This window comes from Cyanistes caeruleus, chromosome Z (genome assembly GCF_971803275.1).
Source record: "Cyanistes caeruleus chromosome Z, bCyaCae1.hap1.1, whole genome shotgun sequence".
NCBI lineage: Eukaryota > Metazoa > Chordata > Aves > Passeriformes > Paridae > Cyanistes > Cyanistes caeruleus.
This window is the reverse complement of record NC_141732.1, coordinates 27,002,285-27,145,510: the sequence shown is the minus strand read 5'-3', so window position 1 is coordinate 27,145,510 and position 143,226 is coordinate 27,002,285. Positions and strand designations below refer to the sequence as shown.

General features: G+C 42.0%; 4 protein-coding genes and 3 long non-coding RNA genes across 8 annotated transcripts in view; 3 read left to right on the top strand and 4 right to left on the bottom strand.

Annotated features, from left to right (window-relative positions):
- LOC111944353 (uncharacterized) overlaps positions 1-1,008 on the bottom strand; it is an 18,472-nt gene extending 17,464 nt beyond the window's left edge. Inside the window, exons 1-2 of the mRNA XM_086867977.1 lie at positions 528-1,008; positions 42-79 (exon numbers count right to left, since the gene is read on the bottom strand). Coding sequence (XP_086724103.1) covers positions 42-79; positions 528-603 — 114 coding nt within the window. The 5' untranslated portion in view covers positions 604-1,008. The remainder of the gene's footprint in view (positions 1-41; positions 80-527) is intronic.
- Positions 1,009-5,452: 4,444 nt separating this feature from the next.
- On the top strand, positions 5,453-5,923 carry LOC111943608 (uncharacterized). Its single transcript, XR_002870978.2, has 2 exons — positions 5,453-5,533; positions 5,831-5,923. It is a non-coding gene; the product is annotated as an uncharacterized LOC111943608 (long non-coding RNA).
- A 19,190-nt stretch (positions 5,924-25,113) lies between these two features.
- On the bottom strand, positions 25,114-27,833 carry LOC147648245 (uncharacterized). The gene is given in 1 exon segment (XM_086869788.1): positions 25,114-27,833. A coding segment is annotated over 1 exon segment (1,965 nt). The 5' UTR covers positions 27,079-27,833.
- An 8,004-nt stretch (positions 27,834-35,837) lies between these two features.
- Positions 35,838-36,956, bottom strand: LOC147648244 (uncharacterized). The gene is made up of 2 exons (XR_015281126.1): positions 36,908-36,956; positions 35,838-36,725 (listed from the first exon to the last, which is right to left on the bottom strand). It is a non-coding gene; the product is annotated as an uncharacterized LOC147648244 (long non-coding RNA).
- Positions 36,957-36,997: 41 nt separating this feature from the next.
- Positions 36,998-47,141, top strand: LOC111941212 (uncharacterized). Of its 2 annotated transcripts, none has more exons than XM_086869572.1 (23): positions 36,998-37,403; positions 37,671-37,729; positions 37,832-37,981; positions 38,167-38,321; positions 38,668-38,815; positions 39,097-39,284; positions 39,374-39,511; positions 39,947-40,061; positions 40,845-40,982; positions 41,224-41,400; positions 41,534-41,689; positions 42,026-42,121; positions 42,248-42,402; positions 42,582-42,729; positions 43,001-43,188; positions 43,278-43,415; positions 43,851-43,965; positions 44,138-44,275; positions 44,521-44,697; positions 44,824-44,979; positions 45,136-45,226; positions 45,640-45,742; positions 46,334-47,141. In XM_086869572.1, the coding sequence occupies exons 1-22, from the start codon at positions 37,271-37,273 to the stop codon at positions 45,732-45,734; spliced, it is 3,054 nt and encodes a 1,017-aa protein (XP_086725698.1). In that variant the 5' UTR covers positions 36,998-37,270; the 3' UTR covers positions 45,735-45,742; positions 46,334-47,141. The 2 variants fall into 2 exon arrangements, with proteins under 2 accessions (XP_086725698.1, XP_086725697.1); XM_086869571.1 differs by having other exon boundaries at positions 45,136-45,237.
- On the bottom strand, positions 46,866-51,555 carry LOC111941242 (uncharacterized). Its single transcript, XR_002869905.2, has 3 exons — positions 51,322-51,555; positions 49,766-49,879; positions 46,866-49,323 (listed from the first exon to the last, which is right to left on the bottom strand). It is a non-coding gene; the product is annotated as an uncharacterized LOC111941242 (long non-coding RNA).
- Positions 51,511-83,444, top strand: LOC111941286 (3'-5' RNA helicase YTHDC2-like). Its single transcript, XM_086869570.1, has 30 exons — positions 51,511-51,890; positions 52,118-52,208; positions 53,802-53,998; positions 55,733-55,932; positions 56,583-56,749; positions 62,228-62,330; positions 63,536-63,692; positions 65,476-65,583; positions 66,707-66,855; positions 67,230-67,365; positions 67,757-67,883; positions 68,139-68,204; positions 69,153-69,331; positions 69,506-69,602; positions 69,683-69,770; positions 69,863-69,943; positions 70,942-71,024; positions 72,052-72,157; positions 72,292-72,411; positions 72,776-73,048; positions 73,492-73,618; positions 74,580-74,785; positions 75,210-75,405; positions 76,324-76,433; positions 77,714-78,003; positions 78,418-78,604; positions 79,547-79,750; positions 81,061-81,243; positions 82,412-82,516; positions 82,667-83,444. The coding sequence occupies exons 1-29, from the start codon at positions 51,710-51,712 to the stop codon at positions 82,472-82,474; spliced, it is 4,275 nt and encodes a 1,424-aa protein (XP_086725696.1). The 5' UTR covers positions 51,511-51,709; the 3' UTR covers positions 82,475-82,516; positions 82,667-83,444.
- Positions 83,445-143,226: the final 59,782 nt, after the last annotated feature.

Genomic DNA, 143,226 nt, shown 5'->3' with positions numbered 1-143,226 from the left:
TCTCTGACACCAGGAATGTCAAGGGTGCCCTTCCCACTCACCAAACCATGGACTTGGCTCCTTCCACGTTTCAGGCGACCTGCCGGAGGCAAAGGAAAATGAGCCAGGTGCTGTTGGAAAACTCTCTGATCCTTAGTAGTCAGTGCCTCCATTGTAGCTCACTGTCCACCATGCAACTAAAGCAGCTTTTTTGTTTCCTCCCTTTCCTAGACTGTTTTTTCGTTTTTTTTCCTAAACTGCATGCAATATTTCCCTTTTGCACTTTCTGGAAACAATTCCTCAGAAAAGCTTCCCCCAAACGCCTCTCAGCGCTTGCACATCTCTTTGGACACAGCACAGGCCCAGCCCCAGGGTGCAGGAGCACACACAAAGTGCTCAGCTTTTGGCCCTTCAGAGCAAAGCCACTCACTATTGTAGCACACTGAGGGGGTCCAGTTAGACAGGCACATCCCTTGTATGTATCCTTATGGCATCTTTATGGCACTTTTGTTCCAATATGCAGCCCCAAGGGAACAACTTCTACTTACGTCTCAGACCACTAAATAGTTTGCGGCATGACACAGATGAAAAAGCCCTGCCGACTGCTCTGCGGACTTGCTCCATCTCTTCAGCAGGGCTGCTCGAGTCCGCAGACCAAAACACAAAAACAGAGAAAACTCTCTGTTGCACAGACCGTGCAAGGAAGGGGGAAAAAAAAAAGGATACCCGCAGCAACCCGCGGACTGTATAAGAATAAGGGAAAAATCCAAAAGAAATGTACACAGGTGTGCAGGCTACACCACACGTGTAACGTGTCTGCACACCCTACAACTACAGGGGAAAGAAAAGGATGCCTGCACGAGTCCACAGACTCATACAAGAGCAGGCAAAGAAAAAAAGACTCCCTTTTCAGGGCACAGACTGCTGCCTGAGAACACCACAATACAGCGTCCTCCTGCAACGAGCACGCCAAGAGCCGCTCTGGACGCTGAGGCCTTGCGTGCACCAGGGCAACTTCCCCTTGACAGCGCTGTGACGTGGCAGCCCGCCGCTGACATCACAATAGCAGCCGCTCTAGGTGGGTCTGTGAATTCATGCATTGTGGGAAACGGAGAAATGGAAAATTCCACAGATGCTGAAGGCTTCAATCTGCAGCCTTGGAAAGAGCTTGGGGTAATGTCATGATGAAGGTACACAGACATTGGGTAGAGAAATTATAAACTAATGTCTCTATAGTTAGAAGTAAGAATATGCCTAGAGTAGGTCAGAAATTATATTAGGTAATAAAATAGTTTGAGGTTTAGGCTGTAATAATGTGTTATAGATTAGGCTAAGGATCTAGAAGCGGTGATAGAGATGTGTGTAGGAGTACGTGACCTGTCAGCTTAGTGGCTAAGAGACAGACGCAGTGCAGCAAAATTATGCAAAGGTGATAGGAAAGAAGTAAAGAAGTAAAGAAGTAAAACAAGTTTTGTGCCAACTGTCTATTGGACCAAAACCTTATATATTGCTGTGTGAAAAAGAAACCCGTGGCTACCTTGAGCTATGGCTGACTTGTTTCTCGTTCAAATCTCATGCCTTGGAGACTGCTATCTTATCTGGCTTGCTTGAGCAATAAATTGTCTGAAAGCCTCGTGGTCCCATGCCTCGTTTTTCATCTCAACAATGCATGCTTACCAAACCTTCTCTACAGCTAATGCAAAAGAAAGCCCAGAAACTTTTCCTCTGTCCCAAAGCAGCACAAACCCCCCCTTGCAGTCTACAATCCATAGCTCAAAGGATCCAAGAATAACACAAAACAGGCATCAAGCACACAGCCCGAGTACTTCGGCCATCATGTTTCTGACTAAAACAAGGAACACTTGCTCCAATTCTATGGATGAAATCACGCTTTGCTAATATCCCAGAGAGTTCCCTCCATTGGAAAGCCTCTCATTCCCACCCATTCACTGCATGGCTAACATTGATCAGCAAATTGTAGGGCTTGCTGAAGGAGAAAGGATACCTTAGTGGGGAGAAAACGCTGAGTAACAAACTAGCCATATGTGTTTGCATGATACTGAAGCAGTGTTTGTGTTCCCAGTATGGAAGGGACAGATCCTCTGCACGGGCCAGTGCCCAGGTCCTGTGCATGGCAGGGGGAGCCCTTGGAGCAGCCCTCACAGTGTGGGTGTGCTATAAATGAACTAATTTCTAGTGCTTAAAGTTACAAGTTACTATTGTTTGGTGATGGTGCTAATGTATGGGTTTAAGAGGATGTAAGGGTTGGTTTGGCCCGTGTGGAGGGAGGGAGGTAAACTGAATAGGACGAATCTTCTAGAAAAGCAGTGTCATGGAGGAAGAAAGCACCTTGAAGTCTGACTGGAGGAAAGACTGACCCATAAGGTGGAGAAAATTGGAAATGATTGGTCCAGGATGTTCATCTGTAAAGACCAATGAGAGGACTGACAGTGAGTTAATCAGCAGGGGGATCGAAGAAAGCACCAATCACAGACCCCCAGAAGGTACAAAGACTGCTTGAAAGTTCTGCTCGAGGTCTTCTGACAGAACTTGAGTCCTGAGGAGCACCCAGCTGCTGTGGTGTCCAGGCTGTACCAGGTTTCATTGTTATCCAGTTTGCTGGTGCAGCCTTCTGGGCTTACCTCAGGGCCTCGCTTTCAGCCATTCTTGGTTTTTTGCAATAAAAGAGTTTACTTTTATTAACAAAGAAAAAAGGGATTGGCCTCGTTTACAACAGGTGCGTGCACCCATGGGCACATTTTCCCAATCTCTCCACATCCACCAGCTCCCACATCTGCCCTTCCCCAGAAAAACTTCTCTGTTCAACATTGAGCTCCTGGTGCCTTTGTAAAAACCCACTGTCTTTGGCTTGTGGGAAACGTGCCAGGTCATATTCCTCCATGGATGTGGCTTGGAAATCTCTATCCTGCCCATGGTGGATACGTGCTGCATAGGACTGCATGTCTCAGTCATTTGCTGCCCTCCAATTTCTGGCCTGCAGGGGTTGAGTAGATTAATCCTGGTTTTCTTGAGCTAACTTACTTCTTTCTTTTATGGGTGGCATAGCTCACAGAACTGCAGATTCCATGTCGGCTGGGTACAGCTGCAAGCACAAAACGGGGAATCAATACAATGCGCAGGTTCTGTGGAATTCTCTGTCATTTTGTTCTTGACCTCTTCAAGACGTGCCACAGGAAGGAGCAAACAGGCTCCAGTGCCATGGGCAACAGGAGAAGGCTGCAGCTCAAGAGCAGGAGTTCAGCCCATGGCTACTGGAAGCAGAGGAATTTGCAAGGCAGGTGAGTGCTTGAGATGCTGGAGGCCTGCCAAGCTGTCCGCTCTTGTCTTGGTGCTGAAACGCTGAACTTCAGTGCTCTTGAGAACACCGCTTCCACCTAAATCCCACCGGAATCAGCATTTCTTAGAGGGACTGGCATTTGCTGAGGAATGGCTTACACTGCTGTAGTAGTTTAGATTGGCTAATTTCAATTTCCCAGCCAATGCACCAAATAAATGTTGTGGTTTTAAAGCATTAGCTAAAATAAATCTCTAGAAAACTTACTCATTTCTGGCTGTGAGAATGGATTAGAAGAAAAAGCAAACAGAAAAGCAAAACAGGCTTAAAACTTAAAAGGAATAAAGGAAACTTAAAGGAATAAAGTTTATTAGCAAAACTACAAGAATGAGAAACCAGAAAAAAACTTCCAGAATTCCTTTTTCCCCACTACCCAACCATTCTCTTGTTTACGTGGCAACTTAGAGACAAAAAACACCTGGTGGTTAAAACTGTTCTAACTTTGCTGGGGTCTTTTCATCAGTCTTTGTAGAGAAAAAGAAGTTATTTTCTGCCACTCGATGGAGTTTTTCACAAGAAAACCATTTTTTTATGGTTTTCTGTTTCTCTGATGCCAGCTGCCCGGAAAACCCTGTCATCAGTTCTTTCCTCCCATTTCACACCACTCTGAGGTGTGTTATGGGTCATAAGTCCAGGGGTGTAATTTTAAGGATGAGTTATTCAAAGGCAAAAGTTCTCTTCATCTGTCTCTGTCAGCCCCTCTGGAAACAGAAGTTTCCTCTTTGCCTCTTAAGGGCCACAAATCTTCAACTATTACTTCTCTTTTCTGTTCCAGCATCTTATAGGATCACAACTACTTCACCATTTGCTTAAATCCACAATTTGAAATACTCTATTCCCCCAAAAGTACACTTTAATGAATTTTTTCATGAGTTTTTTCAGAACATTATTGTCCATCTCCATAGATTTAACAAAAGACTCTTTCAGCCTATTAAAGCATCTCCTTATTTCTCTCTCCATCAGAAGCTTAATTCCTTTCTTCACTGTTTTTGATAGTTGATGTTGTCTCTTTACCTGTTGATCAGTCTCTCTTGCCTTCTTCCCAGAGAAAGGATTAAATCTGCAAGTCTCATCTGGGTAGTGAAAGGGTGAAAATCTTACTCAAGCCGCAGGTGTTCATGGTGCCGGGCTTCAGCTCAGCGGCGCTTAGAGCTTGGGGACCTCCCCGGGAAAAGCTTCAGCCACCCCAGAGGCTTCCCAGGAGGCTGCAGCAGAATCCGGCCTGGCCTGGGGCGAGGAGAAGCCCCACAGGCTCCATCTCTCACCCGGGGACTGCGGCAGGCCCAGCCCAGCCCCGCACCCAGGCCACATGGCCTGGGCAGGGGAGGGGAACCAGCTGGAGTTCTGCTACCTTTCACAGCTGGAAAACAAAGAGACAAAGAAATTCCTGGGCTTAGGTCTTAAGGTGGTGTTCACAGATTGATCTCACTTTTCAATGGTCAAAACTGCTGTCAGTTCTCAGAAATAGCTAGTTGTTGGCCAGGAGAAGAAGCTCCCATCAGCCTCCAGCAGCCTAAACTTCCTTAGGTGTTTCTTTTTTGTTTTTTAAATGCTAATCCATCACAACTGCTCATCTTTTGTACAATTAACCCAGATCATGTTTTGGAAAGGAGTTACCTAAGTGAGTCTTTGGAGTTTCCTGAAAGGAAGAAGCCCCAGGACAGCAAGCAGCATTCCCAGGCTGCTCTCGGGGGGAAAATCCCAACAAGCTGAGGACTCTGGATGAATGGGTGAATATTGATTGTGAGCTACACCGGCCTGCAATGGCAAGGTTCTGGCCACAAAAGTAATGAATGGGTGAATATTGATTGTGAGCTACACTGGCCTACAATGGCAAGGTTCTGGCCACAAAAGTAAGGGGCACTTAGTGTACTTGTGTCAAATTTCTGCATCTTTCTGGGAACCAGAGGAACGCTGCCTCCTCCTGTGAGGAACTCACTTGGGAAGCAATCCTTCCCTCTGCTTTGGGTTTTGTCTTTTTCATTCTGGACAGCAGCTGTTTGTAACACCAGCCGAGCCTGCCTCCAGCCTGGCTGACTGGATCCTGTCAGCAAAGGAAGAGCAGGAAGCCTGCAGAGGAGGCAGCGGTGCTTGAGGAGGCTTTGTGCCCTGCCAGCTCAGCGCAGGCCTGGCAATCAAACGCCCTGAAGCCTGCCCTCCATGGCAAGATTCCCTTGCTCGCCGGGCTGCGCTTAAGCTGTGAGTTGCCCTGGCGCTGTGCGTTGCTCTGGCGCTGTTGCGGACGGACGGACAGACGGCCGGCCGGGCCCGTCTGTGGCTCGGCCCTGCTCCGCAGCCGCCCGAGGCTCTCCCCCCTCACAGAGGGGCCCCGCCCCGCCCCGGGCGCCCCCTGGTGGCTGCCCCGCCCCGCCCGCCCCGCGCGGGGGCGCCCCCTTCCCATGGCGCCCCCAGCGGCAGCCGCCCCTCCCTGCAGGCACGGAGCGGCCTCGGGCCCTGCTGCTCATCCTGGCACTTGTGTCCCTTCTCTGCCAACAGCCAGAAGGCTTGAAAGGAAGTGCTCAACAACCGTTTCCCTCTGTGTCAGCTGCCCCCTGCCCAGCGAGGCAAACATTGACTTTCAGATAAGCACTGGACAAGTGACAGGTGTGGTTCTTTAAAGCCCGGGAAGAGTGGATTCCATCCCCATCTGCCTAGGGGGATAATCCCAGGAAGAATTGCCCCACCCTGGACCCTCCAGCAGTGGCCTCGTGGGGTGGCAGCCCAGGGAGTTCAGATTGTGCTTGAGCCCCTGGGGTTTCTCCCTTGCTATGTTCCTATTAGACCCCAACCTTAAACTCCACCCTGGTTCTGTCCCATAAACCCACCACCTTGTCTCTGTTTGGAGCTCTCTGTCTCTGGATCTAAGCTGAGTTTGTTCCTGTGTTGAAGAAATGATTTCCTGAGCAGGAGATCATCTTGTGGAGTCCCATGCTGGTCACTGGTAAACTGTAGCCTCCCTGGACACGATGCTGCAGCCCCAGAACACTACACCTCAGCTTTGCTTTGTGGGGGCCCAAGCTCTGCCCTGAAGGTCACCCTACAGCATCCCTAAGTGCCGGTGCCAGAAGAGCCCCCTTCGTTCTCCCACCGGTTGTCATTACTGGCTCAAAAGCACCGCCCAGCTCAGGTAGGAGAAACAGCCCGTGGCACAGTGGGTGCCTGCCCTGCCCAGCCAGGGCTCTCTGCCACAGCAGCAGCAGCAGCAGCAGCAGCAGCGCTTGCCTTGGCTTTACCTGGGAAGCCAGAAGCCTCTGTAAAACTTCCATGTCCTACATCAGTAGGAGTAAAAGTACGTGGTCTGTTTTGAAATATTCCATTGCAGAGGCTTTAATCAGATAAAATTGAGATCTTTGACGGAAGATTGGTTGCTGATTGCAGCCAGGCTGGAAGATCTCCTTCAGAACTATACACAGTACCATCTAATGGGTGTCATCAACACATCTGAAGTTTGTTTTAAAGACTTGGATTTCAATTTCTTTCCACATTTATTATTTTTCCTTTGGACAGCTGGGGATAGAGCTCAGGAGAAATAAGGTTCTAAATGACAACTTACTCCCTGTCCCTCATGCCCCTGTCTGTCTGCAGAGCAGCACACCAGCAGCAGAACCTCCTGTGGCTCGCTCTGTGCCTCCAGAGGCTAAAGGGGAGCCAAAGGACAACAATCCCGCACGTGTTGTCAGTCCAGGGCCTGAGCATCCTGAACCAGTAAGGGGTAGCTTTGGTTGGTCCAGTGCAAAGCTCTGGCGCAGTGCAGAGCTGCAAGCTTCTGATCAGGCAGCATTTGCCCTTAGTGGCTGAAGATGCTGAGGGCTGGAGTCCTGCCATGACCTGGCTCTTCAGCCCTGCCACTGACACGTGGGAAGTGGGGTCTGAACTTTCACATGCAGAGAGGGCTCAAGCACCCGCTCCTTTTTCCCCCTGCGTGTCCCTGCAGAGGAACATCTTTCATGCAGTTACAGAAGCTCAGTGTGCTCAGTTCCTGATGAACGTGTGATGCAAAGGGCCTTGTTAAGAAGGTCAGAAGCACAGGCAATATATTAGAAAGTCAGAAGAATTATCCTTCTTATAGATCAAGATAGCCAAGTCTTTCCCTGCATATATTCTCCTCAAATTCTTTCAGTCGTCTACTCTCCTAGGTCATGTTTGTTCTGCTGCTTTGAATGAACTGATTGTACTCGATTCGTATGAAAGGCTGGGGCTAGAACTGCTTGGCACTGATAATGAACCAGCCTTAGACATTAACAAAGACCATGGGAATAGAGCCTGTAGGCCGGACACTAGCATGTCTGTGTCCTGGGTTGATTATGATGTTAAATTGTATCCCCATTCATCCACCTAACCCAGACACAGGTTTTGTATTCTTAAAATTCCATCTGAGAGTAAAAGTGAGTGGAAAAGAAGCACCAAGTCTGTTATCAGACTGTACTTGCTCCCCCCGCATCGGGAGTTTTGACTACAGCACAGACAGACAACAAGACACAGATCACCTTGGCTTTCCAACTAGCTGGAGTGGAGAGGTCTTCCTGGACTGTTTTCTTTCCCTTTTTCTGAAACGAATCGAACCTGCTCTGGACTGGGGACTTGGGGGAGCACCGGGAGCTTGCACCCGTGGACTACCGGGAGCCCAGCCTGGGCAGTGGCATTTTCCAGTGCCAGAGGGACTGATAACAGAACAAACACCCACAAGAAAGAGACACTCTGAAGTTCGTCATCTCTTCTGAAGGGCGAGAGGTTTTGTAATTTGATATCATTCATTTTTGTGCTAGGTAGTGTTGTGCCTGTGAAATAAACAGGTTTTTTCCACTTCTCTCAGAGAAATCTCTTCCCGAACTGGTTGAGGGGTGGGAGAAAAGGGCCACGTGGGTTTGCTTCCTGGGGGGAGCCCCATTGGAAGTTTTCTCCCAAGTTTGCCCTAAACCAGGACACTAGGTTATGAATATGTATTTGTATTCAGTATCTCGGTAAATAAAAAGTGTAATCGCCTGTATTCGGGGCCATGTGTATTAAGGGATGACCCTTCACATCAGCCCAGCGCTACCAATAAACATATACTCTGTAACCCTAATCAGTTAAAGAGTCTTTGTCCGTTGTAGTTGGATACTGATACTACATCATATCCATATTTTGGTAAATCAGTTATGTTATGAATTCACTCAAGAGAGTGATATGGTTCAATCAGAGAAAAGTTTTATTAATTACAGCAAGCAAGCAATAAGCAAAAGATCAGCGCTGGGCGACAGGGGAGCAGGAGAGTTCCCGCTCCGCGAAACTACCGCACCACTGGTTTCCGTATTCCCCCTTTTAACCCGGCTTCCAGGTTATGTGTCCTTTCTCTGGCGTCTCTGCGCATGTGTCTCCAGTTGCTACGGGGTCTTTTTCTGCCTTCTGGTGGTCGCGGGATGAAGATCATAGGTCTTCCTCAGTCTTACCCTTTTGACCTTTCTTCACTGTTTTCTGTTAAGGCTTATCATTGGTGACTTTCTTGAATTCAAGGAAGCTTGCAAGGCCATTAGTGATTTATGCAAGCGTCAGTAGTAACCTTCAACCTCATCCTGATTCCACAATGCATAGTTTTGCAAAGCATCGTATCTACATGTTTAGGTGAACAAAAGGGTCTCTGCTTATCACAAGTTAGATAGCTGTTTCTTCACTACCCCAGGCATCCCCTGAAAATTTGAGTTCTGTTAGTTTCTGGAATGCCATTGGGTCAAAGTTAACCATTTTAGCTAATCAGGTGGATAAAACAGCATTTAAGTTAATTTGTCTTTTTGTTCTGATTTGGTCAGCCTTAGTTGAAAAAGGGGGGGTGGAGGGACAGCCATCTCAGTTATCCCCAGTTTCCCTATCCCAAACTCCTTCTCCCTCTGTCCCTACGTGGGGAGAGATGTGTGGCAGAGCAGCAGTGAGGGTTTACGTCTCCTAGGCCCTCCACGTCTCCCTCAGCACCCCTGCCCTGGCAGCCCTGCGCAAGCTGCCAGGGTCCCTACCGTTCTCCTTTCTTCCCCAGTTGATGACCCTAAAGTTAGTGATGTTAAAATTTCCCAGTTTTCACCCCAGACCTTTTGTTCACCTTGAGTGTCTCGTCCTTCCACTGCTCCCCAAGATGGCCCCTGGAGGGTACAAGATGGCAGGGACAGCATGGTTGGGCCCCTCCCTTGTGCTTTTCATTCCCAGAATCCCTTTCTCTCCTCACCCTTCAACCCTTCCTGGTTCCCTGACCCCTCCCATTTGCTCCCCTCAGAAGCCTCCTCCTCCTCCTCCTCCAGGGCATGCCCTATCATCTTCATACCCCTGGGTCCCACACCTTCCTGCTGTTGCTCCTCCCAAATCTCCTCCCACTTGGCTGGTCCTCCAGAAGTACCACCCCTTTCAGCTTCTGGTTCCCGTGTCCCTCCTCCCCCTTCCCATGCTCTGGAGACCAGAAGTTACAGGCTTGGAAACCGGAACCCAGAACGGGAAGCCGTTCCCTTCATTACAATAGTTAGCTATCATGACAGGAGAGGGAGAACCCAAAATAAGAAGGAGCTGTGCAGAGCTCAGAAGGAATTCTGGAGAAGGAGTGAATATTTTAAGAGTTTGTTAAAAGCTACCCTCTACTTAAATGATTTGGTTCCCTCTAATCTGAAGGAGTTATTTTCCTGCCTCCTTTCCTTGGCTGCATACAAGCTGCGGAAACGGGGAGAAGAGATCATTGCAGGCCATCCTTCCAGAGCTCTTGTGCAGTGAGACTGCAGTTGACGCAGATGAAAATCTCCACACCATTAAACATCTTTGTGGCAAAGGGTATTGGGCAAAGCCTCAGGAACAGGCCTGGGGAATATCCAGGCCTGTCCTCAGTAAGATTGCAGAGGCTGCCAAGAAGGCATTTAATTTACTGCCTGTAGAGGAACGCCATGACAGCTTTTTATCAATCAAGCAGTTCCCTAATGAATACTTTGTAAGATTTATCGATAGGCTGCAGGTGCAAATAGAGAGACAGGTGGAGAATGCAAGAACTCCATGAAAACATCCTGTTGGAAGCGGCAAAGAGCAATGTGAATGAAGTGTGCCGTCAGGTGATCCTCAGTGAAATGAATGGGCAGGACATCTGGGTCCTTTTTGTGCCTTTATTAAGATATCAGTTCCGGGGTGGGGGCTCGGGAGGCTGCATGCCGCCATTGCTCCCATGAGGTCATCAGGTAGGAGGTGTTTCATTGCTGTTGGTCATCTCCTGGGCAGACCTGGTCTTCTGTCCTCAAAGGAATGCTGTGGAAGACCTCTTGTGGCTCATTTGTGTAGGGGTGTCATCCCGGTCAGGCACTTTCCTGGTGATGGCGAGGATTCCAAGTCAAGGCTGGGAATATCCTGATCTCTCTGTCAGTTAGGTTATGAGGCTCTTTTGTCTCTCTTCTATCTGGTTCACTTGCTCTAGGGGCTACCTCAGCACTCATAACCCTTTTTGCCTCCTTTGTGTATCGAAGCTGGTGGTATGCCATGTTGGGGAGCACCGGCAGTGACCCAACTGGAAGGGATTACAACACTTGGGTAAGAGATGAACTCAAGACAATTGACATCAGGGTAGAAACAGCACCAACATTATTAACTTTGTGGTAGACCAGCATCACACTGCAACACCAATATTATTACATCTTAGCCTGCCTCTCCACCCACCTCCCACTTTGGAGACAATCATGGAGGCATGTACGAAGAAGGTCCCAATGGTGGAGGTAAGCAGAGCAACACCAGCACCAAGGAAGATACCAGCAGCAGCCATGACACGATGTTCACAACAGGCACCACTGAGCCACCTGCGGTGTTTCCACTGTGGATAATTGGGACACTTGGCAAAGGAGTGTCCAGATCCAAACCCTTGCCCTGGGGGTGTGCGAATTAGCATGGGAGGGAGGATTCCCCCTAGTGACATCGGGGGAATAAAGACCTAACAAACAAACAAAAATATCTTTCTCCAGTCCCAGCACTGGACATTAGTTGTTGTGAACTCACTGGATGGGACTTTGATGGACTCAGGACTAGCTTGTAAATATATTGTCATCAGGGACCACACACCCCCCCAGAGATTGAGATTTCTCCAATCACCTTCCCAGGTGGTCCGGAGAACCTCATTCTCTTGCTGTGCTGCACTCACCCACCCTTCTTTTTGGCAAAGAGCCAGATCATCACTCAGCTCATATCTATCCCAGAAGATATCCCAGTAGATGACCATGCACCAGGCATCTACTAGGTGGAGGTTGTGGCTGAGGATAAACCCATCATTACATGCAGCGGCAAGCAGGATGCAGACACTAAACATGAAGAGGCTGCTTGACACAGGAGCGGATGTGACTATCATTCCCAAAAGGAGGTGGCCGTCACACTGGGAGTTTGCAACCCGTGGCTGGCAAGATCCAGGGTATAGGGGGTACTCAATTGCCATGTGTATCAAAGAACACGGTACAAATGGCGGGACCAGATGGGCAGTTGGCAAACTTACACCCATTTGCTGCTGATTATCAGATTATCCCCTGTGGGGGAGAGACCTCATGTCCCAGTGGCGGGTAAAAATTGAAATCCTGAAAATCTTGGGATTTTTAGAGGCAGCCACTCTGGAGCACCCTGTCCAGAAACTTGATTAGACTACAGATTCAGTGGTCTGGATAGATCAGTGGCTGCTAAGAAAAGATAAATTTAGGGTACTCAACAAGCTTTTGGAGGAGCAATTGGCAAAGGATAATATCATTGAAACAATTAGCCCTTGGAATTCCCTGGTGTTTGTAATTCGTAAACCGAGGAAGGACAAGTGGTGACTCCTCCATGACCTTTGTGAAATAAATAAAATCATTGTGAACATGGGACCTCTCCAACCAGGGATGCCTACTCCAACCATGCTCCTACGAAATTGGCAATTGGCAGTCCTAGACATCAAGGACTGCTTTTTCCAAATTCTCCTACATCCTGACGATGCACTGCGGTTTGCCTCTCGGCGCCCATCCTTAACCAAGAAGCCCCAGTGAGGAGATTCCACTGGCGAGTGTTGCCCCAGGGCATGAAGAACTCACCCATCATTTGTCAGTGGTATGTCTCCTCATTGCTGTCTCCCCTATGTGCCGAGGTGGGGGAGGCACATAGGGGAGACAGCATCATTATATGGATGATGTCCTTGTGCACACTCTCCATGACAATGTATTACAGTGTGCACTTGATCTGCTGGTTGGAGTTCTGACCTCTGCAGGATTTCAACTCCAGGAGGATAAAGTTCAAAGGATGCTACCCTGGAAATACCTGGGTCTGCAGATCGCTGAGAGGACCATTGTTCCTCAGAAATTGGCCATTAACAGTGATCTGAAAAATATGGCAGACCTTCACTCCCTGTGTGGGACTTTGAACTGAGTCAGGCCTTTGTTGGGCCTCACTACTGAGGACCTAGTTCCCCTCTTCAGTTTACTGAATGGGGAGAAGGAGCTTAGTTCTCCCAGGTCCCTGACCCCAGAGGTGCAGAAAGCACTAGAAAAGGTACAAGAGGCAATGGTGGAGAGGCAGGCTCATAGGTTTGAGCCAAAGCTGCATTTTGAATGTATTATCCTGGGAAACTGCCAGATCTTTTTGGATTGATTTATCAGTGGGACAAAGACCTAAGGGACCCACTCTTGATCACAGAGTAGGTTTTCCTGAGTCATCAAAGGTCCAAAAGCATCACAAGGCCACAGGAGCTGATAGCCCAGCTCATCAGGAAAGCCAGGGCTGGGCTTCAGGAGCTGGCTGGATGTGATTTTACATGCATACGAGTACCAGTTAGTTTGTCTCAGGATAAGGCCTCCCCAGACAAACTGAGCAAAGAAATGTTTGATCAACTGCTGCAGGAGAATGAGATCCTCCAGATTACCTTTGATAGCTGCAGTGGGCAGGTTGCAGTCCATGCCCCTGCGCACAAATTGTTTAACACCCAATTCAATTTGATCCCAAAAGAGATTAAGAGCAGGAAACCGCTTAAAGCCTTGACAGTCTTTACTGACCTGTCCAGAGCATCCCACAAGTCAGTGATGACTTGGAAGGATCCTCAAACTCAGCTGTGGGAAACAGACATTAAGTATGTGGAAGGGTCTCCACAGATAGCTGAGTTGGCCACAGTCTTCAGGGCTTTTGAGAGGTTCCCTAAACCATTCAATTCAGTGACCCATTCAGCATATGTAGCAGGGGTGATAGTGAGAGCCGAGAATGCAGTTCTCCAGGAGGTCTCAAATCCACAGCTCTCTGAGTTGCTTTCAAAGTTGATCTATGCTGTTTCCCACTGAAAGCAACCATTCTTCGTAATGCATGCAAGATCGCATAAAGATTTAGCTGGCCTGACAGAGGAAGGGAATCAAAGAGCAGATATTCCCTCACTGCCCCCGTGGAAATGGTTAGGCTTCCAGATGTGCTCCAGCAGGCTAAGCTGAGCCATCAGAAATTCCATCAGAATGTGCCTGGTCTGATTCACCATTTCCATCTGAGGCAAGATGATAATGGCCAAGGCCATTATGGCTACATGTCCCCAATGTCAATCCATGGTGATGCCAACGCTGGGCTCAAGGGTTAACCCCCGGGGCCTAGGAAGCTGCGAGGTGTGGCAGATGAATGTCACCTATATCCCAGAATTTGGCAGGCTGAAATATGTGCACCTCTCCATGGATACCTTTTCCAGTGCTGACTACGCCTCTGCCCACACAGGGGAAAAAGCTGAGCATGTTTGTAAACATCTCATACAGGCTTCCTCTGTGCTGGGGGTTCCCAGAGAGATAAAAACAGACAATGGCCTAGAATATATTTCCAGGAAATTTGAGGAGTTTCTGCAAGAGTGGGGAGTGGGACATAAGAAAGGCATCCCCCATTCCCCCACAGACCAAGCCATCATTGAGCGAACCCATCAATCGCTCAAGCTAGTCCTAGCCCATCAAAGAGAGAGCATGAAGGGCTGCACACTTCAAGACCAGCTGTGTAAGGCCTTGTTTACCATCAGTTTTTGAAACTGCTCTTTTGACAACCCCAACTCTCCAGTGGTGCAGCACTTCTAGTCCACAGGCAACAACTGTCAACAAGAATATCCGCCTGTGCTGGTGCAGGACCCAGAATTTCAAAAGATCCTTGGACCCTTCAAACTGGTGACCTGGGGGCGAGGTTATGCCTGTGTCTCTATGCCCCAGGGATGTGATGGATTAGCATTTAAAAAACAAAAAAGAAACACCTAAGGAAGTTAAAGCTGCTGGAGGCTGATGGGAGTTTCTTCTCCTGGCCAACAACTAGCCATTTCTGAGAACTGACAGCAGTTTTGACCATTGAAAAGTGAGATCAATCTGTGAACACCACCTTAAGACCTAAGCCCAGGAATTTCTTTGTCTCTTTGTTTTCCAGCTGTGAAAGGTAGCAGAACTCCAGCTGGTTCCCCTCCCCTGCCCAGGCCATGTGGCCTGGGTGCGGGGCTGGGCTGGGCCTGCCGCAGTCCCCGGGTGAGAGATGGAGCCTGTGGGGCTTCTCCTGGCCCCAGGCCAGGCCAGATTCTGCTGCAGCCTCCTGGGAAGCCTCTGGGGTGGCTGAAGCTTTTCCCGGGGAGGTCCCCAAGCTCTAAGCGCCGCTGAGCTAAAACCTGATGCCATGAATACCTGCTGTGGCTTGAGCAAGATTTTCACCCTTTCACTACCCAGATGGGACTTGCAGTTAATCCTTTTTTCCAAAAAGTGAGAGAAAGAGAGTGATCAACATGTAGAGAGGCAACATAAACTACCAAAGACAGTGAAGAAGAGAATTAATCTTCTGAACGAGAAGAAAAATAAGGAGATGCTTTAATAAGCTGAAATATTCTTTTGCTAAAACTACGGAGATAGACAATAGTGTTCTGAAAAAAACTCCTTTAATTCAGGATAGAGTATTTTGGGGGGAATAGAGTATTTCAAAGTGTGGATTTAAGCAAATGGTGAAGTAGTTGTGATCCTATGAGATGCTAAAACAGAAAAAAGAGAAGTGATAGTTGTTGAAAATTTGTAGTCCTTAAGAAGCAAAAAAACCCCTTCTGTTTCTAGAAATGCTCACAAAGATGAAGAGAACTTTTGCCCTTTAATAACTCATCCTTAAAATGACACTCCTTTACCCATGGCCCATGAAAACACCTTAGAGTAGTGTGAAATGGGAAGAAAGAACTGATGACAGTTTTTCGGGCAGAAAAATAGAAAGCCATGAGAAAAATGGTTTTCTTGTGAAAAACGCCCTAGATTAGCAGAAGAGAACCTCTTCTTTCTCTACAAAGACTAATGAAAAGACTATAGCAAAGTTGGGACTCTTTTAACCACCAGGTTTTTTTTGTCTCTGCATTGTCATGTGAACAAAGGAATGCTTAAATAGAGAAGAAAAAAGGTTTCTAGAAGTTTTATTCTAGTTTTTTATTCTTGTAGTTTTGATAATAAACTTCCTTTGTTCACTTTAAGTTTTAAGCCTGTTTTGCTCCTCTTCTAATCTATATCTCACAGCAAGAAATGAGTAAATTTTCTAGTGATTTTTTAGCTAATACTTTAAAACCATGACAAGGGACTAAGGTCCTAACAAAAAAAGGATGTTATTTAGGAGGCGGAAACCCCAAGTCTCCGTTTTACCCTAATTTTCCTTTCTTAAATATGTTTGTTGATAATTATTAATTTGTGATTTCCCATCCATAGAAAAGACCATCCTGAGGATGTGGACCACATTCTACATCTGCTTGATTTATATGGTGACTCCTCAGGCAGCATGGATTGTGCCGCAGCCCAAGAAAAACGTGTGGGTGACACTGGCAGAAACCCTGCACCGAGATGATTTGTGCCTATCCACTGGAGCATCAGGAAACCCGATGGCCACCTGCCTAGTGGGGATCCCATTAAAGCCCAATGAATTTCCATCCAGCTTGGTCTCCTTGTTTCAGGAAGCCAACAAAGGGAAGCCTGCTCATTGAGTTGCCTGGTCATTTGCGGCATATAAAGTAACGCAGACAGTGAATATTCCTCTCCTATTATGGAGAGACTGGTAAAAGGAACTGGCCAAGGCAACTGATGAGCCACAAGGATTTGATTTATTAAATTCCTCTCCTGCCTCATTTTGTGTTCATTTTGATTTCCATCCCTCAGACCCTATCCTTTATTCTTAGGTTAGACAAGTTAACAAACAATTCCAAGCTGCTAATTGATGCAAAAAGATCAGTCATGTTAAAATGTCATACACCTCAGATGCTGTCCCCCAAAAATTAGAAAAGGGGTTATTTTTAATTTGTGGAGACCGAGCGTAAGCAGGCATCCCCTCTCGCCTCCTAGGAGGGCCATGTATGTTAGGCCGGTTGTCCCTGTTTTCCCCCAACAAGACTCAAATTGAAAATTGTATTTCTAAAAATAATTTGGCTATATGGAAGTGCAGTATTGACAATTTGGACCCTGGCTAATGCATAAATTTCTCATTGGAGCAAACTAAAATAAGCCACAGTATCGTTGTTTTTGCCCTGGGTGGCCGCTGCTAAAGCACTCGGAGAATTAGGCCAATTGGAATGTTGGGTGGTAAAAAAGGAGAATTTGATGTCAACCATGCTAAGCGACCTCCTAGAAGACGAGAATACTACTAGGCAGGCCATGCTTCAAAATTGCACAGCCATTGATTTCCTGTTGCTCCACCTGCACAACCACAAGTGCAGGGAATTTGAGGGCCTATGCTGCCTGAACCTCATGACTCGAACCCCAAACATCCATAAGACCATCAGTAAGATGAAGGGCATGATCCACCAAACAAAGCAAAAGTCGGAGGATTGGGTCACCAACCTGTTTCCAACTGGGGACTCTCAGGATGGCTTTCTTCAATTTTAAAATCAGTTTTATGGACTGGGCTTTTTATTTTTCTAAATTTGTTTATGCTTGCCATTCTGCGCAAGTGTTTAGTTCAGAATGTTTCTAATCTTTTATCCTCCCCACCCCAAGTTAATCACGTTGATGTTAATGCTGCTCCCTCTGACTCCTGGCCTGGTTCCTAGAAAACTCTGTGCCCTCTGCTCCCCCAGACCCTGCACTCTCCTCTTTTTAAAAAAAGAAAGGGGGAAATGTTGCAGTGTGTTTATTTAATTTTGTAAAAGTTGATAGGATTGAACTGTTGGTTGGTATGTTCCTTTTTTTTTCCCCCTGGATTAAATATATTGATTCCTAGCTGTTATTATCCCTCCCATACCATATCCGTCAAAGTACAGCTCTCCCTTCCTTCTCAAAAGTTCCTCATCCATCACCCCAATCCAGCCTCTACTGCCCTGTCCATCATTATAAACCCCAGCCTATCTTCCAGATTGCTCCCTGATAATCATTTGTCCCTTCAGGCCCTACTGGTTATTGTATCTTGCTCCCTCCCTCTATTGGTTTTGAAGTTGCAATCCCCTCCCCTTATGCCTCCCCTCGGGATTCCCTATTGGTCCACTGTTTGTACCCTCCCCCGGAGATCAGGCTGTATTTAACCCCTTGCACAGCAGTGCTCAGGGCTCTCTTGGACCTGACCCCTACTGACTCGAACCCTGAGAGTGGCCCAGCCAGCTCAGTGAGGAGGTTTCTCCTCACTCTGGCTTCAAGCCAGTATGTGTTGGATTTGTGGCTCTCTGACTCACTTCTGAAATTCAAGTCTCTTGAATGAGTAAAGAAACAAAGGGTGGAATCCCTCCCTGGGTTGCATTCCACAGTGTATTTCTGTGAAGGGAAATCCAGAGGACGAGACAAAGGGTTTGGGGTCGGGGCGTTTCTTTTAACAGGGTTTTTTGGAGGGAGGGAACATCGAGAGAGAACCAATTATTTTGTATAGCTGACTCATTAACAAACTTTCTACAAATCAAGGTTAAACACGCTAAGGTAAGAAAATAACAGACACAAACTTCTTCAAATGCCCACAGAGGTGTAGGAGTAAACTCCCAGAAGAAGCAGAGCAGGAGAGAGAGGGGGAGGGAATGGTTTCCTGGTAATGCAGGAGGGAAAGAAAGGGAGGGCAAGAACACCCTCTCAGCTTCCATAGCTAGGTCACAGGAACTGCAAAGTGCAAGGAAACTCAGAGGCATTCTGGGGCCAAGTAAACAAAGCCACGAGCTCTCACACTGGAGAGCGGCCCCTGTGCTTTCCTGGGCTAAAGAAACTCCAAGCAGCTGGAAATGTGGTTTTTTTCTCCACTCCATCGGGCTTTTTGTGGCTTCTCACTGCTTCCCGCTGCCGGGCCGAGGGGTATGGTAACTTGCTGGGAGAAAAAGGGAGAGGGGGGTGGGGAAAAATTCTGCAAGTGGGAGAGGGGGAAAAATACATTCCAAGCTATCAACTACTAACATAAACTAAATTAAGAACATTCTAACAACTTCTACCACAACACCTTCCAGTGCAGATCCCTCGCTTCCCTCTCCTCCGTAAACCATTGCTGGGAACTTCAATCCAGAGAGACTCCTCTGCTTTATTACTTCCACCCCTGACGCTGTGCACCACAGAGCTTGGGGTGGCCCAAGTCTCTGGAGGTTTCACTGTGGGAGAAGCTAAATCCCCAGTGATTTCCCACTCTTGGTGCTTGCCTGTGCCAGAGTATGAAAGAACACCATTGTTCTTACCACTCTAGCCAGAGTTCCAGTGCAGAGCAGTGTCAGCAGGGCACTTTACTCACTGGTGCCCTGAGCAGCCTGGAGCTTGTTCTTCTCATGGTCAGAGCTGAGGCTTTGCTGGCACTTTTCCTTCTGACAACAGAATCACTTTGTGATCACTTGTGGCCAAGAGAGCTGCTCATCTCCACTTTGCTCACAAAATACTCTCTGATGACAAGCAGCAGATCCAGGAAGGCATCTTTCTGAGTTGGTCTCCCTAGGACCTGCTCCATACGGTTGTCATCCAGGTTTTTCAGGAATCTTTTGCTCAGGTTGTATCAGCTGTTTGATGTGTTCAACCAACAATGATGGAATGCTCTACCTTGCTAGTTTGAAACTCCCTGAAGTAGGACAGTTGGCTAATACAGTTCCAGGCAGGGGAGCAAGGGATGAGGATGGTGGAAAGCTGGCTATTATTTCAATGGGATGAATTTTGGATAAGACCAGAGCGAGTCTAAATTAATCAAGGTAAGTATGTTCTGTTACCGAGTAATTGTCAGAACAAGGTTAAACACAGGTTTATTTTAAGGTATTTCCAGTGCTAGAGTGTCCACATCATTTTCTATCAAGCCTCTTACCTATTTTTAACAAATGAAATTTCCTATTTCCTTGAAATGAAAAAAAAATTCGGGAATCTTGGTTCCCATTAAAGACAGGTTCATTACAACTTTGACATGAGCCCAAAGGAAACACTGGCAACCCCACACACATACACAGGTGTAAATGTGCAAGCATTTCACAACTTGACAAGCTGATTGACAAGCTGATAAGTGTCTGACAGCTGACAAGCAAGCAAACTGTTAAACTACTCCAGCTAACTAAGAGACTGAGACGGGAGAGTACCCGCACCAACGCGGCAAGAGGCCAGGATGCGGCAGGAGTGACAGCCCCACCCGGCTGCTCACAGTGTGCACTGACCCCAGGGTACCCACAGCACTGGTGCCGCTCACGGGCCAGTGACCCGGCATAGCCATCCTGTGGCTGCCAGGCAGGCACCGCCCCTGTGCAGCCGGAACTACAGGGCTTGGCACAGGCCGGGGAGACCCCTGGGCCTGTGCCCCGTGAGGGCAGCAGCCAGCCTGGCCAGCCCGCCCCTTCACCATCCTCGTCTGCCGGCTGGCGGCTTCCGCTCCCAGGGGCTGCTCCTGCGAAGATCCAAGAGTGTGTTGATACTGGAAGCTGCTGTACCTTTGGAAATCTTACCTACATTTCCAACTGGCAGTGCTTTCTCCTTCCGGGCCTCACAGGCTCCTGCCACTTGTGCTCTGGCTGGTTGCCGCTCCCAAAGACATCCAGGCTAGACGATCCCCCAGCCTCTCAAAGGTAATGCACTCCAGTGCTTCCTGATGCTCACCAGGATTTTGGGCTTGATTCCTCATCTCCAGCCTGAGCATCTTTCCAGCAGATGCCACTATCTAGCAGTCTCCCCTCAGGGTGTGCTGGCAAGGGCCTGTCCTCATCCCCTGGATGTCTTCCAATGGAGCTCAGTGGGCTGCTGCACCCTCCCCAAGAGGCAATACCTCTGACAGGTGAGGGCTGCTGGCCAGCCCAGGAGCTCAGCAGAAAAGTCAGCCTGGGAGGAAAAAGGCAAAGGATCCATAGGTAGACACACGAGCCCCGTGACACACTGTCAGCACCTGTTGCTCATGGAAAAAGGCATTCAGGAGAGGGAACAGACTAGAGAGCAGGTTATGACACATATAACTACACCAAACTCTGGATCTCTGGAAGTGGAATGGGGATCTAGCAAAGCCCCAGTCTTTGCCTCCCACCAGGGCTGACCTTGGCCCAGACCCCACTGTGTCACTGCTGGGCCCCTGCTGTCCCCTTGCCCCCACCATACCCCCAGCCTTGCCATCCTCTTGGGAGCCCTGCAACTCCACCATTCCTCAGCAGCTCCAGTTCCCCCATTCCCCACCACCTCCCACAAACCCTTCTGGACTGCTCAGCTCCTGTGTGCTGGTTTTGCCTGGGGTATACTTTACCTTGTTCACAGTGGCTGGTATGGAGCCATATTTTGTACTTACGCAAAGTAAGTACACAACACAGGGCTGATAACACCAATGTTTCTGTTACTGCTGAGCAGGGCTTACACAGAGCCAAGGCCTTCTCTGCTGTTTGTACTTCCATGCTGGGGAGGAAGTTGGTGGTGCCTGAGAGGCTGGGAGGAGACACAGCTGGGACAGGGGACCCCAAGGGATCAACGGGATAGTCCAGACTATGTGACATCATGCTGTCCTGGTTTAGGGCAAATTTGGGAGAAAACCTCCAGTGGGGCTCCCCCACCCCGGGAAGCAAACCCACGTGGCCCTTTTCCCCCCACCCCCCAACCGGTTCGGGAAGAGATTTCTCTGAGAGAAGTGGAAAAAACCCGTTTATTTCACAGGCACAACACTACCCAGCACAAAAATGAATGATATCAAATTACAAAACCTCTCGCCCTTCAGAGGAGATGACGAACTTCAGAGGGTCTCTTTCCTGGGGGTGTTCGCACTGTTATCAGTCCCTCTGGCGCTGGAAAATGCCGCTGCCCAGGCTGGGCTCCCGGTAGTCCACGGGTGCAAGCTCCCGGTGCTCCCCCAAGTCCCCAGTCCAGAGCAGGTTCGATTCGTTTCAGAAAAAGGGAAAGAAAACAGTCCAGGAAGACCTCTCCACTCCAGCTAGTTGGAAAGCCAAGGTGATCTGTGTCTTGTTGTCTGTCTGTGCTGTAGTCAAAACTCCCGATGCAGTGGGGAGCAAATACAGTCTGATAACAGACTTGGTGCTTCTTTTCCACTCACTTTTACTCTCAGATGGAATTTTAAGAATACAGAACCTGTGTCGGGGTTAGGTGGACAAATGGGGGTACAATTTAACATCATAATCAACCCAGGACATTCCACCCCTTATCCCCATATCGTCGACTTACTGCCAAAACTAACATTCCAACTCTGCACACATTTCCTTCTGTTTCGTGTCTGCGTGATTTAAGGTACAGACAATGGCAGTAACCTTTTACCCAATGATCAGGTCTCCCTGAGGTACACATCATGTTGTTCCATCTCTCTGCATTATCCACCATGTACAACCTGGTCCTTGAGCAAAGATAACCCCACAAATGGGTTTGTCTGTGCCCGAGGTAGAATTGACCCAAACGGTCTTCCCTAGCACACCTCTGACATGTACCACTGGGACTTTGTCTCCGTCTACTACATGTAAAGACTCAGACTGGGCAGGACCTGCTCAGTTGGTGGAACCTCTGGTGTTGACAACCCAGGTGGCCTTTGCTAGATGTTGCTTCCAGTTTTTAAAAGATCCTCCACCCAGTGCCTTTAAGGTGATTTTTAATAGTCCATTGTACCTCTCCACTTTCCTAGCAGCAGGTGCATGGTAGGGGATATGGTACACCCACTCAATGCCATGTTCCCTAGCCCAGCTGTTTATAAGGCTGTTCTTGAAATGAGTCCCATTGTCTGACTCAATCCTCTCAGGGGTGCCATGCCTCCAAAGGACCTGCTTTTCAAGTCCCAGGATGGTGTTCCGGGCAGTGGCATGAGGCACAGGGTAGGTTTCCAACCATCCTGGTGGCTTCTACCATCGTGAGCACGTAGCACTTGCCTTGGCGGGTTTGGGGCAGTGTGATGTAATCAATCTGCCAGGCCTCCCCATACTTGTATCTGGACCATCGCCCACCGTACCAGAGAGGCTTCAACCGCTTGGCCTGCTTGATCGTGGCACACGTCTCACAGTCATGAATAACCTGAGAAATGCTGTTCATAGTTAAATCCACCCCTCGGTCTCGTGCCCACTTATAGGTGGCATCTCTACCCTGATGACCTGAGGCATCATGAGCCCATCGGGCTAGGAACAACTCTCCCTTATGTTCCCAATCCAAATCTATTTTTGACACTTGTATCTTTGCAGCCTGATCTACCTGCTTATTATTTTGGTGTTCCTCATTAGCTCTACTCTTGGGGACATGGGCATCTACGTGGCGGACTTTCACTGGTAGTCTCCCTACTCTGGTAGCAATGTCCTTCCACTCTTTGGCAGCCCAAATTGGTTTTCCTCTACGCTGCCAATTAGCCTCTTTCCACCTCTCCAACCATCCCCACAGAGCATTGGCCACCATCCATGAATCCATGTAGAGGTAGAGCTTTGGCCACTTCTCTCTTTCAGCAATGTCCACGGCCAGTTGAACAGCTTTGAGTTCTGCAAGTTGACTTGATCCACCTTCTCCTTCAGTGGCCTCTAAGACCTGTCGTGTGGGGCTCCATACGGCTGCTTTCCACTTCCGGTTCATCCCTACGATGTGACAGGAACCATCAGTGAACAGAGATTAGCGTGTTTCTTCTGCTGGCAGTTGGTTGTATGGTGGAGCTTTTTCAGCCCTTGTCACTTCCTCTTGTTCTTCATCTGTGGGACCAAAATTTTCACCTTCAGGCCAGTTTGTAATTATTTCCAAAATCCCAGGTCGGTTCAGTTTAGCAATACGGGCGCGCTGCGTGATAAGAGCAATCCACTTGCTCCATGTGGCACTGGTTGCATGATGGATGGAAGGAACCTTTCCCTTGAACATCCATCCTAGCACGAGTAGTCGGGGTGCCAGGAGGAGTTGTGCTTCAGTGCCAATCACTTCTGAGGCAGCTTGGACTCCTTCATAGGCTGCTAAAATTTCTTTTTCTGTTGGGGTGTAACGGGCTTCGAACCCTCTGTAGCTTCTACTCCAAAATCCTAATGGTTGGCCTCGAGTCTCCCCAGGCACTTTGTGCCAAAGGCTCCAGGACAGACCATGGCTCCCGGCTGCAGAATAGAGCACGTTCTTCACATCTGGTCCTGTTCTGACTGGGCCAAGGGCTACTGCATGGGCAATCTCCTGCTTGATCTGAGCAAAGGCTTGTTTCTGCTCAGGGCCCCAATGGAAATTATTCTTCTTCCGAGTGACCAAGTAAAGAGGGCTTACAATCTGACTGTATTCAGGAATATGCATTCTCCAAAACCCTATGGCACCTAAGAAAGCTTGTGTTTCCTTCTTATTAGTTGGTGGAAACATTGCTGTAATTTTGTTAATGACATCAGTAGGAATCTGACGCCACCCATCTTGCCACTTTATTCCCAGGAACTGAATCTCACGAGCTGGTCCCTTAACTTTGCTCTTCTTGATGGCAAAACCAGCTTCCAGGAGGATCTTGATGATTTTCTCTCCTTTCTCAAACACTTCTGCTGCTGTGTTCCCCCACACAATGATGTCATCTATGTACTGTAGATGTTCTGGAGCCTCACCCTTTTCCAGGGCAGCCTGGATCAGTCCATGGCAGATGGTGGGGCTGTGCTTCCACCCCTGGGGCAGTCGGTTCCAGGTGTACTGCACTCCCCTCCAGGTGAAGGCAAACTGAGGCCTACATTCTGCTGCCAGGGGAATGGAGAAAAATGCATTAGCAATATCAATTGTGGTGTACCACATTGCTGCCTTGGACTCCAGCTCATACTGGAGCTCCAGCATGTCTGGCACGGCAGCGCTCAACGGTGGAGTCACTTCATTCAATGCACGATAGTCCACAGTCAATCTCCATTCTCCTTCAGATTTACGCACAGGCCAAATGGGGCTGTTGAAGGGTGAGTGGGTTTTGCTGACCACCCCTTGGCTCTCCAGTTCTCGGATCATCTTGTGGATGGGGATCACAGCATCTCGAGTTGTTCTATATTGTCGGCGGTGCACCGTTGAGGTGGCAATTGGTACTTGTTGTCCTTTCACCTTCAGAAGTCCTACTGTAGATGGATTCTCAAACAGTCCAGGCAAGGTGTTCAGTTGCTGGACGCCCTCTGTCTCCACAGCTGCTATTCCAAATGCCCACCTGAATCCTTTTGGGTCTTTGAAATACCCACTTCGGAGGTAGTCTATGCCCAAAATGCATGGAGCCTCTGGGCCTGTCACAGTAGGGTGCTTCTTCCATTCATTTCCCGTCAGGCTCACGTCTGCTTCCACCAAGGTAAAATCCTGCGATCCCCCTGTCACACCAGCAATAGAAACAGATTCTGCCCCTACATATCTTGATGGGATTAGGGTACACTGTGCACCAGTGTCAACCAAAGCCTCATATTGTTGTGGTTCTGATGTGCCAGGCCAACGAATCCACACAGTCCAAAAACCACGATTTTCCCTAGCCTCTACCTGGCTAGAGGCAGGGCCCCTCTAAGCCTGGTTATCCTTTCCTTTGGTGTATGTCTTGGATGTTCCTTCAAGGGGGTCAGACATGTCATCATCATCATACCTGGCAGTTCGTCTACATGCAACTGGAGCTGCTTCCCTTTTGGTGGAACTTCCTTTGTGACTCTTCTCCTCCTTCAGTTCGCGCACCCGTTGTGCCAGAGCTGCAGTAGATTTCCCATCCCATCTCCTCATGTTTTCTCCGCAATCACGCAGGAAGAACCACATCTCAGCTCGTGGGGTATACCTTCTCTCCCAATCTGGGGAATGCCTGCGTTGAGTGCCAGGACCTCTGATCTGTACTGCTGAGATTTGGAGAAGGTCCTCTTTAATCTCATCTCTAAGTTTCTTGTGATTCTCCTCTATCTTATCTTCTAATCTCTGCAGACGTGTTTCCACAGCTGTGATTCTTGCATGTGTGGGGACATGCACGGCATCTGCGTATGCTCGAAGCTTCTTCGCCATATCCAGCACGGTCTCCTCCCTTTCATCCCGTTTCATCATTGCTAACGCAGATGCATATTCTTGTGGCCTAAGTTGTACCAATTTTCACCACATCACGGATGTACATGGCACCAAGTCTGGATTCTTAGTTGGTATGTCATCTGAAAAAACACTCTCTGCCACTGCCATTTCTCTCAGTCGTTGGATCCCTTGTTCGATGGTTTTCCATTGTGTTTGCTGCATGTAAAGATCATCTACACACAGATATCTTTGGGCTACACTTTCAAGGACCCGTGCCCAGAGACTGCGAGGGTTAGCTCCCCTCATCATCCCCTGGTCAATAACCGGATCGTGTGACAGGGATCCCAGATGCCTCGCTTCAGTGCCATCCAGAACTGTAGCTTCACCTGCGGCATCCCACAGACGGACTAACCAACTAATAGATTCATCAGGTCGTTGAGTGTAGTCCTTCCTTAGGCCACGAAGATCTTTCAGGGAAAAGGACTCAATATTAGCCTCTGATCTTGTGCCAGTTGCTTTGACTCTTGGTTTTGTGTCAGGAGGTGTTGAGGGTCCTTCTCCTGCGTCATCATCATCATCATCCACTGGTCGATCGGTTTTGTCTGTGCACTTTCCACTTCCTGTGCTAGTAGCAACAGCCATGGGTTGAGGCTTGCTGTCTGGTTTAGCTACCACCTTTGTAACTGGGAGGTTGGCTGCAGCCTGAGTAATTGGGGTAACTGTTGATTTCTCTCCCTGTCCCTTTTCTCCTGTCTGCTGCCCTACAGTATCCAGCAATGTGCGATAAGCATATGCCAGGGCTCAGCTTACTGCAATGATCTTTTTTTCTTTGGAATTATCCTGACACTTCTCTTTCAGGTATTTCCCCACCTCAGCTGGATTCAGAATTTGCTCATGTGGAAAGTCCCAACCTACAGGGTCAGAAAATTCCTTCAGGATTTGGCCCATATCCTCCCATTCTCCACCCCACTCAGGATTTTCCGTGCTTGGTTCTGGGGTCTCATCAGTCCCTCCAGAAATCTCAGCCCTCATTCTAGAGAGGCTGAAGACTGTATAGAGGAAACTTACCAGATTAAATGCCAGAAAGATGGTCTCTTTAACATTCAGGGGAAACTGAACACCCTCCAATAGTGATGTAACCGATTCAGAGGAGAAGAAGGAAAGGAAAGGTTGAAAAGCCTCATTCCCTACTCCTCCTCTAACAAACTCGGTGCGTAACCATACCCATGAATCCTTTATATTTGGAACAGACTGCAGCACTTGAACAAACTTCTTAGAAATCATAATCACTAGGCCCAGCCCAATAGCTATTCTAATCCGTGCCCCTCTACTGTAAAAGCTATGTGTTAGGGACAATACCGGGGCTAGTTGTGGATAAGAAAATAAACCAAGGGACCATAAAGGTATTAAAACCTCAAAAAAGCCTAGAGACCAGAAACACATGAAGGCCTGCACCCCAAAAGACATTATTAATTCAAGCAGCATGGCTGGATGGCTAGGGACTGCTTTATCTTATCACAATACAAAGTAATTGCCACTTCAGTACAATCAGTACAGGGTTTTTCCACTCTCTCGTGCCACACGCTGGGCGCCAATGAATGTATTTGTCCTGGTTTAGGGCAAATTTGGGAGAAAACCTCCAGTGGGGCTCCCCCCCCCCGGGAAGCAAACCCACGTGGCCCTTTTCCCCCCACCCCCCAACCGGTTCGGGAAGAGATTTCTCTGAGAGAAGTGGAAAAAACCTGTTTATTTCACAGGCACAACACTACCCAGCACAAAAATGAATGATATCAAATTATAAAACCTCTCGCCCTTCAGAGGAGATGACGAACTTCAGAGGGTCTCTTTCCTGGGGGTGTTGGCTCTGTTATCAGTCCCTCTGGCGCTGGAAAATGCCGCTGCCCAGGCTGGGCTCCCGGTAGTCCACGGGTGCAAGCTCCCGGTGCTCCCCCAAGTCCCCAGTCCAGAGCAGGTTCGATTCGTTTCAGAAAAAGGGAAAGAAAACAGTCCAGGAAGACCTCTCCACTCCGGCTAGTTGGAAAGCCAAGGTGATCTGTGTCTTGTTGTCTGTCTGTGCTGTAGTCAAAACTCCCGATGCGGGGGGAGCAAGTACAGTCTGATAACAGACTTGGTGCTTCTTTTCCACTCACTTTTACTCTCAGATGGAATTTTAAGAATACAGAACCTGTGTCGGGGTTAGGTGGACGAATGGGGATACAATTTAACATCATAATCAACCCAGGACACATGCTCAATACATAAAAGTGGGGAGAAGAAAGAGAAAGGGGGAATGTTAGGAGCCATGGCATTTGTCTATCCAAGTAAGTGCTACACATGATGGGGCCCTGCTCTCCTGGAGAATCGCTGAACACTTGCCATCCATGGGGAACAGCGAATTAATTCCTTGTTTTGCTTTGCTTGTGTACATGGATTTCGTTTTCCTTATTAAACTGTCTATATCTCAATTCGGGAGTTTTCCAGCTCTACCCTTCCTACTCTCTCCCTGGTCTCTCTGCTGGGGAAGTGAGTGAGCAGTTGTCTGGGGCTTGGTTGCTCTCTGGGGTTAAACCACGACACACAGCCTTTGCCCTCGGATCCCACCAGTTCCTTTAGCTCCACCATCCCCCACAGCTCCAGTTCCCTCAGTGCCCACAATCCCCCTCTGACCCACAAATCCCCTTAGCCCTGCTGCCTTCTTTCAGCCCCATTCCCCCACTATCTCCTCCATGCAGCCATCACCATTGTCCCCTCGGCTGTCCCCAGAGCCCTCAGACTTAGCACCTCTTTAGTAGCTCCCCGGTCCCTTCAATGTCATCATCCCTTGCAGTCCTGGTGCCACCAGGAGCTCCCGCTGCTCCTGTGAGGGTGGGGCCAGCTGGGAATCAGAGTGAAACATACTGCTTTGCCCAGACCAGCAGAGCCAAAAAGAACTGAAGGCAGAGTAGGGAAAGGTTAAAAAGGCAGCATGTACTTTTAAAAATATCAACATACCTGCCTAAATAGTCATATACCTATAACTAACTAACTGACTAACTAAATAGAACTATATACATATACAAAAATAACTACATAAGCATAAAACTAAAACTATGTCCTTACAAAAATATATATATCTAGAACTTCAGATGGCAGCTGCTGCACATTTTCATGTGCTCTGTTTTTGCTTTATTGGCAAATTACCCCTGCTTGAAAAGCACATCTGCCAGCAGATGGAGACTGAAGAAGTAAAGGGAACACAGACTAAAGATCAGTCCTTGTGCATGTTTCACACAAAGCAATTATGAAAACTATGAAATAGGGCCTGAAAAGCAGATTCCAACCACAGAATTTGAGGCCTGCCCTTTAAAAATTAGGAATTATTCTAATGTTTCAGAACTTTGAAAGAGAAAACCACAACCAAACCAACTGAAGCAAAGAGTTCCTGTTCTCCAAGATCTTTATTTACCTGTGTGCTCTGTACTGTGGAAACTAACTGTCAAATGTTCATTATTCTAAACCCCTGGCAGGATCTGCAGAAATGCCTGTTCTGCTTGTGCCATACCCTTTACTTTATCCCTACAAGACCCCAGCACCTCAAAGTTACAGAGCTATTGCCAAGAGTCTAAAGAAAACTCATAGTGTGACACAGAGGAAAAACAATAGACTCCTTTCTTGAAAACTGCCTCGATCCACAGCAAAATTAGGATATTTCCAATATTAAGCCAGATCTTGCAGGTCAAGAAAGTGAACAAGTCCCTCCATAAAGTCACAGCACTAGCACTGCTAATGGCATCCAGGAGAACTTCAATCTCTCAACAGAGACATTCCCACCTTAGGAAAGGAACTCCAGTCCTTGTTCTTTTTCCCAGCCATGCAAGGAAACTTCAGTCTTTAGGGTTTGAACCTGATGGGCATTATGAGCTGAATTATTAAATGGCATCATTATCTGCAACCAAGAAACTGCCCTTTGAAATGAGCAGCAGTTTTTCCAACCCTACAATCAGCTCTAGGATGAGCAGCCGGGAGGGAAAGAGCTCCCTACAAGGTCTGCAGGCTGCACCAACTTCTGCACTAGGAGGAATCCAAAGTGCTCTCTGTGTCCTCATAGGTCTCACTAATCTGGGGACATCAAGGCCTTTCCTTTAGTTACCAGATTCGTGAATTGTGAATTCCTTGGCCTCATGTGTTCTGCTGCTTGTTCTTCTTGTGTGTCTCAGAATAGACACCAGAAGACTGGTAACAAACTCTGTCAGGGATCTGAGAAAAAAATGGACTTCTACACTGGCATTATCAGCCCTGTTGGTTCAGTAGTGATCTCATTCTTCAGTGTTGTCTGTGTAGAACTGTCACCCTCCAGCAAACACATTGATAGATATCAGCTCAAACTTGTGGCATACAGTTTTCTGACACAACTTCCAGGACATCAGGTTTTATTTACTAATCTAATTTACACCCTGTTGCAAAGAAGGGTAATTAGCGTAAGCAGATCTACAGAAGCATGTTGGTAGGTACGCTAGAGAACTGCACAAGTGTCATATTGTAACTGAAGGCACAAGGAAGCTCTGGGACTGCAAACAACTTACCTATTCTCATCTTCCCTTCCTGTAATTTAAGTCAGGCTCAGAGAAGCTGTTGCAGCAATTTAGGAAAAAAACAGAATATCTTCTTACCTGGGACCTTGAGTTTGAGGGAACTTTTTGTGCAGCAGAGTTTTACAGAGGAATCTCTCTGCATATAATTCCTTCACAAGCTGAGAGCCTGAAGATTCAAAGATCACAGCAAGATTCTCCTTAAATAAAAAAAAATAAAAATTAAAAGGGATAGAAAACCAAAGATCAGTTGTATTTTCTAGTATCACTTCAGGGACAAAATAATAACTCTTCTTCTCCACTCCAAAAGGACACCAAAAAGATGGGAATACTGCTTGGATGGCTTATATAAAACCTAGATTTTTTACACTGCACCTGAGACATGCAATTATGTACACAAAATTCTCTGGGTACAGAGAAAAAAGGGAGTGGATTTCCTGTGTTTAATTCTACATCATCTGCATCATCACTGGAGGCATGATTCCAGCAGGAGGGCACCAGTCCCAGGATGAGGAAGACACCAAAGCTGAAAGAACAGTGTGCAGTTTTTGCCTGGCTCTGAAGGAGAGGGTCCAGGACAGTTTCACTGCTGCACTGCCACTGCTGCAGGCTCACTGGAGAGAGATGCTCTGCACTGGGACTGCAGGGCCTCAGTGGGGCCTGAGCACTGCCAGGTGCCACAGAGTTGGCACTTCAGCAGCATGATTCCTCATTGTAGCTTTCTGTTGTTTTCAGTCTATGGAGGGAGGAAAGATAAATTGTGAAAGCTCTCTTTTCAACATACAGCCTTTGTTGGACATCTTGAGTATTGCCTGGGGAGAGGTTTGGTGGTGAACACCCTTTTTTGGTTTAAAACACCCTCTCTCTCTGGTGCTGTCTTTGTTATTAATATAGTTGTGGCTATTGTGATTTTCAGTCAATTGTTATTGCAGTTTATAATCTTTCCTAGGGTTCTTGTGTTATCAGAAGGTGTGGGGGAAGGAGAGCATCTTGAGCGGATTTAATTTCCCAGCTGGATTTTAAACAATCACATTTCTTTCATCCTGTGTGGGGCTTGGGAAAAGAACAGAAACTCTGTGCCCTCAGAGGTAACTCTTCTCAAGTGTGAGGGAAACATGCTTTTGCAAGAAGACCTTGCAGTACATCAAGGCAAGTGGAACACATTCAAGCAAAATATCTGGTACCTGAGATTATCAGATGTGCTGGAGATAATCCTTTCATATAACAAGCAATTCCATAATAATTCAGACAGCATCCAGTGTACCAAAACATGCGGCAGAATTTAATGTTTTGAAGGTGCAAGAGGGCATCATTGGGCTTTTTGGAATACCTGTTACAGAAACAGAAGAAACTAGACAGTTGAATATTTTGCTTAGCCTCTCAGAAGCCCCTTCTGCTGAGGGACTGTTGAAGGTTGAAGAACAACAGCTACCAATGCTACCACAACAGTGCAGTGTTGGCAAAACCTCATCAGCTGAGAATCTATGATTCTATACTACCTCACATAATTTTCTGGGGATGGTGGAAAGGTGTCTCTTCCAAAGAAAAGGGGTTCCTTTCAGTCAAGTGTGTGTGGTGCTTGTTCCAAGCTGAAGAAAGCACTTGGGGTGGTGTAACCACAGCTCTGTGATGAGCATTTTGCCTGTGAATCACTCTTTTATACACTTTTGTTATTAATATTGTTGCTATTACGTATGTATGTTTCCTCATCTCATTGCTGTTTCCAGTATATTGTTCTTATCTCAATATGTGATCTTTATCTTTTGTGCCTTCATTTCTTCTTCCAAGCCACCCACAGAGGGAAGGGAAGTGGGACAGGAAGGAAGCGAGTAGCAGTGTAGTTTAGAGTCTCACTAAACGCACTAAGTTGGAGAGTACTATTCCTAAATCATGACAGTTGAGTACACTGGATGTCACATGGATCTACATGGGGTTGCTTTTTACTTGACTCCTTATAGATTACCTCTATAGAGAGATAATTCTCTCAGGCACCAGGTACCTTTCTCCATGATGTTCCACCTGTTTTGCTGTATTATATCATCCTTCAAAGAATACCTTTTCCTGATGCTTGACAGGAGTCACCTCCAGAGGATGAATATTTCTGTCCTATTCCCAATCCCCTTGTCCTGCGTCAGGGATCCCAGTTGCTTGGCTTCATTACCATCTGGTTTCATATCATCAACCGTAGTATCTTGGCATTGGAGGATCCAGGTCCTCAGGGGTGTGACACAGTCACTGGAGTCCTGGCTAGTTCTCTGTGCACACCGGCACCATGCCAGATGTGGGGAACAGCCTTGGAGAAGCAACTCCTGAGGCTGAACCTTTGGAGCCACTTGCTCTATGGAAACAGGTGTCAGGGATAAGGCAAAAGAGTAAGGAGGAAGCTCTCTGTATGGGTTCCAGCACCCTGGGTTTACTGAGGCTGAAAGGGTCAGGGACAGTAGAGCCCTGAGCACCTCTGTGCTTGGGATTAAATACAGGGAGGTTTCAGGGGGTGTGTACAAAATTTTAACCAATCAGAGATAAACAGGGGAGGAACATGAGGTGGGGTTTACAATACACTGACCAATAGGATAAGTGGGTGGAGAGAGCATGTCACATGGGCCAATGGGGGCATCAAGGGTTAGGGGATTTCCAGACGGGTGGTACAATCAGAGATTGGCCTAACTGGGGATTGACAGGGAAGGACCTGGAAGAAGGGGCAGGGTCACAGTGACAGGCAGGGAAGGTTTGGGAATAACAGGATGGGTCAAAATGATAGGCAGCATAGGGGAGGATGCAACTTAGGGATATACCAACATGGGGAGAACACAGGGGAACATTGGAATAAACCAATAACTGCACTGCAACAGCGGTTCAGCTGGCTGGTCGCTGAAATCTATTTACATAACTTGCAGCTCACCCAAGGATAGGGACTGGGAGATTATCTCTGACTCTGACTCTTGCTCCTCTTGTGAGGGCCCCACTTCCTTCTTGATCCCTCTCTATGCAAAGTGGTCTTGAATTTCTTCTTCTAAGACTGCTACCAGCCCGAGTTGCTCCTCTGGTTCACCTGCAGTTTGGCCACAGTGCCTGCTGGTCTGCTTGCCTCCTCTTCCCCCTGAGAGTGCTGTCTAGTATTGAACTATATCTGGTAAAGAGTAGCCAGGACCCAACACACTAGAATAAGTTGCTCCTCTCCAGAGTTGTCAGAACATTCTCCTTGCAAATATTCTGTCACTTTATCAGGGTCCTGTAGTTTTCTCAGGGGTGAACTTCCAAACCATTGGAGAAGTCCTTCAAATACCATTTTCTCCCATATTCCATGCCACTCACAACTATCCACCCCCAGGGCAGGTACCTGAAAGACCTTGCTAAAAGCCTCTTTCATAACTCCAAACATGATGTGGACTGCACTGGGGAGACCTAGTAAACTTAGTGGCAGAAACATTCTGTCCTTAACATTCAAAGGGAATTTAAAGTTCTCAAAAGCTGTTTTAATAGGCCTGAAGAGAGGAAAAGGAGGTGAAAAGCTGGAGAAAATCATCCTGCCCTGTTTCTCCCACAGATTGGATGCTATTATTAATGAATCCCCAGAACTAGCAGGAAAACAACATTGAATACACTGACCCCCCCCATTGCCCTTGATATTATCATGTTATAAACTGGTGTCACAGAGTATAGCAACAGAGCAATCCTGGTCCCTCCCCCTACTCTAAAAAAGATCATTGGGAATACTTGCAGGGTCATGCATAATTTAATGCTCCATTGTAGTGGGTTAAGCGCTGGCTAAAATCACCAGTGCACCTTCTAGATGTATGTACTCATTTCCTGCTGCGAGATATTAATTGGGAGGACAATAAAGCAGGCTCAAACTTTAAAGGCATAAAGAAAGGTATAAATAAAACTTTATTACTTAATTATAATATTATTTATTAACAGAACTGAAAAAAAAAAAAAAAAAAAAATTTAAAAAAAGTCAGAATAAAACCTTCTCCCCTGTCCACAACCTCTTTTCTTTCCTATGGACAACATAGAGACAAAACATGAGATTTTTAATCACTTACTACTCAGAGGAGTTTCTTTTGCCATGCCACAGAGACTTCTCCACAAGGAATAGTTCTCTTGTGGCTTCAGTGTCACAGACAATCAGCTGCCCAGGAAAGGAAAAAATGTTCTCAGTGGGAAAGTCCCTCCCATGCCTTGCAGCTTTCCCAAAGCTGCTTTCATGGGCCATGTCATGGCCCATGTCAACTTATGGAGTACTACTTTATGAGTTGTTCTAGCAAAAAAAAAAAAAAAAACTCTCAAAAGTTTTCTTATCTCTGAGAACAGAGACTTTTTTTCTTTTATTCCTGGGGCAAAGTTTCTCATCTCTCATCTCTCTCTGTTCATTGGATCACTCTCTGTTCTCACTGGATTACAGCTTTTCAGCATCCACATACTCCAGAACAAGTGCCCTTTTCTCATGGGCTGCAGGTGAATGCTGCATCCCCCCATGCAATTTCTGAATTACAGGGAAAAATCGAAGTCTGATATATCAAAAATATATCTTCACCATACCCTTGCAAAGAGAATTTCAGCCCAAGATCAAGGCATATCCTCAATCCCCTCCTAATTAGAATTTGACTCCTTCTCTACTGACCTCAGTGTCCCATATTGTTTTCTTTCCTTGTCTTCACCCTTTCCTTTCTCCTGATTCAGGAGAGAATTGGTGTTGGTAGGTTCATTTGTTCTCAAGCTTTATCAACTGAAACAGTTTTTATCGAGTTCTGCAGTGCTGAAAGGTGGATCTCATCCAGGCTGTGCATCAGGGAGATCGCTCACCCTCTCACGGCTGGTCACTTGGTCTTTGCCAACGCCACGCGAGCTGTGTCGGCCGCCAGCTCCACTCAGCATTTTTCTTCATGCAGAGCACCAGAAACAAGAAAAGCTGCTGCTGCCACTGTTTTTGTCCTTCTCTCTGCAGCATGGCTGGCTAAAAGCGGCTAAACAAAGGAAGTCCATTGCGAGCCATGCCAAGGCAGAAATGGCCCCATGCTGCTGTCCTGGTTGCACTGATTCTTCGGCCTTGCAGTCCCGGACACGTGGCTGCTCCCGATCCGAGATGGTGGCGGTCATGAGGCTACTCCCCTGCCTTCGGGGCTGCCCCCAGTGCTGACTGCAGAGCTACTCTTGGCACTGGTCCCGCCTGCATGGCTGCTCCCAGCGCTGGTATAGCTGCCGGCTGGCATGGCCCTGGCAGCACTGCTGGAGAAAGGACTGGGGAGGTGGGAGGGAGGGCCTGCTGGCATGGGACCCAGAAGGCTGCCTGGGAAAGGGCCAGCACAACAGCAGAGACGCGGCTCAGCCCCGTCAGGCCGCGCAAGCATTTACCTGTTCAAGGATGGAAGCCAAGAGAAAGATGTCCTGGGCTTGCCCGTCTTTAAAATGTGAATCTCACAGATGCAGACCCAGCTTCCAAGTGTTTCAATAGGTTGTCATTTCTCAGAGCTAGCCAGTTATTGGTTTTTGCTAGGAACAGAGGAAGCTGTTAGCAGCCCCTCCCAGAAAAATCATCTCTGTGGGTGGCTTTTTCCCTGCTCACCAAATGTCAATCATGCAAAACCAGCCCATCTATAATTTAATGCTCCCTTCTGAGACTCTCCAAACCATGCTTCCTGACCCATCAATTACAAGGAAACAGCAAAACGACTATTCAAAACAAGAGTTTAATTTTATTTAATCCTATTAAAAGAGAAAGGTGCATGTGGAAAGATGATTTTATCAGTAGGTGATTGTGTGTCCGCATCCCAAATGTTTCAATGTCACTGCATGAAGAGCTGAATGAAACAATAGAGACAACAGGGAGATTGCTGCTGCACTGGTAACTGGCTAGGAGCAGTTCTCAATGCACCTGGGTTTTCTTGTCAGCTGGCTAACCAGACTCTTTCAGACTTCGATAATTATTATAATTGTGGTTATTTTAATTTGGATCATGATCTACAGCAATAAGAGCACCATAATAAAACCAGTCTCCATGGTAAAACGCCCTTAAACCCCACCTGTGACAGTAATGTACCCTGAAAACATGTGCAGTTAACATTCTTCATCCGCCTCCTTTTCATGCTAGATGTCCCCATACAACCCTAAGATGGTACCCCCATCCCTGTTTGCCTATTACTACTGTTAATTGTTTCTACAATGTTGGTTATTACTGTGCGCTTATTGTTCTTATTGTTGATCAGTTGTTCATTGCTAATGGCACTTGAAGAATGATGATCTATGGAGGCATTGCAACTCAGTAACATTGCATCTCCTTTTAACTTTGGAAGCACCACCACTCCAAAGACACTGGTCAGATCATGACTGTGATTCTGGGGTAGAGCGTGGCAGAGACACCCACTATCCACATTCTTGGAATTGTCACCAGTGTTGATGCCTTGCTGAGGTAAAGGTTTTTCTGGCTTGTGCTTGTACTGTCCTTTCACTGTCTACAAACAAGGTGAGTTTGATGTGATAAGTTTTGTTTCCCGCTCTCTTTGGACTGTAGGATGAGAGGCCTGGGAGGTTACAGTCTGACCCACTGGGACAAACATGAGAACCCTGGAGGATGAAGACATAGTAGCTTGAGAAAGATCAGACAGAGAATCCAGAACCTGATAGAGACATCCAGAACATTGGTAGAGACATCATCAAAGCAACACATGCCCATAGTTCTGACTTCTATATGAGTATGATGTCTCCATGAATAAATATATGTCATATAATTCATGGCAACCACCCACCATGATATGGGCACTGACAATTGGATGGTACACGCCATGGACCCTTGTGTGACCCATTGTGATATAGGCACTGCCAATTGGATGTCATGTGTCACAGGGCCCATTGTGACCCACCACAATATGGCCACTTTGTGACCTGTCTCTGTTGCCAAGGCATCCACCCACATAAGCCCAGAGGATAAAACAGGACATGAGGGAACAGAGCAGGCCTGCAAAGAGGCCCTGTATACCCACCTCATGTCTTGCTGATGCATATATTTTCCACTTTTCCAAGGTATCTTCCATCCCTGTGGCTGCAGCCCTCAAAGTCCAAGCTCCAGCAGGATCGACCAGAGAGAACCCCCAGTGGAGAGAACCCCAAGCATGCCCAGATTGACCTCAGTGAAAGGGAGGAAAGGGGAGGAGGGGAAAGAGGAGGAAAATGATGATAAAAGCCCTGGGGCTACTCCAATACAGCGGCCTGAAGAGGTGAAGAGACTCCAGCAGCTGCAGAAAGGTAAGTGGCTGAGCTGGGTCATCCCATCCACTGTTAACATCCTCAGGGAAGAAGGGTAAATGGGAATGGGGCTGATTTCCCCAGTACTCCTGCACCATCCACTGGGGGAATCAGCCCCAGGCTGCAGCCAGAGAGACAGGGATTGGTGTCTCCACAAGCTATTGTCTGAGAGCTGGCCCTTGCTGGGGAGTGCAGGGCTCAACTGTGTTCTCCAGGCCCTCCTGCAGTCCCTCAGGTCTGACTGTGCTTGCTTTTTGCAAACTCCAGTTAAGAAACTGCCAGAAGAGAAGAAATACACCCATTGCCACTTCCACAGAAGTGCACAGGTACTTGCAGACTTCCCTGCCTGGGCTGGACCTGCTGCTGCACCTTAGCCAAGCACTGCTGCAGAGCACTAGATTTGACATCCCTCTTTTTCCTGCTCTAAGATATTTCAAGACGACCATGAGTCGATTGATAGTGAAGACAGCAGCATCCTGGCCCATGAGGGCATGGCAAATTCTTGCATCTATAAAGCAAGGCATTGTCCTGATGTGCTGGATGTGATCATGGGAAACAGCACCCCCAGACTGAAGACAGTAAGTTGTCAATGGCAAGGGCTTGGCCAATCAGCAAATGTGTACATACTCAAACTGTGTCTGCTGAGAATCCAACAGACTTTTAGCTCACACAGTGTGCTAGAAAAGGAAGGCATTTCATGGGGTTAAGCTGGGTAAATGGCTCACTGTAGTGGCACTCCAATTCTCTGCCATGTCTCCTCCAGGTGCCGACCATTGTGAGGGACATTTACCAATGGCTCTCATGCATTACGGATGTATCTATTGAATACAGTCTGGATGAAACCCTGCAGGAGATGACCCTTGAACATCCCCATGATGTGGTGGTGACCCTCCTGCGGTGTGCCCCATCGTGTGACAGGTAAAACACCTACTGGCCTGGAGGGCTCAAGACATAGCAGCTTGAGAGCCCATCAACCTGTACACCCTGCCCCACATGTGCTGGCAGAAAGGGGAAGATTTTCAGGCCACTCTGACGCCCTTCTTTCCCAGTCATGGCATGATGAGACCCTGCTGCCATGCTCCTTCACTGCCCATCGAGGCACCATCCTTTGGCTGTCTGCTACTCACAGTAACAGTCTGGATGGGTGCTGCTGGATGGGTGCAGTGGGCAGAGGCAGAGATGGGGACCAGCTGGAGATTCTGCAGCTGCTCAGGCCACTGTGTTGTGGCCAAAACCCCACTGACACAGAGTTCTGGGCCTGCAGTGTTGCTATGACCATGTGGAGGGCGATTGTCTCCTCAAGAAGAATTGCAGATAAAGTGCTGCCAGAGCTCCTCTGTGTGCTGGAAGACTGGCCGCAGCACAGCACATCCACCTCTGATAAGGACAATGCAGATGTCTTTTCCTTGGCCGTGAGTTTCTGGACTACACCCAAGCACATCCTCAAAGGCTGCCTCTCTGGCACCTCTCCATCCTTTGTCCCCACCACTGCATCCCCTGCCCCACTTGGTGTGCTAGAAACCTGGGTTCATGGCAGGTGCAGAGGCAGCCAGGTCAGATGCTGCTCCCCCTGCATCTGCCCTGGCACAGAGCAAGGCCTGAGCTTTATCCTCCCACAGCTGGGCCCTGCCACAGAAATGTCTCAGTGGGTAGAGAAATGTCTCCTGGTCTCTGGCTGTTTTGGTTTTTACAGGCAACCAGAGCACTGTGGGAGATCATTCACCTGCCCCAGTGCCCAGAGATATTGATTATGTATTTCCCGCGCCTCTTTGTGGCTCTGCTCTTCCAAGTTTTCTCCAGCACAGACCAGCTGCCAGTGGAGGTCAAAGCCTTCTGGAGGCAATGCCAGCACAAGCACTGCCTGCCCAGCAACCCCACCAGGTGCTCCATTCTGGTCCTCTCATCTCTCCAGTACCCTTGGAGCTGGGGCCAGGATCTGTGGCATGACCTGAGCTTTGCTCTGCACACAGATTTGCATTGGTGACCCTGAAAGCGCTGCTCTGTCACCTTGATTATGAGGATGTGGTGTCTGAAGTTGAACGTGAGTGTGGTTGGGACACACTCCTCAACCCTGACACCCACCACAATACAATGGGTCTTCTGGCCAGGTGAGAGCCCCAGTCTCCCTGCTCCAGCTGTTACTTCTTCACAGTATGTACATAATCCCTGTGGTCATGAGTGAGAGGGACTTGTCATGGATGGATGGTGCAGCAGAGTGACAAAGCCTTGAAAGGCTTGGGTGCATTGGAGCAGCCACAACCCAAAATGCCCGTGTGTCTGTGCTGATGGCACAAAGCAGGAGTTCTGTCTGCAGGCAGCCTCACTAAGGACAGCTTGCTGGGTACAGGGAATTTGCATCAGGGGGACAGGACTGGCCCGTGGGCAGAATGGGTTTTCAGCCTCTTCATTCCTGAAATGAGCCTGCTGATGTTCACCTTCCTCCTTGCAAGAGGCAGTGGTGAAATATGAGACCTCTGTGAGTCAGTCACAGGAGAGATTTGCCTGCCCTGCTCATAGTTGAAGATGTCTTTTTCCCCTGCCAGAACAATGCTCAGGACCTCAGAGTCCTCTTGTTACCGGATTGCACGCTACCTGTTCAGGCTGCTCCGCAGAGAGGAAGCCCGCTGGGAGGTCGCTGCCATGGCTTTCCTTGTTGAGGTGAGCCTGATGGTGAGCACTGCCTTGCTGAGCTGTGTCCCACCATGTTGTTCCGATTGGGAACGGCTAAAAAGAACAACATGGACTCTCAAGGGAGTCTCAACATGAGAATTCTCTGGTTTATTACTTCAGGCCTGTTTTATAGACTGGTACGTGGAAGGTACAGAAAAGAAACTCTTATTGGTTAGCAAAGTGCTACATCACTATCATTGGTCAGGGGCACACTACCCCCCTGACTTTCTCCTGCAAGGGAAAACAAGAGGACAGACAAACAGCACCTGGCAGTTGTTTTCTGTCTCTGAGGATTGTTTTGAAATCCTCCTATGAATTTCCCAGGCTAGCTTCTCAGGCAGGACTGAGAGGCCATGGGCCTGCAGCCTGCTCCAAAGCTAGCATCCATACCACCACTCTGCCCTTTTGGAGATGCAGCTGTAGGGGAGTCCAGCTGGTGAAAGAGGGGTAGAGGTGGGCTCTGCTTTATGCTCTTTGTCTCTTTTTGTTGGGGTGATACTTACGACACCTATGGTTTGTGCTATCCTTGTGACAGCTCCTCCTCTTCCCTCATGCTTTTACAAGGCCATATTGCAGGCTGGGGGACAGAGTGGAGCAAGTGAGCAACCTGTGCATGACAGTGGAAACACAGGGGTGCTCTGCAGCCTCTACTACCTTTGGGGTCTGCTGCCATTGATCTTGCATATGCCCTTATTGTTGTTCGTACCTAGCCCTGTGCAGTGATAGGGTTGTATCAGCTGTGCATCCCTGTCACTGATTTGTGTGTTTCAGATCCTGCCTTGCCTTACCACAAAGCAATGGGGTGAACGCATCCTACAGCTTTTCCCAATCTACCTGTGGAGGGAGTCCAGAGTGATGCGTCTCCTGGTGCTCAGATGCCTTGTGGCGCTCTGCAAGAGACCCTCTATGGTGAGAAGCAGGCAGCCAGCCAGTCAGTGGGTGGCTGAGTAGAACAATAGCTTGCACTTGGATGGACTTGAGAATGGCAACTTCTTCCAGCTCTTCTGGCTTCCCATTCATCTACCAGATCCCATCGGAACAGGCCTTTGGCTTCTGGGCTCTGAGGCAGTAGCATGGGATTGAACTGCTGGAGTGGTTCTGGCCATGCAGCCTTTCATGGCTTCACAACATTGCATTGTGTTCCACACAGGCCAACACAATGTGGGCCCTGACTGAAAGCCTCACAGAGCTGCTGAAAGAGGAAGACAGGGAGGTGAGGGAGATGACCCTCTCTGTGCTCAGCGACATGCTCCTGAACAGAGATGCGCCAATTGCTACTTCCATTGCTCTGCACCTGATTGAGGCACTCCAGACACTCTTTGTCAATGTAAGGCTCTGTGCCCCCCACCACATGTGCTGGGTGCTGGCAGGAAACTGTTTCATTGTGGATTTTCAGTTCCATGCCCAGGTGGGCCTGGAGCAATCAGTTCTGAGGTTCTTGCTCTCTTCCTTTTTACTAGGATACTGGTCCTGTGCAGCTGCTCTCTATTCGCCTCTTTCAAGCAGTGATGGAGTTGGTAGAGGAAGGGGGTAAAATGTCCCTACAGAGGAATGTACGCCAGAGCCTGTTCCCACTGTTCTGCCACTTGCATGACAAGAACCAGTTTGTGGCAGAGGTTAGAATTTCTGAAATGCTGGTGACCAATCTGGAGGTGACTTGGCTGCCTCCTGTGCTGATGCCTTGATGAGCCAAAGGCCCATGCATCTTCCTTGTTTTAGCTACAGAGCAGCAGTTCTGGGGTACCTCTATTCTGCTGTCCTGGCGGTACTAGGTGCCTGAGATGGGTGTTGACCTGTCACTCTGCCCAGGCAACAAATTGACTCATGGTTTCCCATTTGCTGCATCTTCCTACTAAGGGGCAGGAAAGGCCCTGAGCGCTGCCCAGGTGCAGGTGATACAGGTTTTGTGCTCTCAGCAGAGGTTAAATCTTGTGTTATCTGCTGCTCTACAGGCCTCTTGGGAAACTCTGCTTCAACTTAACACATTTCTGCAGGAAAGTAAATTAGAGGATCTGTTGGAAAGCAAATGGAGAGGTGAAAAGTGCATGGTAAGGATGGACTCAATGCTTTTTAAGGCCAGCACAGTGTATTGCAAAGGAAAGCACTTCATGGGGATAAGCTGGAGAAGTGGCTCACTGTAGTGGCACTCCAATTCTCTGCCATGTTTCCTCCAGGTGCCGACCATTGTGAGGGACATTTACCAATGGCTCTCCTATGTCAGGGATGTGGCTGCTGAGCACAGACTGGATAAAACCCTGCAGGAGATGACCCTGGAACAGCCACATGATGTAGTGGTGACCCTCCTGCGGTGTGCCACATCATGTGATAGGTAAAAGACCCACTGGCCTGGAGGGCTCAAGACTTAGCAGCCTGAGAGCCCATCAGCCTGTACACTCCGCCCTCACATGTGGGCAGAGGCAGAGATGGGGACCAGCTGGAGATTCTGCAGCTGCTCAGGCCACTATGTTGTGGCCAAAACCCCACTGACACAGAGTTCTGGACCAACAGTGTTGCTATGACCATGTGGAGGGCGATTGTCTCCTCAAGAAGAATTGCAGAAAAGGTGCTGCCAGAGCTCCTCTGTGTGCTGGAAGACTGGCCGCAGCACAGCACATCCACCTCTGATAAGGACAATGCAGATGTCTTTTCCTTGGCCGTGAGTTTCTGGACTACACCCAAGCACATCCTCAAAGGCTGCCTCTCTGGCACCTCTCCATCCTTTGTCCCCCACCTCTGCATCCCCTGCCCCACTTGGTGTGCTAGAAACCTGGGTTCATGGCAGGTGCAGAGGCAGCCAGGTCAGATGCTGCTCCCCCTGCATCTGCCCTGGCACAGAGCAAGGCCTGAGCTTTATCCTCCCACAGCTGGGCCCTGCCACAGAAATGTCTCAGTGCTAGCATGGTCCCTGGCTGTTTTGGTTTTTGCAGGCAACCAGAGCACTGTGGGAGATCATTCACCTGCCCCAGTGCCCAGAGATATTGATTATGTATTTCCCGCGCCTCTTTGTGGCTCTGCTCTTCCAAGTTTTCTCCAGCACAGACCAGCTGCCAGTGGAGGTCAAAGCCTTCTGGAGGCGATGCCAGCACAAGCACTGCCTGCCCAGCAACCTCACCAGGTGCTCCGTTCTGGTCCTCCCATCTCTCCAGTACCCTTGGAGCTGGGGCCAGGATCTGTGGCATGACCTGAGCTTTGCTCTGCACACAGATTTGCATTGGTGACCCTGAAAGCGCTGCTCTGTCACCTTGATTATGAGGATGTGGTGTCTGGAGTTGAACGTGAGTGTGGTTGGGACACACTCCTCAACCCTGACACCCACCACAATACAATGGGTCTTCTGGCCAGGTGAGAGCCCCAGTCTCCCTGCTCCAGCTGTTACTTCTTCACAGTATGTACATAATCCCTGTGGTCATGAGTGAGAGGGACTTGTCATGGATGGATGGTGCAGCAGAGTGACAAAGCCTTGAAGGGCTTGGGTGCATTGGAGCAGCCACAACCCAAAATGCCCGTGTGTCTGTGCTGATGGCACAAAGCAGGAGTTCTGTCTGCAGGCAGCCTCACTAAGGACAGCTTGCTGGGTACAGGGAATTTGCATCAGGGGGACAGGACTGGCCCGTGGGCAGAATGGATTTTCAGCCTCTTCATTCCTGAAATGAGCCTGCTGATGTTCACCTTCCTCCTTGCAAGAGGCAGTGGTGAAATACGAGACCTCTGTGAGTCAGTCACAGGAGAGATTTGCCTGCCCTGCTCATAGTTGAAGATGTCTTTTTCCCCTGCCAGAACAATGCTCAGGATCTCACAGTCCTCTTGTCACCGGATTGCACGCTACCTGTTCAGGCTGCTCCGCAGAGAGGAAGCCCGCTGGGAGGTCGCTGCCATGGCTTTCCTTGTTGAGGTGAGCCTGATGGTGAGCACTGCCTTGCTGAGCTGTGTCCCACCACTCTGCCCTTTTGGAGATGCAGCTGTAGGGGAGTCCATCTCGTGAAGGAGGGGTAGAGCTGGGCTCTGCTTTGTGCTCTTTGTCCCTTGCAGCTGTGGCGACACTGTCACTGCTGTGTGTGTTTCAGGTCCTACCCTGCCTTAACTTAAAGAACTTAGATGGACGAATGCTACAGCTTGTCCAAATCTACCTGTTGAGGAAGTGCAGTGTAATGCGTCTCCTGGTGCTCAGATGCCTCGTGGCACTCTGCAAGAGACCCTCTATGGTGAGAAGCAGGCTGCCTAGCTGAAGCTATGCAAGCAAGCAGTGTGTGGCTGAGTAGCACAGTAGCTTGCACTTGGCTGGACATCAGAAGATGGGCAGGTTCTTCCATCCCTCTTAACTCCCAATTTGCCTGCCATAGCCTTTGGCTTCTGGGCTCCGAGGCAGTAGCATGGAGTTGAACTGCTGGAGTGGTTCTGGCCATGCAGCCTTTCATGGCTTCACAACATTGCATTGTGTTCCACACAGGCTGAAAGCATGCAAGACCTTACTGAAAGCCTCACAGAGCTGCTGAAAGAGGAAGACAGGGAGGTGGTGTGGCTGACCCTCTCAGTGCTCAGTGACATTCTCCTGAACAGAGATGCACCAATTGCCAGTTCCCTCGCTCTGCAGCTGGCTGAGGCACTCCAGCCACTCTTTGACAGTGTAAGGCTCTGTGCTACCCCCTGACTCTCCGAGATGCTGCCAGGAAACTATTTCCTTGTGGATTTTCACTTGATTCCCAGGTAGGCCTGGAGTAGGCAGTGCTGAGGTTCTTTATGTCTTCACTAGGATGCCAACCATGTGCAGCTGCTCTCCATTCGACTCTTTCAAGCGGTGATGGAGTTGGTAGATCAAGAAGAACGAAAGCCCCTGAAGGACTGTGTGCACCAGAGCCTGCTCCCGCTTTTCTACCACATGCATGATGAGAATCAGTCTGTGGCAGAGGTAAGGACACTGGGCTACTGGTGTCCCCTGAGAGGAGGCTCAGCTGCCTTCTACTGTAATATCTCAAAGAATGCAGTACTCCTGCCTCCTTCTGGCCTTTGGCTGGTCCTTTGTCCTGGGATGCTGTGCCATCTCCCAGTGTCTGCTGCTCTGCAGGCCTCTTGGGAAACCCTGATTCAAGCAACGATATTCCTGAAGAAAAGGAATCTTGAGCAGCTGCTGGAGACAGAAGAGCTGTGGAGGTTTGGTGAGCGCCTGGTAAGGGTGACCCCACACCATCTCTGAACAAGCCCTCTACCCTCAAAACCCACTATGAGGGGCTGGCAGCTGTGGCCCCTGCATAGTGCTGCACTCATCACCAACAGCCTGTTCACCACATACTACTCCCCTTGGGTGTGTGGCCCAGCAGGCTCTTCTCCAGGCTTCTGTGCAGCCCTGAGCCAGGCTGCCAACAAAGCCCCAACCCAACAGTGCTTTGTGGCATCAGGACAGCACTGAAGTTACCTGTGGAGTAACCATCTCTCTGCTCCCTCCAGCCCAGCTGTTGGCTGGCCTTCAGGGGTTTCCATGCAGGGATGTCAGTCCTGGATGCAGGGGCTGCCCATCCAAGGGGGAGAGTCATTTCCAACCCTTCCCTCTGTCCCCTTGTGCTTTCTCCAGCTGGAAGAGGACAGAGACAGAGCAGATGGGTACCTGCGCCAGTCTGTGATGTACCTGCAAAGCCCACAGAAGTCCATGCGAGAGGCAGCCATTAGGCTCACTGGTGAGCCAAAACCCTCAGGGTCTCTCGCTGCCCTACTGCAGTTTGGCCCCAGCCCCAGGAGCAGGACTCAGCCCATTAGCTCTGGTTCCCTGACTGTGCCTCAGGACTCCCTGCCCCTCCCACCCTTGCCCTTGTGCTTTATACATGGGGCTCAGTCCTACCAAGAGGAGGAGGACATGTGGCCAGGCTGGCAGCACTGGTGCTGGGGAGCTGTGCCACTGGGGTGATGCCAGGCTTGGAGTCCCAAGTGCTTAGCAGCTGCTACTTGAGCAGGCAGCAGGAATTGTTCCAGGTCACCTGTGAGGATCAGTGAGAGCAGTGGGATGTCAGAAGGGACAGGTGTGAAGTATGAAAGATCCTGGGCAGGGTTCTGCTCTCTGTCCACACAAGGAGTGGTGTGAACAGAGCAGACAGATTTAAGGGACACAAGAGGTATTCATGGCAAGCACTTTAGAATTTATCCTCTTCCAGTTCCCCTGTGTGCATGGGAAGATCTGCGATTGGGTGGGGTGGGGCAGCCCTCACAAAAGAGATCCCTGGAGTCCCTGAAGGTCTGGGCTCCGACCTTGTCTCTATTCCTCTCTGTTCCAGCTCTTCAAGGCACAACAAATAACTTTAGCCCTTCCATCTCTAACCTCGTTACTCAAGCCCGGCACTTTCTAAGAACTGCAGAGAGAAATCCTTACTCCAGATTCAAGCTTCTGCAAAACCAGCTCTGTGAGGCATGGAAGAAGCAAACTCCTGTCTCGGGACATGGCAATGTTGGGTTACGCTGCAGGAAGTCCTTGCACTACTGACCCCAGGAGCTCTCAGGGCCATATGAATGGAAATATTAGGTGGCTTCTGGCCTCTCCCAACACACAGAACATCTCTTCTCTTAGATTACTTTTCTTCACCCCTTTTAAAGACACTTTTAAAATGCAGAAACAGGCACTATTTTTTGTGAACTAAAGGTTCACAGTCTCTTTCTTTGGGCTCCTGCCAGTCAGAGCCAAATCTACAGCTGGCACTGCAGCTGAACACTGACCTATCTGCACTGACCATGTATCTCAACACTCCCACCCATGTTTTAATTGAGCATATCTGATAATACACTAGGAGAGAAAAAAAAAGTTTCAAAGCATTTAACCACTGCTCTTACATACAGCTTTATAACAAATAACAAACTTAACAGAGTTAAGGCTAACAAGAGTGTCATAGGACAGAAATATTTATCAATATGAAACCACAAAGGACCCTCAAAAATCAATTACTGATCAAGAGATTGATCCTTCTCTACTTGTTAGCATATTGAGTCAGGCAGGCATCACCATCTAACAGAGAATATTCTGAATTGGAAGGGACCTGCAATGATCATTGAGGCCAATTCCTTAAATAAACAGTTCATATGGTGATTGAAGGTGCATGTGACCTTGGTATTATTAGCAAGCTGATTGATTGTATTTGATAAGGATGGTAGAACAGAACAGCATAGCCTTGGAGAAATAGAAACAGGATGTAACTTAATCAAGCATAAGTCATATAAGACACAAGCAGGATGCCAGCTAAGCTCTGCAAGGTTGACAAAGCAGGAGTTTTAAACAATTCTGCACTTACTCAAAAGTGGGGGTCAAGGAGCGGCCACCTAAAAAGGACATCAGATGTTGAAGACCACAGAAGACTCCCTAAGAACCATGTAAGGACTTCTGATAAGGGGTGTGACTATGTAACATAAAGTAAAACATGTACATCAAGTAAGTGGTGAAATCTAACGATTATGTAAATCAGCGTGGCATGAAAAAAACTCTGTTTACCCAACAGTCAGGGCAATTAATTAGACGAAGGATCCTCCGAATGACCAGCATGCTTCAATAAAGAATGTCTGTTTTCTAATTCTCAAAGCTGTTGTAGAAAGTTTCTATCTGGAAAATTTTGGTATCATATTTGCTATATATATACTGGTTTCTTTATGAAGGCTTCTATTCTTCCTCCTGAATAAGTCTTTCTTGTTGGGAAGGCTTCTGCCTAGCCTGACAGTTGGTCTACTACCACCCTGCCACAGGTGACATTTCTGTGGGGTCTCTGCAGTCCCTGAAAAGGGAAATCAGTCCATAGTCACCCGCCCAAGCATGAGCTCATTCTGCTACTTGAAAACTCATGTCATGTTGGCCAGCCATTTGTGATTCTCTTTTGTGGTGGCATAAATTCCTGGGCTGGCCATATTGTTTTGTACTTCGATAACTATTGCCTGTGTCCCTCCATGAGATTTATCATGAAACCACATAGCCAGAGTGACTAACTATTCTTTGTCAGAATTGGTATTCCCCTAATTGCCCACATCCCATCATAATTCTGAGTTGCCTTTCATTTTTCCCATTGTACCTCTTCTTCTGTAGAGAAGTCCTTCTTTTATATTGTCTTAGGGTTTATAAAATTCGGCATTTCCTCTTGTCAGCCATCAGAGTCACAACAGTACGTTATACTGGGTGATGTGAAAACCCATGTTTTTTCCCACAACACCCCCATTGTGTGACACAGCCCAAGAGCATACCAAGAATCTATACAGACATTCACTCATTTCCCTCTTTCCGTAAGTGCTGCATGCATTAAAGCTACCAGTTCTGCTATTTGTGCATGCATCCTTGCTGGAAGTGGTTCTGCTTCTGTTACCTGTCCCCAGCTCACTACAGCACGCCCAGCCTGTTGCTGTCCTTGGAGGGAGTAGCATGAGCCATATGCAAATAGAACTACATCTGGTTTATGTGAGGGAACATCACTTAAATCAGTCTGTGCTTTACTTGAAATTTGCATCACTTTCTCACACTGAGGATGTTTTTCTCCATCATCAGGTACTGCTATTAGGTTTTTGGATTAAAGGTGTTAAGATGCAGTATCTATGTGTCCGTTGTGGCATTAGGACTTCGGGCTCCTCCTGCTGCTGCCGCTGAGTTAATACAGCCTGGTGCTCCTGCTACAACTGTGTGTAGTTGCAATAGATTTCTTATGAGGTCCTAATTTCTGCATTACCTCTCCATTAGCTATACTCTAAGTTCTCAGTGGTCTCAGTCAAAGACTTAGTCTGTTCCCCTAACCTAGGAATCCATGGATTTCAGATCCCACAGCTCTGAGAAAACCTCATGCCTACTTTTTGTGCTCAGACATGAGAGCTTAATTATGGCCTCTCTTTGTTATCATTTATTGTCCCTTCCCCATAATGCAGCCTAAAGATTTAAATTTCCTTTTGACACATCTGAAGCATGGATGAAGATGCACTCTGTTCCCTTTCTGCTAGGGCAGCTTAATCTACCAATTACAAACATTCTTTCTCATCACAGTTTTCTTAGAAGTTATTTTCATGAACTGTTTGTACAAGAGCTGATTCCAGTAATTTTGTATCTTAATTGCAGTGCAATAAGTGCCAAAACCTCTGCAGATTCAAGGGGCCTAACATACTTCCTAAAAGTAAAAACACTTTCCCATTCACAATTTTTTTTTTTTAAAACAGCAGCTTTTCCTTTTGTTTTTCATCAAAGGGGCAATTAAAAACACTAGGCAACAGAGACAGTTCCTTGCTCAGGCAGTACTCTTTGCATATTATCCTCCTGGAAGAAAATGAAACAGAATTCCTCAAGTTAATAGATATAACATTGTTTTGAATACTAAAAAGATTTCCTGCTCCTGTGACCATGCCAGTAAACCAGGCCACTAAGAATGCTCTTTGTTTATAAATAGCAAATCTTACCAGATAACTGCAACAGTTCTCCATATTCTGGAGGAAGTCTTCAAATATTTTTTGCAAGCTTACTATCCTCTTATTTAAAATAAATGTACACATAGAAAAATGTGGGTTTATAACTATATACACACACAGACACAGAATTATCACCATTACAAGCACAAGTACTAGTCATGCACATACAAAAAATGGAGCAGCATTTCAGCATGACTTCTGAAGTACCTCCTTTTGGCATGGTATTTCAAATTTACACCACAACAATGAATTCAAATAGTCACAAACAGCACATGGCTTGAAAATGAGCATACCTCTACATCAGATCTTTGTGGGCACCACTCTTTGAAGAGAGGCTATGTGCACATAGCAGCAATCTGGAGTGAACAACTCCTTCAGTGTGTGTGCTTTCCAGAGATGTGGTCCATCTGTGCACAAATTGCCTATTTGTTAGTTGCAAAATAAACTCTTGAAATGTATTGAAAGAATCGCCACACACTAAAACACTATCGCTTGCACATGATATAGCACAGATCTTTAAATTGTTTCCTACTTCGTCTTTTAAAATTCTTTAACAATTCTCCTACCAATGTTTTTTTGCTATACAAGTTTAGTTAATCCCTCAAATCATCCGTCAGTGTTCACACAGCAATGCTGGGAGATGGGCAGTTCACCTTGGAGACCTGCTGTGGATATGGGTACAGTCTGACACGGACTTTTCCTTTCCCATAGGCTGGTGAGAACTCACTGGGCACTGTCAGACTGCTCCCTGGAGCATCCAATGGCTTCTCTGGGATAGGTTTCATCAACACACTGGGTGCCTTGTGACACCCATCTGTGCCACTCTGGATTTGGGCATATGAATTCATCTCCTCACTCCAGTTGGTGAAGACCAGCAGAGATCATGAACCATCTGTTCTGAACAGCCTTTGCCTGCCCGTTTAGGACTGACTGACCCCTCTTCAACAGCTGTCCCTAAACCTCAACCTCCCTGCAGGTCTTAGGGGACCACCGCCCCTGCATGCCTTACTAGGGACTCCAAAACCCCTGCATGCATCACAGGGGACTGCAGCCCACACATGCCTTAGGAGAGACCTCATCTACCCTGCACACCGTACAGGTCACCTCAATCCCCTGTGCAGCTTGGGAGAGACTCTAAAAACCCCTGTGTATGCGCCTTTTGCAGAGGAGGCTGTGCTCCCATACTCAATGCACTAACCAAATTTCACCAACTATGGACACAATGCTGCAGCAAGGAAAAGTCTGGAATGAAGAAGTTTATTAAAAATAATTTTAGACCATTACGGTTTATATTGAATATATTTGGGGAATTTTAGCATTCATCCTTTGTATCCTCCCTGCTTCAAAGATCTCAGGTCAACTCACACAGTTCCCCATGGACTCCACAGCAGTTGGATGTCTGAAGAAGGGGGACTGTGAAGATGGTGGCCTAGGGTCCCTTTTGGATTGCCAAACTTTTAAGAAAACTTCCCTATCTGACTATATCACGACCCATTTGTTTGGGGACATGATGTTCGCTGTGAATTCTTTGTACACTCGAACAAAGACAGCAGTCCATGTGTCAGGGACTTTTATCCTTTTACTATACAGTGACCTGAAATCCAGCAACTGGCCCTTCCAGCACTTCTATGGAACAGTGGAAGTGTTGGCTAACAAGCTCTCATTTACAACTAGCAACCTGCCAGTCCTCACCACAGACTTTGTTACAAAGCAAGGGGTAAATTATGATAGCCATACTTTGCCAAGACATAACAAGAAAGGAGAGACATAAAGATGGAAGAGAGAGAAACAAAATCTTGATGACTCCGTAAAACATTCAAAACAAGGCTGAGGACTGCGATATTACCACCTGCACTTAACGCCATTCAATGAAATGGCATGATTCGCGACCTGGCAGGTATCAGCGCTGCTTCTCCAGGCACGGCCGACTGTGATACTATTGCGCAACACTGCTTCCACAACACACACCCCTACACCCTGCCGGGAACAAACATGCCCAGGCAGGCGCTTCCTTCCGTTCGCAGAGCGGCTCCGCCTCCCGCAGGCCCCGCGCCGCTGCCAGCTGGGCCCGCTGCCGCCCGGCCCTGGGCAGACGTCACGGCGCCGCGCCTGCGCGCTGCTGCTGCTGCTGCTGCCGCTGCCGCTGCCGCTGCTGCTGCCCGGGGGCAGCGCCTGCCGCCCCCCGCGTGTGGCGGAGCCCCCGCTCTGTGGCGGAGCCCCCGCTCTGTGGCGCAGCCATGTCGCGGCCCAGGAACGTCCCGCCGCGGCAGCACGGCGGGGCCGCAGCGGGCTCGGGCGCTCCCGCCGCGCCGGGCCGCGGCCGAGGCGGCAAAGGTCTGAGGGATATCCGCGTGGACGAGGAAGTGGAGATCGCGGTGAACCTCGCTCTGGAGCGGTTCCGCTACGGCGAGGACACGGGTGCGTGGGGAGCGGCGGGCAGGGAGCCGGGCCCGCGGGCTCTCCCGGGCTGGAGCGGCCGTGTCCCGCACGGGTGCCAGGGGCCAGCGCTGCCACCAGTCCCGCTGTGCACGGGAAGAGTGCTGGGTTTGGGGACCGATAAACTCGCGGCACCGAGGGCATACGTCAGGGATGCTGCCGGTTGAGTTTTTATGTTTGGGTTTTTAGTTTCTAAATTATCTTTCCAGAGATGGAATTCCCATCTTCTTTTACTAGAACCGAAAGAGCGTTTGTTCACCGGCTCTGTCATTCTCTTGGGCTGATATCGAAAAGTAAAGGGTAAGTTTGACTTTTATTTTTATGTATTATTTTCTCTTTTTGGTGCAAATTATGGGATTTCGTTATCGGTGTTAAAACTATCTGTACTTTTAGCTTATCCTGCAGTGTTTTCGGGAATGGTACCAGAGGAGAAACTTTAGATATAAAAATAAGTGTCTCTGTGCTTTGCTTGATGTGTGAGTTAAAAAAGTGCATGCCATGCTAGTTTGCAATGCAGTTTTGAGAACTTCGTGTGCATAAAAAATACTTCTCACAAAGATCCTTCCTTTTTTTTTTTTTTTTCCCCTGTGCTAATATGTTTTTCAAAGGTTTTACGTAGAGTCTTCTTCATTGACAGAAATGTAACTTAGAGTAGCATGTTGGAAAGAGTGCTTCTGTTGGGAAGCATAGAAGAGGGTTCAAGTATGACTAGCTGGCAGAGGGAGATCATCCTTCACTGCTGCTCAGCACTGATGAGGCTACACGGGGAGTGTTGTGGCTGTCCAGTGCTGGGATCACCAGGAGTACAGAGGTCTAGACTGTGGAGGACCAGCAAGTTGCTGAGTGGCATGGAGCATCTGCTGTATGCAGAAAGGGACAGAGTACTAGGTCTTTTCAGCCTGGAGAAGACAAGGCTCAAGAGGGTCTCAGCAGTGTATTTCAGTTCTTGAAATGAGGATGTTTAGAGGACAGAGTCCTTTTTACCAGGAGCTGCTGGAGGTGGCTGTGCCTCTCCTTACAGAGGCTGTCTTTGCCAGCACCTGTGTACCTGCACCAGTCTTACACTCCTGCCAAGGACAGGCCACTGGGCTCTTAGTGTGGCCTTCTGTTCTTACCCTGAGAAGTTGTTTTGAAAGTATTAATATGTTGGTTATAGCCCAGGCACAGTTTCAAATATATTTACAAAAATTCTATCCATTTTGGTGTCAAGAGTCACTTTTTTATACACAGAGTGATGAGGGGAAACAGCCCAAGCTTTCGACTAGTTTTTCCTAGAATAATTGAACCTTACACAAAGATCCATTTTCACACAGCCCAAGAGTTCTAACTCTTGGGAAAGATAAGGGGTCCGTTGATCCCGTAAGCAGATCAGTGATATGGTAAATGTTTTGGCTCCATTTCTACATAATAAATTCTTGATAATGAACATGCTGATACCTGATAGGTTTTGCTGGATTGTGTTAAGGCTTGGAATGCCACTAGCAGGGAGTTTTTTTGTCTATTCTGCCTATTTGTGGTTTTTGAACTTAAAAATCTTTCTAGTTAGTCTGAAAGTCAGTTTGGTGTCGTAACTCTCAGTATTGTTTGATAAAATGATTGGTAGTATTGATAGGCTGTATTTTGGGAGACAAATGCAGTGATAACTGGGACATGGTTATCAGATGTCCACAGTGTCTGTTCTTTACTACCTTGCATGAATAGAAGGTGCTTTTGATGATGACTGTTGTGAATGTTGCATTATGCTACTTAGGACATTATTTGGAGGATTCTAATTTTGTAATTGTATTTGAAAACAAGGTGAAAGTCATCTTAAAAGAGTTCTTGTCAAAGATCATTACATAGAGGTAGCTAGTATGTTTATTCCTGAAATGCCTTTTTTTTCCTTTCTCCCAGAAAAGGAGCAAATCGATACCTAACTGTAAGAAAAAAGGATGGATCAGAACTAAAACGTGCAGTAATGACTTGTGCCTTAACTCCTGGTACAAAACGCGCTGTTCATACTTTAATTCAGAATTTTCCTGTCACAAATAAAGAAAGAACAGAACTTCTGCCAAAGACAGAACGAGGAAATGCCTATGCTGTTGAATCTGGTATGTTCAGTGTATCTTGTGATATGGACTTGTCAATCAACAAGAGTACTTGAAAAAACAAACCACAATTCAACCCCAGAGAAGCACCTCTTATTTTCTGTCTCTTCTTCTGTCCCAACTGAAACTCCTATTTCCAAACAAACCTAATAAGTTTTCTGACTTTTAATTCTTTATATAGGGTCTTTTAAAACCAGTGTCATAAGGTGCTCAGGCGGACATGTCACCCACATTTTCCCTGTATTAAGTTAATTTTGATTCTTTGAGCCAATTTCAGCCAGATTTTTTTTTAAAATTTTTTTTTTTTAAATAACAATTGTGAAATATGGACTCTTGCAAGTTCCATGGAGTAAGACTAAAGAGACAAGTGTTACCATCACTCTGTGTAAGAAAACCCTTAAGTGATAATGAGACTGGCTGTTTTGCCTTTAGGAATCCATGTCCTTGATAAAATAAGGAGTTCATAGTTTGTTTTGTCATCTAAAATAGGTTCGGTGTCTAAGAGCTATTACGTAAACTCGGACTATTATATAAACTTCTTGATTTCTAACGTATATAAAGTTCTCTGGAAGACAAACTTCTGATACAAGATGTTTAAAAAACAATGTTTTCAACATGACTGTTGCCTTAACAGTTATGTTTGTGAAAATTTTGTTGTGTTTCTCTGTATAACTCTAGGTGTAGTGAACAGAGAGCATAGCAGTGTGCCTTGTTTAAATGGATATTTCTGATTCCTTGTGTTTGTGCTTTAAGTGCTTGCTTTGCTAGTTTTCTTTCTCAGTTGTTTCATTTGTTTAATAGGACTGTTTAGTGGACAGAGGGAAGCTATAATAAAAGTACAGAAAAGCAATTTCTTGTGGATGTAGGGTACAAATGAATGAATAGTGTAAAATTTATCTTTATTTCTTTAGAATGGTCTTTAGCTCTTTTAATTTGTTTGTGTCTGTCTTGGTAAAACAATGTTTGTCACTTAATATATGAATCTGTTAATTGAATGAAATAATTGCATTATGTCTATATAATTGCATTAAAATTGCATTTATAGTGACCTTCTGATTCTTATGAAAATAATTATTAAGGAATTTCAGAATAGCATTTAATGTGCTGATGTTGAAGTAGCATCCTCAGAAGACTGCAGGGTTTTAGCTACTTACACATTGCTTTCTGATACATCACACTGCTGTGTGGCTCCAGGGCTCTCAGTTTGTTAAGACAAATCTCACAGACTAGGCTACTAGGTTGTGTAAGACTGACTGAAAGGAGGTCTTAAAAGATCAATAAGGATGTGGAAGAAGGCATATAAATCACAGTAAAATTGTCTTTTTGTTGGAGAACACACTTTTCAGTTTGGACTGACTTAAGTGTTTAACTCTGTGGTGGATTTTTCTAGGCAAACTCTTGAGATGAGAATGTGTAAACAGATACAACGGCCAAAGCTTTTTTTCTCTGATTTATTTTATATTTCTCTTTAAGCTTTTCATACCTTTTTTTAACTCGAGCATTGTGCTGTGATAATTCTGCTCAAAATTTCTATGAAAGTAAAAAAATCCTTTGAACTATGTTTATTTCAAGCACCATAACAGGATGTGTTACTGTGAAAATCACTTTTAAATATGTCATGGGTTTCTCACTTTATCAACAGGCATGCTAATAAAATCAGGAGTGTTCATTTTTAAGTACAATTTTAACCAGTGTTTTAGTGACCTTCCTTTATAATTTATTGGCTTCTTTCCACAGAAAACAAAGAAGTGAACAAGACAAGTGGACGACTTAGTGATGGTATCCCTCAAGTTCCAGTGAAAAGAGGGCAGTCAGAGTTTGATTCCTTCAGGCAATCACTCCCAGTTTTTGAAAAACAGGAAGAAATTGTTAAAATAATAAAGGACCATAAAGTTGTTTTGATTGTAGGAGAGACTGGATCAGGAAAAACTACTCAAGTACGTTTCTTAAATGAAATAAAAAACATAACAATATTTATACCAAACAATATATGATGCCAAATCTGTGATAAGAAAGTTGTTTTTTTTTTTTTCTATTTTTAAGGCTTTTGTTTTTCTATGTAGTTCAAAGTGTAGTGTTCCAGTTAACCTTTTGCTTTTGCAATAATAAACCAGCAGATACATATTAAAATTTATTACTATTTAGAAAAATAAATTATTCTGCACAATTATATGATGGATATCAGTTTTTCATTAAAATCATAGAATATTGAAGGGAAAGCAGCTACGGTTTTGTATACCCCTTTACTTCTAAAGCTAGTTCCTAGTAACTAGAGGATTAGTGTGTTACAATGAAAGATTATCTAAAGGTTTTTTACAGAAATTTTCCTGAAGCAGGAGAGAAAAGCTGCAACTTCTGTTTAGTTGGTTGGGTGTTTTTGTTGTATTTTGTTAGAAAGAGACTAAACTTAATAGCTGAAACTGATTTTTTGGCCTTTTTTGCCACTTCAGGTACATTGGCAATGATGATCGTATTGTGAATCATTTTGCAATATGTGAGATACTGAGGTGTAGTTACTTGTTTCATTGTGATAAAAAAGTTATGAGCCCATCAAACTAAAAAGTAAATTTAAACCACTTCTTTACAGATCCCCCAGTTTATTCTTGATGACTGTCAAAAAAATGGAACTCCCTGCCGTATATTTTGCACTCAGCCAAGACGTTTGGCAGCACTTGCTGTGGCTGAAAGAGTGGCAGCAGAAAGAAGAGAAAAGATTGGCCAGACGGTTGGTTATCAGATTCGATTAGAAAGCAGGTACTGATGGCATTTCTTAAAGTCAGTTGATCTAGTGTTGGTGTTCTGTATTTTTAGTCATGTGATTACTTAAACTATAATGTATTTGGGATGCAACCCAGTAAAATATCACTGTGTAAAAAATGTAAGTAGGATGTGTAATTTTGGGTAATGAATGTTTAAGGGTTGAAAAGGATGTTTTTTTCTCCTGTATTTTGCAGTTTCATGCATTGAGTTGTTCTATAGAACTGAAGTGCTTTCTCTTGCTACAGAGTATGTGTGTGGATATTCTTGTCCTTTATGCTTTTAACAGAGATGAATACAAAAGTTCTGCAAGCTTTGAAAATAGGTAGGAAGACCAGCATGCTGTGACAAAACCTATGTAGGGAGAGTTGATCGGACACAGAAAAGGGAAATCAACAAAATTGGAAGGTGAACAATGCTGTTTAGTATTACCAATCCACTTTGGGTTAAATTTACTCTGTTCTGTCTTTAAAGCAAAAGCAGAAATTCTAGATGACCTAATGAGTTTGCTCCTAAAGTAGGGCAGGGGTGGGTGAAAGTCTGAAGATTGTGTGTGATTTCTAAAATCTTTGAATTGTGTAAATAGTAGGATTTTCAGGAATGGGCAGCAGTTGGAATACAAGTGAGAAGAAGGTGGCAAAAGGTGTGTCTGGTTATCTTGCTTCTATGGATAAAGATAATACATTTCTAATGAAAATGAATGCACTTGAACAGCAAAACCAAGTTAAAGAATTTTGATATGCATACCAAAGGTCACACAGCTATTAACCAATTAGAAGAGCAAGTAAAGGTGAATTGCAAGTAAGGTGAATGAATATTGTGTGGAAGAATTATGCTGAATGAAGAAAAACAAAGTATAGGTCAGATGAAAGAGTTGCTGGAAGTAGTAGAGAAGAGCCAGCATTCGCTTGAGAAAGAGTAAAAGGGAGGGATGGCAATGTTTCCAGTTTGTCAGAATGTTGGATGGAAGTGTTTGTAGTAACACAGAAATCTATTTTTTTATCTTTTAGTGTCTGTTAGACAGTAATGGTGATTTCTAGAAGGCTGATGAAAAAAACAGAAGAGTAGAGATTAAAAAAGTAAAGCACTTCCATCTGGTATGTGTTTGGTGAATTCAACATGTATGAGTATTTTTGAAGTGAAGAAAGAATTCCGAACTTGAAACACAGACATATGTATGTGTGTTCCTTTGTATAGTACTCTGCAGTTTTTTCTGGAAGCTTTCAGTACTTCAGGTGTCAATGCTGGAGGAAGTAATTGCTGTTATTACTTTCACAGCTAGCACTGCCACAGGTAGTAGGTAGTTTTAAAGAGTTTTAGGTTCAGCTGATTTCTTTGAGATTCAGTCAAGTATAGTGTATTGTGTTTGTATGGCAATGTTTTGATAGTGAGGGGGGTGGTTTTTGTGAGAAGAAGCTTCCCACATGTCTGATAAAGCCTCTGCCAGTTGAGAGGCTGTTAGAGAGACCACCTCTAGCCAAGGCTGAGCCCGTTGGTAACAGTGAGCATGACTCTGGAACAACATATTTGATAAGAAAATCTGTGCAGCAGTACAAAGAGAGGATTGCCAGTATTTGAGAGGAGTAGTTCTGCAGACCCCAAGGTGCCAAAGAAGGGGCAGGAGGTGAGGTGAGCTGCAGGTGCTGAGGCAGAGATTCTCCGGCAGCCTGTGGTGAAGACCATGGTGAGGGAGGATGTTACCCTATTGGTCCGAGTCAAGATCAGAAGCCAATTTTATTGATTATACAAGGGTTATATAGGGTTTAACTTGTATGGCACTTAAATAGGGTTCTCTATTTGGGAACAATTTCCCATTGGTTACACACTCTTCATGACATCAGTCACCTGGTAATCACTACAAAGTTTCACAGCATGTCTCTTGGTCACTTCTACCCCAGGGATTAGTTCTCTGTGTCTTTCTGCCATGGTTTCTGTTTGATTAGGCCTAAGACACTAGGCTCCTTTATCAGTTCCATTGTACCTCTCTTTTATTCCCCTTACTTCCCCCATCCCTTTCAACCAAAAATACCCTCTTAAGTGACTTGTCTATTAATTTCTGCAGGCACTGTAAAATACAAGGACTAACTCTAACTGCATAATATAATGCCTAATACATATAAGCTTATTTTAATTAGATTTCTTACCTATCCACTGAATCTCGGGTCTCCCTGATGTTGACTTAGCCAATCAAGTCTGTCATCTACTTGCAGTTTACACCCTCTTTCAGGGTTTGAATGCTTGTGTAGATTGAGAGAGTAGTTGGACAAGTTCATACAACACATTCCATCAAACTCATCACATCCATGTCCTTGTGCTAAAAGCAAGAAGTCTATTGCTGCTCTGTTTTGCAAAGTAGCTTGTAGAATAGAACAAAATCAACATCAGTTAAAAGTCCTGTTAATGCTGAGGGCATAGAATTACTTTGTTTAGCTAGTCAGCAACATAATCCATTAAGTAATCCTAAAGTTTTTCCTGCTGCTACAGCAGGGGTAAAAAACAATGCTGCCCATCACTGCCCAAAAGACCAAAAATCAAACTGGTCATCACAATTATTGTCAAAAGCATGTAAGGTTCTTAGTTCTAAAGGGATATTTACGTTGACAAATCATGGACGTGTTTGGGGTTAAAAGGGATAATCTCCCAAGGCTACATAGTTCTCCTTTGATATTCAATGGGATGGCAGGCCAAGCCCTATCCCCACAGATTAAAAATACCCCAGGAGGCAAAAGTAATGGAGCATTGGTAAAGTGAGGAACGATAGTGGATGTATAATTAATTAACACCGAGCACTCACATTTTCCTACACATCCCAAGCTTTGGACTGATTTTTGCTAGAATAATTAATCCTTACACAAAGATCCATTTTCACCCAGCCCAGGATTTCTAGCCCTTGAGAGTCAAGGGATGCCAGGGAAAGATAAGGGGTCCATTGGTGCCAGGCTTTTGCATGATTGATGTTTTTCAACATTGCACCTGCATGAGTCAGGCAAGGCCAGTTTTCTGAGGGCAGAGCAACAAGGCATCTTGAAAAAGGATTGTGAGGTGATGCAGTGGCCAAACACAAGGTGTCCTGTCCTGTAATATTTGCTAAGGTTATCTAAACATTTGGTTTTGGTTAGCAGACCATGTCTGAGCACTAGAAACAATTCCCAGTAAATAACATAACATTTGGGAAGGCATTGTTTATCCTTATTTTCAGTAGCTACAAGGAACTGCTGTTCCACGCCAACTGGATTTTCTGTTTTCCAGGTTAGTTTTAAAGTGACATGCGTGTCAGTGACCACCATTAAAAATCTGATTGAATCCTAAAACCCAGTGAGAGAGAACATCCCTTCCCCTTAGTACCTCTGGCACTGGTAACACAAGTGGTTTGACTGAGGTGAGGTGTCCTTCAGGACCTGTGATCTGTATCAAGTGGAGGCTTTGATAGCTCTGGCTGCATCCCCCGGTGCCTGAAAGCACCTGTGTCATTTCAGCAAGGGACCATTGTGGGGCCATTTGGCTTGAGAGATAGCTGTAAAGTCAGCCTCTGTGTCTATGAGGCGACAAGTGTTGTCTTTTGTCTTTTTAATGTCAGGATACTATGGCATGTGAGGCATGGTTCAAATATAGGTTGTACTCAGGGTATTTGGGGTGTTCCAGTGGTTCCAGATCTTCCTGTTCGGTTATGTCTGTGACAGGTGTGCTCATGGTTTGGGGAAGTAAAATTAATTGCGCTATTCAAGGTCCATGGGGCACACTTCGAGGGGTGGTCGAGGTGTCCAAGCCATGATCGTTATCTCATTGTCGGAGTCAGAGCCTGTAACCCCGGGAGAACAAACAGTCCCCAAAGAGGTGGATGACTAACCTAAAGGCAGTGCATGCATACACTGCCCTGGTGGTCCGAAAATTCCTGTGGGAAGCAAATGAAGAGATCAATCAAGTGATGTTACTGATGGAGGTTGCCAGATCCAGTCCTGCGCTCCCTGCTGTAGCAGGCTGTAAGTGGGTGATGGGCTGGTGAAGGCTGCTTGTGGTGGCCAGGCTGAGGCTGGCTGTGTTCTGCTCTGAGGCATCGGCTGAGGTATTTGTATCTGTGCGTGGTGCCTCTGGCTTCAGTTCCCCAGTATCGGATGCCCTTCAAAATCATACTTGGAATGACATGGATTAGCAAAATGCCTTCCCTTAGGGCACTGAGGGCAAATACCGGGAGCTTTGGATCTTACCTTCCCCTTTTTCTATTTTTGCATCCAAAATGGCATAGTGAGTTGGGGTTAATAATAAGTTCACCAGTCACTTTAAATCACGAGGAGTCATCAGCTGAGTTGACAACATAGACTGTAAAAGATTAGCAAAATAGAGAGACCCCAGCCCTTTATCAGTTCCATTATGGTCTCTGGTTTATTCCCCATATTACCTGTAGCCCATGGAGGTCTACACTGGAGCAGTCCACCTGCAGCCTGTGGGGGACCCCAATACCAGAGCAGGTGGTGCTTGCCTGTAGGAGGTTGTGACTGTGTGGGAAGCCAGTGCTGGAACAGGCTCCTAACAGGACATGTGGCCCCACGGAGAGCAGAGTTTTCACTTGAGCAGTTTTGCTGGTGGAACTTGTGAACCCATGGGGGTCCCATGCTGGAGCAATCTATTCCTGAAGGACTGCACCACATGGGAGGAACCTACACAGGAGCAGTTTGTGAAGAGTGTAAGAAATCCCCCCCATAAGGAGGAAGGAACAGCAGAGACAAGATGTGAATTGACCACAGTCTCCACTCCCTGTCCCCTTATACACTGAGGGGCAGGAATGAGAGAAAATTGGAAGTTAAACCTGGGAAGAAGGGCAGGGTGGGGGGAGGTGTTGTAATGTTTGATTCTATTTCTCATTATCCTACTTGGATTTAATTTGTAATACTCTAAACCAAGTTGCACAAGTCAAGTCTGTTTTCCCTGTGATGGTAACTGGTGAGTGATCGCTCCCTGTCCTTAACCTTGACCCATGAGCCTTTTATTGAATTCCATCTCCCCTGTCCAGCTGTGGAGGAGAGGGATAGAGCAGCCTGTGTGGGTGCCTGGTGTTCAGCCAAGGTCAACCTACCACATGTAGATAAATACAAAGACTGTATCTGAAGTTATTCTGAAGAATTGTGACCTGTTCCTTCAAGGCAGTCCACGCTGAATTTTCCAGTAAACTAATAGAAAATGGTGGGGTTCTCAAGATTCTGTTTTCCTTGCTTATTAATTTAGAAAAAATTAATCTCTTATTTTTTATTAATCCCTTGTCTGAAGTTTTGGAGCATCAGCTCTAAGAATCCTTAGGAGCTCTTAGGGAACAGGTATAGTTTATAAACAAATAGTATGTGTGAGCTCTTTTTGGTGACAGAACTGTGATTCCACTTCTGGTGAGCAGCTGTTCAATCATTAATTTTCAGTAAATAGTGGAAAACTAGCAGCATTTAAATGGTGAAAAAAGCTGAGGCATCTTTGTTCACTGTTCTCTAGGGTTTCTCCAAAGACACTGGTAACCTTTTGCACTAATGGCATACTGCTTCGCACACTGATGGCAGGAGACAGCACCCTATCAACTGTGACACATGTAATTGTGGTAAGGATATTGTATTTCTTGTGAGATAGAGCAGTAGATGTTGTTTCTCAATTGGAAGATGAGACTCTAGTTTTCTGTATTAATTTGATGGAAGTTTAAGTTGTTTTTGTTAAGTTAGAATCTGAATTAACTTTAAAGAGTTACTGATTTTTTTATTGTAATGTGCATATTTTTCTGGGGTTTGTTGCTTGTTTTTTGTTGTTTTTTTTTTTCTTGTAAAAGCATCTTATATTAGGTTTGTGTCAACATTAATTTTGGAATTGTGATGTGATTGTGGAGGCCAGAGGTCAAAATTTTTCTCAATTTCCTCTGTTAGCAGAAAAGCCTTAGGAAGGCTTATGTAGATATGGTTGGTTCAGTGTGAGTATGTCAGAATTTCTGTTTTCATGTACTTGATTTTGCAGTACCAAGTTTTCAGTGCCTTTGTTTGTGCAATGTTTTCGATATGTAGTCTTAATTTCCAGCAAATTATTTGTGTTCATTTATAATTATGTGAACTTCCTATGGTGGAGTTTGATAAGTCAGTGAAAGCAGAATGTTTACTGTAATTTCTTCATTGCTGAAAACAGAAAAAAACAAGGTAATTTTAGGTGCCTGTCTGTTTACCATGGAGGAAAAAAAGCACAAGAATGGTTTGTGCATTTTTCACTTCAGCCTGCAAATCTTGTTGATTCATACATTCAGGATATAAAACTAAGCAGAAGATAGACAAAGATGATTAATCAGACATGTGCCTTAATGATAAGCTTTGTGCACGATTTAATGGATCTAACAAATCTACCTTTTTTTTTTTCTCTGTATGTGGTATCATACAGTTCTTTTAATGCTTATTAGTTGTGAAGGGGAATTTTATTGACAAAAGATTTGTCAGATTTGTAGTTTGTGGTATTATCTTGAAAATTAGTTTCAATTGCAAGAATTTGTTTCATATACTCTTTTTGATCTCTGAAATTAAGATTTGTGGTGGGTTATGCATTACAGTGCAGTCTGCTCTGATATCTTTATAAAACTTTTTGAAGTATTTTTGACTCCTGGATAATTTTAAAAAAACCCTTCTTAAGCTAAACTTAAACATTTTAATACCTCTGTAATGTACCACCAAGTTACACGTTTTAATTTTTAAAAACACATACGTGTGAAAAGTTATGGTCTTGGATCTGTGATACTTACATGTTCTTTTTTTGATTTTCTTTTCTTTCATACAGGATGAAGTACATGAGAGGGATAGGTTCAGTGACTTCTTGCTAATAAAACTGAGAGATGTGTTGCAAAGCCACACTAATTTAAAACTAATTATTTCTAGTGCTGCTCTAGATGCAGATCTCTTTATTCGGTATTTTGGATGCTGTCCAGTAATACACAGTAAGTACCTAAGTAAACTCTTAAATCTCAGTATACCTGCCCTGAGATTCATAGACCTTCACTGAACTGTACCAAATCATTCTGAGATAAATACACTGACCATCACTGAAAGTGCTTGTTCTTTGTTTACTTGAGGTTGTTATTTCTTAACTATTTGCATCCACCTCAAAGCGAACTGTTTTTATCAGTGGATATTCTGTAAATGCAGGGATGTCCTGGCCCCCATTCATGTTCAATTCAAGGAGACAAAGGTTCTTAAAATGCTGGTCTGCTTATTGATACAGACCTTAGGATTTACAAGAGTGTGATATCTATTAGTATATTCCATTAGAATCTAGTTCTAGCTTCAGAGATTGCTAGTAGTTAGTGGATAAAACTCAGATGACTGTATCTGTTAATTTCAGAAACACAGTCTTAGGCAAATTGGGATTTATGTTTTAATCACATGATTCTTTTCTTCATTTAGAATTTTCTACAGAACTCATTGGTTAATTTTAGGGGATGTTCGTGAGAAAGAGTTGTTTTTTTCTTATTTACACATAAAAGTGTTCATTTCTGGTTTTCAGTTTTGAATTGTTGCCTAGGAAAATAAGGCTTGCAGCTTATTGCAGGCATTAATCTGGAAGTTACACGTAATTTTAATATCTGAATTTTTTTTTGGAGGAGAAAAACCTCATCATAATTTTTATGTGGCTTTCCAGTTTACTTTTTTTGAAGCTTCTTATCATTTTGGATCAATAGATTTATCTTGGAAATTCTGACTACTGTCTCTTTCTTCACTTTACTGCAGTGGTTACCAAATCACTGTTGCCAAATACTGGATTTCACAGGATAATCACAATTGAAAATATGCTTTCTCCAAGTTTGCTAACTTAAGTATTAAGAAAAAAGGGTTTAGATACTTTGTCTGTTAATATAATGAAAAAGGTTGGATTCTTCAGCAGTATAGCTGACACAATCCTGACCACAGAAACCAACATTTTTTAGTTATGGGTTTCTGTAGAACACAGTTTGTGATTAGTGTTAGAAGACTTCCTCCATGACAGCTTCTAAAAATATGTGAATTGTAGCTTGTTCTTTCTGAAGGAGAGAAAAGTCCTAGGTGATACAAACTTGTGGTAAGTATCTGCTAAGGAACCAAAAACAGATATTAATCTTCCTGTGTAAAAACATAATTTAATATGCATAAATAAGGTCTAGAAAACAGTAATGTTAAAAGAGAAATCAGGGTAAGTTCTTAGGAGAAAAAGACCATGGGAAGTAAGTCAGTAAAAAAAGCCAAAATTGGCTGCACTAATTAAGGACAAAGATTGAACAGTCCATCTCCTCATATACTTCTCATGAAAGGAGGTAGTTGAATACAGACAATGGCAATCTGCTTGTGGGATTTTACACTAAACTGTCTTAATTGCTCTTATATTAAGCAATTCAGGTGGCTGACACAGTGAAACAAAAGTGACTATTTTCTTCTCATTTGATAAAATTGCAGTAAATAACTGTCAGTCATATCTCTTGCTTAATGGAATTGAAGAGGTTAATGAAAAACAAGGTATTCATCTGGAATTTCCTTTTGGAGTTTTTTTTGTGGCCCAGTTGCTTAAAGAAAATAAACTCAAGTGAAGATACACTTACAGGACTTTCCAAAGAATTTAATAATTCATTAAATCAGGCCCTAATCATGTATAAATCACTTTCCTGCCTATAATAACTGCTTTTAAGAGCTAATGCTCTTAAAGGGAAGCTTGGGAATATCTAATCTTTTGTGAATTATTTCTGCTTTTAGTCCAAGGAAGACCTTTTGAAGTCAAAGAGATGTTTTTGGAGGACATCTTACGAAGTACTGGGTATACAAACAAAGAGATGGTAAAGTACAAGAAAGAGAAGCAGCAAGGTTGGTAGACTTGTTAACTGTTACGGCTTGACAACGAGTCTCATTGATTAAACAACAAATAAGATGATTCTCTATCAAAATTCTAAAGTCATATTGTTAAATGAGACATGATTAGATGACAGCAAGTATCTTTAAAACTCTGTTTACATTGTTGATGTAAACTGTGATTGAAAAAAGTATTTTTACTTTCAGCAGTTTTATTCTTTCAGTTGGTAAATGTTACATTTTTCCTAATGATGAAGTAGAATTACGTACATGTGGGGGCTTTGCCCTTGTGAAAATTAGGGATACATAAGATACAATATGCTGACATTTAGGTGCAAATTTAAGTGCAGCCATTAGAGAAAGCAGGATTTTGTACACCTTGCACAGAAGTGGTTTCTGCTATCAACATTTTTAAGTGCGTTCTTCAGACATGGATGCATTCAACATATTTAGATCAAGGAGCGGTAACACACTTGAACCAAATGCAAGGGGTTCTTTTCAATTACCTTGAAAAGAACCCCCTGGTTTTTTTACTTAATTGATTAAGTATTTGGGTATATTGATAACAATATTTGAGAAGTTTTGAAAGTATTTGGCTGAAAGTAAATGATCCTTACAAGTATTAAAAAAAATAAAAAAGGCCAACCCCAAAGCTATAACATACAATCCTAACTACACATTTTTCATGGTGCTCAGCTCTGATCACTGTGGGTAGAAAAGCTCAGTTGAGGCACTGATGGCTTCTACTGTTTATTTTATACCTGTACACAAAAATTAGTTGTTTCATGCAAGAGTTGTATCACTGCTCTTTGGCATTTCACTTTTGGAGAAAGATCTGGATTGAGAATTCTGTGGAAGTTACTTAGGAAGCTCATTTGAATGCAGCAAGTTGCAGGCTTAATGGGTTAAGCAACCAAGGGGTATTTCTTACATTGTCCTTATAGCAGATGTTTGCAGTGGTATACTTTGGATGCCCTTAATCATAGAATTTGTTTTGGACTGGTAACAATGTTCTAGATTAAATAAGAGATCAAATACTTTTAACTTCATGATTAGATATAGCTATTTTTTTAAAACTGAAATTTTTGGATAATTAGGATGACTAAAACTTTTCATGGAAATTCTTTATGCATTGTAGAAGAAAAACAGCAAAACACTCTTACTGAGTGGTGTTCTGGTCAAGAAAATCATAGTAAGCTGGAATCTGAGAGGCCAAGATCTGTCCCAAGGGCAACTGAAGAAGGTAGTCTGTTGGGTGATGATGGTGACACAGTATTTAATCAACTGGTAAGTTTTTCCTTTTGTTGGGAGATGTGTTTAAGTCTGCTTTAAAAACTGTTTTCCAAACATACTACTCCTGTAGAATATCTTGAAGGATATTAACATATTTTATAGATTTTTTTTTTAAAATTATCATTAATTACTCTAGCTGAAATTTGCTTTTTACTAACAATGTACGCAACTTTTCTTCAGCTTAAATGGCTGAATTGCCATTTCTTAAATACTTGCATATGATACAAAAAATGCTTTAACTGCTACCTTAATGTTGGATTTCTGATTGTTACTTGGAAAAGCAACTTCAGTTTCTTCACATGTAATATATGAGAACAGAGATAAGGTTTGGAAGACATCCATCTTTCAGCATTGTTTTTTCTCTTCAGACTGAAAAGGATGCGAATTGTCTTGAACTATGGTTAATAAAAGAAATGGATTCTTGTCTTTCTGACATCTGGTTGCATAAAGATATTGATGCCTTTGCTCAGGTGTTCCATCTCATTTTAACTGAAAATGTCAGTGGTAAGTCTATCATCTTATTACATAAGAAAAAAAACAATAACAAAATTACTTTAATTTCTATGGTTGCTTTGGCTCCAGATTTAAAGGTTTTTAGCTTTGAATTCTGATGTCTATTGAAAAACTAAATAGAATTAGCAGAATGAATAATTGTTTAGTTATTTTTTTGCTTGTACTTCTTTTGAAGTGTTAACAGAGAGTGTGTCTAAAGTAGTGTTAAATTCACAAGAACTGAGTGGTGGGAAGAAGTCAGAAAACAAATTCTCTCTGGCCTGGATGTTCAAAGTTACATAAACCACATTTATACCACATTTAGGTGAAAAAGTAATTATGTTTTTATTTGGTTTGCTGGTTTATTTCTTTGTTTATCTGTTTATTTATTTGTAATTCTCAGTTGATTATAGGCACAGTGAAACCAGTGCGACTGCACTAATGATTGCTTCTGGGAGAGGCTTTTTGAGTCAAGTAGAGCAGCTGATCAGTATGGGAGCAAATATCCACTGCAGATCATCTAATGGCTGGTAAAAACAAACAGACCAAAAAACATAGATTTATTTGTCAATATACAAATGAAAAAGAAATTTCTATAACATTTAAATTAATTGCTAACTTAACAGACTACTTTAAGCCATAGTAAATTTTGACGTTCGAAACATTTTTTAGCTTCTGTTCATCACATATTCTGGAAATTATAAATTGAGTTCTTAATTCCGTGTCTTAGGCTGTGTGACTTTTGAAGTGAGAAGTTTAAAAAGGATTTCTCTGTGCTCTTTCAGGATGGCTGTGGACTGGGCTAAGCGCTTTGGACAGACAGAGATTGTTGACCTGCTGGAATCCTACAGGTAAGCTACAACTACTTTGCAGAAACAGTTGAAGGGAAATGTTGGAGGAAAATTTGCACTGTGTCTTCTAATTGGAACAGTTTTTAGCTTTTTATGCCTTTAAATCTGACCTAAATAGCAGGATTTATTTGAGACCAGGAATGTTTAAAAAATATGCTCTTTTAAAAAAAAGTATTCAGTGTATTTCAGTGATTACGTTTGTGCAAATCCTAGGATAAATATAGTTAGAATCATGTAGACTTCTTTCATATTATTGTTTCATATCATTTTGATGTGGGCATTGCTATCATGATTATACATGTAGGATGTGAGATGTGAGGATGTAGGATGATAAATAGACAGAAATACCAATTCCACCATGTACAATTTTAATTTCAGATGCTTATTTAGGAAACAAATCTGTTGTGTTTTTATCTATACATTGTTTTCTATACATAGTAGCCATATTAAAGAAACTTAATAGAAGCAACATCACACTAGGTAATTTGGGAATTGGTTTGTGATTAACTTAACAGTTGTAGTTCAGTTATTTTGTAGAGACCAATATTTTTAGAACAGTTTTAGTGTTGTTTCCATTTGCATAGTAGCTGCTTATGGGAGGAAGATATTTGGGAAATACATTTATTTTAAATGCTTCTTATTTAACAGATAAACAGATGGTTTATCATATAGTCTTTATACTTTGAGTTCTGACGCTTTGCTTATGGCTGTGTTTCAATAAAGAGTGAGAAAATAAAAGTTATGCTAAAAATTGAAGTTTCATGCTTTGTTGGATTACACTTAAATCAGTGAAGAGTAATAGTATTTTGCAGGTGCTGTTCTGCTACATTTTAAAATGAAAATTTCAAAGGAGTAGTCTTGTTAGTGTTGATCTAAGTTTAGTTGGTGGCTGAATGCAAATGTGAAACAAGCAGCCTTGACTCTGATCTGTGCATTTCTCTATCTTAGTGCTTCAGCGGGTTTTGGAAATCTGGATGAAAGTTCCTTGGTTCGAACAAGTGGTAGTGACCTTAGTGCAGAGGACAGAGAACTGTTGACAGCTTATCATCACAGTTTTGATGATGAAAAAGTGGATTTGGATCTCATTATGCACTTGCTTTATAACATCTGTAATAGTTGTGACACCGGTAAGTATAAACACAGACTCCCAGTAAATTACTGTATATTCAGCCTTTGATGAATCCTGCCCTTCTTTTGGAAACACTAAATAGATAAAACCTTCCAACTGCTAGTCTGTACAGTACTAATACATATTTTAAGTAAATTTGCCGCTTAACTTTGCAAACCTGCTGCTTTTTCAGGAGCAATTTTAATATTTCTTCCTGGATATGATGAGATAGTTAGCCTGAGGGACCGTATTCTTTTTGATGACAGGAGATTTGCTGACAACGCTCACAGGTAAAGCTTCCAGTTCCTATGGTTGAGGTTTTCATTGTGTCTTTTAAAAATACTTAGATGTGCTCTTTGTCTTGCATTAGATACCAGGTTTTCATGCTTCATTCAAATATGCAAACTTTGGATCAGAAGAAAGTGCTTAAAAGTCCACCTCCTGGTGTGCGCAAAATAGTAAGTCCTAGATGATTTTGTCAGGTATTATATTAGTATCTTTTGTCTTTGCTTTTAACTATAGTTTTGGTTGCTTCTTGTTTCATTTGCAGATTCTTTCTACAAACATAGCAGAAACCAGCATAACAGTCAATGATGTTGTATTTGTTATTGATTCAGGCAAGGTGAAAGAGGTATGATTGGTTAAAACTTTCTGTGACAAGTAAACTTACTAGTGTTATTCTGTAGTATCTATATTATACAATATATATACTATATATATTATATATAGTATATATATTATATAGTGTAATTCTATAATAATAGAGTGCTATTTTTTATAGTAGGCTGAGAGCTAGTGCATTTCAAATAACAAAGATCATTGAAAAGTTTTGACATTTGTTTTATGACAAATACTGTAAATAATTAGCTGTTAATGAACCTTCTAAAAAGTATTGTAGATTGCAATGTTGATATATCTCTTTTTTTAAAATTCACAATTTCTGTTTCTTTTTTAAAATATGTTAAAAATATGCATCTGTTTAGACTGCCATCTTCCCAAGACTTAAAAGAGCTCTGGGAGTTCCCTTTGTCCTACTGTTGTGTCAAGTCCAAATCAAATCCATTAAATTTTTAAGTATTGCTTCCTATGTGTTGCATGCCCATTACCTAAGTTATGTGTTAAGGAATGGAGAGATAATATAATGCAGTAGTTTAAGACCTATTATATGTCTTTGAAAATGAACTTGGATTTCATAGGGGAGATACATGCCAAATTTCTAAAGTTCCTGTGGTAATGCAATATTTCTGTAACTTTGTATCCAATGGAAGAAAATAAGGATGTAATTTCTAAGTGAGACAAAGAAGAAAAATTTAATCAATACAATCACATATTTTTCCCTCATTTGTGATAATTCAAAATACAGTCCATATCTTTCATTGATTCAAAATTACCTACGTACTAGAAATGAAACTTCAGTCTAGGAAATGGTAGCACCAAGATAATGCAAAACAGGTATTATAAATTAAATTGAAAGGAAGCACTTCAGAGCATACCTTTGTGCCAGAAGCTGCTGTTGTTCAAAATTTTTTTTCTATTTTTAAAATAACTTCTGTTAAAAGCTTACTAATAATTTTTGTGTCATGTATCATGTTTAATCATGGTTTTGTGTTCCTTGCTTTGCTTCTGTAGAAGTCTTTTGATGCACTGAGTTGTGTTACAATGCTAAAAATGGTGTGGATTTCAAAAGCCAGTGCTATCCAGAGAAAAGGCAGGTAATAAATGCTTAAAACTGATTTTTATTTTTCAGATATCCACTGTCCTGTATGTTAACTCAAGAGTGAAGTACAAATCTATAGCAGCCACACTGGCTAATGTTTCTAGCCCAGCCCAGTATTGTGTTGAGCAGTGACTAATGCTTCTTTGCAGTAAATTAAGAATCAACATGTATTTTCTTGGCGTAATTTCCCAAGACATTGAGAAGTGGCACTTAAGAATGTCCCAGAACTTACATTGTCTAGGTTGTTTGTTCCCCCAGGAACTTATTTCCTCTTTCTGCCCTGTAGCACCAGCAGCCACAGTAACTTGTCTATGGGCTAAGGACTGCCTACTGCTAGTTTTTAATTGATATCGTGATATCCCTTCTTTAGAAGTGATACTGAGCAGAGATTCCTTATTGACCATCTCCCAAATATTCATGACTTAATAGGCCATGATCATACTCTTCCCTGTGCAGTGAGTGAGGGCTGAGAAGTTATGCCAGTAGATAGCAGCAAATGCCTGCTTGGAGACATGTTGTCATTATACTCCAGATTTTTGAGCATGAGTTCTGAGCATTTGCAGTCACTGTCCCTTCATTAACATGTTGTTTGGTCTTCATTCTACCATTTACATCTTAAACGTCTAACTGGGGAATTTGAAGAAGAAATAAAGTGCACAGCTTAGATTCCTTATGGCACAAGTTGCCTGAGATTTGGATTGATCTCAAGTTAGCAAAAAAATTATGTCACTTTTTTTAGATAGGTCTTACTTTTTCCCACTAGATTTTTCAGTGTAGGGTTGAAATTATAATTATTAAAAGTATTTTTTATAATAAAGTGATATAAATTTCCCTACTGTCAAAAACAATTAATATATTGGAAAACTCTTTTAATTCATATGAGGGACTTTCTCTTAACAACAAAGCTACCATTCTCATAGACCTTCCTCTGCATTTGCATTCTAAGTTTGTGTGGGTTGTTTTTTGTTTGGTTGGGTGCTTTTTAAAAAAAGAAGCTCTAATATTTACATTTTATTTTCCAGGGCTGGGCGCTGTCAGCCTGGAGTCTGTTTTCGTCTCTTCAGTAGGCTCCGATTTGAGAATATGCTGGAATTTCAGACTCCAGAACTTTTAAGAATGCCACTTCAGGTGCGTGCTTACTTAGAAGTTACAACTTTTAAAAAATGTATTGTTGCCAGACCATTCTAATAACTCGAAAAAGGTGTATGGGCATTTTCTCTTTCCCAGACTTTAATAGTGTTTTTCTTCTTTTTAACTTGCAGGAGCTTTGTTTACACACAAAACTTCTGGCTCCAATTAATTGTTCAGTTGTTGACTTTCTTATGAAAGCTCCTGATCCTCCACCAGCTTTAATTGTGAAAAATGCTCTACAAATGCTCAAGGTCAGCAGAGGATTACATTTAGATGGGAATTGTGTTTAGTTAGTATCTGTGGTGTGGTAACATATCTTACTGACTTAATTGTACTGGAAGTCTTGTTCATGTACTTAAGGATGCTTTGAATTTTTGTTTGTTTCCATTTTTGTATGTTTGTGTGTGTGTGTATGTATTTTTCCATGTTAAGGGAAGGGACTATTGTAAAATCTCGTCTTGAACTGAAACTAGTTTGACTTGATTGTTTAGGGTTTGGGAGCGAATCTAGGTAATGTCCAGTATTGGCTGGACATTTCTGCTTTCATTGTAGATTAATTTTTCCCCCTTTCCCCTTCTTCCCCTTGTCCCTACATCCCCACCTTTTTTCATACAGACTATAGATGCCATGGACCCTTGGGAAGATCTCACTGAACTTGGTTATCATCTCACCGAATTGCCAGTGGAGCCACACCTTGGTAAAATGGTGTTGTGCGCCGTTGTTTTGAAGTGCCTGGATCCTGTCCTTACCATTGCTTGTGCTCTTGCCTACCGAGACCCTTTTGTGCTGCCCACGCTGGCCTCTCAGAAGCGTGCAGCCATGCTGTGTAGGAAGCGTTTTACTGCGGGAACCTTCAGCGACCACATGGTGCTTCTCAGGGCTTTCCAGGTATCCTTTCAGAACGAGGACTGTTCGCTCATCAGAGTAAATGACCTACCAACCAAGCTGGATGTGGAATGGTAGACTACGGCTTTCGTGTATATTGGACTCACAGATTTTTTAGGGACACATTTTATCTGACCATTTCAAACCAGGTTAAATTTTGTAAGTTCCAGCAAGATGCCACTTTATATCCTATTAGGTGGATAACTTAAAATAGCAGTCTCGACATAGTGATCTCTGTAATAACATAATGAACTTTAAATAGCATAATTATCATTATGTTTTGGTTAGGAAACGGAAAAAAACCCAAAACAGTAGTTAAATAAAAAAAATCAGGTTTGGTACATTTACTTTGATTTATTGACCTAAATGTAATTTTTAAAACTATTCATTTTTAAATTTCAGATATTTAAATTAATAGGCAAATGTTAAAAAATTATTCTTTAAAGGGGTGGCAGAAGGCACGCAGTGATGGCTGGGAAAGAGCCTTCTGTGAAAAGAACTTCCTGTCTCAAGCCACTATGCAAATCATCGTAGGAATGAGAACACAGTTGCTTGGCCAGCTTAGAGCCTCAGGTAAGTAGGCTGGAAAAAGTTCTAAGATAATTTTAGAGTTAAGTGTATACAGATTGTAAGGAGAATAGTGTTCACTTGTCATTTTCCTTCCTTAAGTTGAAAAAGACGAGTACATGTTCATGTACTGGCGTGGGGGAGATGCTAGGGTGTGAAAATGTGCCTGGGGAACAGCTGGCATAACTGAAAGCAACCTGATTGTTCAAAATCCTGCTGTCTTGCAGTGTGAGACAAGTCTTCTTGGTTTTTTTGTGTTCTAGTAAATATTTTCCTGAGGCAGTTGTTGAAAGGAGTTCAGACCCTAGGTTCCGAGGCTGAATCAGTTAATTTCAGCGCAAGCTGGATGTCCCTGGAGAGTGTCCTGGATAAAGAAATCCCTTTATCCCTTACTGTCAGTGTGCCCGATCTCCATGTGCCCTCTCATGCTCTTCTTGATCCAATGGCAGTTTATGGTCTGGAGTCTTCCACTGTCTCAGTGTGGGCAGACCTGCTCATAGATTCCAGCTTGGGGCAGTCGAAGTTCTCGTTCTCTATGCGATGGTAGGTGTTAACTTCCCCTGCTTAGCCGTTCATGCTAACAAACAGTTCACCTACACTGTATTTAAAGTTCACCCACACTGGGTGTTGAGTAGGGTCCGATCAAAGTTACACCAAGTAGGTCCACTTACAACTGCTAAGTTGTAGGCAAGTTGCAATTTTAATTACACAATTTCAAATATTCTGTTAAGTAAAGAAGTATTGTGAAAAGTAATTCTATTCTACATTAGTATGAAATCCCTTACCAGGAATAATTTCAGTGTAAGGGTTTCTTCGTGGTGCTGTTAGTGTTGGTCATTGTGAAAAATGCAACTAATTTGTAGTTTGTTTCCTTTTTTTTTTTTTCCCAAATTCCTTTTGAGAAGTGAAAAAGTAGATCTTAAATACAAGCAAATGTAACACAGTTTTGACCTCTTTCTTTCTTCAGATTTTATTAGAGCCAGAGGAGGAGCTGATATTAGAGATGTTAATGCTAACTCTGAAAACTGGGCTGTAGTTAAAGCTGCCTTAGTGGCTGGGATGTATCCCAATCTTGTGCACGTAGACAGAGGGAGCCTGGTTTTAACTGCACCAAAGGAGAAGAAAGTGCGATTTCATCCTACCTCTATTCTTAGTCAACCTCAGTATAAAAAGGTAAAGCCACTTCAATCCTAAAATATTTTTTCCGGCAGGTGATAGAATAAAATTTTGAGTTGGTTTATTTTTCCATTATTTCAGTTACCTCTACTAAGTGGAACAAGACAAAATAGTGAAAAGAAAAAGCTGATTGTAAAAGTATTTTGAAGACATAACAATCTCTGTTCATTGTTATGAGAAAAAAAATTCTGCTCTGAAACTGATATTTCTTTAGATGCTCTTTTAAAGCAAAATATTTTGTTTCAAGGTGATAGGATAACTTGTAAGTCTGGTTGAATATACTGACACTGTTTTAGTTCTTGTATGTGTATGTAAATATTTATGCATATATTTCTACATACATAAAGTAAGAAGTAAGTTAAAATTTATTTTAATTACACCTAAATGATAAAATAGCCTAGTCTTATTTGCTCCTGCACAGATTCCCCCAGTGAATGGTCAAGCTGCAGCTGTTCAAGCACTTCCTACAGACTGGCTGATATATGATGAAATGACGAGAGCTCACAGGATAGCAAACATTAGGTGCTGTTCTGTTGTAACACCTGTCACTGTGGCTCTCTTCTGTGGACCAGCTAGGTTACCAAGTAATGCTTTACAGGCATCTTCATCCTGTCAAGGTATACTGAAGTCTGGATTTGGAATGTTTGCATTGGTATTGTACTAGTATGTGATTTGGAAAACTTACTTTTCAAGCCTATTTTCTACATATTTTGGCTGATTCTTAAAATGATAGAGTATATATGTATTTTTTTCTACAGCCTACTTTATATGATACTTTGAACCAGATGATTCAAACTGAATAATGTAGTTAACATGGCAAATAATCATATTGCTTCCAGTTGAAAGATACATTTTAAAGATAATTTTCTACTGATAACCTTTAATGTCAATTAACCATATTATCAGCTAGAAGTAATAGAGAATTTTTTTGAATTTTCTTTTTTTCATATGTAAATGGAGTACTGTAAGAATAGAAGCAAAACAAATCTATCTATTGTCAGTCCTGTAGAAATACTCGTTTGAATTGAAGTAAGAATCCAAGCTGCATTTCCTGACTTGCTCCAAAACTGTTACCCTTAAAATAGTGTTAATGCTGATTGAATTGTACTTTGAAAAAGAAAAAGGAGTCCTTAATAGCCATGTGCATTTATTTTTTTTTTCTCTTAATGGGACTTTAAATATATTGTTATACTAAGATATAAAACATGGAGCAAAGTGTAATTTTACAAACAACTTCAGGCAGAAGTTTGATAATGGCTTGTTATTGATGAAGGTACATGAAGGACTCAGATCACATCTGTATAAGTGTTTATGTAGTAGGGCCCTTAAGAGGTCTGGGAACTTGTTCTCCTAACTGAAGCAAAGACCTTCACTGGGGGGCATATGCAGAAATAAAAAAGTGTGTTTACAAATGTTTACATTGTAAGTGAAAATTTAGAAGGAAAATTAGCTTACTGCTGGTAACACAATAATGTTCAAGATTTTTTGTTTTAAGTAATACAGGAATGTTAATGCAGCTTTTATACTTAATTCAGGAGACAGGGTATCCAGTGATAGCAGTGACAGTGAAGTGGAGGACCGAAAAACTTCTAATGTATCACTGCTGAAGCTAGATGAATGGCTCCACCTTACAATGGACTCTGAAGTATGTAATCTGTCACCTCCATGCTTGTTTGTGTAGAAGAATATTTATGCCATACTACCCTAAAAAGATTCCTAAAACAGTTGGATAACCAAAAATTCACTGTAACAATGGCTGTTGTGATCCCTTCAGATCTCTCCATTTTACAGGAAAACATACTAAATGAGTTAACCTTTATATCATGAGTTCAGTAAGAAATATGAAGAACATACAAACAGGGACTCAATCTCCTTTTGCCCAGGCTTGTGTGAATTCACATATTCAACATCCAAGTTTTAGGGCTCCCTATGGGTTGTAACCCATAACTCTTAAATCTGTGAGCAAAAAGGAGGAAAGAATTAGTTACCTAGTCAACTGCAGGAGTGCTCATTTTTCTCCCTCTGTCATGGTGTGACTGTCCCACATACCGCACTGGGAGGCAGGAAAGCCTCAGCAGTCAGCTGCTGTTGGATCTGCTTCAGAAGCACTTTGGATAAGCTGATGTTTTGTAATTTCCAGCTTGGCAGTTAGATCCATTTCCTTAAGTTAGCACATTCTAAAGAAACTGCCAGACAAAAGAAAGTGGCTGCAGGGAACAGCAAGCTGCAGGTGGTAGTGACTGCATAATGGCCCTTCTGCTCTTTGTGGTCCCCTGTATTGCCCAGCACACAAGACCTTACCCTGAGCTGGGTTAGCCAAAATTTGAGCAGGAGCTGAGAGAACAGTAAAAATGGCATATTGTGTTATTTCCTTATCTGAGGGGATGAATAAAGTTGCTTGACTAAAATGGAGCACCTAAAACTGGAACTGCTGAAAGAAATTCACTGTCAGATTTTATAAAAAGAAGAAAAAAAGTCCTAGGGATTGAAGATACAGGTCTGCCGGTTATTGCAAAGCTCTGATTGTGTTAAAAGGTAGAGTAATCAGAGGTCTTTTCTATCAAGTATATCTGAAGAGCCCATAAATACAAACTGAACTTGCAGGAAGGGCATTAGACATAAAACGTCTGCTTTTAGAGAGAAGGTAGTATTTTAAAGTGAAAAATGAAAAATCCTGTGTGTTTACAATAGAATTTTAAGTTTTGTGGAGTGAAGCATGAAATGTTTTCAAAATTATCTTGGACCTGAAGAAAGAAAATATAACAGCTTAATTTAAATGTGAGATTTTCTTTTCCTCCCCAAAACCTTAATCTTGCCTTTCAGTTTGCCAGAATGCCAGCTGCTGCCTGTTGGGAAAGGGTAAGGTACCTTTGCCTAACTGATCTAATTTTTATTAGTCTTTAACAGAACTGAAATTCATTACAGGCTGCTGGTTTGCTGTTGCAACTCAGACAAAAGTGGCATAGCTTATTTCTGCGTCGTATGCGATCTCCTTCTAAATCGTGGTCTCAAGTTGATGAAGCAACTGTAAGAGCAGTTGTAGCTGTTTTAACTGCTGAAGAACAGTCTGCAGGTTTGCAGCAACCTTCAGGAATTGGTCAGAGACCAAAACCTGTGGCTTCTGAAGATCGTCTTTTAGCATCTACATGGAGATCAACTAACACCAGGAGAAGTACAGCAGAAACTGAGTTCTCTGACTCTTCTAATGCTGAAAAGTAAGATGTTGAGCTCTTCCAGAGACTGTAGCTATAAAACCATCACTTGAATTTCTGCTAGTAGTAAGAAGAAAGAAACAGTATAAATACAGCTGAAAGCTTTGATACTGTCCTGTGCTGTGTTGTAGTTGTGATTCCATTGAGAACTATTTCATATATGTGCTGGCTGTTTGGAAGAGCAGTCAGAAATAGTGTCCAGGAGTTGTGCTCCTTGGGAAGTGGAAGAAGAGGTTTAACCATAACACTCAGAATGAATGTATGCTTGCTTATTTATTTATTGATTGATTGAGTGTTTAATATGTTTTGGAATTATGGATGTATATGGTCTTCCTGTAGGCTGATACATAGATTTAAATTGTTATGTGATCTCTTGCAAAATTCACAGTCTGTTTTGTTTCTGCCTTTACTTTTTAGAGTTGTAATGAGGTCTACACGCCCCATACTTCATCAGCCAAAGAATTACAAACGAAAAAATATTTTACACTCCAAACAAACTTCAGATGACAGGTCGGATCGATCATCTGTGAAATCTGCAGACAGCAGTAGCTTCCCTAGCCCCTGTGCTAGTCCATCTTCTCCAATATCTGGAATATCTGGAAAGGTACAGTTCTCATAAACGTACTATGCTCCTTTTCAAAATTAATGTAATCTCTTGCTGATATCTTTCATCAACTATCAGGTATCGTATTCATAAATTAAGAACCTAACTTAGATTTTCATTGTTAAGAATAATATTTTTGGGGGGGATTGAAAATCAAGAATAAATATCCTTGTTATACTAGTTTAATACAGTAAAAATATTATTCTTTGCAGACTTCTGAAGTAAAGCTATTCAAAGCAGAGAAAAAAATCCAAGTTTGAGGGGGAATTTTTTTGTTTAGTTTTTTTGTTGTTTTGGGGGTTTTTTTTTGAAATTTGGTATAATAAACAGTGACAGTGTATCCAGTACATGCATTTCTGAACGCTGTGGATTCTGTTTTCTTCTGTTTCTGTTATAGCATGCATTGGTACTGGTTCTTTTTAAGTTTTGTGTTACCTGCTTCATTATGACTGCTTGGCAGTTTTTTAGATGATTATTTGATAAAGCATACATTTTTAGTGAGGTTATTTTCATAAATCTTCCTATATTTTTTTTTTAGTTCAGCCAGTGTTACAGGGAGAAAATTTGTTTCCTGAAAATGAAAATGCAAGTGTGCTGTAGGCTACAGTCTAGGGTGATTAATTTTGTGTCATCTGAAGTTGTTTCATATTTAAAAGAATTGTAATTAGTCACTGGACTATGTAGGCCTGTTCTGCCATAATTGTTTGCTGCTCACCATGAATGAATTATAATTTTCAAAAATGCTTAAAAATGTAAAATAGATGTAAATATACTTTTAAGTTAATTCTGACAGGAAGAGCTCATAGAGATAGAATGTTTCTTGTACAATCTTGGAGAGGAGAGGAAAAACTCAGTGAAGAGTCTGACTGCATGTGAGTAAAACTTCAGAACTAAAGCTCAGTTTATTTTATTGTATTTATTAATTTAATTTAATTCTTTCAGGCTTCCAAATCACCTTCACCAAGACAGAATATGCCAGTTAGGTACTTCATAATGAAAAGTAGCAACCTACAGAACATTGAAATTTCTCAGCAGAAGGGTATATGGTCCACTACTCCAAGTAATGAACGAAAACTGAATGGAGCCTTTTGGGAAAGCACCATGGTTTACTTAATATTTTCTGTTCAAGGGTCTGGGCACTTCCAGGTGAGTCCTTAGCTGATACCAACTGTTGGTGATGGTTGATGGTTTAGGACAGTGCAGCAGATGGCTGTGTATAGTAAGGGAGGCCTTTGTTTATGACTTTTGACTTTCTAATAAATAGAGTATTGTGCCAGTGTCTGTGGTTGCTGAGAAAGTGTACTTTATTTTTCTCCAAAATAGCCCCTTTTAATGAACTCAATTTTTCCCTCAAAGGATAAAACTAAATTACTTCCAAACATATTAAGTCAGAAAAATGTTTCTATCCTAAATAAATGCTTTGAAACAGCAGCAATAGAACAAATAAAGAAATCCATACAAACCAGAAGGTTGCTGCCTTTTTCTCTGCATGCCAAAATAAATCTTGTAAGTGAACAAGAAGACACAATCAAGTCAGAGCTTTCTAAAGCTAGGAAACTCATATGCCTTCAATACAAATTTTAATAAAAATTGTTTTGCTGAAACTGTAGTTTCTCAGAGTTATGAAACTGGAAAGTCATGGATATATTTCTTCCAGAGGTGTCTTGAGTTAACATTTTGTGAGGTATTTGTCAACAATTTGCTGACAAATTTGTGGCCAGTTTAAAGGTAGACTTGACCTGATAGTGCAAAATTGCAGGCTAACTGCATTGTAGAGCCTGCTAAACTCAATTGTTCCAAGTAAAGAGAACTCCATTTACCTCTTTATATATTGTAAACTATTAATATAAATCAGCTGAGCTTGGATTTGTGCTTTCTTCCCTTTCTGAATACTTGTCTTGTTGGAATATCTTTCAGCTTCATTAAAGAAGGAACTTAAAGCAGCTTTGACTTCTTTGGAGAAGAGCTCCACAATTTTAACTATATGAAAGTTTGTTAACAAAGACAGAGCAGTGGCAGGCAGGAAGGCAGGCAGGAAGGAAGCAAGGAAGGAAGGAATAGATTTTTGAAAGAATTTTGTACAAGTAGTGAGAAATAGCTAATGGACATAGAACATTAGTCTTGATAGCTTGCACTTTAAATGTTTTTACAACAGCTTTTCAGCCTCTGTTATAATGCTTAAAAGACACTTGAATGGTAATTGTGAGAGGTGAAATGAAAGACATCCTGTGTGATCAAATTCTAGAAGGTGTATTTGACGTGGGAAGAGCAAATTGTACTTCTACCTTTCTAGGTGTAAATATTTTGGAAGATCCAGCTTCATGTGGCTGAGTGTTTGAATCACTTTGAAACTAATTTGAAAGTTTAATATGAAATCTATTCATTTATTTAATTCCAGCATAAATAGAATATGCTCTCATTTTGTCTGTTCTTTCATATTTCAATTTTTCTTCCAGGGCTTTGCTAGAATGGGTTCATCAATAGGGTGTGAGAAAAGTCAGGACTGGGGATCTCCTGGATTTGGAGGTGTATTTAAGGTGGAGTGGATCCGAAAAGAAAGCATTCCTTTTCATTTTGCACATCATTTGCTGAACCCTTGGAATGACAATAAAAAAGTACAAATAAGCAGGGATGGACAGGTAGTTTTTCTCTTCTAAAGTCTTCTTCACTTGGTAGAACTGTGTTTTGTTCATTAGTTTGTTCAGCCTTGAACTCAACTGTGCTCATGTATGTATTAATCTGAATCACAGTTCCTTGTGCACATTGTATCTTTTGCTAATTCAGAATTACTGTTGAAGTAGTGAATTTGTTAAAATCAAACCAGTGTCTTGCTTAATGTTGTTTAAAAAACCCCAAAGATTCAAAGCTAGGTTTTCCCAAAATAAATTAGGTTTTGTTGGTGGGGTTTTTTTTGTTTTTTTTTTAATTCCTGGAAGTTTGTTTCCTGTTTTATTCAGATGTGTTCCTCAAGATAAGATAGTCTGTCATACCCAAATAACTGTACATAATTAGAGGTTTGAATTTTCTGTAGAGCCTCAAGGGAATCTTGATACTTGGGGTAGAATAAAGCTTAGTACTGTTCTCCAATTTGTTAAATTAAATGCAACTACAAAAAGCCAAAAAAAAATTTGCAGAAGAGTTCTCTGTGGGAGTTTTTGCATTCTTCTCAGTTCCCTCTCAAAACATCTCCATGATACAAGATTCTGGACCGAAATTTTTGTGTTGTCTTCTCACTGCTTCCCCAAAACCTCTTCAGTTTTAAGAACAAGAAAAAGAATGTAGCACATGTTGAAGTTGACAGTGCTTCTCTTCTAGCTGGCTAGAAGAATCTCAACAATATCAAAAATAAGTGATTCATATTAATGTCTGTGATTCCACCAAGAGCCACTGCATTATCTGTGACCTTCCTTTCCATGTTCTCCACCACATTTAATATAAATAAAACATGTGGACAGTAATGATCTTTACTTAATAAGGGAATGACCTGTGGAAGGCATGAATTGTATGGTGCATCTGTTCCTGTGATGACGTGTTTACTGGGAATTCTATTGTAAGAACTGACATCTTGCCTGAAACAAAAAAACTCCAAACAACCTGTACCAAACAAACCTGGCCAGGATTGCTTATGAAAGTTTTTAATCTCTTGTTGAACCCTTGTTGTAGGGACAGTTCTAATACAATAGCAAGAGTAACAGCTCTTTCAGAAAGACCACCAGCAACCTCTTCTAAGGATTTTGTAATAAATAGTTTTTATATGCACAATGGCAACGGTGCTAATAACTTTTCTCATTTCCTGATCGTTTCTAGGAGCTGGAACCACGAGTTGGAGAGCAGTTGCTGCAGCTTTGGGACCATATTCCTTTGAAATGAAAAAAACTCAACTGATTAAGCATGCCAGATAATATGATAGAGGTAGTTATTATTTCATGTATTGCATTTTGGTTTTATGATAGAGGAAAAGGTATCAACATACTCCATGTCATTACGGTACTGTCATTTGTAGCTTCTGGAAGAGCTGGTACACAGAGGACTAAATATTTTCTTCCTTTTGATTTTTTCTAGCTGACATTGTTGAAACATCAGCTCTAACCACTAGAATCAGCAGCATGTCTACAATACCAAGATAAGGAAGAAGGTGGTACAACAAACTATCTGCTGAAGCTCTTAGTCATAATGTGCAGCTAGCAGTGGAAGAATAAAGAGGGGATTATGTTTGTTTCAATGTTTCCTTGTTGTAAAAAATGTCAATAAGATTATGCACCAATCTTGTTTTTGACTGAATTATTTTTTCTACAGTAGTGTGCAGATACTTGAAAGTGTGGTAAAGTTGAAAACTAAGTTTAAAGCAATGCACCACATGTAAGTTGTTTGTGGGTTTAAAATAGCACAACAGACAGTTTACGTTCTTAATCCAGTAAATGTATGAAAGAAACCAGTTTAATGTTAATAATTCTTGCAGTTTGAGTAAAATAAATAAATTGATATGTCTCCAAATGTATTGGGAATTCTGTAATTGTTTGGTGAACCTCTGTATGCACAGTACAAGGGAGAAGAATATATTTCATACAAACAATTAGACAGCTAGAGAATGCTAGTTTTTGAATTCTAGTTTAAATACAGAAGGGAAAGAAGCATGAGACTTTTTTGAGAGTGGATTGGTCCAGTGGTATTTCCAGTTTCAATTTTTTTTTTTGCCGTTAAAAATATTCACACTTTGACAAGCTGAAACAGTCTTCCAGAAAGAGGCCTGTGGCCAAATGGAATTCTAGTAGTTCACTAACTTGAGCATTGTTTTAAGATTTCTACTTCTTTTATAAAAAATAAAAAATAATTACCAGTACAACTTGCTTCATCTTTCAATGTAGTCTTCAATTCTTCTGTACCTCGTCTTTCAAGTTCTTTTGTACTATTGTTGTTTTGGTTTATTGGGCTTTTCCTTAGTCACTAACGTAGTGTAATGTGAGGCTGTTACAAATTCAGTCTGCTCACTGCCAGCAATGTTGCTTATTCCTAGGTTAAACAGACAGTTTTTTCTGCTTCTGAGCTTCTGCTTAGTTTCTCATGTGTTCTTATGATGTTCTTTTACTTCAGGCTACTCCGTGTATTTGTTAACTCTGGTGAAAATTAGCATCATTAGAAAGTTAAGTTAGACCTGAAACAGGCTACTGCAGGACCTGGTCTGGTCAATAAAAAGACTGCCAAGGATATGAATGGCTGTGAAAGAGGAGACAAAAACGGTATCCAAAGTTTTAAAAGAAAAAGGATCTTTAGGCATTAAACAAGCAAACAAACAACTTTTTTTTTAAAAAAAATATGTGAATATATATGTTTTCAGCTTTAATGAAGACAGATTTGCACTAAGTAGTATTCTTTAAAATCCATCTCTCTTTTTTCTTTTATGGGAGACATTTATTACTAGTTTAGCACTCAACTTATATAAAAATAGTCAAGATAACATACAAGAACTCTGTACTAGGAAAACAGTCAGATTTTTGGCATGTGGCTATTCCTCTCTGCCAATCAAGATGCAATCATTTCCATAAACAGGCCTCTCCAAGAAAACCTGTGTGTGGCAGCTTCTGCTCAAATCCATGTTCTGGCTAAGATAGGAGACAAATGGAAAGTCAGAGTTAGTTTTTAGCTGCACTGCAACCATTCTCTCAAAATCAGATGTAGGAAAACTGGCACTTAAATGGAAATGTGTTTTGTCTGTTTTTTACAGAATCATGGATTGAGTTGTTTAGGTTGGAAAGTCCTTTGATTCCAGTGCTTACCATAACAAGTGTAACAAAATAGCCTCTTTCTCTTAATCATTAAGTGAGAATTAGTTGTTGAGGATGCTGGAAGTGAAAATTGGGAGAATTGAGAATAAAATGAGAACACTAATGAGAAGAAAAAATGAACAAAAGAGCCACCAGATCAAGAAAATAAAAATAACACATTTACTTTAGTAGAAAATGCTGACATAGCAGGCAGAAAAACAAGAAAATAATTAATTTGATGTGTACTAAATGTCTGTAGAAAAAAAAAACCTGTCATATCTAGGTACCTGACCTGCTATTCTGCTCTCAAATTCCCAATAAGTACCAACTATATAAATATTTAATTAGTTTTTAGCATAAGTAAGATTGGGGAAGATATTTGTGATTAATGTATTGAAAAAAATAATCAGGAAATCAAACCCATTTTCTGATATTTATCATAAGAAATATTTCTGACCTTTCTGCACAAATGAAGATAGATCGCTATAGTTTTGCCACGACTCGTAAGTTCTTCACTGTTTTGTTTCACACTTGAACTATGTTTAATGTGAGCCATAGAGGACATGTGATGGTTGTGCATTTTGTGGAGTTATTTTAAGTACTGTTTTTCATCTGTAGAATGGTTCCCATCAATATTGAAAGCTCAGAAAGGTTCAGCCTTTCCGTGTTGCTAGACTTCTGGCATGGATGTGCTCACAACATAGACACGTTCTAGTATTTAAGCCTTTCTCTGCAGGTGAAGAAAATTGCTATATCATGATGAAGGGAAGTGACAGCTGAACATCTGCTTTGAAGACTTTTGATTTGTCTTCTTACTACATAACTTCTGAAGGCTCATAAGCCTTGACCTCCATCACTCGTTTGGCTGCTTCCCTGGTCACACAACCACTCTGGGTCTTTGACGAGTTTTCCATTTGATACCAACCCTTACCCTGTCATCTCTGAGGGCAGAAACAATTTGGCTATCCAAAGATTTCCTCTTTTGAAAAGGGAAGTTGAATAATGATCCATGTCATTAGGGATAGCCAAAAAATGGTTAATTGCTGCAGAGCAGTAATTAAGAAAAGCCATGTTAGGTATTGGGATAAAGGGGAAGTGTTTCTGACTAGCATGTCATGTCACTAGCAAGCCATCTTATTCCCTGAATTGGGATGGGAGAGAAATAGCAGCTTAATTATATGGGGAAAGTTTTTTGGCATTCATTTTGAAAATGGCTGTGCTGTTAACTATCATTGTATGAAGGTTACTGTGATTTGTCACCATGTCTTCCTTATCTCAGATAACTTGTGGTTTTTATCTGGATCTCATAGCAGAAATATGGTGAAGAGGGTCTTGATGCTGAAATGGTGGCCAAACAAGGTAACTCTTTTCCCTATTATTTTGCTGCATCAACTCTGCTATTGAAATTGGAGGAAGAAATTGGTATACTTACTACGAATGGCCTTATACACTACACCAGGATACTGAGCATAAGTTGAATGTTTTTAGGTTGTGAAAAACTAAGGTGCTAGTCATATCCTCTCTGCTACCCTTTCCACATGATCAAAGTGGTCATTGCTGTTTGTTAGTATGGCATTTGGAGGAATCCTAATTACAAGGATCCTAAGAGGTAAACTTATTTCTTTGTAAGAGAAGAAGCTGGAACATGTCTTTATCTCCCTAGGTCTGAGACTTACAAAAGGGGAGGGAGAAAAATCTGTTCTAAAGTGTTCAGCTTCTCAGTATTCCCATTGCACGAGGTACTCTTGGCATAAACTGGATTTTGTAGACTTGGTGCCTTTTTCTATCCTTCAGCTTTTTTTCTTTTTTTATTGTCTTCATGCTGTCAAATAACCTTTATGAAGCATTATGAAAGGAAACAATAGATTAGGCTTTTGTATTGATCTTGCCTGAAGTGGCTCTGAAGTCTTTCTGCAAGCTCCTAGAGCATTCCCAGTGCCTGTGGGGCAACTGGGATGTATCTATTGACTGTTTAAGAGAACCATAAAAGTTTGGATTTGCTTCACTTCTACTGGTGGAGAGAATGTGCTGAGTAACAGACGTAGAACAAAATTGTATCTCTGAATCTGGAAGATCATAAGGACCTTGCTTTGATTTCAGGTGAGGATAAGTACAGCATGGAGCTAAGATCCTGATCCAGGCTGGAGAGATGCTGAGTTTTGCAGTGGTTCCTGCTTCTGTTCATTAAAATAGATGTCTCTGTCTTTCCTTTACTGACCTGTAGTCTGTGAATCCTGCTGCAGCTGGGATTTTATACTCTGTTTGGCTGGATTGCAGGAAATTAGTACTAAATACAGAAGGGGTGAATTTAGCTGATGCACTGCTTCTGAGCATGTTAAATTAGAGGAAAGAAATCAGCTGTCTACCCTTTGGTGGTGATCCAAGGCATAAATGAAGTATAATGTGAGAAGTGGCCTATTGTGGCAGGCAAAACAAATAGACCTGGAGAACTGTGGTGAAAGCCTAGAGAATATCTGCTAAAAGTTCCTTGGGATTGTATCAGGTGTTGAAAACGGTGCATGTGCCAGATCCAACAGGGGAGTAATGTCTGGGAGCTAGTCCAAATTATTCAATCCTGGTAGTTTCTTGTGAGGGATATTTTCTGTGATATAGCTCCTGCATTTGATATAGGTCTCCTGGGATACATGGTGGCCTACCAGCCAAGTAGTAGGTGCTGGTCTTCAGCATGTGAGAAGGCTTTGTCTGGAAGGTGACACTCAGATCATTCCCATTCTTCTCAGGGCCTGGCAGATGTTCTTCTCCATGTGGGGCAGTAGCAGTTGTGGGTCCTGCTTGCCCAAGGGAGTTGCCATGGGCATACTGTGTCCCTGGTCCAGTGTGGCTGCTGACTGCTGGCTGGGCCTCTGGATCCCAGTGGAGACCACACGGGAGACTCGTACAGGAATACAGCCCATGTACACTCTGTATGTGTCATGGGATGAGGTGTGGTGCAGTGCAGCCCTCAAGCTCTGAAAGCCTGTGCCTGTGCCCTGCTCACTGTGGTTGCCCCAACAGTTAGGGGTCACATTCTCCTCCATTGGCACCTCTGTGGTCCTCTTCTGCAGGACTGCTTCAGGAGGTTCCCAGAAATGAGAGGAGGAAAACTTCTTTACAAAACTTTTATTAGTGTGTCCATGGCAAAACAACCCCCTTGTCAATTCCCCCTTAAGGGGCAGGAAGCTTCCAAGTCTTGTAAATGCTTGTGATAAAAAGGGGCAACAAAAGTCATAGGGTCTGAAAAATCTCACCAAGTTTTTTAGTAACTTACACAGTTGGCATGGAAATTGCTATATTAGTCTGCATCCTACCCTATACACAAGGCTGGGGTTTGGGAGAAAGGCCAGGGTGAAAGGGAAGGGAGAAAAACAGAGATTAATTAAACAGAGGGAGGGAAAGAGAAAAAGAGGAAAAAAAAAAAAAAGAGAACAGGAGATGACTAGCCCTGGTTCTAAATTACATGCTTGGCATGGAAATTGCTGTTAGTCTCTAGCCTACCCTATATATACATTGCAGAGGGTTTGGGAGGAAGGGATATGGTGAAAGAGAAGGGAGAAAAGAGGTGAATTATTAAACAGAGGGAGGGGGAGAGAAAGAAAAAGGGCGAGAAAAAGATACCAGCAGTCCTGGTTCCAGTATCAGTTCAGATGATGGGATGTCATTCCTTGTTCCATCATTGATCCAGCTGAAGGAATGTCATTCATGGTTCAAGCATTGATGCAGATGATGCAGGGATGTCAGTCCTGGTTCCATTGTTGATGCAGATGATTAGATGTCCATGGTCCTGGGAGCATTGCCCAGGATTCAAGGAGATCCTTTTATGGGTGGGTTTCCCTGACCTGAAGAAAGGTTTCTTGCTTCCTATGCCAGTTTGTTGTCATGCATGGTCTGTCGTTTCAGACCTTTCTGGAAATGGGTCACAGGCTTTGTGGCTCTTGCATGGTCTTGACTCTGCTCTACAGTTCATGCTCACTTTTTGGCTTCATTCCTGCCCTTTTGCTGTACTGTGTTGTGTTGACCTCAGCAACTAGAACAAGGATATTTGTCCCGGAGGAGTGCTGTCCTACCTCTGCATGGCCCCCTTCTCCAGTCACTACTTGTTCTTTCTCATGTCTGGTTATTACAAGCAGTGCTGGCTTCCTCCCAACAGCTCTCGTGTATTTTTACCAGCAGTCCTTGGCTGACTCCACAGCCATCTGGCTATTGGTGTTTGAGACACATACACTGGCCTCTAGTCTTCTGGGATTCTCCACTTGTGTTGCTCCTGTGGGATGCTGAGCAGGCTCAGGGCCAGCCAGCATCTCAGGGGCCGGCCCGGCTGGCAGTGGGGCACTAATCCTCAGGCCGTCCCCCCACACAGGCACAGCCTGCTCAGAGCCTGGAGAGCCCTCCTGATGTGGGAGGGATGTTGGCTGCCAAGAGCCTGAGCCCTGCTGGGGCCATGGGCTTCCCTCTGGCAGCGTAAGGCCTACACAGGTACCTGGCCAAAGGCCCATGCCTCATAAGAGGTGAGCCCCCTCTTGTGCAGGAGCTTTGATCTCCGTCCCTTTCCACCTGCACTTGGTGTGTCTTGTCTTCCCGTTTGGAAAGTTCTTTGTCACATCCTGCTTAGAGCAGGTCATGGGCTCTGTAATCTTCCTACATCTCCTGGTTGAGATTCCCCCTTACAGCCATAGGAAATTTGATTGACAAAACTCCAGAATGGGGCCTGGAACTGAACTTTTTTGGCAGGAAAGGCAAAAATATGATCCTTCCAATGTACTTCTGTGCAGAAGAATATGGTAGAATAAGCTTTAGCAAGCATTTAAAGAGGCAAAGCATTTCTGAATATGCTGAAATGAACCTCCTGAAAAGAGACCATTTTGTTGAGGTGATTCTTCCCTGGTTAAACTGACTGCAAGGTATTTTTGTTGTCTCAGTACTTTCTTTCTTTTGGCACAGATTTGTGTGGCTCCTCAGTGTTAGTTATAGCTGTCTTTATTGTTTGAACAAGCTGAAAATTCCATGTATGTCCACTTTTGAGAAACATTTTAGGGAACAGCTCAATGTGGCTGGCTTTTAAATGTGTGTTATCTTTTATTTACGTTCAGCTCAACATAGCAATGACATTTAATTTTACAAGTCTCTGAACACATCTTCAAAAGTTTGGGATGTTTCCTTCTTTTTGTTTTTAATATTTAGAAAGTATATTCTGAGTTAGTATTTTTTCTGTATTTCTGCCTTATAAAATTACTCCAAAGGTGAACAGAGTATAACTGGAGTGGTGGTATGGTCTCGCAGAAAGAAACACTTTAATAGTGATTTCAATAAGAAGTGATTGGTTTGGGAGAAGCTTATCCATAAATAACATCCCCATCTTGATTCTTAGATCAGAGCCAAAAAAAAAATTCCAAAGAAATGTATCCATTAGACTACATATGAAGCTGGTAAATATGGGGTTTAATTCTATGATCTGTACCAGCCTAGTTCTAGGATATAATATGTAATCAAGATGATATTTCCACTTAATAGCTCTCAGTGCTAGGAGGGTTTCCTGAAAATGTCTGAATTGCCTCTTTCTTAATATTTTACATGTAAATTTAATTCTGATTTTATCTGCTATTAATGAAACAAATTGATCTGAGATAATAAGGGCTAAAAGACTTAATTTTCTTACCCAAATAATATTGTTACTTAATTCTTAATCAATTAATCAGTCTCTAAAAATCTTCTTGAATTACTTTAGAATGTCCTATTTAATCTTCCTTTCGAAGTGTTTCCAGTGTAAATAACAAAAAAAGATTTTTCCTCACGTAAATTACTTAAAGTTTCTTTTTTTCTTCCCATCAGCCTTCTGTTTTCAGATTCTAATCAGCTTTCTGGAAACTCCTATAAACACACATGATCGCTAGGTGGTGATGTTCTGCCAAAAAAAAGCTTAAAATGTGAGAATTACAGGTTAATGAATAAAGGATGAGAAAGGCCAGAAAATGTAGATATTACAATTATTTAGTTATTGTAGTTTTGTCTTTACAGTTTTGCAAAATTTGTAAATTCAATGGGAAAAAAGCACCTCTTCTCTGGTTGACTAATTTCAAATTGACAAAATATTTTTATGAACCTTAATCTGAGTAATGGCCTTGGACATGAATAATTGCATCTTCCATCACCAGGCAGTTTACAGTGCTGCTGTAAAGATCTTGGGAAGGTTGGTGGCACCTGATACTGCATTTTCAAATCTTAAGTTTAAAAATATTCCTGAAGTTGAAATGCAGAAGGGAGTAAATAAGGTGCTGAGGTTGATGTGTATTTCTGAGACATTTCTGCTTTCATAAATGTATTTGCTTTGTTTTATGTTTTCCTAATCTATAAGGAGGTACAAAAGTGCTCCTTAAAACCAGGATGGTCCTCCCCTAGATAACAGGATAATTGTTGGTTATGCCACAGGCAATAGTGTGCAGGGTACTTAAACTTTCAGAATAATCATCTTTTCATAATTTTGAAACAGATGGTAAAACCTCTTAAATTTTTTTCTGAAGTACCTAATTTTTTATTGCCCAAAATTTTGACCAGAGAGTTAGAATTTGCCTTTCCAAAGTATAACCAAAGTCTTGGTCTTTACCTCTGTATTAAAAAGAAGCTGAAAAGACATATTTAGTTATTTTCTGACTAGCAGTTGCTACTTGCAGTTTATTTTATGAAACTTGCAAGAAAATAGAGCACCTGTATGCTAAAATAAGTGAATTCAGTCCTATCTGCCTTTTGATATGTGCTTCTCTGTAGCACGACTCTCCTTTTCCAGCAAATACAAATACTTTCTTCAGAGTGGCTACCATTCCTGCTTTGCAAAGTTATTTGTCTTTGCAATCTCCTTAATGTAGATTAAGAAGGAGCAGATATGCACTGGAAGGTATGAAATCATATAAGAGTCTTCTGGATAGTCGTCCTTGCTCCTGTGGGTTATCAAGAATTTTAATCTATGAACACTATATTTTGGACTGGATAGCACAAGGGGAAAGAAATAGTCTCCTGAGTCTACAACCACCTGTTTAGGAGTTCCTACATGCCTTTTAAGAATTGTGCATGTGTGAAATGGTGAATCAAAATTTTCCACTCAGATCCTATTCCTGCCTATTGCATTCTAAAACTAGTTTCTTAGGTCTCATTAAATAAAAATAAAAAATTAATTTTCCTCTCTTGCCTCTGCCCTAAAAAATGCTTTCTAAGATAACATTTTTAGGGGCAGTAAGCAACAAATATTCAAAGAACTTACAGCTACCCACCAGTCTCACAAACAACACAGTCAGTTATGAAATGCAAACAGAGAAGGAGAGGGAAAGGCATTGGGACAAGTAGGTGCAAAAAACTTTTCCAAGTCTAGTGATGTCTATGAGTCTTGTGGGGTAAAAAATAAAATAATCAGCATGACTTACACCAGCAGAGTAAGTGTCTGGTGCAAATACAACTCATTCTGACAAACAAGTCAATACAGTTTATTTCATTTGTGGCAGTAGTAACAAGCTGTGTCAGCATAAGCAGTCTTGCTGTGTAAGCTGTATTTGTCCTGTGGGGGTTCATTAACTTTATCTGCTGTAGACCAAGCCTTTTAGAGGAGCTTCTTGCTTACTTACTGGCAACACATAAAAAATAAGAGAGACATTAGTGACTTCAAATTTTCGTCTGATTAATAAGTTCTACATGCATCCCTTTGTAATGTTGTGACTATTCCAGCATTGCTGTAGGTAAGGATGGCACCCTCTGATACGGAGATGGCTTCTAGGCAAAAATAAAACTACACTATGATAGCTTGCTTTTTCAAAGCAGAAAACATGCACCCTGTGCCCAGTTCCACAGCTCTTACTTCCCCATCTGAAAGCTTTTGTTTGTTTTATGCCATGTCTAATTATGCTGCAAAAGGAAGATTTTTCCAGAGTGGAAAATACCAAGATTCTATTGCTGATCATATCTTGAAGACAAGAGTGCTGTTAGAAAGGCAACTCTATCCCAACTCTGTAATACTGAAATGTTAAGAAACTGCTGGGCAACCAACAGGATGCTGTGGAATTAAATTAAAAGATTACTATAAAGATACCTGTGTTTATTAGACATATTTTTAATTCCATTTTAGAGCCTACAAAGTTGTATCCAACAAGATAGGAGGAAGCTTGTCCATCAGCTTACCTGGGTTTATCAGGTCCAGAGGATGAGTCCTTAGCATTGCTGGTGAGATGAGCATTTAGCAGGAGTCTGTGGTTATCCAGCACATTTTTTCATTTAACCAGAAATACTTAATGAGAAAGTGAAGGCACACATTCTAGCACATTCCCCTTGCAAATAAACATTCTTCAATCCACAGGCTGCTGGCATTCAGTCATTTGAAAAGCTAATAACCTTTGAAATGTCCTCATTCTTAAGGAAAATCTGTTATACTTTCTGAAAAAAATAGGTTTTCAGCTATGCTTTCCATATTTAATATTAGGATTTGGTTGAGAAAACAGGATTCATATTTATATTTCAGAAATTGTGTTTCTTCTATAAATGTCTCAATACTGTAATGATATTTGAATTTTACAGATTTTTAATTCTGCTACTTAGGAACTCTGCAGACTCCACATCTGGAAAAAATGCACATCATCTTAATCATAATAATCTTTTAGGTTAATTTTGTTTACCCCTGACAAAAAGCCAATTTTTAATATACTTAATTATGTCACACATTTTCTTTTTTTGTGAAGCCTTAGGAAAAAGCCACAATTTAAGCTTTGAGGGTCCTGCTTGTACCGTCAGTAAAGTAGCTCTGCTTCTCTTGTATGCAGCCATGGTAGATCTCAGTAACAGCAATATATTTTGGGTAATATTGCAAAGTAATAAAATGCTGAAGCCTGTTATCTCTATTGGTGATGCATTCAGAATGGCATCCATTCTTTCAACATTTAACTGATCCTACTTTTGAGTGAGAAGAGATTTTGGGCATTCAGTTAGCTTCTGGAACTGGAAACAGCCATCAATAGCACTCTAATCCCAGGGCTGTGTGCAGGTAACTGCTTTTGCTTCAGTATTTTCAGGCAATACTGGGTAAAATTACTGCCAAAAATCAGTCATAAACTGCTTTTTCTCCTACAGTGTGAATAGTGGGATTAGCATAACAGTTATCTTACTTAGTTTTTCTCGTTTGGAAGATCTTAATCATGAAGATCCCTAGAGATGTCTGTGCAGTTAAGCCATTCTGGTAATGCCACACCCAACCTCATCAAAGCTGTTGTGTGGAGCCTGTGTGTGCAGGGTAGTTCTGGAATACCTGTTTGTATAAGGCAAACCTGTGCCTACAGCAGAGCTCTCTGCCTGCAGCAGAAGAGTGAAATCAGCATCAAGTCCTTTAACTTGTCAAAATCCATAAATAAAGTGAGGGGGTAGTGTAGACTCCGCTGATTGGGAACAGAAACCTTAAACTAGAGGTTACAGTGGCCGGATTTTGCATTTGAGAGGGGCACTCTCTTTGGGTTCCTCTTTGGTATATCTTTGGCTATACCTCTTAATTTCATGCCTTTTTGCATAATTGTGATCAGATGGTGGTAGCTCTCTGTCCTTTGATACTTCAAAACTTTGAACCTATGATAGAAAGGTACAGAGTTCTGCTCATCAAAAACTGTCTGATGTCTACTGAGTTTGGAACAGCTAATCAAGGTAATTAACAGAGGAGTTGTAAGTATTATGGCCATCTGGATATACAGCAAAAATAAAGGGAGAAGAGTTAAGGTCTCTCAGCTGTAATGAGGAAGTGTTTTATAAGTTTTTGTTTATTTTTTTAATAAACTGTGCTGGTTTGAATGTCAGCCAGCAGAAGTTTACCCCACACAAATACCTTGCCAGAGATTTTAATTTGAAGTTACTATTTAATAGAAAGATTACAATAAGTGCAATGAATGCAGAAAACTGATTTAAAACCACGGGGTACAACCTGGCCCCCGTTAGACAGTGTGGTGTCTCAGTCCAATTGAAACATGGTTGCAGTGCTGTTGAGAGATGATTGCAGTCTCTTCAAAAGACATGGTCCTGTGGAAAGTCTGGTCACCCTCCAGATGTCCAATGGTGGTGGTGGTGTCCTGAGCCACAGATTATATACAGCCAGGAATGTTCAGTACCTCCCCCAGGGCAGGCATTTTCACAATGGAATGATGTAATACTATGAGTAATAGGATATTTTGAGGAGTCCTTGATTGCCCATTGGCAGAGATGATCCCCCTTAGGCTGCACGTGTTTACCATGTGGAGACAAAGGAAACATTACACCCAGCTCATATGTGGGATGTGCATGGCTCAGCTGCTGCAAATGGCCCACTGTTAATGGTAAATAATAATAATAATGATGATAATGATAATGATAATGATAACGATAATGATAATGATGATGATGATGATGATGATACTACTACTACTACTACTACTACTACTACTACTACTACTGTTGTAGTTGGGTGTGGACTACATACTTCAGCCACACTCATATTGTTACTGTTTCTCCTGTAACCACAACAAAAGTTAATAAAATATTTTACAAGGAGAATGTGGTATTGGTTAGATCATGGAGTGTATCTAACATTTTCACCCTCATTTCATTGAGGAAGAAGACTTCTAATTTTGATTTCTTCAGCTGTGAGTGTAACCTCTATATTACCCTTTGGCCAGTAGCTAAGGGTTCAGGTAGGTGACAGTGAAGGGCTTTTTGTCAAGAGACTTATATCCTATCTGCATAGCAACAAGTGTTGTGGAGAAAAATGTGAATAAATCTGGAGCAGTGAGGTTTTTTCCCCCTGAAATATCCAAAATCTCTACTTATTATGAAATAAGTTTTTTTGAAGGTCTGGAACAGAGAGAAGCACTCAAGTAATTTGTGTATATTGATATCAAATTGAAAATATTCCTGTTACCCTGCCTTCTGTAGTTATGCCATGTAAGAGAGTAGAGCTTTTGTTTTCTGACACTATCAGGGCATTGACATGAGGTTTCTTTCCACACTGAATTGCTTCTCTGAAGGTGATGTTTTTTGCAGTTTGTGGTGGTGCCTGTGATACTGTAGTGATCAAATCCATATTGACCATAAAGGTCAGTATCTCTTCCATCTAGTGCTTTCACCTCTGTGAGGCTGGCCAGTTTGTTCCAGACTAAACAATAGTGGAAGTGGAATAGTGGCTTCTTATGAGAAGCTGTTCTAGCAGAATGATGTCTTGTATAGCAGTGTTGCTCGCAAAAAAAAAAAATTGATCAGGGCCTGGATTACTTTACTGTCTTGCAAAATAGATTAAATAATCCAGAGCAACCTTTATGAATTAGCAATGTTAAAGTAGTAGTGTTGCTAAATCTCTCCCTCTTGGCTCTTGTAGATGAAGCTAGCAGATCTTGTTTGTGTTCTGCTTCAATTAATTTTCAAAACATTCATTATTTCTGTGTTCTACTATTTACATATAGCCAACAAAATAAACAATTGCAGTAAATTGTGTCACAGTGTTTGGTATGGGTACCAAATGAAATCTATCTCCTTTTGTTATATTTAGTAACTGTTAGTGAGGTTTCACTTTGGGAGTCTCAAAAACTCTGTCTCAACAGGTTGTAAGCTATCAATGGTGTGTATTCTGCTTCACTTGCTGTTTATTGGTTATTACTGTTACCAAAGCAGGGTCACATTTCCTTTGTGTCCAATGCTTTAACCTTGTGACTTAAAAGCAAAATTTGTAATCAAGGTGCAGTAAAAATATGGAAGTGTAATTGAACATATCCAGGCAGTACTAGTCTGTTTAGTATTCAAAGTACGGTGTCAGCTTTTGACCTTCTCATTTTATTGGCATAAATTTCTTCCCTTACTTCCCTGCTAACTATTAGTTATCTGAAGGTTCCCAGCTGTGTGTTTCCCTATATCTCCAATCTAAATTGCATTAAGGAGGAATCCACAAAACTGTGTGCCCACAACAGACTTCAGTGGTTTTGCTGTATGAGGAGACAGAAAGTGAAGGATTTGTTTTCCTCTGTGTGTATGAGCCAAAACATGGGACACATTTTCACCACCTTCTCAAGGGAGCCTGAAGGGACAAAAAGACAACAGAGTTTGTCTTGTTGTTGTAGCTGTGGAACTACAATTAGTGCAACAGGATGGGAGTTATAAAGTGGCTCCTGAAATATGCTTGTGATTTCTTAGGGACTCTATAGATACTAGGTTACTGGCACATGCTATTTCCCTACCTTGGCAGGACTGACCCAAATGTCAGTTTTTCATGGAAGCAAATACACAGAAAAGGGCAGGAAAAGGAAAAGGCTGGGTCAGGGAAATGTGCTGGAGAGAAAGAGAAGGTGAAGACTTGTCTGCTGCAGGAATTCACAGGGGAATATTTATGCAAGGTTTTTAACGGTGAAGATGGTAGGCTTGTGGCTACCAGCTTTCTTTTTAACCTGAAAAGCTTTTCAGGTCTTCACAGTTTTCCTGTTTAGTAATTGGAGAGTTTTAAATTTTCTCAATGCAGGTGGGTGCTTTTGTGACACATAAATACCTACCCAAAACATAAGCTTTCAGCTTCATTGGGACTTCCAGCCCCATGTGATACCACCAGGCAAATCTGCAAGGTGAGAGGACAGCCTCCAGCAACTCTCTGTTCCCCTCCCCGAGAAGAATTTATAAACAGGGAAACTGACATGGTGAGAAGAGAATGTCAGGACATCAGACTGCTTTTCCTGATGCTTGGCTCTTTGAGGCTGATTCCAACAAAGTGATTATTTATGTATGTCTGCAGCATGATTGGCATTTCCTCTTGTGAAACCTCAGGAGGTGGAAGTCATAATAAATGTGAGTGACAGAACTGAATTATGAAAGAAGCCAGAAATATTCCACAGGGGTGCCAGAAAATATTTTTTTAAATATAAGATACATTTTCTGTAGGAAAATACTTCAGTATTTAGGATAATAAATTCTCTTCATACTTTAATGCATTGCTTGACAACCAGTCTTTGCACTCAGATAGCTTGGAAATTATTCAGAGGAATCAAAATAATCTTATAAGTACTCATTTATTCATGAACCTTTCATTTGGGTGATTCCCTCTGCCACCCCCCTTCCTTCAGTCTGCGGCAGATGAAACTGTTTTCAAGGTTTTATATTGCAGTGAACAGTATCACCAAGAAACAGACAATTGATAAGAGGTTGCCTGGGAAACCCTGTGCCCACTGATTTTCATTTTGCTGCATTATGTACTTGTAGGTGTAACTATTTTCAGCCAAAAAATTCCCCCAAAATTCTTCCCATGGAATCAGTGCAGTGATGGGGAAATTACCTTTTATTTTCTAGAGAATTTAATCTTGGTTTTTGATCATTTCTAACAATGGGGGTGTTTCGTGTGTGTGGGTGTGGGTGGGTGTGTGGTGAAGTGGTGGAGGTTTTTTTGGAAAGTACTTACGGCAATAGAAATTCTGCTTGAGAAAGCAATATGGAAATCAGCTGCTTTAAATGCAGCTCACGTACGAAACATACATCTCCCTGCCAATGGAAAAACCCCACCAGCTCTCAAGAGAGCCCTGCTCTGATCAGTCTGAGTAGATTATCCCTTCAGCTTTAATAATTCAAACTCCCTGTCTGCCTTACAGGGAGTTTTCCTCTGGCTTGGAAGACACATGATGCTGACTTGGGAGATCCCCAGTCTGCTGCTCGTATTTTTAATGATAGGTTTGTTCTAGACACTATCTTCTTAAGGAAGAAAAAATAATTTTTTTTTTTTCTTTTTCTTTGTAGCAGGAAAACCTGTATGAAACCAAGAGATTTACATGGATTTTCACTTTCCATTTACTTGGGATTTTTTTTCCTTCCAAGTAAGAGGAAAAATTCAAGGTTAAATAGTTAAGTTATGCTAGCAGTAGAAGACTAATCAAAATCACAATTAGCCTGTTTCACCTTACAAGGTATCTTAGCACCCAAATACCCATTGTGTGCCCAAAGTATTTTCTTGATAAAAGATTTGATGCTAGTGTAATAATAAAGAAATAAAGGAAAACCCGATTCCATATTCTGCATATCCACTATGCAATTTGCTAAGTTCTCTATGTGTGTGTTCCTCTGGTGGTATTGGCAATACTTTGCTGACTTTATTGCTGCAAAGTTTTAGCTCTGGAAACCACCAGTAGTAATGATGAAATCCCAGGAAGCCCTGCTATCCATCTGTGGCCCCTGCTCTTCTGTCAGGATGGGTCTCCCTAGCCTGGCTGAGATGAGTAAAGTCAATGTGTCTGTGAGAAGTGGCGATTAGGCATGGCCACAGCATCCTTCCTGCTAGCGGGCAACTAAGTCTGACAGACAGCTACCATGAAAGTAGGAAGAAAGGTGGTGGAAATGTTGGTGAAAGAGCTCTTCATCCATCAAACTGATTTTGGTAGGTCAGTGTCCTGCAGTACCACCAGGAGGTTTTCCAGGTTTGAACACGGCATTGGTGCACTGTCTCCTGGGGTAGCCCGCGTACCCTTTGTGCGGGCTGCTTCCAGCTGGCCTCAGGAGAGGCGGCTGAACCTGCACAGCAGTGCATCAACACCGGGCTTGAACGTGTGTGGCAGGAGGGACCAGCCGCACCCTGCGCTCGCACGGGCTCTCTGCGCCCGCCTCACCCACGGAGCAGCAGCGGAGCAGCTCAGCTTGCGGAGCAGCCTGGGCTGGTGGGGCCGGGAAATGGGGTCAGCCGAGGTCTGAGCAGGTTTCTGCAGGCTCTCACGCTTCTGTGTGCTGCCCTGCATCTGCAATGCTCTCTCCTGCCAGTCGGGGCTCTGACACAGCATCCTCCTGACTGCACACCCTTGAAAATTTTCCACCCGGGGTGAGAACAGCAGTCAAGTGAATTCAGAGCAATGAATTGCTTTTCTTAGCTGCTTTTCACGTACACAATGGGAGTGACACTCATACTCCAGGTGACCACGGACCAGTGCGGTGGCTGAAAGCTGCTGAAACACAGTGTGACAGAGGCCCATCCCAGAAATGAGGACATCTATCTTCGTCCTCTTTGCAGAGCCAACCTGCCAATGGGGTCAAACAGTGTACCAGTAAGTGCAGTACTCAAAAGGAGAACTGGGTTCTTTCTCCTTTATTTCCTCTTTCTTTTCTTCTCGTCCACTTTTTTCTTTTTCTTTTTTTTTTTTCCTTCCTGTAAAACCTAATTTCTGCTCCTAAGACTGCATTTCCGCCAAGCACCACTTTATTTTCTGTCAAAGGGTGAAGAGGATCAAACCCCAACTTTTATACCAGTCGCTTTTATACCAGATGAGTGGTAAAAGCAGGACATTTATATTTCAAAATCTAATAGCATAGAATGTAAATATATCTGACTGTCAAATTCACTTCTGTTGCTATGTACAGATTTCGATGAAGGGTTATGCAGCTCCTAATACTTCACGGAAAGAAGTGATATTTTTAGTTGTTTCAAGTCCTTGTTTGAATACATCTGTTACTTTCATTTATCCAATTTTTTTAACATACGTTTTCTACAATAGATGTATATTTGATTTCTTCTTGGCAATGATGCAGTGTGGAGATTTGGTTTCCATACAAATATATTACATCTTCCAGGGGAATTTAAAATGGCTAGCAACATTGCTTAAGCATAGAAATTCGTTTAGTAAGACAGATTTATTGGAGCAGTACTGAGTTAGTTGACATAACATATAACACACAGTTTGATATTGCCTTCTGCCCTCTCAGCTTTACCAATATTGAGTAGATTAGCTTGACCACGCAATAAGCTGTGCCTGCAATTTCCTCTTTTATGGGCAGGTTAAATGAAACACAACAGAGCAGTTGTGCTGACTATGCTTATAGAGCATATTTGTCTGGGCAAAATAGAAGCCTTTTATTTTCCATGCCCATACCCTATTCCATTGATGACACTCTTTTTTTGACACCTGTTATTTTACATGCTGTAAGTTTTCAATTTACATTTCCAGTTAAGTATATTACTGCCTAGTATATTACTAGTTAAAAAGTAATTGGGTTATGGCAAACTTTTCTTACTTGAAGTGTTCTGCTTTCTTTAATAAAATATTTGTGATTAGGTTTTGCTTTATTTGGCACTCTTTTTGTCTTATTTCTCCAAAGCAGAATGTCACCTGAATTTTCATATTTCCTGTCAGAATTGACAATACACTGCTATGGGTAAAAAATGTTAGCAAAGGATCCAAATGATACAGAAAAGTAGAGGATTTTAAAACATTGAGTTTTGAAAAACACACAGAAGACAGTAGGAGATGAGATATAAAGGGATACAAATATTCGAGAATATAAGAATAATATAATTTCTTCAGTGCTCATAAGTTTTTCCTTGGTATAATAACAACTGAACCACTTCTGAGATAGATAATGGCTTAGACATTGCATCAGGTCTTGCTATTTTATCGTATACTAGTAGTCTGCATTGATAGTAGTCAGCAAGCCTAATTGTTTCTTGAATGTGGAAGAATACATTGCCAATATATACATAACCTGAATCTGGCCATCATAGTGTAACTTGGATAAACTTTTGTGCATCTGAAATGGAGATGAGGGTCTTTGCTCATGCTACTGAAACTGGACCAGAAATTCAAGGGAAGTGTTTCACTCCAAGAATTAGTTATTCAGATACCAAGAAATGAGGCCCACCTAAAAATAATTTGTATCTAGTAAAACTCTCTGACTGCAAACTGACTACAAATGTATTTTGTGCTAAGATTTGGGGCTTTTACACTGATGGAAATACTGCACATCTAATAAAAACAGACAGCAAACATTTGTACAAATTAACTACTGCCATTTTCTATCCGTTATGTTCTTCAACCACACCCCCTTATCTTATCTCCACCCCTCACTCTGAAGCGCCTTTCAACCATAGGAATGTAGTCAAAAAAGACATCCAGAGTCAATTAGAGGTATCTTTCTCTTAGCATGGGTTCCATTGTCCTGGGCAACCTCCAACTCTGAGCAGCTGGTACCAGAACTTCCTCAAGGTGCAAATTGCCAAAGGTTGGTCCTGCCAGTGCATCTCACATGTCTCTGCTTTTGCATGCCTTTGCTGTAGGTCTTCCCACCAGAGTTATTACACTGCTGCTGAGAATAATTCTGCTCATCTTTAGTTCAGTTTCACCCAGCTGAGACTAGTTTTCATCTCTTTCACTGGCCTCCGCATTACCTCTTAATGTTCTTAATGTACTTGCAGTCCTCTCTGTCAACCCTTAGTGGTGGGACCTGAGAGTTATCCTTTCTTCCAAGAAGATAAGTGAATTTCCTTACTTTCTAATAGCTCCTGGAGGGCTGTTGGGCCTTAGGCCCTTAGGCAACAAGTCAGACTGCAGCCACAGGCATTGAGAAACCCAAAGAATTAATGATCCTCTTAGCTGATTGTCAAACTACTCAAGCCTCTCAGTACTCTCTAGCTGCTCTTTATTTTTAGAAGAATTATATTAGTGTGCCCACTCAGCTATGGCTAAGATGATGTCAGTTTAAAAGTCAAAAAACTAAGATCTTTGTCATCCGCATAGTGGTTCAGATTGTGTCAAAATATTCTGTTTCTCTGAAGACAAGACAATTACCAAGATTTGGATACTGAGGCTTGCAGCCTGCCCAGAACATGGCCACTGCAGCCCTCCAGCTCCTCTTGCTTTGTGTGCACAGTGGAGGCTAAAATTGCCATTTCACTTCTCTTCAAGGGGATCTGTTTTACTGAGCATTTACCTAATCTCTGGTAAAACAGCAGAAACTTCTGCTTTGGCAAAAAAGCACAGTAAATGCAATTAAGGATGAAATTTGTAGCACCAACTGAGAATGAGGAAAACAGTGGATTAGGAGACTGGAATGTACATGTGCAGCAAAGTTGCATCAGCACAAGGTTTTGTTGACAGCATCTTGCTACAGACCTGAGCACCTCTAGGCAACTTGTCTGTAATTTCAGAATCTCAGCAACATTTGTGCTTTATAAATTTAAAATTTGCATTAGCAACTTTCTGTATATGTGTGTAGTGAACTGCCCAAAATGAGACCAATTCTTCTAGGCTGAAAATTCCAGCATACTCTACAGACCACAGGCTGACCCTGATTACCTGTTAGGAGGAAATAGGCACTGTCAGTGACTCCACACCTGAATGGTGAGGGCATCTGTTGTGGCCCATGCTTTTATATTAAACATGATAAAAACATCCCAGGAGCAGTAGTTCAGTACTACCCAGTTCTTTCTGACTCAGCAAAGAAAGAAGTTACTCCAAGCATGATGATTTGCAGCTCTTGCAGCTAGTTCCAAGCTATATCCTGCTCCTAGGAGTTTTTCTTTTAATGTGACAAATGAGTAGAAGGCAAGAGGTTAAGCTGGTTTAAATTCTGTTTCATATCTTTTTCCTAAGTAGGTCAACTGACATAATGATTATTTCTGTCATCAGATCCCACAATAGAGCCAAATAAAAAGAAGACATTTTTCTTATAAGAGTAGATAAAATAAACAATATTCATTTAAATGCATTCCTTAATCTTAGCAGAGACTTCAAAGAGACTGTGTCTATTACTGATATAAAATTCAGAGAGTAAAAATCAGATGTATCTCAATTTGCAACTGCTGCATCATCACACAGAAGTTGGGGGAGCACTGTAAAATAGTAAATGTTCACCCCACATGCAAAGCTCAAGTCAGTCTGGTTGCCAGGCTCTTTCTCACGTGATCACGATCCTAGTTTTTTCCTTTATCCCCTCATGGCAACTGCAATAATAGCAAAAATTAAGGGACATCTAAGTGGTGGAAAGAAAGACACCTATTCCAGATATTCAGAGAAAAATCAACTTGATTGATGATGTCTTTGTGCTGGAGACAATGCAAACACATTTGCAATGACGAACAGAAGACTGAAGGAGTGCAGTGCATCCTCTGTGTTGTTTGAGGAGCTTGTTGCAAGACAAATTACAGAAGAGCAACTGACGAGTTTAAGAAAAAATAATCGGGGGCTTAGGGACCATTATTGCTAATTTAGATAGTAAGACAAGTTTTTTCTCATTAAAAGAGGCTTTTCCTGGAGTCCTGTGCAAATAGGAGTTTGCCCTTTGGAACCTAAAGTTATGAGATGGATACAAAAAATATGACTTCTTTTTCTTTACTTTCAAACAGTGCTGTACTTCAGAGTTTGAGTTATGTTGATTTTTGGACAATGATCAGCTTTCATATAAATAGTTCATATTGACACATGATCAGATGTTTCAATGTGTGGAAAAAAACTGATGCTTTTTTCTTTATTTTTGCTTTGGTATTTTCCTGCTTTTACAGTCATGACAGGCAATGACCTTAGTAGCCTGCAATTATAATTAAGTTCTGGGGAACAAGGACTCGGTTTTCTATTACTTTTAAACTTCACAAGTTGTCTTCCAAGTTGTATTGTCATCAAACCTGTTAATTAGCTGTTAATCTTTTTTTTTTTTGTCATTCATGTAGCAATTTTTTTCAACTGCCATTTCCTTTCAAGGTTCAAGGAATTTCATCTACTTATCTTTTCTTCATCGAGGAGCTGTTCTTCAACACTGATCAGCTACACCACCTTTTGCTGTACCTCTTCAAGTTCTGTGATATCCCTCTGAAAAGAAGATATATTTTTCTGATATTTTTTGAGATTGTATTGTGTTACATTATATTATTATATTCTATTTTTAATTAGATGAAGTTGCACAAAATATCTATACAGTAGCAGTGTGGTATTTCCTGCTTTGTACTTGATTTCTCCCCTAACACTTCTTAACATTCTATTTGCCTTTTTGACTAATGTGAAGTACTGATGTTATGTTTACATGGAACTGCTCCAAATGCTCTAAGCTTCTTTCTGAGAGATAATAGGTAAATTTAAACCTGTAATTGTATATCATTAAGAGCTTCCTCTTTTCCCATACATGGTACTTTGCATTAATTTATGCAGAATTTCACCCATTGTTTTATCCCTAATAAATGCACTGGAAATAGTGATACCCATCTTTAACTCATCTCAGTTACTTTCTGCTCTGATTTGGGAAAAAAGTTCTGTTATCAGTAGTCTCCACCGTACAGCCTTGCTCTTTTTCCCTTGTAGCTAGTACAGTGCTGTGGTTTGGATTCAGTATGAGAATAATGTTGGTAACACACTGATGTTTTGGCTGTTGCTAAGTAGTGCTTACCCTAAATCAAGGACTTCTCAGTTTGTCCATGCTCTGCCAGCAAGTAGGTGCATGAGAAACTGGGAGGGAGAACAGGCAGGACAGCTGACCTGAACTGACCAAACATAGAATGCCATGTTCAGTATTATAAACCAGAGGGAAATAGCTGTAAGGAAGTGATTGCTGCTTAGGGAGAGGCTGGGCATCAGTCAGTGGGTGGTGAAGATTTGTATTGTGCATTGCTTTTTTCTTTAGGATTTTATCCCTCTCTCTTTTTTCCTTATCATTGCTATTAGTATTAATATTAGTATTAGTAACAGTATTACTATATTGTACTTATTTTAAATTACTAAACTGTTCTTATTTCAAACCACATATTTTACCTTTTACCAGTTCTCCCTAACCTACCAGAGGGGAGGCACAGGGAGGGAGTGAGTGAGTGAGTGAGTGAGCGAGTGCGTGCAAGGTACATAGTTTCTGGTGGGGGTTAAACCAACAGAGTCCTTTTTTGTGCCCAGTGAGGGGCACAAACCATTGAGATCAAACCATCTGACCAGAACACATTACAACAAATTTAATATAATCATTAATTGCATTAGTCTAATAGCTGGTCACAAGATTGACCTCTTTTGCTCTCAGAGTTGTTGCATTTGTTCGCAGAGTTGTTTTATGTAACAGCTTACATACTTGCAGTATGTGTTGCCTGTCATACTGTTTATAACCTCTGAGGGCTGGGCTAAAGTTAGCATGTTGTACTTTCTAATACTGGCTTATGATATTACTGAATCAGTAATTAAATTAACCTGGTTAATGAAATTAACCTGGTATGGTACCCCATGTTGCTGTCATGTCTGTACTGCAGGAGCCATCTTTTAGAAACCTAATGACTGCACATCTTACCTTTTCTTCAAGAACCAACCTATAGAGAAGGTGTCTTCGCACATTTTCTTCTTCTCTAAGTCAAATGCTATAGTATTTGAGAATTTTGAAATTTTTGGATAGCCTTGGAGTATTCAAACCAGCATGATGCTATTGCTAGGAACCATGAATGTGGCTCAAATCTTGTGTAGGGTAAGCAATTATTTGTGTCTACTCCAAACCATTGCTGCTATTCAAATTCTAGCAACAGGCACTACTTCTACTCAGACCCCTGTCACAAGCACTATCTCCTCAAACCCCAGCAATACTTACTACAGCTATTTATGCCCCAGTGATGGGTGATGCAGCTAAACCAGAGAACCAACCCATGCCTGTATCAGTTGCCCCTATACATACAAAGAAATGGACACAAAAGGTGTGTTGTTTTCTAGAAGAAGACAAAGCAGGGACACCACAAGGGCAGAAAGAAGAGGGAGACCAAGACGTAACCACTCCATCTCTGTCTCCTAGTGAGCTATACGATGTGTGAAAAGGTTTCAGATATTGTCCAGTATGAGCACATTGTTACCTGGATGCATTGTGGGGTCAGCAGCCTGGAACAAAAAGTTACAGAAGCAGCTGGATCACCTTCTAGGAAAGGGGCGTGGACAAAGTGATTGGAAAAGGGACATAAGTCCTCAGACTCTCTTTAGGTGACTCCTGTCAAATGTGAACTAAAGATATCCCTACAAGGAACATGTTATGTGACAACCTGGCAAGTGGACCACAATTGAAATACCCCAGGGAATTAGTCATGGTAAAGATTACACATTTACACACAAAAATCCAATTTTCCACAATTTCCTGCAATTATCCACAGATCCAGACCAAACCAAATGTACACAAGCCATGTGTGGACCAGTATCTCAGCTATTAACAGGAAGCCTTCTTTTGATCAAGAGAGAGGTTATATAAAATGCACACCGTGGAGTACTCTGTGTATATGGAGAAGACATGATTAAGTGGAATGTAAAATCTACCACAACCCTAGAGGCATGGGTACTTGGATGTCAAGGGAAAACAACCACAAATGAGGGCTCTTCCAGAAAACTTTCTGTCCAGTCTGTAGTTACTAGTTCCCCTGGCAGAGTGGAAGGCTTGGTCTCCCTCAAAATGGAAAGGAATTCTAATCTGTTTTCACGAGAAGTAAGTGAGGAATCCTATGACCTGAACTAGAGGGGTCTGACTCCTGCCAGGTGGAGGAGTGTTTACTGGACTGTGTGGACCCAATGGCCTGGCCCATCAGCCCCATGGGGGTCTCTAGTAGACACCACTGCACAATGTACCCATAATGCCATCAAATTCCTGCCTGTGCAGGAATCCAAACAGAGAATCCATTTCTGGAATGACAGGGGGATCCAAACAGCTATTGCATTGGAAGCTGAAGTCATCCTGTCTGGGACGGAGTGAAAAAAGCACCTCCTTATGATTGGCTGAGAGGCATCTTTGGTGTAAACTGCTTCAAGAGAGGGTGTTTCAGGGACCTGAATGGGTAACAATTTGGTATAGCTGCCTTGGTGAAGAAAGTTAAGGAGCTGTCTACCTTGACTAGTCTTTTTGAGGACCCTTCTGCTGTGGTGTTGCTGAAAGAAGAAAAACAGCAGGTGCCAATTGCTACCACAGAGGTACATGAGATGATTGCTCCAACTGAGACTCCATGAGTCCTCCCTATGGGGTGGTTTGTTGACTGGAGATCAAGGCGTGATCAGCAGGAGCTGCTTATTCCTTAACAGCCCCATAATTCAAGTGTGATAGTTTAACAGAGAATGGAGATTAAAAGAAGATTATTTTGGCCTTGGAGGGAAGGACAGTTTGTTATTCAAGGATGGCTTCCTCAGGCTCAGGAGTGATACCTCCTGGTGAGCAAGAAATTGGGCAAAGGAGTGGGACACCCACAAGGATGAATAAAGAGCTCCTGTCATTACTCAAGTGTAGGCACAAAACACACAGGAGATGGAAGCAGGGTCATGCCACTTAGATTTAATATTGAGAGGTTGTGAGACTGGGTAGAAATGAGAGAAAGAAGGCCAAGGACCATAAAGAATTCAAATTGACCAAGGATGTCAAGAAAAACAAGAAAGGCTTTTCCAAATACATCAGTAACAGAAGGAAAACAAAGAATAATGTAGGCCCAGGGGACCATGGTAACAGGATGCAGAGAAGGCAGAGTTACTGAATGACACCTTTGTTTTGGTCTTCACTGGCAAGACCAACTTGCAGGGATCTCTGAGCCAGGAGATCAGGGTGAAGGAATGCTGGAAGAGTTTTACTTGGTCAAGAAGGGTTGGGTTGGAGAGCACCTAATCAAACTGGACATCTACAAATCCATGGGCCCTGGCAGAATGCACATAGGAGTGCTGAGACAGCTGATGGACATCACAGCTATGCTCCTTACAATCATCTTTGAAAGATCATGGAGATCAGGACATTGTGCCTGAGGACTGAAGAAAGCAAATGTCACCCCAGTCTTCAAACAGGGCAAGAAGGAGGATGCAGGGACTATCAACCAGCCAGCCTCACCTCAGTCCCTGGAAAGGTGGTGCAGCACCTCATTCTGGAGGCCCCCTCTATCCACAGGGAGCACAAGAAGGTGATCAGGAGTAGTCAGCACGGATTCGCCAAAGGCAAATCATGCTTGACCAACCTGATTGCCTTCCACAATAAAACAAATACCTGGATGGGTGAGGGGAGATCTTGTCTACCACAACTTCAGTGAGGCTTTTGACACTGTCTCTAACAATGCTCTCGTAGACAAACTCAGGAAGAGTGGACTGAATGTGAGGACAGGCAGGTGGATTGAGAACTGGCTAAACAGTAAATCCCAGAGTCATCATCAGTGGCAGTGGCACTGGTTGGAGGCCTGTCCCCAGTGGTGTCTCCCAAGGTTCAATAGTGGGCCTAGTCTTGTTTAACTTACCCATCAATGATTTGGGTGAAGGGGCAGAGGCCTGCTCAGCAATTTCACTGACAACACAAAGCTGGGAGGAGTGGCCCATACCTCAGAGGGCTCTGCAGCCCTTCAGAAGGGCCTCAACACCTGGAGAGATGGGCAGAGAGGAACCTTCTGAAATTCAGCAAAGGCAAAAGCAGGGTCCTGCACCCAGGGAAGAACAGCCCCAGGCACCAGCACAGGCTGGGGGTGACCTGCTGGGAAGCAGCTCTGTGGAAAAGGAGCTGGAATCCTGCTGGACAGCAAGACCTCCATGAGCCAGCTGTGCCCTGGTGGCCAAGGACAATGATAACCTGGAGTGCATTAGGAAGAGCATTGCCAGCAGGTCAAAGGAGGTGTATTTGCCCCTCACCTTGGTCTTAGTGAGCCACATCTGGAGTGCTCTGTCCAGTTCTGAGCACCTTAATACAAGAGAGACATGGAGTTCCTGAAGTGTGTCCAGCAGAGAACTATGAAAATGATTAAGAGACTGAAGCATTTTTCTTATGAGGAAAGGCTGAGGGAGCTGGGCCTCAGTGTTGAGCTCAGTGTTGAGAAGAGATGACTGAGAGGGGACCACATCAGTGTCTGTCAGTATCTGAATGAAGGGTTTCAAGAGGATGGACCTAGCCTCTTCTTGGTGTTGCCAAGCAATAGGAAAAGAAGCAATAGGCAAAAACTGAAGTTCAGGAAGTTCCACCTGAATATGAGGATGAACTTTACAATGTGGGTGACCCATAATGGAACAGGTTGCCCAGAGATATGGAGTCTCCCTCACAGGAGATATTCAAGAACCATCTGGATTCAACCCTGTGCCACGTGCTCTGCGCGGGGCAGTTGGATGAGATGACCCACTGGGGTCTCTTCCATCACCACCCATTCTGTGAGTCTGTGTTTCTGTGATTCTGTGATTCTGTGATTCATGCCATCACTGACTACTGCTATACCAGACATGATGTAACCGGAACATATGAGTTAAAGGTAGCCCAGTGGTGCCACAATTGATATTGATGGTGCATGTTTGTCAATCCCTTTGGCAGCAGAGTGAAGACCACAATTTGCCTTCACTTAGAGGGGTGCCTAGTAAAGCTGAAATCACCAGCCCCAGGATGGAAATTCAGCCCTAACATCTATATACTGATCCAGGCAGCTTTGGACATGTTGAGTCCAAGGTCAAGGTCCAAGTTAACTAATTGGACTTTTACAGGGACGGTCCATCGACTACGGAAATTATATCTGTATGTAGAATTACCAAGAGACAGGAATGGTGATGTGCTATTAGGAAGTGCTGGACCTGGTATGAAGTAAATTGTATGGAATCAGGGGTGGAGACTATTCTGGTTTTGGCTTTGTTGGACTTAAATCTTAGTAATTGGTACAATGCTGTGTTTTGGCTTCAGTATGAGAATAATGTTGATAACACAACAATGCTTTTGGCTGTTGCTGAACAGTGTTTACTCGGAGTAAAGGGCTTTTCAGTGTCCCATTCTTTGCCAGTGAGCATGTGCCTAAGAAGCTGGAAGGGACCATGGACAGGACAGCTAACCTGGGCTGACCAAAAGGGTATTCTATACCACAGAACATCATGTCCAGTATATAAATGAGAGAGAGTTACGTGGAAAGGGGTCAATTTCTTTCTGGTCTTTGCATCAGTCCGTGGGTATTGAACAATTGTATTGTGCATCACTTTGTTCTCTTGAGTTTTACTCTCTCCTTTTCATTAAAATTATTTTTGTTATTATTATCAATGCTATTATTGTAATTACTGCTGTTTTGTCATTAGTCTTGTTAGAAGTATTATTAATTTTTATTTTTTTTCAATAATTAAATGGTTCTTATATCAACCCATGAAGTTTCTTTTTTTCCCTTTTGGTTGCCTTTCCCACTGGGGCAGAGGGGAGAGATCAAATGGCTGTATGGTTCTTAGTTGCCTGGCCAAACAGAAAATAGTCCATCCTTCTACCACTAATATAGCAGTTTCTCTGCTCACTGCATGAGAATAATAGATTGTAAGCTACTTAACTTTGCAATTACGTCTTATCCAGATGTTCCTCATTTTCTTGTTGTCTGCTGCTCTTTGTACAAGTGCTGCTTTTGGAGCCCTACCATCCTGCAAGTCAGAGAGAAAGGATGTACACGTTTTGAGAACGAGCACTGTGTTTTCCTAGTTTTAAATATAACTGGCAAGCTGAAGTACATTAGTCCTACTAACATAATCAGAATGATGAACTGTCACTTTTGATACATGTGTCCTAAATAAAATTCTTCCCTTGCTCCTCTTTTCCCCTGTTTGAGTTCACATCTCTTTAGAAATCAGAGTCTCTTGACACTTTTCAAACTATGCTGTCTGTCTGTAGGCACTTGTTCTTCGAAGTAGTAACACTGCCAGCATAAAAGGATTGCTAACTAATAAGCAGAAATATGTAGTTGAAAGGGAATTCCTCTTTTTGAGTGTTCACACACATCAATGCATTCTCTTATGGAAATTATTAAAATGTTTTTCTGCAAGGCAGATAAATTAATCATCACTCTTATGTTATAAAGCGAAGTAAAACTTTTTATTCCACCCTCCACGTTACTCTTCCACTGCATCTTACATTCAAGAACCTTAGAGAAGTTTGCAGATAGTAATAATTTCCCAGCACTGCTGAGAGCTGTAGGAGATTGAGCCTCACAATACAAGTGATGAATGTAAGGTACAGGAGAAATTATTTACTAGGTATTTAGCTGTTATACAGCAGAACTTAGTACATATGTACTACTGTGAGGGTCAAGAATCTCTCACTGGCTGCTACCTATCCAAATGTCCAGGACACACTTTCTATGTCTGCACAATCAATTTGACAACACAAGAAAATAAATTAAAACACCTTGATTGTGCTGTGTACTTTTCAGATTCTGCATGACAAAGAACCTTCACAGATGCATTATAACTTGGAGACTTGAAACATATAGTGCTGCTAAGCTGCTAAGCTTCAAGTAAAGTATAGGGCTGGACTCTAGAGCAGAAGAAATGTTTATGTGTGAAAGGACATCAGCAATACACAGTCTAAATAAAATTATTGGCTACTGTTGAGTAGCAGCATAAAAAATTCTGTGGTCACTTTCTCTGTGGACAGATCACAGGCTCACGTATCAAGGAGTTATGTCTGACCACTTCTTGTAAACCAACAAGCTTGGAGCCTTAAAAATTTCCAGTGCTTGCCACCTTCTTTGTGAAGAAGATACTCATTCATATCCAATCTGAACTTTCCCTGATGCTTAAAGCCATTCCCTCAAGTCTTTTTAGCACACACATGACAGAAGAATTCAACATCTCAGTCTGTTTTCCTTCATGACAAAGGTGTAGTCAATAATGAGATAATGCCTCAGTCTACACTTCAGTAAGCTGGAAAAGCCTAATACCCACAGCTGCTCTCTAGTCCTTTCACCATGTTTGTTGCCCTCCTTAGGACACATTCTAATTTATTTATTTATTTTTTTTTAATTTTGGAGGGCCCCAAACTGCACACAGTAATCAAGATAAGGCTGCAGCAGTGCTGAGTATATTGAAATATATATTGAGTATATATGGCCAGTTAGCTATACTGTACTTGATATACCCCAAGATATTTTTGGCCCTTTTGGCTGCTAGAGCACATTGTTGACTCCACTTGGAATAACCATAAGTCAAAACTCCTCTATCCCTTTCTACAGGGCTGCACTCCAGAATCTGGTTCAACAGTCTATACATGCATTTTGAATTACCTTCTCCCAGGTACAAAGTGAGACATGTTCTTGTTAAATTTTATACAGCTGGTGATTTTACAGTGCTCTAACCTTTTAAATATCTCTCTTTGTAATGCGTCTCTATCCTCAAGACAATCACTTTCTTCTCCTAGTTTATTATTGCCTGCAGACTGAGAGTGCATTCCACTTCTGTGTCCAGGTATCTGACATAAAAAAAACCATAAAAGCACTATGCTGAGAGCCTGAAAACACCACTAGTGACTGGCCACGGCCAAATTTTTCCCCCTTTACTACAAGTATTTGAACACAATCCCTCATCCAATTTTTCACCCATTATATTTTGTATGTGTCCACCTGTACACTGGACATTTTGTTCAGAAGGATAATGTTAGAGGCTGTACTAAAAGCTCTGCTAAAAATAAAAAATCCACCCCACATTCACTGCCTTCCCTTTGTCCACTAGACAGTAACCTTAGGAAAGCACGCCCTTCAGGAACACATCCTGGCTTTGATTGATGACTTCATTGTCTTTCAAGGGTTTTACAAGAGCTCACAGGTAGCCTACATAATATTGTCATGGACTAAAGCAAGGATGACTGAAATTAAGTTTTGGGCATATGAATTTTCTCCCTACTGTGTCAAACAATACTTCTGTAATTATCCTGTGTAGCCTGATCTTGCTTCCCAAGTCCATACACTCATTTTCTGCCAGAAAGCCATAGGAATTCCTGACTGATGGTAAATATCAGCTTAGATTATGTGATCTGTTTCATTCACTTCTTATTCAAGGTTCATAGTTTGACTGGAAATTGCACTTTTAATCTGATAAAAGTTTCTAGTCTTGTCAAAGGCTGAGAATTTGCTAGAGGTTGTCTTAGCCTCAGGTGTAGAAAGAACATTTTGGTTGTACTGGTATAGTATAGCATAAATTTCTGTATTGCTTACACTTTACCATCCTTTAAATAAAAAAAAAATCCCTATTACTAACATCCCACCCACCTCTTATCAGCAGATTGAATTTTGAGAACAAAATTTAGGAGAATAAGACTGTTTTTTCTCACGGTAAGAAATTACCATACAATTTCAATCTAACTCTGAAAAATTACACGTTTGTATATGAGTCTACTTCAGAACCATTAATGATTTAAAAACATTTGTTATTGGTAATTTTAAAAGTTCTGAGGCCATGTAAGAATTTAAGAGTTGTAATAAAGCAACAATATGGAACACTGGCAAATTTTGGAATCCTACAAAAATAAAAATACTTCATGAAAATCTTTCTGGCTTCTCTCCAGCTTGGCAGACTTCTTAAAAATAGGTTAATGAGCTATTTCTTTAAATATCTTTCTGTGCCTGGGAAGAAGGGTGTCAAATAAGCTCAGTTGGTATAAAACTGTGCAACTGAAAATGCTGATAAAAGGAGATTACATTTTCTGCATTAATGAGTGCTTGAAAGTTCAGTATGTCTTTATGTTTAAAAGGTATGAAGACACTCCAAATTCTCTTCCTTGACACAGAAGATGCCTAAATTATGTTTTTGAAGTGAAAACTTCTCTATCTAACCTGAATACACTTTTCTTGATAAAGGGAACTAATGATTTCAAAGCAGTCAAGAGTCTTAATAAGAGTGGAAAGATTCATTAAGCAGGGAATATGGGATAGATGATAATGTACTGGTAGTAATGTTCAGGATGGGTCTGCCAACATGATAGCTGGATACCTTGGCACAACTGACCTGGAGAATCCAATTTTCATCTGTCAGAGGACAAGTAAGAATTATATTTCATATGGCACAGAAATAACATTGAGAAGGAATAATTTGTATTTACATCTATTTACAGAGTGGTGAACTCTGCAGGCAGTGCACTGTTCCAGAAATCTGGTTTGATAATCATGAAAATCAGCTGGACCTGAAGAAAGAGTTTTGTTTCCCTTTCAGAATTCCAGCAAAGCCTGTAAGTGTCCTCCTCTTGCTCCATGGGGGCTCAGGTCTATTAGGCAATAAGACCTGGCGCTATATTGTTTTTAATTAGGATATGATATGCTTTATAATAGTTCATTCATTTTTTATCTTCATACCACCATTACCTCCCCCTTACCCAGCCCAGTGATTCTGAAAAAGTATTGGCATGCATTATTCCTGGGTGCAGACCCTAGCCTGCTTTAAAAAAACAAGGTCAAAGCCAGGACATCTGCTTTTGTCAAGGGAACACAGTAAAGGCATCAGTCCAAAGTATTTGTTAGTTGTCAAGTCAGTTGAAATGCTCTTCTCTGCCACAGCAGTCATAAGAAGTAGCTTTCTTTTGTTATTCAAAGAAATTATTGTGCTGGCATTTTTTTTTCTTTTTTCAGGACATTATTTTCAGCAATGCTAGCTCTTCCTGTTGTTTTCATACATCTATTTGTGAACATTTGCTAATTACAACAAGCAATATCATCTCCTCACTGAGTGACGCTATTTTCCCTATCAGGCGTTGGCTGAATACAGAGGAGCAGTCTGGGGTCTGCACCATGAGTGATAAACCTGCATTACAACTGAGATAGAGTAGCATCTTAGCCTTCAGCAGAGTGTTCCTCAAGAAATAATGCAGATGGTAAAGCTTCACTTCTGAGATACTGATGTGTTGCCTGTTTCTTACCTTTTGCAAGGCAGCATCACAAAACCTTCCATTTTTTCTGTTCATCTGTAGAGTGATTACGTTTTTAGTCATACATAAATGAGTAAAATGTATACAATATACAATAATTTTTCTTCAATTCAGCTGTGTGTGAAACAGATTGTGTGACTCGATACTATTTATGTAGAACAGATTATATCCAGCTACTCATTCGTACTGTACTACTCCACTTTTCTCAAAACCTAAAGATTTCTTTGCACTTCTTGCTGACAGGAATAACAAATTCTGATTTTTTTAAGGTCTTTGGGGCAGTATGAATAATGCTTTTATCTTTGCACACAGATATTACAGAACTATAGAACACATGTATTAAAGATTAGAATGTTATGTGGTGCAGATCTGAAGCCTGACTTCTGCAGATGAGAGATACAGCAAAAGAATGCAAGTTGTCTCCATTTCTAGAGATGGAAGAACATATATTTATAAATTAAAACACCTCCTGCATAATTTTAGCTTCAAATTCATCTTTTTGAAGCTATTTTTTTATTTTTTTTTCCAATATTTTTAGTAAAATTCCAGTAATTGCAGTGCAGATGTTCTGCTCTGTTTTTTGTTTGATTTAACTGTATGACCATAATGATGAAAATGGTTTGCTCCCTGAAAACAAGCTACTTACTTCACTGCATTTTGCCTAAATTTTCAGTCATTCTGAGATTCCCCAACCCACTCTGTATGTACACGATTTTCCTTGAAAGCAAACAGAACATTCTAGTTGTTGATGAAAAAAAGCAAAAATTCATTACCAAGACCTCTAATTGTTACCAAAAACCCAACCAAACTCTCTTGAACGTACTATAGAACCAGCGTAAATGTTTAGAATGGTTGTTATGTCCACAGATTCCTCTCTGCTAAACAATGACTTCCACAGAATTTAATAAAATTTTATTGCAGACTTACCTACCGAAGAGCAGTATTTAATTTAGTAACTCTGTGGATTTTCTAAAACAAGTTTTTACAGAATCCTTTTGGTTTCATTCTGGTAACAGTTTCATAACGACAAATAGGAAAGTTTTGGAAGTGCTTGCGTTGGGATAGGATGTGCTCTGCAGTGATGTCCTGGAAATGCTTGGTCTGTACCAAGTATACATAATTATAAATAATTATATTCATATAATTATGGCCAAACAATTTCAGCCAGCTATACTTTCATGCTGCTGTAGGAAACAAATGTTGATCAACTGCATATTTTGGATAAGGTTAAGAGTTATGGATGTCACCTACATGAATTTCTGTAAGGCCTTTGGTATGCTCCCTTACAATATTCTTACCTCTTACAGATAAATTGAAGACATGAGGATTTTGTGGAGAAGGAATTGACTGTCAGCAGCACCCGACAGCTGCAGTGAGGGTGGTGAGGCCTTGAAACAGGTTACCCAGAGGAGCTATGGATACCCTGTCCATGGAAGTGTTCAAAGTCAGGTTGGACTGGGTGTTTGAACAATGAGGTGTAGTGAAAATGGACTCTGCTCATTGCAGGGAAGTGTGGTTGTGTGAGCTTTAAAGATCCTTCCCAACCCATAATATTATGTGATTTGGTGATTCTATATTTAATATATATGCCATTTGGAGAGAAGGACATGGGGTAAGGGAGTATGTAAATCATTAGGTCACAGGCGTATGCAGCATTCTTTATCTCTGTTACTAGCATGTCTATAACTGAAAATATGATGATGCCTTCCTATTAAATTGTAGGGCAATGACATATGAGTTAATGGCGTTGCTTTGCATTTACACCCCTGCACAGAGAGCAGGATTCAACTCCTTGTACTTAATCATCCCTATAATAATGGTTTATATTATAAATTCTATCACAGCTTGTACAGAGACAGATGAGCAGCTATGGATGCCTTTGGATATTAGACAATGAGTGGATATTTATCATACCAAAATCTGGACACTTTTATATTAAATAGATGTCAGTAAAGCATTGCACAGTTTATAATACTAATTAAATTGTTGTATTTTTAGTATAGAAACCTTGAAAACTACAATCCTTGATCTATGATGAATGATGCAGTCATTTTTGTACTGTAGGGTTAATGGCTTTTCTTGCCATGCAGGGCTAATTTAAGGAAGGTTCATCCCAGACAGTCTGAGACTGTACTTTTCTAGTGTAGAAATATAATACCAATAAGTTTTCCTGGGTACTTTAGCTTTTTTTTTAAAGTAATACAATGACTGTAGTTATTGTGTATGATATGGTTCAAATTTTTCTATCTTGTGGGAGGAAGATAACTTTTCTAAATAAGAATAATTATTAAGTATTGAATTCTTTCAAGTATTTGACCCTGTCTGTCTGTCTATCAGTGTTTATTTTTTTGTGTTTCAAAACAGGAAACACAAACAGGAAAAGGTAATGAGCATTTGCAATTCCTGAGACCATGTGTCAGATGGAAAAGAAGTCTTGAGTCACTTACAGAGGATAAAAGAATGTACAAGGCTTCTGATTAATAACCATCCATTACTGGAATAGACCAAGTGTAATACTGCATCCTCTGTGATACAGAAGCTTCCTAAGCATCTGTTACCCTGTGGTGCACCCTTTTCTTGGGTACAGAACATGTACTTAAGCATCTCCAACATGAACCCTACAGAGGTACAGTTAAAGGATGGAGAGTTCTTAGATTTTCTGAGCATTATTGTCTGGTAGCTATATCTAGAATACCACTCACACACAGACACAATGCTGAATTTACAGTGGTCATAGCTACTTTCATTCAAAAATGAGCAAGTGAAAGGCACACCATTGCAGAAGAAAGATAAAACATGTTTTAAAGACAAAATTTCAGCGACTTCAGGATATGAAGGAAAATGTATGGGAAGTGAAAAGTGGGTGTGAAGTTAGACCTACAGCATAAGCTTAAGAAAAAAAATATACAAAACAATAATGAAAATTACCTAGGTACTATGGACTAGTGTATTAACAATAAAGAGATGAAAAACGATTGCTTTGCTGTGCTGTGTTTGATGCAGCTCTTGGTGGGGTTTGCCGTGGCACACTGCTGACTCACACTGAGCCTGCTGCCAATCAGCACCCCTGGGTCCCTTTCTGCAGGGCAGCTCTCCAGCCACTCTCAGTTCCTATTTGTGCCAGGTGTTACTCAATGCCAGGGGCAGTCTCCAGTGTCTGTTCTTGTTAAATTTCATGCCTCTGATGATTGCTCAATGCACCAATCTATCTAGATCCTTCTGGAAGGCCTCTTGTCCCATCAGAGTCAATGGCACCTCCCAGTTTGGACTCAACATCAAGCTCTCTGCCAGTGCATTCAACTCCTGCATCCAGGTCATTGACAAATACATTGAGCAGCACTGGCCCTAGAATTGAGCCCTGAGGAACACCTCTGGTGACCTGTCTCCAGCCACTGGTGGCCCCATTCACTGCAGTTCTTTGAGCTCTGTCCTTCAGACCGTCCTACACCAATGCACCGTGACCCTACTCATCCCACACTTGGATAACGTATCCAGAGGGATGCTGTGAGGGAAAATATAAGAAGTCTTAGTAAGACCAGAAAAAATACCTCCATCAACTTCCTTTCATTAATTAAGAGAAGAAGGTTCCAGTGTCTGTCTTTTGAGGATGTTTGTGAGTGCAAATAAGATATCAGACTACTTCCTCATTGGTCTATGAATGTCCTTTTTCAGTTCCTGTCATTTTATGGGTTATTATCTGCTCAGTTTCACCTACCTTATTGCAGAGGGTAGTGAGGGCCCACTGCTCCATATAGGAAGATGAGGGGAATGTCAGGCAGAGTAACCAAGCAGATGGAGCAGGGATCTCACTGAAAAGGAGGTGGGATGGGGTGACTCCAGGTCAGGATCAGTTTCAGAGGCAGGTATCAGGGTCAGACAGCCCACTGTACATTATGTACTGGGTGTGGACTCATGGATGGGGATATTTCTGTTTTTGACAGGCATCTACTGTTGCTGGATTGGATTGGATGAATTGGATTGAACTGGATGCAAACTTTGGTGCACTCTTCTTCCTCTTTGCTGCTTATTCAGTGTCTGTTGAAAAAAGCAACATTTGTCACTATGGGAACCTTTAGTAAACAGTGGTATGACTCTTAAATGAAGGGAATCAGTAAGAACTTCCTGAAGACAGCAGATATTCTGAGAGTTAAAACTGTTTCAAACCATATTCCTAATCAGACCTTGAGTAGGTATCAGTTAACCAAGAAATACTAACAGCTTAAAGCATTCATTCTCACCTATCAGAAAGGCTGTCATATATGAGGGTTTCTGACAGGTTTTGAAATAAACTTGGCTCATGGATTTGATTTTTCTGTTGCAGCTTCTCATCTTTTTCTCTCATTGAAGGATGGCACAGTGCCTCACAGCACTTTGTCCATAAAGGTAGACATGCCCATTACAGAGGCTTGTGAGCCACCAAGCAGCACAGAAAAAGGTGCTTTAGTACAAGCAATGTTTCTCTGTTCACTAATTTTGTGGTCTGAAGAGTCACTTTCTGGAAAAGAGGGGCAATTCCATGCTTGCTTCATGACAATACCTGCTCTCTAAAGCTGGAGGACACAAAAATTTGAAAATGCGTTTCTTATTCTGTGTGTCTTCTGCTAAGTTGTAAAGAAAAGTCCAATTACAAATGCTTCAGTAATCACACAGAGGATTCCATTTTATGGATGGTTGAACTGGAAAATAAAAAGTCATTACCTGTGAAATATCCTAATTAAATTCGTGATATCAGGGTCAAATGTAGTTTCTAAACCAATGTTTAAAAGAGGTTATAGTTTCAAACTGTAGTTTCAAAGGTGATATTTTTTCTTTTAATGATTTCCAAATATACTCTTTATTGGAACTAGAATTTTATGAGGGTTAATATGCTCTTTTCAAGTTCAACAAGTATTAGATATATGTGTGAAGCATGTCGTTTCCAGAATGAGGATTTTACCTGTTGCAGAAAAAGCACAGAAAGCAGAATCTTGAGGCAAATCTGAAGATCAAAATTCTGAAATGCTGTTTAAAATGTAGATTTCTCCAACATTTGAAAGGATGGCTTGGTCTACTTTGAAAAGTTCATGAAAGTCTGGCATTTCTGCTCAAAATTTTACTTTTCTGAAGCTGTTCAATTTTTCCTCTTTTTTTCTTTTTTTTTTTTTTTTGTGGTTTTAGAGATTTAGATACTTTATTCTTGTTAGCAACAGAAATAAAGAGAGAGAGAGGAATGTTAATATCTCTTCCCATGTATCACCAATGGAATTAGTAGATTAGTTGAATTTACTGATAATAGTTTCTGTAAAAAAAGAGAAAAAATGTTTTCATGGGTGTTACAATTACACTGACAATCATGTTTGCAGAGTTTTGAAAGTAAATATTATTCTGAAATTTCTTTGTTACAACAAAAGAATTGGCTGTCCTTTATGTGATAGGGGACAATAGGAAATATGGGTTTATTTGAAAATGAAGCAGTACAGAAGAAGATAATGTAGGACAAATGTAGTCCTGTATTTTTTGACTGTCATTTACAGAGTGACATGATTTTATTAAGAATTTTAAATAGTTATTAATGAATTTTACAATCATTAATAATAAGAAAAGTAGTAATCATCATCATTGTCATCATAATCGTCATCCACTTAATTACTTTCTCCTTGACATTGAATCATAGAATAGTTTGGGTTAGTAGGGACCTTTGAAAGTCATCTAGTCCAACCTTCCTGCAATGAGCAGGGGTGTCTTCAACCAGACCAGGTTGCTCAAAGACCCATCCAACCTGACCTAGAACACTTCCAGAGATGGGACATCCACAGTATGTCTGGGCAAACTGTTCCTCTGTTTCACCTATCTGGACTCAATCTATCCTTGTCCTGTTGCATCAGGCGCTACTAAACAGTCTGTTCCCACCTTTCTCAAAAGCCCCCTGTAAATACTGAATTGTGGCAATGAGGCAGACCTTCCTGGGGTCTTCTCCAGTCTTTCCTCATGGAAGAGGTGCTCCAGTCCTCTGATCATCTTCATGGCCCTCCTTTGGACTCACTCTTACAGCTCCATGTCTGTACTGTGCTGAGGGCCCCAGAGCTGCATGCAGCACTCAGAGGGGATGTCTCACCAGAGCAGAGTAGAGAGATAAAATCATCTCCCTTGATCTGCTGGCCACAGTGATTTTAATGCAGTCTGCTTGACTTTTGACCCGTGAGTACATGTTGCCAAGAGACCTCAAGTTTTTCATCCAACAGGACCTCCAAGTCCATTGTAGCATGGCTGCTCTCAATCAACTAATCCCCAAGCCTTTGTTGATACTGGGGGCTGCTTCAACCCAGGTGCTCCACCTTGCATGTGTCCTTGTACCTGAGGAAGTTCTCATGGAAGAAGCTTGTCCACGTTCTTCTGGATGATGTCCTATCTCTCAGGAGTGTCAGCTGCACTACTCACCTTGCAAACTTGCAGAGGCTTCACTTGCTCTAGCTGTTTGCTTATCACTGATGAAGATACATCACTGTAAATCTGCAAAAGAAAGTCCTTCCTGGCCACCCCGGGTCACCTCAGACAACTAGACTGCTATTTCTATACCTTCTGTTTTGACTTTTGATAACAAATTGTTTAGTTACAGCAGCCAGTCCATGCATATTGCTAAACTAAAAATAATTTGGTGTCAGCAAAATCTCCTTGATTCTTCTATTCGTATTCAGTATTCTTTAAATATATGCCAGTAATTTTACACTGGCTTTGTCATGATTTATTGCATCTATATGTCTTCTAGTTCCCTTGCCTTTTTAATACCTTCAATAGTTTGATATTTCAGCTTAAGAAAATAAGGGGTTTTTTTCAATTTCTCCCACTCATTCTGTGACAATTATTTGAAAACTGAGGAATGACTTTGTGACCAGGAATACTCCTGCAATATTTGTTTAATTACACCTGTTCTGCTCCTAGCCTTGTGAACAACTTGGTCTCTTTTATGTGCACAAAGTTTTAATAAAGGCTATTGTAAGCAGATGCCAAGAAGTTAGTTCACCAGTCCTTTACTCCTGGAATTCCAATGAGGTCAGTGGAGATATTTCTGATTTATACTGTCATAACTGAGAATAAAGGCAGTTCACGCAACCTACCAGGGTGTCACCACTGACATATTGTTTGAGGAAAATAGTGACTATGTAATGAATCTTACCTAAAAATAGTGCCTTATGGGAGAGTTATGCCTATTTTCTCCAAGTAGGCATATTTGGATTTAAAAGGAAAGTAATATGAACTTAGGGGCAGACTGTAAAAATTTTGGTGTTTGAAGTAGTAGACAGATGCTGAGTGGGCCTTTGAAAGCTGCTTTGGAGCCCTTCTTTCAGCAAAATCAGTATGCTTATATACAGCTTTTGCTACTTTGGAACACTTACATGGGAACTGTCTTCATCTTTAAGGACCTCATCACTTTTGAAATTGTTCATTATGATGCCTATGCAATACTGTGATAATGTTCTAATGTCAGGAGTAAAAATTTGTCATAATCTCAGACTTCATGGTCTTGGACAGACACTTAAGGGTTCTTGATTTTTCAAATATTCTCATATCCAGACAAGAACATTTTCCTGGAAGCTTAGGAATAGACTCTTGGCAAGTTCAGAATCCATTTGTGGTTTTTGCCTGTCCATTGTCAGAGGGATAAATGAGTAATTTTGAATGCAATGAAAGATGACACAAAGATGTGGGGTATGTTTTTAGGGAGAGCATGGTTAATTAGTTTGTGGTAGGAATGTAGAAAGGTTATGTTGGACCATACCTTCTGCAATACTCAAAATAATTCAGTAATTTTCACAAGATCTCTTCTCTTTACTGCATTAGATCTTTAGTGCAGGGACAGTAATTTTTCCTCTGCCTTTGCATATTACAGGTTGTGTGACATTTCTTGCAGTAGTATAGGAAAAATAAATTGCAATAATAGTAGTCTTCAAAATAACTGACTGTGAAGTCTTCCAATGTACATGGGTTAGAAAAGATGCAATATACACATTGCCTGGAGTGTGCACCACTTACATACAGAGATATAGGAATCTTGTGCAAAAGTATTATAAATATAATTTTTAAAGGCTGATAAGTAAACAATCTAAACACCACATTTTTTTTTCTGGAATATATCAAGATTAAAAGACCACATAAAACTAAAACTTTTTTTAATTATAGTGCTTTCTTATTTAAATTTTACAAGTATGCACTTTGCTACTGTCATTTTCTTAAAGTAATTTTAAGTTTTACTACTAATACATAGAATTTTAGGGTCATAATAGTTTACATGAAGATTTCAAAAAACAAGTTGTTACATTACAAACTTCCCATGAAACAGACAAGTCTCTCCTTCTGTGTCAAATCTTTTGTAACTGAGAAGAGTGCAAGTGGAATGCAAAGTTGACTGAAATATTGTTACTTGGGAGTTTTATATTGGCTTGACAGCAATGTCTTGCCAGGCATCAGGGATCAGCATCAGGGCTGACAGTCCTTTAATGTTCGCTTTCTGAACACAGATATTAGCACAAGGATCTTTTCCTGGCAATAATGTAGTGACTCTTTATATCTCTGCTAATGGCATCCTAGGCAAGAAAAGGAGAAAAATAAAATTGGCAGAGAGAAAAAGAGAGAGACACAGAAAGAGAGAGAGAGAAAGAGAGAGAGAGAGAGGGAGACTTCTTTAAAATTCAAAGGCAGATTTGAGTTCTTTTTTTCACATGATCCTAATGAAATCTGAGTAAGACCTGCCCAAATCAAACACTACAGGTCCAGAGCATTATAAAAGTCTTTGTATCTGGTGAGAATATATCCTTGAGAAGGCTGGAGGAAAGCTCCAGGGCAGAACAGGTCACAGCTGGCTGTCTGTGAACAAGAGCACTGTCATTTCCCAAAGCAATTGGAGAATAAATGCATTGGGAGAAATGTTCTGTGAGCCATGGCCTGACAGTCTCTGTCTGTCAGTATGTGACAGCATCATGAGAAGAATAATAAAATGAAAGCAGCAGACAGCATGTATAGAAATCAGCAAATATAAGGAAATGAAAAGAAGTTGGAGTGCAAAATGTCCATGGTCAGCTTGTATGATTTTTTTGGTAGCTTTGCTTCTTTGCTCCTTCTAAGTGGTTGATTTTTTTATTTGTTTGGGGGTTTTTGTTTAGCTGTTATTTGTTTTGTTTTGTTTTGTTTCATTTGTATTTTCTAATTCAGCTCTCCTGTAAATACTTATACTTTCCTGATCTATTTACACACAGTGTAAGACAGAAGAAAATGAAATGCATGCTGTCTTTGGCACATTCAGACCAGAGATGAGGTCTTCCTCTGGATGGGTATTCATGATATTATGATGGAGATTCTTTCAGTAGCTTGGCCTTTGGCAGTGCTAAAAGTCTGTTAATATCTGTCATGAAATGTATTTTTGAGGGGCATAGTTATATTGTAGTGTTATTTTGCAGTGTTGAGGGAGCAAACATATTCACAGCTTAACCCTTCAGTCACAAAGCTATGCACTGGCAGCAACCTTCTGTTTTGCTCTCCAAAGATTGGCAGCAAACCTGTGGGCACCACCATGAAGGGTGAATGGGCAAGCATAAGAGTCGGTACAGCACTCGGTGCACCACTGAGCAAACAAGATCTGGTTCCAGTCACAGACCTTGACCTACTGTAGTCTCAGTCAGATCATTCAGAAGAGGTACAGCAGTCACATAAACACAAACTGGCATCAATTTAACTCTTAAACCTCTCTCCCATTTCTTACTTTTTACAAGATCCCATGACAACTTTTTCAAAATTTTCTAGGTCTTGCTTTTACACAGAGACTGTAGCTCAGTGTCTGCAGAAGACTCAGAATTCTGCAGAAAGTGAAATTTGCCACCATCAACTCCCACTCTGCTCAGTGGTGTGCAGATGCTTCTCTCCAAATAGTGTGTATATCCCTTGGTCCTTTTTCTCTCTCACACATTCTCATCAAAGTATGTTCTGCTTGTTACTGATTATTTTGCCTGTTAACTCCCCCGGAGCTTTTTAGATTCCTCTAGACAATCCTTGTTCCTGCAGCCATTCACGCGCACAAATGTTATAGGAAGACTTGTGGCAACTCCCGTGGGATGGCTCTGCAGGCAGACTTTCTAGAAAGAGAGATGAGGGAACAGATAAAATCTTTTCATTTCTTTTTACTGTGTTCCCATGATGATTGTATCTTTTCTGGATGCATGGAAATAACAAAATGTTAGAAAAATGGTCATCATATGTAGAAATTATTTAATTATGTCCTGATTTATTTCCCTTCAAGTGCTTTTCTCCTTCCTTTTTTGAGAAATACCCATTTAGTATAATTTAATGTTATTGCTAGTTTTCTTCTTGTCTTAACAGCTGCCCTGTGTTTGGTCAAATTCCCAGATTTCTTAATTATGAAAAATCCTTTCCCTGGGGAAGCTTGGAAAGGATTTAGGTTTAAAGCAAAGAAAGACTACAGAAGGAAGTAAGACATTTAAGATCCAGCCTTAATTTTTTACATGTTTTTCTATAATTTTGGTCTGAGAAATGAGATTTGTCTTTAAGAAGGTTGCAGTAGTAATTTCCAGGCTGCAGTCTAAAACTCAACTAATTCTGCAAAACATGACAGCTAGTACAAATCTTCCTACACTTGGAAAGAAAATGGTGCATAGCTAAAGCTCAGCTGTGAAACATTCACAGCTGGCTTTAAGGTAACTGCTTTCTAGCACTTCAAGTCTTGACTTCTACCACTTCTTCCCATTAACAGGCCTTCAAAATACAAACATAGAATGAATGTTTCAGTTTAGTGCATGGCTGTATTTGACAGAACCTTTATCCTGCTTGTTAAGTTTAATTTGAAAACCAATTACTTCTAAAATTGCTTCTGCTACTGCTCTTTATGGTGTGTTGTGCTAGAAGTTTTCTTTATTTTTACTAATGTTTGAAATAGAATAGTAGACCATATGCTGAAAACTCATTTCACAATCAGATTTGTTTCACTTTATATCTACCTACACCTTTTATTCCTTTATAATTCATGTGATCAGAAAGTGCAAATTATTTCATGCAACAAAATGTCTCTTTTGAAATATGCTCTGCTGAGCATAAAATCTAAAGTCTAAAAGGAGTTTCTGAAATAATATGTCTAAATATGTGACAAATGTTTCTTGTTTTCCCAGACTGGTGAAAATCCATCTTGTAGTTTTACTCTGGATCTGAAAAGAGATCTGAAGCATGTGGCTTTGGGACAGTCAGCCAGACCAAACTTTCCTGGCTTTCTACACAGGTGAGATCTGGAGGCTCCAAGAGTGGAATTCCTGACCCCATTTGGTTCCTGACTTCCTACTGAGAGACAGCAGCTGCAAAAGCTGTAGGCTTCCAGGTATTCTGCTGCAGACCTAAAAATTTGGGTTTGAAATTGTTGAGGCTGGATCCTGGACATCCAAATTATGGAAACTTGGCCTGCCGCCTGGAAGACCCAGATATATTTTCAGAGGAAATTACCATGATGCTGATTCATCTTTCCATTAAGCTGCTTTAGCTTCACTTATAAATCTATGAGGCCTCATGGGATTAATCCAAGAATTCCTAAAGAGCTAGTTAATGTCATTGCAAAATTTTTCTTGATGATTTTTGAGCAGTCTTGGCAATCCAGAGAGATCGAGCCAATGAGAAGCTGGTGAATACAGTCACTGGTCACATGAGGGGAAAGTCCTGCTTGTCAAACTCAATTCCCTTTTAAAACAAGGTAATCCACCCAGCTCATCAAGGGAAGCCAGTGGATATAATCTTTCTGGATTTCAGTTAAGCATCCAAAGGTGTCCCTCTGAGCATCTGATTTAGGGCAAATTTGCAAGGAAACCTCTAAAAGGATCCCTCTAGAAAGAAAATTCAAGTGGCCCCTCCTCCCATCAGTTTGGGAGACTTCAATCTCCCTTGAGAAAAGTGGAAAAAACTGTTTCTTTAACAAGCAAATAAACAGATTTTTTCACAAATATGGAATAATGAATATTAATAAAAAATGAAACCTGTGGTTACTCTGAAGAGATGGTAAATTCAGAAAGCCCGTGTTGTGAGGTGTAGCTTGGCCTGCTCAGACTTTAATCAGTCCCTCCTGCACTGGAAAATGCTTCATCCTGGGCCCCAGTGGACCCCAGTTGTGAGCTCCCAGAGTTTTTCTGTGTTTTTAGTCCAGAGCAGTTTGATTAGTTCCAAGAAAAAGAAAAGGCACAGTCCAGGGAACTCCTCTGCCTCAGTTAGCTAAAAAGAGCTAACTAGAAGCAAAGGAGAGCGCTGTCCCACTGTCTGTCTGTGCTGCAGACATCACAGTCCAGGAGAAGGGTGTGGAGGAGTGAGTGCAGCTTCTGCAAACAAACTCCGCACTTCTTCTCCCCGGCTTTGCTCTCAGAACCAGTCTGAAAGGTGCAGAACTCAACATCCAGCATAAACAGAACAGATGGCAATGCAAGCATCATAAAGTCACCCCAGGATATCATTCTGCTCAAATTGTCCAGCTCACAGTTGGACAAACACATCATCCATGTGATGGGTATAAAACTGGCTCAGGGGTCAGGCACAAAGGGTTACAGTGAATGGGGTGACATCCGCCTGGTGACCTGTCACTAGCAGGGTTCCACAGGGCTCCATCCTCAGCCCTGTGCTCTTCATCTCCATAAATGACTTGGACACGGGACTGGCCAGGATACTGAGCAAGTTCACAGATGATACAAAACTGGGAGGAGCTCTTGACTCCCTCAAAGTCAGGGAGGGCCTGCAGAGAGACCTTGACAAATGAGAGGACTGGGCAGGCACCAACTGAATGAAATTCAACAAGGGAGAGTGACAGATTCTGCACTGGTACAGAGCAACCCTGGATGCACAGACAGACAAACAAATGACAGGCTGGAAAGCAGAAATGAGTGCAGGAAAGGGGCCTGTGGTTCCTGGTCAATGACAAGCTGACCCTGAGCCAGCAGTGCCCTGGCAGGCAGGAGGGCCCCGGTGTCCTGGGGTGCATCAGGCCCAGCATCACAGCCGGGCAAGGGAGGGGATTGTCCTGCTCTGCTCTGAGCTGGGGCAGCCTCACCTCCAGTGCTGGGGACCTGTCACTAGAGGGGTTCCACAGTGCTCCATGCTCATCCCTGCGCTCTTCAACATCTTCATAAATGGTTTAGACACAGGACTGGCCAGGATACTAAGCAAGTTCACAGATGTTACAAAACTGGGAGGTTTTCAGGTGCCACAATACAAAAAAGACATTGAGGTGTTAGGGAGTGTCCAAATGAGGGCAACAAAGATGGTGAAGAGCCTTGGGGGATAAGCCTCCTGGTTTGGGGGGTGGCTGAGGTCACTTGGTTTGTTCAGCCTGGAGAGGAGGAAACTGAGGGGAGATCTCACTGCAGTTATAACTTGCTCATGAGGGGAAGAGAAGGGGCAGGCCCTGATCTATTCTCTGTTGTGACAGTGAGAGGACACAAGGGAGTGGTCTCAAGTCGTTTCAGGGAAGATTTAGTCTGGATATTAAAAGAAGACTCTCCATCCAGAGGGTATCTGGCACTGGAACAGGCTCCCCAGGGAAATGGTCACAGCACCAGCCTGACAGAGTTCAAGAAATATTTGTGCAATTCTGTAAGGCATGTGGTGAGACTCTTGGAGCTGGTGCTGTGCAGGGCCAGGAGTTGGATTCTGGTGATCCCTGTGTGTCCCTTTCAACTCAGTTTATCCTGTGATTCTGTGATTCTGTGAAAGTGAAGGGTAACACTCTGCATAAACGCTACTGAATTATTAAAATTCTTATTAGAAAGTGTGGAAATAAAAATAAGGCAAAGTTACTGATTTTCACATATGAAGTTTTCTCTAAAAATGAAAGTAATTTCAATTGTATCAAAAGCTGAAAAGGAGGCTGTCATTCAGCCATTAACTTTGAACTACATTCAGTTTCTGTCAAACAGAAAACAATGCCCTCTACTTAAATCTTTGCAGACTATGTATTCTAGTTTTCCATTCTAAATTGTAAGGAGACAGATTTGAGCTCAGGTGAGTCTTTGAGCTCTGTGATTTTTATAAATTGGTCTCAATGCAGTCATGGAAAGTTTTCTTTTTCCCACCACCTCTACCAAAGAACAGATCTGGTGGATGCTTAGATAGTGCCATGCCTAGAAGAAAGTGATACAAGGCTGAACCAATGTTGCTCTGCTAAATGTAGCCCAAAATCCATAGTGTTCTGAATAGCCTCATGCCCCAGGGCAGTACATGTTATTCAAGATGGAAACTTGAAAGAATATCTCCTGATGTTACTCCACCAAATCTAAAAATATTTAATTTGAAAAAAATCCTAGGACTTTCCAAAAATGTAACAAAAATCACAAGGTCTTAATGAATATAGAGGAAATTAACTCCTCTCTATTTATTTTACATTATCTTACATATCTGCCTAGCTCAAGGACTGAACTATTGTAAGTCTGAGGTTCCAAAGGGAAGCAGGAGACACATGCTTCAGGAACATGTTGTTGTTTAGAATTCTCTAATTACTTTGTAGTGTTTTTCTAAATTATTAAAGATTTTCTGAGAATGAGGTAAAATCTACTACAGTAGCAAGAAATTGCAAATATAGTAATTTGGGGATATTTCAGTGTATTTTTGCAGGAATTACCAATCTTTACACATGAACACAAACCCCTCTGTTATTTTTTTTAGTGATCTGTTTTTTAGTGAACTGTTTTTCAGTCCACTAGTTGATAAGGAGACCTCTTGCAGGAAGTTCCCATATATTTCAGCCTGTGCAGACACAGCAAGATGAGGTAATCAAAAATCACATTTTCTTGAGCCTGAATAAACATATCCTCTCTCTCAGGAGGGCTCTCAAGTTGTGCTCATTGCTACACCAACTGTAGTCATGTAGTTTTTGGATGGTTTGAGCAGAATAGCTGCAAGTGTGGAACGATTGCTTTTCACAGAATGTACTTTCAGCAGATCAAATTTGTGGAGAAAAATCCCTTCTCATATGCTCTGGCTTGCTTATGCTTAAGAACACTTGCTGCTCTATTCTGTGTTACATACCTGATTGGATAAAAAGCCATTGTGTTGATACAGAAATTAATACGGAGGCTTAAGTCTCAACACATCCATATGAAATGGTTACTTGCAGTTAAAAACCGAAACCTTCTTACTCATATTACTTGAACAAGGTGCATGGGGAGGGCGGTCTTGCTTGGGTGGGAGAGAGGTACCAAACCTACATATATACAGATTGACAAACGTGGCACGAACAATCAAAGGCTCTTCACGTTGGGCTTTGAAGATAATTGTGGCACAAACATCTTGTGTGGGCACTGGAGCGTGGCAGAGTGCATCCCAACAGGTGCCACTGTGGCTCCAAAGAAGGGGCTCTTTGAACAACCCTTTTGTGGCCAGGAAGAACAAGGATGCTCCGGTCACTGCTGAGGTGCAAGTAGTTGTCACTCTTCTCCCTTGTGCCGTTTCCTGGTCATCTGCTTGTAATGGGAGGGGTCCAGCTCCCTGCTCTCTCCTGCCATTATTGTAGCTGTTCTCCATGGAAATGTCACTCCCACATCTCAACCCCCTCAAACAGCCATGTCCTCCCCTCCTCCACTCTTCCCTTCCTGGATTGTGTAGAGTGGGCAGGATGGAGAAAATCTGAAGGCGTACTGAGGTGCCATGGAACTTGCATTGGACACATTCCTGTGCTGTTACCCAACTTTATGAGTTGACTGCACTGCTCTTCACACCTGCAAATATTCCTTAGCCCAACAGCTTTCCAAATTGCAATTTTTTAAATTAAGAGAGTTTCCTCTTGTTTATGTAGAAAATGATGATAGAAAAGTTTGGAACTCCTTCTGCTTGTGCCTTGGGAAGGGGATGAGTGTGTGGCATTTATATACCCTACAGGACTTGAAGATGCAGAAATTCTGATGGAGTGAAATTCTGCCTGGGTGAAGTGTTCATTCTCAGTTTACTTTTAGGCCTCCAGGTTGCAGCATTACTGTTACATGTTGCTTGGATAAAACTTGGATGCCCTTGACTATAACGAAGGAGCTCCTTTGTGGAAACTTAAGTAACACATTTAATTTAAAGCACTTTGGTGGTGACAAAACCATGGTATGAAAATTTAATCTTATCTCCTGAGCCATGTAATTTTTATAAAAGAAGCCCAAACAAGAAAAAACCCCAAAAAAACCCAACCCAAACCAACAACAACAAAAACCCAACAAAGAAAGCCCAAGCTGTAGTGCTGCTAAAGATTTTCATTCCCCTTCAAGGATAAACTGTCCTTACTGTTTCAAATTTCACAGTGACTGTGTTTTTTTTGAAATAATTGTTTATGGTTGAGTGTTTTTCAAAGACTGTATAGACAATATGAACTCTAAAGTTTGGTTTAGAGGTACAGTATTTAAATCATATCTAAGTGAACTAATGAAAGAGGAAAATGTTTTAACAGGTTTTTTTCTGATATGCCAAAGATCCTGAAGCCAGAGTTAGTAGGAAATGTAATGGTAGTTTTGTCACTGGCCTTATCACATTTTCATAGATCGTTTATTTTCATCTATTTAATGTATTTAGTGTATTTAATCTTCCTTCAAATTAGAATAATAATATGGAGCTGTTGTAAAGATGAATTACTGACACTTTAGTAAGATAATACTCAAATAGCATGTCAGTATTTTCTTCAAAACTGAACAAAACATTTAGGAACCAGTGTTTTATTCTTGTGTTATGTACCCCCAGCTGTCCTGTATTGTTGGAGCATGTGAATGTGCTTTTATGGGTTCTGTTCCAGCCAGAAGCCAGAATTTGATTAACAAATAATGTATCGTTCTTAAACTTGCTAGTTTCAGAAAACGTTCCCACAGCCTCTTGCCCCCTACCCCTCATCTAGATTCTTTTACTTGATATAATGGCCTTTTCTTCCATTTCTTCAAAGTGAAGGTTGTTTATTCAGTAATTCTCTACCTACACGCATGCTATCTGATTTCAAAAATGAATTTTCAAGATACAATCTGGCAAAAGAATTTGAAATATCTGTGTCAGACTCTGGGCTTTGATCTTTAATAGCTAAATGACCTTTGTTTTTCATGCATTTGCTTTGTATTTTGCTGTGAAATAGCTCTCCTTCAGGTGTTCAAGAACAAAAGGAAAATTTCTTCCAAGAACCAGGCTTCTTATTAAAAATTTCACTGGATCTTCTTTACCCAAATAACATGATCCTGCAAAAAAAGGAGATAATTGAATTTCTGAAAGTCTAGTGGTGAAATATGAAAGTAGAGAAGCTTAGTCACAGGTGTTTTTGTTAAAACAGTGGCTGAAAGATGCTGCTGTTGAACATGGCATTTTGCATATTGTCACATACCTTGTCCCTTCTGGAAAGGATCCCACCAAGGTCAGCGCTTTTGATGTACTTGATGTACTTGAAAGGCAACATCAATCAAGTCCTCTATAAACATCTGCTTTATCCACATAACATGGAGCTATACAGTCTTCTTAGATTAGACACCCTATTTTCTGCCCAAATAATTTTTTGGAATTAATATTTTCTTAATTATGATTAGTTCTTTGTCAGTGCATTGAAAAACTGGTGTTTTTTGTGATAGCAGCTTTCTCCTGCTGATATTTTTTTATTTGGTTACTTATTAGTTATTTATTATTTTTTATTGTTATTTAGTATTATTTATTTGGAAATAGGTTGTGATAATTCTCAGCGACATATTTGCCTTCTCATGGTAAATCCAGCATCCAGGAGAGAGTCCTAGATGACTTTTCTCTACTCCTTATTATGCTGAAAGTGGTGTTTTGGCTCCAAAACACAAGATCTGGAAGAGGATGGTGGGTAGGTGTTGTGTTTGTGCAAAACAAGCTGCAGTGAGTAGAAAGTTGAAATTTCAGGTCAGAAGAAACAAGTGGTGTGAGAGCAGAAGTGGGTGGGGAAATTGCCTTTTTGGGCTCCTCAGCACTGCAAGCATGGCACGTCAATGAAAAATCACAATCCTTGCTCAACACACCCAACCATGACATATGGCAAGCTTAGGAGAGGGCATTGCTGCAATGCAGCTTCTGCAAAAGGGTCTGAAGGCTTACAGCTGTGTTGGAATTAAAAGAGTTGTCAGCTTGTGCTTCCCCTAGGAAAATTTCAAGGTCGCGATGAATGGAGAGGACACATCAAGAGGGCTCCCTTGGCAAAAGGATTCATGTTGTTGGTGATGTGGGTTGAAAATGGAGGTGCTGCAGCTATGACAGCCACTACCTGATATATGCACTGGGGAATGCACTGGAAAATATTCAAAGCTCAAATGCACTGCTCCTGCTAGAGCAAATGTTTTGCAGGGCTGCAACAGATTTCTCTTCTTTGAGCTGCATACAAGGAAACAATCTGTGAAACACATTAACCTGGTTTATAAACTTCCTCTGCTCAAAGAAAACCCAATTTCAGTGTTCTTAGTATTTTCAGCCTGTCTACATCCTTATCATCCTCAAGCCCATAGACATAAACTGGTCTGCTGATTCTTGGAGGACATCAGGACTAGCAGGTACAGATTCAAAGAGCCAGACGGGCTTTTGTGCACTAGCAGTGGCCCCCTGTGTAATAAGTTCTCTCTCCTAGTTTGAGAAGAATTTGCTAGCTCTGTATTCCTTCCCATACTGAATGTTCTGCTTAGAACTCTGAAAATCCAGAAGATATTTGTTTCCTAAGACTCTTACTGGGGTCAATAGGGATAGAGGGGGTCTCTCTAGGAACCAGTCCAAAGTTCAGTATTTTTTCACATGAAAACTCCTGTTTTTCAAATTGTTCCCTACAAGGAAAGGATATTCATCTTTTCATTCTGGCCTACGGCGACATGAGTTAACTCTGTATTTATGGATGTTTTCATATTTACAAATAACTAGAAATTGTGGTTGGGCCCACAAGTTGACTTAACAGCTCAAAGTTAAAACAAGGTCTGGATTTGTCTGAAGTTTAAGGATAAATAAGGAATTTCTCAGGCCTAAAGCTTCACACTTGATTATAGTTGATATGGAACTTCACTTAAGATAAAAAATGAGGAGATGTGTTTAAATATAAAAGATTTCAGTTAATGGAGTTTAAACACAAGGATAGATTGAAGATTCATTGGAGAATCTACTGAGGAGAAAGACAAGAATCAGCTATATGTTTTATTTTAAAATCTTTAATGTGTTTTTCTTTTAAATAAGAGATTTCTTCCCAAAGAGAAAATGACAACATGTTAAGTCAGCACCAGGAGAACTGCATTTGTTCCTGTCATAATGTAATAAGATGCTCATGAAATAGGAGAAAACACTGAGTAAAGACAGAATAAGCAATTGTAGGAGACAGAACTTATTCCCAGTCCTGTTAAATCAAGTTTTATAGCCATAGTCCCATGTGAAAATCACTTCTGGATTATTTATTTTAAGTGGTCTTGCATTCTGGGTTCATAATACAGGTGTTATGAGGTTGGTTTTATTTCTTGTCCTGAATAGCTCACCAAAAATGGGTATCTATGTATAATGAAAGACAACTTAAATAAAAATAATTAATTATTTTTATAAAATTTATTGCTGTTAGAATAATGTAATATGTACTAAAAACTGTTGTCATGAAACAGTCATGGTGTCTGCAAGATTGATGATCTCAGAATGGCAGACAGCAATTGTTAACAGGTCAGAAGAGGATAAAAAGGTCTGGAAATTTTAACTGAGGCAAATTTAGGAGTAAAACATTTTAGTCCATATGGGGTTATGTTTCTGATAAAGAATAAAATCTCTACACCCTCCCGTCTTTTGCTTCACATGCCACAGTTATGAAGGTATAATGTGGACTTCTTGCAACTATATTAATAAAATTAAAATTTGGGAAAATTTGAAATTGTGCGCAATCCAGTTCAAATATCACCACATGGATTCATTTCTGGTAATTAGAAAATTCAGTTCAAAACAAAAATATCTGTTTACAGTTCACTTCCACACAGAATAAGAAGTTTAGATTTCTCTAAATAAAGTTTTCAAAAGAGAGGCCAGAATTCAACTATGAGTAGAACAACATCTCAAAGATTAAGAAGAGACAGCCGATGTCAGCTGTAACAACTTTTTCTCCTTCAGGACTTTCTTATACTTAGAAGGCTTCATATGTATATAATTCCCTGTATTTATATATATTTAATTTCTGCTTTCAGATACAGTAAAGTTCAACAGCAGGAGTCAATCCTTGATTTGGAGGCAAGATTTATGTCAGAAAAATGGCATTTTATATATATTTTCATCAAAACCAAGTACAGATAATAATTTGTCTAGGCTTAGAAGCATGAAATGTTCTTCAAGGTTAACTGTTTAGCCCATTAAAACTAATTTGCTTCCTTGTTTATAAAGCAGCAATCCATTAATGTGCTAAACAGTCTCACATAGAATGCAGTAAAGACTATCCTACTAAGCAGAAAAAACCCAGCAGTATGATAAATGAAGGATACTTGAAGCAGTTTTTACTTAACTTGTCTTCTAATTTGTTTTTTATATGTGAACTTAAGGTCCTATATCTAGATTTTTTTTCACACTTCTAATATATTTGCTTATATTTTATTATGAATGTGCAGAGAAAGTTTCTAAATCTGGCCCTTGTACAGAAGTGGCTTTAGCTAAAATTAGGAGAGGCAGCTGCCTATGGCTGTTGGTTACCTGTGCTGGGCATGGTCCTGATGTCTCCTTGATCTGTGCTGGAAGAAAAGAGTCAAAACAACCTCTGCTGCCTTAACAGTTAATTGCTGCTGGTTTTGTACTTTGGATGTCAAGGAATGTGCTGGTGAACACCTGCATGTCCCAAGACATCACGGTTCCCATTTCTGTCTCGTCAATGGTGGCAGCAGCTGCTAGTGTTTAATTCAAGGCCTGTCCCTGTGTTTCCTAACCTGGTCTCCTCTTTCCTCTTCATGGTGGGAAGATGCCAGCTCTGGCCCCAGCTCTCTGCATCTCCCATTATGGGTCTTCAGGCTGGGCATGCAGGGCTTCGGTAGTGGATATCCAGAGAATGAGAATGTAGTCTGTGGTAAAGTGGAGTTTTCAAAGAAAAACTGCAGAATGGATAAATAGGTCTTGTTTTCTTATGTCTTATGCTGTTCTATCTCATGGGAATACTCTTTGGTCTGGCCCTGCTGGTCCAAGAGTAAGTTTAGTTTTGTGACCAAGGCTGAGATAATGAATGGCTGGAGTCTAATTAAGGTTGTGATGAATATTGCTTTTCGTGTTGGTGGTTGGTATTACAGGTGGTTTTGGCTTGCTGTGATTATGTGAGATGGCAGCTGGCAGGACAGTACTAGTAGAGGGGATATTTAGCAAACATTTAAATGCTAAAAGCATTTAGTCAATGCTAGTGTTTGGAGGGGATAGTATGATAGGAGTAGCCATTGTAGGCTGAGGGTGGTGATTAGGTGGTGGTCTTAGTTCAAAGGAATTTTGGGCAGGGGGATAAGAAGACTATGGGGAGGAATGTAAACATTGATTTTTAGCATTATAGGAGGTCTACCTTATGTAAGTAGTCAGAACCAAGGGTTCATGTAAAGGCAGTATTGCTAGGCCTGTGTCTGCTTTGCAAGCAGAGAATACTAAGGAGTATATACATGAGTAGGACAATTAGGGTGGATGACATTGCCTGGTGTCCAGTAAGCCATGTTAATAGAGCACTAGTCCTCTTCCTGACCATGGCTGATGTATGATCTACTGGACCATGAGACATTATCCAACTAACCCTTGACACATCATATCAATTTGTGACAACAGCAGCCACAATAAAACTAGGACTAGTACCATTCCACTTAGTATTCCCAGGAGTGCTTCAAGGCTCATTCCTTAACCACTGGTTAATGAAATTTTCCCCAGAAACCATTCTCTTCCTAACATCTCATTCACTTAACACTACCAACTACTATAGCCATCAGCCCAAGAGCCCTAGGGGGACAAATAAAACTTAAATTAACACAAACCTGAAAAATCCTAGCCTATTGGCAATTGGGAGACAGGGACATCCGAGTCAAGATTTGAATCCAATTTTATTGAGTATACAAGGTGTTTATATAGGGCTTTGCCTGTATGGCACTTATAGGGTTCTCTAGTGTTCCACTGCTGCAGGATCATGTCCAGGGAGGCTACAGTTAATGGTAACCAGCATGAGAATTCAATCAGATGGGCTTCTGCTTGGTTAATCTCAGGAAACCATTTATTCAATGCAGGAACAAACTCAGCTTAGATGCAGAGACAGAGAGCCCCAGACAGAGACAAGGTGGTGAGTTTATGGGACAGAACCAGGGTGGAGTTTAAGGTTGGGGTCTAATAGGAACATAGCAAGGGAGAAACCCCAGGGGCTCAAGCGCAATCTGAACTCCCTGGGCTGCCACCCCACAAGGCCACCGAAGGAGGGTCCAGGGTGGGGCAATTCTTCCTGGGCTCATCCCCCTAGGCAGATGGGGATGGAATCCACTCTTCCCAGGCTTTAAAGAACCACACCTGTCACTTGTCCAATGCTTATCTGAAAGTCAATGTTTGCCTTGATGGGTGGGCAGCACCTCACAGGGTTCTATTTTTGGTAACAATTTTCCATTGGTTATACATTCTTCATGACATTGCTCTACCTGCTAACATTATCTTATCACAAAATTTCACAATATATCTCTTGGTCACTTATTGCCCAGGGAGCACTTATCTGTGCCTGTCTCTCCCACAGTTTCTGCTTGATCAGGCCTGAGATACTAGGCTCCTTTATCAATTCTATTGTACTCTCTGTTTCATTCCCCATACTAGCCTTATCATCATCCTGTCTTCTGCTGAGGCTGAACAGCCATTGTCATAGTGTGTACACCAAAGCTCACCCTACCCAATTCCTTTCTATATTCCCTAATAACCATCACTCAGGCTTTAAAATAATCAGCAATAATAACCACACCTCTGTGACATACGAAGGTGGCTTGTGTGATCTAAGAACCCCCACCACAATGGTAAGGAATTCAGTCACTGCACAACTAAAGTGGTTTTTGAATGAACCCTAGAAGTCAGTAAGGATAACTGGCAGCTATGGTATCATAGCGTAATAATCAAAAAGGTTTTGCAGATGTGTTTATATAAGAATTTTATAATAACTAAAGTAAATATAGTGATACTGCTTTTTAAGAAAATCCATTATGGTTGACTTTACTGAAGAGTTGTTTGTTGGCTCTTGTTGATGGAGCATTCAAATGCATTAGTTAAACTCTGTTGAATTAGTAAGAATAAAAAAGAAAAAAGAGGGTGTTGCTGCCCATTTCAAAGATCCTATTACATGTAAAGAATGAAGTGTGCATGGATAGCTCTTATGCATCATCCTATTCATCCAAGAACAGCTTACTCTGTGAAGTGCCCCAGGGAGGTAAAGATTTAGTTTCAGATAAGCATTTTTTAAGTGAGAGGCATGGCTGTAAAGCCTGGCTAGTGTGAATTCTAAAACCTCTGCCTCAGGAAATGTGCCCTGTGAGCCCAGGAAGAATTGCCCTACCCTGGACCCTCATGGAGTGTCAGCCCAGGGTGTTCTGACTGGGTTTGAGCTCCTGGGGTTTCTCCTTTGCTGTGTTCCTAGTGGTCCCTGACCCTGAACTCCACCCTGGTTCTGTCCCTCAAAACCCACCACCTTGTCTCTGTCTGGGGCTCTCTGTCTCTGGATCTAAGCTGAGTTTGTTCCTGTGTTGAACAAATGGTTTCCTGAGCAGAAACCCATCTCGCTGGTGTCCCAAGCTGGTCACTGGTAAACTGTAGCCTCCCTGGACATGATCCTGCAGCTGCTGAATGCAACATTATTCTTTGCATAAATATATTTTAATATATAAGAAAAAGTGCTTCCATTGCATTTGATTTCAGTGTGGGTGACATCTCAAATAGCCAGAAACTTCTTCAGAGTTCCCAAAAGTGATAGGATTGTTTTATTTCCTTAAAACTATTCCAGCAAAATATTGATAATTGTTAGAGGCAGATAGTAAGATTACAAAAATCTGGGTTGTTTATTTATTTATTTATTTATTTCAGTTTTTTAGGGGCATTTAGACTCAGCAGATATTTCTAATTTATGTTTGGAATGAAAGAAGTGAATGTTTCCTTCCAAGCTGGTGATCTTGAACTAAATGGAACATTTGGCATTTGTAACAAAGGAAAGATGAGAAGATGCTAAAGATAGGCATGTAAAATCATAGGATTAATTTAGGGTCGAAAAGATCTTGAAAGGTTATGTAGTCTAGCCTTCTTCTTAAAGTGAGACTCATCTCAAAACTGGATCACATTCCTCAGGGTCTGAGTCAGTCCCAGAATTGAAAATTGAGTTAGGAGTGAGATTCAACATTCAGGTAAAATGTACTGAGGAAAGAGGCAGTTGGAAGAGTGTCTGAAGGGCTCATTGCAGCCCTGGAGTTTTCTTAATCAGAGATGCTCCTAATCATCTTTTTTAATCAGAGATGCTCTGATTAGTGTATATGGGGCTGAGAGGGAAAACAGCAGATTGAAGAATTTGTCAATCCTTGGTGTTTTTGTTATCTCATGCTCTTAAATCCATGAATTCCACTGAGGATTGTGGAAAGAGAAGTTGTATCTGTCAGTTGATGATAAAAAGGTGATGCTGACAACTTTTTATTAGGTTTATAATTAAATTGCATGTTTCAGGATAGTATCTGGGAATATTTTTTAACTTTTCCATGTACAGCTACAAAAATATAGTGTAGTAAAGATAGCAGTGGTTACAAACATGAAAGAGAATACCCTTGGACCGTATGAGGAGAATGTAAATTCTGCAGTCCTGGGTCAAATCCTCTTTCTCTTGAAGCCGGAGGGATGTGTCTTGCAACTAACTCACCAATTGCATGGCAGGAAGATTTGTTTAGAAAAGAGACATATCTTTCAGCTGCAGAGGAGCATTAGGAAAGGCCTTCCTCTGCACTGTTTGGAGCAGGTAAGTGGTAGTGTATGCTTTTTGGTAAAGTGCTTCTCTATGGCATGGGGCACTGAGTGCTGTGGCTGGGACCACAGATCACAGCACCAGGCCTCCTAAGGAGCAGGGCCAAATCACTCAGCAAAATCTGTGTTAAAACTCCATTTTTGCAGATGGAATTATGTCACTGAATATTGTAATCTCTTTCTTCTAAATTGCTTCTGGTCCCAGAGCTATCTAAAGTGTGGGGCTGTGAATTGACAGGAAAAGTTTTCTCTGAATTTGTTCAGGATGGCAGGATGCTAAAGCATGGGAAAGTAAGTGATATCTAAACATTAGGTTATTTACACCTCTTGTTTATTTGAAGGTGTTTGTATGGATTTTTTCTCATGTTTCTGTCAGTGTGTTGCCTTCCTTAGGGGTGTGTCATCCACTCTCACAAGGAGCTTGCTGGAGGCTGAAATTGCAGTTACTACTAGTAGGAAGGGAAACTAATTTGCTTAGGACTGGAAACACTTATCTGGAATTTATTGTATTATATTTTGTTATCATATATTTTAAGGGCTCAAGAAGCTTGGATCAATCCACATTTTTACAAGACCTTTGTTAATATGTTGGTATCTTTGAAACTTGAATGGGCTTAATAAGGAACAATTTGTATTTGAAATATGCACTACAGAAGGTGCATTTTTAATGTTAGCCTAAGCACTGAACTGTAAAGCATCTTTAGGTAGTGTCAAATATTATGCCTTAACTTCTAATGACAACTGCTCTTTCATTTTCTTCTATATTTTCTGACAAGAAAAATAAATGTTTTCCACAGAAGCAAGAATATTGGCAGTGAGAGAAGTTGTTTCTTCAGCTCTTAAAATTTGGACTCTTTTTTGAGATTTCTTGTCTTTATTTCTGGTTTTTAGCTCATGAAGTGAAGTCAAGATGTGATCTTCACTTTTGCTTAACAGTTTTAAAGCAAATGTTGCCTGTTCAAAAAAAAAAAGGCAGTGCCATAATTTAACCTCTCCCTCACTCCCTCAAGCATGACTGGGGAGAGAAATAGAAGGATGAAAGCTGGAAAACTCACTGGTAGAGATATAGACAGCTTAATACAAAAAACAAAATCCATACAAGCAAAGTAAAACAAGGAATTAATTCACTTCTTCCCATGGGTGGGCTGGTGTTCAGCCATCTCCAGGAGAAGAGGGCCCCATCATGTGTTTTGTCCACTTACCTGGATAAATAAACACCATCACTCCAAATGTTCCTCCCTTTCTCCTTCTTCCCCCCACATTTATGTACAGAGCATGGTGTCACATAGTCTGGACTATCCCTTTGATCCCTTGGGGTCCCCTGTCCCAGCTGTGTCTCCTCCCAGCCTCTCAGGCACCACCAACTTCCTCCCCAGCATGGAAGTACAAACAGCAGAGAAGGCCTTGGCTCTGTGTAAGCCCTGCTCAGCAGTAACAGAAACATCTCTGTGTTATCAGCCCTGTGTTCAGCACAAATCCAGAACACAGCCCCATACTAGCCACTGTGAAGAAAATTAACTCTACCCCAGTAGAAGCCAGCACAAGCAGATAAAAAGTGGTTCAATCTTGCACAGGATTAATTAATGAGGACAGCACAGGTATAATTGCATAATAGAATGTAGAATGTAATCAGTATTTATCACAAGCAAAGATCAAGGGCCCAGAGAAAAACATGTTGAGAGAAAATGAAATGTACTTTTTATCTTTCCTTATCGTGCAATAGTGCTGGCATTTGGCCCTATCTTTCCTCAAGGTGAGTGCAACCTGCATTTGTTAGATCTGTTGAATAAAAAATGTGAACTGGGAGGTGTGTATGATCTGATATGAAGGCTGGATACGATAACCATGAACTTAGATGAAGTAGTCTAACTTTGTTATCAAAAGTTTTCATTATCAAAATTACACATTCTTCTATGAACTTAGAGGATTGTGTTGCCCTCTACTGCATATGAAATAAATAAGGAGAAACATGATTGCACTAACTAGATTACATGGTATTATTAGTTGTTTTTTACCAGTTGGTGTTAACCTTTTGTTTCTTACTGCACAAAAAGAACATTTTTTGATATTTCAAGTTCTCATCCTCAAAATGTGGCTGGATCGAAGTTATTTTTACAGATTCTATAATATTTTTTTTCCTTCTTTTCCCCAAGGTCTTGTGCTAAGAGGGGTATCTAACTTTCATGTAACTTCCTGTTCTGTTCTGCTTTCTTTCCTTAGCTTTTAGCAGGTGAACAGAATTGGCAGTGCATGTCTCATGAGTAGCTATTCAGTTATTTCTATACTTATTTTTGTGTATACAGGTAATTGTTGCATAATACTCAAATGCTGGTTTAAAGAATGCTAATGCAGATCTTTAGAGTATTTGTGTGAATTCTGAGCACCAGTAAATCTTATCAAAATTCCTGAAAGTTGAAGGGATATTGTCATCCCTGTTTTATAAAACTGTGGCATGGAGGCAGTTGAGACTTCAGTGGCTGAGGCACCTAATGTTCTTTTTAGGGTGCTTAACATTATGTAACACTTAGTATATGTGAATAACAAATTAAATAGTGCCTTCAGTTGTAGGCTGGACTGCTTGGTTCTTCTTTAATTCAAACCTCAAAGAAAGATAACTTTAGAAAATTTGAAGTCTACAGGAAGGGATTAGATAGCTAATGAATGTCTAGCATACCTGGAAATATGCTGTAAAACTCCATGACAAAAGAGGAAGAAAATTTCTAAGCTTCTAATCATCTGGCTTTCTAATTTTTAACTACAATCTTATTTTGTAATTCTACATCTAATTTTCATTATAGGAATGCCTTTGCAGAATGAAACTGCTTCTTTCACAGAATTACTGACTCAGGGACAGATTCAGTGCAAAAGTAAAATACAGTCATGCAACTATGTTACTGTCTCTTTCCAATTTGCCAGAGTTTTGGGAGCACAGAAAGGTTTAGTCAACCCAATAAAATGAAAATACAGATTATTTAGGACTTCTCTAAACAAAGCTGCAAGGGCATATGTAACTTGTTGGTAAGTTTAGAAGTTTTCTATACTGGATATAGCCTGGATATAACAGGGACAGCTGGAAAGAGCAGAAGGCAAAGTGGAGGTGATTTGAGAGCTATGTGCTGCACAGACATCCCTGAAATTGACATTGAGGCACAAGGTTGGTCTGTGAGTACAAAGCAAGGTTACATGCATGCATCAATCAGTTATTGAACAATTTAGGCTTCTCTGATTCATAATGCATGTGTGTCAAGTTAAAAAAATACAGCACAAATACATTTTTGCATCACACGGTGATTGGTTCTAATATCTAATCTCTAATCATCTAATAAAAATAGGGAATAGTTCCACTGGTTTAGAAGCATTAAAGTGTTTAAAAGTTTTCCAAGATGAGAGTCAGGCTCAGTGTCTTTTTCCTATATGGAGCACTTGAGCACTTGTTACATTAAAGTATTTAAGTCTGTGAAAGTTTTTGTGAACATTCTTTGACTACTCCACCGTAACATGATGAGCCTCTCTTTCATAAGTTGTATTTCTGCAAATGAAACTCACTTGTTACTGCTGCAGTTTTGGAATTTGTACTTCTCC

Excerpts from the sequence above, each read along its gene's own strand:
- LOC111941212 (XM_086869571.1), top strand. The coding sequence starts at position 37,271 with ATGCCCAGATTGACCTCAGTGAAAGGGAGGAAAGGGGAGGAGGGGAAA. Across the intron at positions 37,404-37,670 it reads ACTCCAGCAGCTGCAGAAAG|TTAAGAAACTGCCAGAAGAG; the intron begins GTAAGTGGCTGA and ends TGCAAACTCCAG. Across the intron at positions 41,690-42,025 it reads AGAACCAGTTTGTGGCAGAG|GCCTCTTGGGAAACTCTGCT; the intron begins GTTAGAATTTCT and ends GCTGCTCTACAG.
- LOC111941286 (XM_086869570.1), top strand. The coding sequence starts at position 51,710 with ATGTCGCGGCCCAGGAACGTCCCGCCGCGGCAGCACGGCGGGGCCGCA. Across the intron at positions 69,332-69,505 it reads CTGTAATAGTTGTGACACCG|GAGCAATTTTAATATTTCTT; the intron begins GTAAGTATAAAC and ends CTGCTTTTTCAG. Across the intron at positions 69,944-70,941 it reads ATTCAGGCAAGGTGAAAGAG|AAGTCTTTTGATGCACTGAG; the intron begins GTATGATTGGTT and ends TTGCTTCTGTAG.